The sequence below is a fragment of the Macrobrachium rosenbergii genome, chromosome 3, assembly GCF_040412425.1.
Source record: "Macrobrachium rosenbergii isolate ZJJX-2024 chromosome 3, ASM4041242v1, whole genome shotgun sequence".
Classification (NCBI taxonomy): Eukaryota; Metazoa; Arthropoda; class Malacostraca; order Decapoda; family Palaemonidae; genus Macrobrachium; species Macrobrachium rosenbergii.
In genome coordinates this window covers 41,859,738-42,003,916 of record NC_089743.1, presented here as the reverse complement: position 1 = coordinate 42,003,916, position 144,179 = coordinate 41,859,738, and the positions used below count along the sequence as shown (strand labels likewise).

The following is a 144,179-nucleotide window of genomic DNA, read 5'->3' as shown; positions in this document are numbered from 1 at the left end:
TATGGGCGAGTGAACAGCAGAAAATTTTTATTAGAGAGGAATGATGTTGCAGCTACAAGGACCAAGTTTTTACGTGTTATGAAAAAGGTTCAAGAAAATGAAGATCAACCGATTATTTACCTTGACGAAACTTGGTTGAACCAAAATTATACCGTTGGAAAGTGCTGGACTACCAATGACAGAAAAAAATCAATAGGAGTTAACCCCCCTACTGGCAAAGGGGCCAGGTTGATCATTCTTCATGCTGGCAGTAAGGGGCTTCGTCCAAAATGCAGAATTGATTTTTAAGGCGGTAAATGATGGAGATTACCACAACAAATGAATCGCATCGTCTTTGAAAATTGGTTCAAATCCCAGCTACTCCCGAACATCCCTCCTTCATCAGTCATCATCATGGACAATGCCTCGCACCATTCTGTTGCTACTGACAAGCCACCGACGACAGCTGATAAAAAAATGCAATAAAAGAATGGCTAATCAAGAAAGGGGCAGATTTGACAGACGACATGCGGAAGTGTGAGTTGCTGCAATTGGTGAAGATTCATTCTGCACGAACAGAAAAAGAATATGTCATTGATAAGCTGCTCGTGAACATGGCCACAGGGTCGTCAGGCTTCCTCCGTACCACTGCCAATATAACCCCATAGAACTGATTTGGGGCAGGTCAAAAATTATGTCTCTCAGAGAAATAATTTTAAAATGGTGGATTTAAGACCGTTATTGCAAGAAGCCATTCAAAAGGTCACTAAGGAAAACTGGGCTAATGCTATAAAGCATGTGAAAAAACTTCAGATGGAAGATTCTGAAGGAGGTGATTATGTGGAGCACTTAATGGAGTCTTTTGTAATTGAATTACGCGCATCCGATGATGACGACGACGATTGAATGTCTACGGATTTTATTGATTGTAAAATATATAATTTTTAATATTCATTATATGCTTAAACTGCTTTTCTTTTTATATGTATTAAATAAAAAAACTTGATCTTATTATGTAAGTTATCATTACCCTTTTTCAATAAGGCAGAAAAATATACAGATGAAAAATGTATATTACAAAGATATGAAATAATTGCATTAAATGTAAGAATGAATACAATAAAAAGACAACAATTCTTTAAGACATTATGAATTTTAACATTGTTTTAAAATATGTGGTTGCTTCAATGCAATGTCGCACTTACATTTAAGGATGTAAACCATTTGTAATAAGAGGGAAAAATAAAAAAAAAAAGAAGTGAAAGTGTGGGTGGAAGAGGATTGGTCTCGCGCCATCCAGTAGAGAACTTAACGGCTTTACTATAAGCTGATGAGATTTTTACCTGTGTCTACAAGGGAAAAAGTCCTAAACTTTTAGATTCAAATACGAAGCATTCTGACCAGACCTCTTGTCACCCGCCACGACATTTTGGTTTACCTTTATTTACCTGCCGGAAGTGTAAGCAATCTTTGATTCTCACTATTTTTATGAAAGCCTAAACAGTGTTGAAATTTTCCAATACCTCAAGACCTTTTTCAGTGACTGGCATGCATCATGGAAGGAAGCACAGGATGTTCTCCTACCATATCTTCACCTTTTCAGTAAGGTGCTGAGTTTGAAGAGTCAGGGGTACAATGTACCTGGAGCACCCACCATTCTCAGTGGATGGGTTGTGGTTTTATTTCAGTGTAGGTACCAGTGTTCTCTGGTTTTTATTTTGATGCTGCGCCCAGGGCAAGGGCGGGCACCTATCATGCCTTGCTAGCCATCGGAGCACTTCCCTCACTGCAAAGTTCCCCTTAAGTAGGAGGCGACCCTTGGCTATACTGCCACCCACTACAAGTTAAGATGAGCACCAACCAGAGGCAGTATCCACCTGCAGTAGCTCTCTTAACTGAAAGGAAACGACAAACATTTTATTCATTGCTAGCAACTTTTCTATTTCAAATTCATTACATGACTTAATATTTTGGAGTACAGTAATACCCCGAACTTGCGAGATTCGAATTACGTGAATTCACAGACACGCAAACTTTTCATTGGAACCTAACTAATTTTCATACACAAGTTTTTCACAGACACGCGAACATTTGCGGATACTGAGAAACCCTGCAAAAGTGTTTATGTTTAATTTTTATGTAATTTTTAAGTTTTCAAGTCTTTATTTGTAAATTAAATAATATTAAATAATAAAAATAATAATTCTCTCTCTCTCTCTCTCTCTCTCTCTCTCTCTCTCTCTCTCTCTTTTACTGAGATGAGAGAATTTTTATGGTACATGGGTATGTTTATTTGTTTTGTATGATAAATAAGTTTTTTTATCTAATAATAAGTACTAATTTTCAAATATTATTAAGATTAATCAGATTAAATAATAATAAAAATAACAATAATTATAATATAACTGTAATTATAAAATTTGTATGATATGTGTTTTAAACAAACAAATAACTTTCCCTCATCTTTTGTAAGAAGCTGTCAGACATGTTGATTTAACATGAAAAGAAGGGGGGGTGTTGCTTATTAGTAGGTCAAAGGTCTCTCTCTCTCTCTCTCTCTCTCTCTCTCTCTCTCTCTCTCTCTCTCTCTCTCTCTCTCTCTGTATCCATAATAATTCATAAAGAATTTCACTCTCGTAAGTAAGGACAACTGTCATCTCTCTCTCGTTCGTAGTTAGCGCAACCTAACATATTACTGTTTCCCCGTATGTCTTTAACTGTACTGTAGATAATTTTAAATTGATTTAATTTTACATAGAGACACAGAGCATCTCAGAACAAAGAGAAAGAGACAGAATAAAGAAGTTTTTAAAAATGAGGTTGAGAAGACTCCTAAAAATAGATCGGTGGAATGGGGAGAGAGAGAGAGAGAGAAATAGTATACTAATCTTCACACTCTCCTATATTCTTACATCAACCATTTATTTTGTTTTTTAAGGATAATGTATTAAGGTAACTTTTAAATGAAATTACAGTAACTTTAATTTCATTTTTAGTTTAATACTGAATTTCCATCTTTTGATAACTTCTCTCTCTCTTATGTTATTCTCTGTCTCCATGATAATTCATAAATAATTTAACTTGATATTTCTCTCTCTCTAAGGACTCTCTCTCTCTCTCTCTCTCTCTCTCTCTCTCTCTCTCTCTCTCTCTGTAATAATTGATAAATGATTTCACTCTCTTAAGTAAGGACAACTTCTCTCTCTCCTCTCTCTCTCTCTCTCTCTCTCTCTCTCTCTCTCTCTCTCTCTCTCTCTCTCTCTCTCTCTTTCATAGTTAGCGCTCACACATTTTTACAACTTATTATTCCTCTGTACGTCTTTACCTGTACAGTAGATAGTTTAAATTGATCTAATTTTACCTGTCCCGTCTATGACGTGTAAAAGTGCCAGTGTGACAAATACTTTCTAAAACATATAGACATAATAACTAAGAGTTGTATTTGTCCAAACAAAAAATACTGTTTGTTCATGAAAGAGCATTTCAGAACAAAGAGAAAGAGACGTAGAATAAATAAGTTATTAAAAAGAGGTTGAAAAGACTTCTAAAGATAGATCAGTCGGAAGGGGAGAGAGACAGAAATTCTCTTCTAACTCTGTATGTTTATGTCAACCATTTATTTATTTTTTAAGGGTAATGTATTAAGCTAACTTTTAAATGAAATTACAGTAACTTTAATTTCATTTAAAAGTTAGCTTAATAATTTGGGAGCATGATTAGGGTCATATTTAGTGTTTAAACTTGAGAAATAAGCATTTATGAGCATTTTTAGAGACCGTGCCAAACTTACACGAAAGGGGTTCTGGAACTTAACCTCACGTAAGTTTGGGGTATGACTGTAGAATATGTCCATGATCCCACCTCCTATCAGTTTGGAATCAGTTGTGTAGTTACTGGGTAAGTCACATATAAAAATGACATTTTTATAATAAAATAAATTTGTATATATGTACTTACCCAGTAATTACATGATTGGAGCCTTCCCTCCTCCCCTCTGATGGAGATTTAGGCATAAAACAGAATGAGGTGGTTAGCTAAGTCATTCCTAGTGTTGCCTTTAGGGGGCGGTACTTTGCACCTGCACTGAGCAATTAATGTGCTACCCTCAAAATTTGAATCTAGGCTGCTGTACATGGAAAACAAATAGCTATGTAATTACTGGGTAAGTATATATAAAACTTTATTTTATTATAAAGATTTCATTTTGACAAATACTGTAGTATGGTTTTTCTTTGCTTGCCTGTTCTTGAATAGATTCAAGAATACTAGTGAAAGATCTCTATAATTAGATTTATTGTGCTTTAATAATTGAATGGTATTCAAGGTTTTATTACCTTCAGTATAGGACATATATTATCAAAAGATATTTAAACTAGGTCTTGAGAATAGCCACTATAACCATGGGTTCTTATGAAGATCTGAGTAGAGGGAAGACTGAAATGTGTTTACATCGATTAAATTTAATTGTTTATTAATATTTTTAAAAAATTCCAGTTGCTTGATCAATGCCGATCCGAGAGCAATCGGGAAATTCGCTCACTTCAAGCTACTGTCAGTAGGTTAGAAGCTCAGGTATGAATTGTTCTTACACCACTAATATGATTTATGTTATTAATTTCTGAGAGTTCAAACATAACTTGTTTCAAAATAAACCCATTAATTTTAATTAGATATTTTGTGCATGTGAAATTGTCCCAGATGCTTCAGCTCTTTGTGAAAGAAATCCAGACACTAGTAATCATCTGGTAGTACTGCATATGTGTAGATGGATCCCACAGTTACAAGCAGGTACCCTGTGGGGGGTATTTCCATCAGTGCTCCTCACATGGTGCTCTGTAGGCATTCTCTTTCTTCCATTTTTCTTTCCACCCTCTGCTGACAGTTGTTTTATAGTGCAACTACGAGGTTTTCATCCTGTTACACCTTTAAAACCTTTTTCCTCTCAGTTTGCCTTTCACTGCTGGATGACCTAAATTTTGTGTTCTATTCCTACAAGCAGTTATAAGTCCCCAGATGTTATGCTATTGTGATGTTATTGTGCTCATAGGTGATGAGGTGATTAGCATATTTTTCTTATTTTTGAACATTGGGATGGTTACAACTACATTAGTTTGCTTTCTTGGTACAGTAGTTTTCTAAGATATTTATATAAATATTCTAATTCCTCTGAGGCTAATCCCCAGGTGCTTTCATGCAGATCAGAAGTCTCAGTAACAAAGTTTTGGGTTTTTAGTACCTCAGTCTTTACCACCTTGAATGAGACTCTGGCTAATTATTGATAGCAGATTTGTTGTGAAACAAATGTCATTTTTGTATAGCAAAATTTATTGTTCGGTTAGGAACCTATTACTCCTAATGCAAGCCCCACCACCCAAGCACCTCTGTAATTTCTTGCAACTCATGAATCAGACACACAAATAATGACTTTTGTAATTTCTTGCAACTCATGAATCAGACACACAAATAATGACTTTTGTAGTTTGCCTGAGACCCTGGGATCTGACTAAATGTGCACTGAGCAACTGGCTGAAGGTAGACTTATATCTTTCCTTTAAGAGGGATTGAAGCAGCTGAGACAATTTTACACGCATTATGTGGGTTAATTTTGATTAATGGATTTGCAAAAAATAGTGTTTGCTTATTTGTAAATGCTGGATGTGATAAATGACTGTCTCACTCACAGTAGATTTTATAATTGTTTTTATAAATGATCTTTGTCGTGTTTATTCATAGATTGGTGATCTAGAGTTTCGATGCAGCAGTCAGAAGAAACATATTATTGATCTCAAGGAAACAATTTGCTCCCTACAGTCTGAGGTTAAAGGTGCTAGAATTGAATGTGATGGTAAGTGTTTGTTTTGTTTTCATTGCTTCATGTGTGTCTGCAACATAAAATGTAATGAATTTCCAGTATTTTAAGTCAGTAAATTTGGGATACCATGTTTTTTATAATAATTCTCTGTTTTTACATTAAATAATGGGATCATTGTTAAGTTTTGTAAGATTGGTTAAGGTAATTGTAAACTGATGTTCACCTAATGGTTCTTCATTTTTTGACTTTTCATTATATTTTGTAGGTTTTAGTTTATTTGTGTTGTATTTTCAGGTTTTATAGGTGCGAGCGTCATTAAATTTTGAGGATTAATTATATATGGGCATCTAATATGCTATAATGGTACCACTGTATTACAAGTGTATGTTTGTAATAGCTTCAGTTTTGGGGACTTCTTTCTACTGCTCTGATGAACTTTTCGTGCGAGGACTATATGTGGTTTTTTAGCACAACAGCGCACTCTTATTTCTGACAGACAGTAATTTGTTCATCATTTACCAGGTATTTTTATCTCAGTGTTCATAGGTACAAACCTCTTATTTCATACATACCACAATCTCTAGTAAAGTGTATCACATGAGAGACAAGTTTTTGATAAAATGAAAGTAAGCTCACTATCAGGGATATTCAATTAACAAAATTTTCAAGTAAGTTGGATGAGGGTTAGACATAACCACTGTAAAATACATTTATTACAATAAATTTTCATATAAATTTTTAAATACCCTTCACTACTTATCATAATTACACAAGGGAAATACAATTTAAATCAATGACATTAATACCCTAGGCCAAAACCTTCAATCTGCAATTCAAAAAAACATCACCTAAAATCTTAAAAAAAAAAAAAACTTAACAGCATGTCGTATCATTAACTAGTAGACTAGTGGTGTATCCTTTTCAGTAAAATACTTCCTACTTCAGGCACCTATGGCTAATTACAGCTTGCAATGGCGCTACTGCAGCACACAAGCCACTATGCTGGGCATCACACATTGGGCTAGCTGCCAGAAAGGAAACATCACTTACAATTTGCAGTGACATTTAAATTGAACAAGAAACATTACACTTTCATTTTGATTGTCATAATTTGTAACTAAAATACCACCAATTTCGAGATTACCAGATTACCACTTTAATGTTAATAAAACTTTTACTTACTGCATAAAGTAGGCCAGGTGAGTTGGTAAACCAGCATACACAATTCCCAAATCACAATTCTCCCAATACAGTTCCCATAACACGGATCTCCTAGTCCACCAACAGGAGAAGCAACTAACTACTGAGCCCCTAATGAACATCTATTGCCTAGAGTATAAGTATTTCCCTTACACTCATGTCATTGTTGCAAGGTTGTATCTGTAATACTGGAGAAGCCTACTTACTCACTCTCACAAAATGCTACTTTGTATTTCATGCTTTTGGTTCAATGTTCAGTTCCTGGTATTGTCTTCCTTACCCCTGGATTTATTGTAGTGGTTAGTATGTACAGTGTAGCGTGGGAAAGTTGTTTATAAATTCATAGTTACATTTGGTGTAAAATTGTACCCCTGTGGTCTTCTAATTGTGGTTAGGATATATGAAGATGATAAACACACTGCCAGTGTTTTTTTTTTTATTATTTATAATAAAGGAATCCCACTAAAAACTTGAAATGGTTTAGAGAGCAAATAAAAAAAGGAAATGTTATATGCAAAACTGTAATAAGTGTTTTGAAGTAAACAGTTCAGAGACTGTTATTACTGAAAATTCAGGTCAAATTGTAAAATATTTGAAAAAATATAAGCATGTATATTCTTGTGAATTACAAACTTTATAAAGAAAATATGATATTAAATGCAGTTATGAAATATAAAAGTTACAAAGATACAATTCGTGCATGCATTTTAAGTTAGATTTGTAAGGTTATCCAAACTAAAGTTACTTTGCTAAATATTACATGAACAAGAATTTTCAATTATGGTGGCCTATAATATTTTTATTTTTAGTATCCATTGTATTGGTGACAACATTGGTTCCATTGAGATTAATGGCATAGTTTTCTGTTTGCATATGTTGAAAGATTGCACTCTTTATGTTTTCTCTGCATATGTTGAAAGATTGCACTCTTTATGTTTCCTCTTCTGACAGAAACTGTTTGTTGATCTTTCCTGTCTTCAGTGTGTCTTATACAGGATTGTTGCAGTTCTTACGTGGTATACTTTTAAGGCAATGACTTAGGCACCTTGTTATGAATTGGCCTTCGTGACTGGTTTGAGGTAGAACCAAAAAGGTTTGTTTTCTTGTATAAAAGAATTGGTGTTATTACAGCTGTAAAATGTTTTTCTTGCTTTTAATAGACCCTTACTGATAAAATGATCTACATGTCTTAGTTTCGAAAAATAATCCTTTATAGTATTTATTTCTTCATCGAAATTTTTCACGTCATGGACTTTATATACCCACAAAAATATGTTTGAAAAGGCTTTTAGTTTTACATTAGTGGCGTGATTTGAAAATGCATGAATATAAGAGTTTGACTGCATTGGTTTTCTGTAAACTTTAAATATGGGAATGAATGAACCGCTAGGACATCTCATATAAACTCCAAAGTTTATAGACCCCACTCTTCCTCCTCTGTTTAATAATGATATGTTGTCGGTGCTTTAGACAGCTCTTCATTGGGTAAAATGGTAGAGCTCCGGACTGTCACTCGATGGGCTGGAGTTCAATTCCTCCGGCCGGCTGATGAAGAGTTAGAGGAATTTATTTCTGGTGATAGAATTTCATTTCTCGCTATAATGTGGTTCGGACTCCACAATAAGCTGTAGGTCCCGTTGCTAAGTAACATATTGGTTCTTAGCCACGTTAAATAAGTCTAATCCTTCGGGCCAGCCCTAGGAGAGCTGTTAATCAGCTCAGTGGTCTGGTAAAACTAAGGTAGACTTAGTGCTTTAGACCAAAAGTTAAGTCATAGGCTGCAAAGTGGTGTCTTCATGTAATTACTTTTATCTTTCCTATTTATGCCTGAGCTCAGTACAGTAAATTAAACCAAATTGTTTTTCAGAACTGGTTGCAATAGAAACTGCCAAGCACAAAGAGACTCTGAGAAATCTTGACCAGCAACATAATTCTGAACTACAGCGTATGAGAAATGACCATCAACAGGTGGAGGTGAGTCTTACAGTAGAAATAATAGTAATGCATTTGTGATGTTCCATTCCTGAGAATGTGTATGGTGGTGAATACCCTGGCTGCAACCCCTTTCATTCCTTTTACTGTACCTCCGTTCATATTGTCTTCTTCCATTTTACTTTCCACCCTCTCCTAACAATTGTTTCAACATTATTCTCAGTGCTGAATGACCTCATAAGTCCCAGGTCTTTGTCTTTGACCTAAATTTTAAATTCCAATAAGATGAGATCATGTTAATATTTATTTCCTTACAGGCTGAGTTACGAGACAGAATAAGTAATTTAGACGCAAGACGGAATGAGGCAGAAGGAGAAGTATCTGGTTTAAGGGTTCAGATTTCTACTGACCGTACTACAGCGCAAGCACAGCTGGGAGCTGTACGACAGCAATTGAAGGCTGAGCATGTAGGTTACTAAAACTTCTTTCTCAAATTTATGAATCTAGTATGGTATTGTGCTTGATTTATTTCTAAGGTTAATAGTTTTATTTTTAATATCTTTCCTTGAAGATTTCAAGCCTGTCACTGAGTATATTGTCCATCATATGCATCACCTCTGCCCCCAACACTGCATGATGCCAAGGGTCTTTCTGAAATTCTACCACTCATGTCCTTCATGTGCTTCTACTTCCATTAATCTCTACTCATCCCCACCCTTTTGTCTTTTAGCTCTTATCCAAGTACTATTCATGTTATATCCTCCCTGGAGTGGTGCAAGGGACATGTCCAGTAATCTACAATGTTCATCATAGTCTTATCTACATGTGGAATCTCCATAATTTCCCTCATGGTATAATTTTTCTCTGTGTCCTGCCATCTGACTTGTAATATTCTTCTTAAAGTTTATTCTCAAGTCAACAAAACCTTGTAGATATAGTTTCATTGTCATAGTATGATTTTTGTTCATACATTAGTACAGATTGTATAGTTAATATTCAGTCTTACATATGTATGCAGTTTAAGTTTATTTGATTTCCAAATCAAATTCAGCCTGACCAGCGATGTATTGGAACTGTAATCGGGGACAGTATGTATCCCAAAAATAATATAGTTTATTTAAATTAATTTGACAGGCATCTGTGATGCGTGGGATGGAAGAACGTCTTCATGCTATGGAAGAGAGCCGAAACGATGCAGAAGAACGCCTTAGAGTTCAGATAGCTTCGAACACTTCACTCACAGCTGCTAATGCAAAACTGAACTCTCAGATACATTCTCTTACCAACCAGCTAGCAGAGCTTCAAGCAGTAAGTTTGGGATTGCCCTAAACTATTTTCTTATATAAATAGGCTATTTTGTTTTTACAATACAAAAGTTTTTCATACAAACCGTTCAATTGTATATATGCCTTGTTTCTTAGTCAGTGAACCCTCAGGCTCACCAGTCGCTTGGTTGACAAAAAGAAGAATAAGCTATACTGTTCGTGAACATTGTTGGTTGTCAGGTAAGTATCTACTAACTGCCTCACATTTTCATGAAAATGGAGTGTGAGATAACGAGCCATAGTTTTGGGAGTAGGGCAGACATATGATTACTGGTTTTGTATGTAAAACCTTGTTTTGTGTTATTGAAGAATATTTTGTCTGACACAACCCTGGTAACTGCTATTTAGAAGGGATGACAAGTTGCTGAATTCCCCAGAGTGTTTGTGTATGCCTGAATTTTCTTAATGCAGAACTTGGGGACTGTTTGAGTTGAAACCTAACTTCCAATGTTAGTTTAATATTAAGCCAGCCTTGTGCTGGCACTGGCTCACGCTCTAGGGGAGCCCATAATGGTAACCTTTAATAATTTTAGGCTGATAAGGTGTAAGTACCCAGGGCACTTATGTTAAGTAAAGAGAGACTTTTGCATATAGCAAGTCTTCAGATTAGGAAGTTTAGCACATTTGCCATCAACTTAAGATGGAAGAAGTCAGTAACCCTAGAAGTCTACTTGTCTTGATAGTGCCAAGGATGAGGTTAGTGAATTAGGAGCAAAAGCTTTTGGTGGCAGGAAATGAGCAAAGGAAAAGCCACATCTTGGAAAATTATGAATGTTGTGGGAAAAATGTATGGGCATACTCAGTGCTGTCACTAACTGGAACAGATGTTGTTACAAGAGATGCTCAGCACTGAAAACTATACTGCACATGGAGTAAGAGATTTTTGATGAATTATATGTTTAAGTGCACATGACCGAGAGATGGAGGTAGAAGACCACGTTGTGGTAAAAGGGCAGATCTTAGGAGAGATAGAACATTTCTCTTTTCTCGGGGGCACACCAGACTGTGAAGAATGTATTGTGGGGGCAGTGCGAAAAAGAGCAACAGCAGCCTGGATTAAGTGAACAGATAGTGCCTGACTATTGGTTGATAAAAATATGCCATTAGTAGGTAGAGCAAATAAGAAATTTTAACTGACTTGGACAGTTTGTGATTGTTGATGAAGTATAGGTAAATGGCCATTAATACATCAGGCTGTTTGAAACTATTTAGAACAATTCAGTCATACGAACGATAATTATCATGTTGTTAGGGGTTGTTTGTGATTGGCGATGAAACAAACAAAACAATGGTTTCCCTTTTAGGCGACTTGTGTAGGAAAAATATGATATAGAATCAGCTTTGTTATTTCGTTTATTTTGAATTTCTAAGGATACAGTAAGTAAAACAGCATTTGTAATAACATAATCTTTACATAACCAATATTTCATAAGATACCTGTTGTTGCAAAAGCTGGCCAATACACAGATGGCTTTGTAATTTAGCAGTCGTCTTATACTACAGGTATGAGATAAATTCATGAAAATTTGCCATAATTTTTGACCTCGTCTTATCTAAAGGTCATCTTATACATGGAAATATACAGTACTTACGTTGTGTGCGCAAGGCAGAAGTGTGGCCAGTGACAAAACATGGATGAGGTTTTGAAAAAGCGTGCAAGAATGCTGTGAATCATCGCCAGGGTCTGTTGAGAAAGTGGTGGAGAGATGTGGTGTACAGCAGCTGGAAAATAGACTCAAGATATCAGAGATAGAGGTGGTTTGGACATGTGATGAGAAGGAATGAGGTACAGCTAGTCAGGAAAGCAGTAGATTTAGAAGTAGCAGGACAGTGACTTGTAGAAAGACGAGGATGTAAAGGTAGAGGGCATAGACAAAGACTTTGACTAATTGGAAATTCAAGTGGAAAGGGCATAAATAAAAAAGTAGTTATATCGCATCATATAGAGTATTTTGCGTTTTCCACTCCTATTTTGTGCACTTTCCATCTGAATTCCATTCTCGTTCTTTTTCCATACATCTCTGGCCCTTCTTACTGGTTTTCTTCCTTCCACTGCCTTATCTACTATTTTTTCTGATTAACTGGTATTCATGCATTGTCCCATGTCAGATTCATGTCAGCTCATGAGATATCTGCCTGTTTTTTAGTGTTTGGCCTGTACACCTTCTCCCAACTTTCACATTTGTAAAATGACCTTCTCACTTTAATCTCCATTTTCTTTGCCCATACGTGTGACTAGGCATTATCATTTCATCTTGCAGCTAGTAGTGGGATATTTTCATTAACAAGTCATTCAGAAATCTCTTGCAACTTCATTTATGCTGTTGTAATTTTTTCATACTACCTTCTCGGTACTAACATCATGTTGCAGTATGTCCCAAGATAGTGGAAATATTTTACCTTTTCTAGGATTGGCCCCCTCCTACATTTTGATACCTAAATCTTTTACTCCATGTATGTGTTGCAGTAAGTAGCATCTCTTAGATCACCATCTGTTAAATTCAGTATACAATATTGAGTTCATAGCCACAAGGCTATTTTATTGAATACTTTTATCATAGTGGTGAACTATATTTACTGTATCTGCCAAAGGGGTATACCACTAAAAATACCTGTCAGAAGTCTTTCCCTTATTGCTTATTTCCTTAATTTCGCAAAGACTGTATTGCATATTGGTTTCAGCATGTCTAAATTATTTCTCTAGCAATGGTAACCATTTATATAATATACCGTCTATGCTTCATTCACTTAACCCCTTCGCCACCGGGACGTACACATGTACGTCTTTTACGGTGCAGTAATAAAAGACCGCGACGTACGCCTATACGTCTTTCATCCCTCCTCGAAAAGCAAAGCTGTTTTCTTCAGCTTGGATGGGTTTCAGGCGTAGTATTGTGTACGAGAGAGGTGCAGAAGCTCCACCCACTATTCATTCTAGCCAATGAGTGTCCGATGGTCGTCGTGACGTCATATTCATATGGGATATTATAAGGGGTATCGTCCAGCAGCACATGCCAGTGCGCCTCAAGCTGTTATGTATGAAACATTGTTACGATCTTCTGAGTAAACCATTTGGATTCGAATGCTAAACTTTTTTCCCTTTTGATTGCAGTTATTTTACAGTTTTTTTATTTTATTTTTTAGTATCATGATGTCGGATTATAGTATTTCAGATTCTGGGGCTGAATACCTGCCAGATCTGTCAGATGATTATAGTGATAGTGGTGATAGTTGCTTAGAGGATGACAGCGACACCGAGTATTTAGAAGACATTGAACCCATTGTCGATGAAGGCTGGCGGTTCATAACAGATCCATTTTGTGACGTGCGCCCAGACCCACCCCCCGATTTCACGAAGGGTGACAATGGGATCTATGTTTGCACACCAGACTTCACCTGCCCACGAGATGCATTTTGTTTCTTTTTTTGTTATGATGTTATTGACAGACTGTGTGAATGGAAGAATGCTCGGGCAGAGGAGTATTTTCGGTCAACAGGAAAGTGGAAGGTAAATGGACTTCTGTGGAGGGCTGTCACTCGTGATGAGATGTATGTTTTTCAGAGCTTGCTGATGATAATGGGTGTGAATAAAATGCCCTGTATGTATATGTATTGGTCAAGGATCTTTTGTAAAGAAGTGATGTCTCGAGCAAGATTTCTTTGCTTGCTGCAATTCCTGTTGAATTTTTTTTATTATTATTATTATTATTATTATTATTATTATTATTTTTATTATTACTATTATTATTATTATTATTATTATTATTATTATTATTATTATTATTATTATTATTATTATTACCAATGCCATAAACATTCATTGATGTATATGCAGTTTCGTATGAACCTAGACTAACTGTTTCCGTAAGAAAACTAGTATATACTGCTATTACTACTAGTACTATTTTACTAATACTTTACTACTTTATTTCTACTACTTTACTACTATTTCTACCCCCTTTATAGCTGTTTCTATTTCTGCAATTACTTTTTCCACTAAATATTCCTCTTTTTCGATTTTATACATATATATATATATATATATATATATATATATATATATATATATATATATATATATATATATATATATATATATATATATATATATATATATATATATGTATATAAATAATGTGGTAAAAAATATTCATTGATATATACACAATGTTTTTCACATAAGAATATAAACGAAAAATATGAATAACAGAAAGTTTAGTGGGAGCAAATGATGACTGATATACTCGCGGTCGACGGGGTTCTCATGCGGTATGCAAGCATTATCGGCAGTGCAACAGGCCGGTGGCGAAGGGGTTAATGTATTTATTGTATCATTTATTTGTAAATCTAATCATCTTCTGACTGGGGGCCCTTTAGATAAAAAGTCATTTCTTTTCAGGCTATTGATGGTAAAGCCCTGGAAGTAAAGGCTGCTGAATCTCGTGTGAGGGAGGAGGTAAAAGAGCAATTTGAAGAGCTGAAACAAGAACGAGAACAAACAGCCCAACTTAACAGCACTGTGATTAAGCTTCAAAGGTAAGAGTTCTACTTTCTGTTGCACTTGTAACTGACAAACCTTTCAATGCTTACAAACCTTGAGTTTTGGGTGTTTTGGAGAAGTAGTACAATCTTGTTCTAAGTAATAGTATTGGGAACTTCTGAATTATTGTCCATGTAGTATCACACAAGGAGCTATTAATGTGTGTTTTTAGGATGCTTCATGTTTTTTCAGTATGCCTAATTTGTTTAAAATCATCATTATGTGCTAGTTTTTTGTAATGAATTACTTCGTGATCTTTCAATACCCCTGATTTGTTTAAAATCAACATTGTGTTCTAATTCTTCTTAGGGAATACTTCATTTTCTGTCAGTTCTCCTAATTTGTTTAAAATCAACATTATGTTCTAGTTTTTCGTAGTGAACATTTTGTGTTTTTCATCCTCCTAATTTGCTTAAAATCAACATTGTTCTCATTTTTCTTAGGGAATGCTTCATGTTCTTGTAGTGATCCTAATTTGTTTAAAATCAACATGATCAAATTTTTCTTAGTGAATATTTCATGTTCTTCCAGTACTTATAATTTCTTTAAAATTAACTTTATCTTCATTATAATTTGTTTAAAATTAACTTTGTTCGTTTTTCGTAGTGAATGCTTCGTGTTTTTTCATTGCTGTTAATTTGTTCAAAAGCAACGTTATTGTCTAAGTTTTACTTAGTGAAAAAATATGTATATATGAGACCAGATCTCTCATTGCATTTATTGTAATGATGCAATTTTTTTTATAACAGAACCATCTCTGAGAAACAGCTGGAGTATGATTCCAACATCCGTAAGCTAGAGGATAAACTAAGACTTGCAAAGCAAGAAGCAAAGCAGAGAGAAGAAGAGCTGTTGAAAATTCGAGAGGATGAGGAACGTAGAGTCGGAATGTTACATTCTGCATTTGTTTCCTATTTCAATACATCACCATCATCCCCAACTAAAACTAATCAGATGAAATAACTGTCATTTAGAGGGGAATACAGTATCTCTTGCATTCTGGAATTCTAATGTAGATTCCGCAATTAAAAATTAGTTAGGAAAGTATTTTTTTTGTAAATTTTTTTGTGGTCGAGCTACTGTTTGTGTACTTTTCATACTGACCTGGGGTAATAAATGCTGAAGTGGCCTTTGCAGATTCAGTTAATAATGTAAAATTCCAATTGCTCTGCAGTTAGATTTTCAGTGTCACAATATTATATTAATCAGAAGAAGACCTTTATTCTGATGGAATAGGCCTATAGGGGCCATTGACTTATAATTCAAGCTTTCAAAAAATATAGAGTTCATTTGAAAGGAATTACAGAAGACATTAGGTAACAGAGAAAGAAGAGAAATCCATATGTACAAGGTGAATCGCTTTAGGGTAGCATTGCATTACGTTTTTGCCTAAGCTTTTGAAGTTTCAATTACACAACATCCTCAGGGAGACTTCCACAGTCCCACGTTGTGAGGAATGAAAGACCTCAGGAACTGAGAAGTTCAACATAGTGGCACATTCACTGCATATTTGTGCTGTTGTTCAGTAAATCTGGTCACTCTAGGCAGGAAAAGAGGATCAGGGATCAATTGTGATAGTGAAAGTTCTCTGTTAAAACACAACTATGAAGCATTACATATTACATAGCAGAATTCCTGGTACAAGCAATAACCCCATTATAGGTGGAACAAGACTAGGGAGCAGTGCAGATGCCCAAGTCATGACTATGTCAGCTGTCACAATAATTATTGGGAGGTACAGAACTCAGTGTTCTGGTTTCAGTGTTTGTCACGATGATTTGTCAAAATAAATCACCAGGTCTCTGTAATGCACATGAACTACAAATGAAAATATTGGAAGGCCACCAAAGAATCCTTTCTCTAAAATGGAAAACAAGATTTGGCCTTATTTTTTCTTTGATTTTCATATAAAAAACACCAGACGTTCCAGTCTTGGTGAGACAGCTGCCCAACTAAACAATTGCAAATTCATCAATTCTTTATTTTCTAATTTTATAACTTAATTTTCCAGTAGAAAATATCCCCTGGTAAAGTTAGTTGCACAGCCACCTAAGCTTCATCACTTAGTCACATCATCTCTACAGCATGGTAGTACTTTTGTAAATTATGTTACCAGTGCATTGTTTGATCATATTTGCATCATGCATGAATCTGAGATACATCAGTCCGTTTTTAGAAGAAAAAGAAGACAATCAGGTGGCCCAGGTAGCTTAGCATATGTGTTTACAATCTCTTAGATCTCTGGCAGTTAACTGGCATTGTGTGTCTTTGATTGGTTAACTGTTCCAAGAGATTCTCATGCTTGGAACCATTTAGGATTACTGTCAATTATTTCCAGGTTTCATTTTTTACTCTTTCCCAAGTACTATATAATATTGCTTAATACAGTAATACATGTTTTGAAGTTTACCAAAACTTATGTTTCAGTAGAGCCTAAGAACTATATTATTACAGTATTTTAATTTGTTATCCTTTTACAATGCTCACAGAATTTTTGCACAAGACATTCTCTTGTATTTTGCCATATAAGGTTTATCATCTCTATTTTTTGCTGTTAGGTGTATGGTGGCTTGTTAGATAAACACTTTTTTTTTTTTATAGAGGTCAGACTGCAGAGGCCAAGCATGATACAGCATTTGCCAATATCAACCAATTGTTGAGATGATGCAGAAGGCATATACCATTTTCCTGTATGTGTCTAAATGTTATGCTTTTGAAAAATGTGGTCTGTTAAGAGGGTATTTTTTGAATAAAGGTAGGTGGCCTCAAATACAGTACCACGTTTTTGTAGTGTTCAATGCATATCTCTGATAACATTTTAAACCTTTTGGATGCAAAAATTTATTGCAATAGTTATTTGTATCCGTTCAAATATTTTTTTTAATGTGATATGATGTAATGGATGAAGTATAAATTTACTTTTCTATGACCAATATTTGGTTGGAGTGATTATATTATTTAAGTAGATATTGGTTTAGTTTGATGGACTGCTTGGATCATTTTCCTTGGTTTTTGGTATAACAATGGAATGGAACATAAAATTTAGGCCAAAAGCCAAACACTGGGACCTGTTAGGTTATTGAGCGCTGAAAGGGAGTTTGAGAGTAAAAAGGTTTAAAAGGTGCGATTGGAGGAAAACCTCGTAGTTACACGGTAAAACAATTATTAGGCGAGGGTGTTAAGTAGGGTGGAAGAAAGAGAATATGAATGGAAGTACAGTCATAGGAATGAAAGGGATTGCAGCTAGGGGCTGAAGGAATGCTGCAAAGAACATTCAGTAATGCCAACAGTGTACTAACCCATTACAGGGAACAAGGGCATGTTGCCATTCTTTGGAAACAGTTTCTTAGTACAAAGTTGGTTGTAGAATTAATTTTGGTTTGTTGGACTAGATGCTTGCCCTGGGGTTGTGCACTTATGAAAAGATCTTCAGCAGTTTCAAACTTGAAATAGTCTCAAACTGTTTTCTTGCTCAAGCTTAAGGAAGTATTCATCAAGATTTTGTTCACTGATAACATATTCTAGACCTTTTCCAACTCCTGGTCCATCATATATGGTGCAGTGGTTTGCATTTAATCTGCACATTTTTTCAAATGAATTGGTGTCTAATGTTTTAGACACAGTATATTGTTTCTTTGAAATCGTTTCTCCTTTAACTACTTCCTTCCCAGTTTTGCTGATAACCAATTGTATATTGGTTTCATTGTTGTGCAAGGTTGTAAAATAATTTTTGAAATAATTTCATCTTTGAGAGGGCTGTCTTTTATAAATGATCTATTTCTCATTCTCTCTTTTGATGTACTGTATCAGTTCTGCGAATTATTCAGACCACAATGGAGCTTTGTTTTAGCTGTTATTGGAAACAATGCTTGGAATACACTTGTCTACAGCATCAGTAATGAAATTTGTGATACATTTACTGATTTCATCGTGGTCTCTTAAAGATCATGTAATGGAATTTGTCTTGTAAATAAGATGGAAAGAGATTGTTAGAATGTATGTCATTCAAAACATTTGTGTCAAGTTGGTTAATCACATGTTTGAAACAAAGGGATAAGAAAATGTTTGTTTCACCTATTTGCCCTATTTCTTTACCAAGTCTTTCAGCAGTTTGGCAGTTTATGTCCCACAAGGGGTTATGTGGATTTAAGTCACCAAGTAATAGTTTGTAATCCACATATATACTACAATTAGCATGCAGTTATGGCAGAATAATGTCTGATTTATTGTTATATTTGATTATGGATGTAAATAGATGTTCCAAGTCCATTAATTTTTGCAGATTGACCATACCACTGGTAGCTTAAGTTGTTCAACAATTATACTGCCATGTTTATTGAAGGTGAAGACACCTGGTGTTATTTTCTGCTATTAACCTTTTAGTTCACGTACACAGATTCCAGTTTGGATTCCAATTGCAGTCCACTATATGGTACAAGGATTGAAAGTTTAGGTAAGATTGTCAGATTGTAGTTATTAATTTTTCAATTTTTATTGCAATTTTGAATAACTTATGAAAATATTTCGATGTGTATTGTTTTTCTTAAGTGTTACCATTGGTTTACTTTGTCTTACTATGTACACTTTCAAATAATTGTTATTTTTTGGTTTTTAATTTGACATTTTAGGTGTACAGTACAGTATTGCACATACAGTAATTTTTGTGAATTTTTGGCTTTATCTTTCATTTATGTTGCTCTGTTACTGAAGTTGGTGTTTACATTGGGTGTAAAATACTCATTGATCTTGGGAAGTGAAGTTAGTTCTTGTATGAAACCTTGGGTTCACATTTAGGGCTGTGGTGGATTCATATGACTTCATCTCTATTAAGTGTTAACCCTTTAACGCCGACTGGATGTATTTTGCGTTGACAAAAGTTGTCTGTCGGGTGCCGAGTGGACGTAAAGTACATCGACTACAAAAAGTTTTTTTAAATATTTGTGGAAAAATACTTATAGGCCTCGTTTGCGAAAAATTTTAAATCACACGCCTTGAGGGATGCTGGGAGTTCACGGATCACGCTGTTGTTTTGTTTACAAGCGTGACCCAGCTGCGCATCTTGTAATTTCTTTCTTATCCCAAAAGAAAGCATCAGCTAACTCTGCTGAAAATTTCAGAAATTCTTTAGTCACTTTGTCGTAATTTTTGCAACATTTTCTATTAGCTGTTACATAAAGTTTTATATATGAAAATGTGTGCAATTTCATGTAGAATACAACAAAAAATAACTCATGGTTGTAGCTTTTATCAATTTTGACATATTTTCATATAAATCACGATAAGCGCCAAAATTTCAACCTTCTGTCAACTTTGACTCGACCGAAATGGTCGAAAAATGCAATTGTAAGCTAAAACATTTACATTCTAGTAATATTCAATCATTTACCTTCATTTTGCAACAAACGAGAAGTCTCTAGCACAATTATTTCGATTTATGGTGAATTTTTGAAAAAGATTTTTTCCTTATGTCCGCGCTAACTCTGCTGAAACTCTCAGAAATTCTTTAGTCACTTTGTCATAATTTTTGCACCATTTTCTATTAGCCATTACATAAAGTTTTATATATGAAAATGTGCGCAATTTCATGTACAATACAACAAAAAATAACTCATGGTTGTAGTTTTTATCAATTTTGACATATTTTCATAAAAATCACGATGTGCCAAAATTTCAACCTTCGGTCAACTTTGACTTGACCGAAATGGTTGAAAAATGCAATTGTAAGCTAAAACTCTTACATTCTAGTAATATTCAATAATTTACCTTCATTTTGCAACAAACAAGAAGTCTCTAGCACAATATTTCGATTTATGGTGAATTTTTGAAAAAACTTTTTCCTTACGTCCGCGCACGCTAACTCTGCTGAATATCTCAGAAATTCTTTAGTCACTTTGTCATAATTTTTGCACCATTTTATATTAGCTGTTACATATCATTTTATATATGAAAATGTACGCAATTTCATGTAGAATACAACAAAAAATAACTCATGGTTGTAGCTTTTATCAGTTTTGAAATATTTTCATATAAATCACGATAAGTGCCAAAATTTCAACCTTCGGTCAACTTTAACTCGACCGAAATGGTAGAAAAATGCAATTGTAAGCTAAAGCTCTTACATTCTAGTAATATTCAATAATTTACCTTCATTTTGCAACAAACGGGAAGTCTCTAGCACAATATTTCGATTTATGGTGAATTTTTGAAAAAAATTTTGTTTACGTTCGCGCGTTTCGAATTATTGCATCGTGTGATAATATTTTCTTTGTGTTGCTCTGATCGTTTTACAATTTGTTATATACCAAAATCATTGCAATTTAGTGTACAATACAATGAAAAAAATTAACTTATTAGCTTTAACCGTTTTGCTCACAGCTCGATTTGTATACAGTTATATATGAATTTTTTTTTTTGCGCTGTCATATATTTCAATATTTATATATGATAATGATATTTTTTTTCATTTCTGATGGTTACATATTTTCTTTGTGTTGCTTTGATCGTTTTACAATTTGTTATATACCAAAATCATCGCAATTTAGTGTACAATACGAAAAAAGTAACTCATTAGCTTTAACCGTTTTGCTCACAGCGCGATTTGTATACAATTATAAAAAAATTTTTCGCGCTGTCATATATTCCAATATTTACATATGATAATGATATTTTTTTCATTTCTGATGGTTGCATACTAAACTTCAGGCAATGAGAAGAAAAGGAGCCAAAAATGAACTCTTAATCTTAAAAACTAAGCGTGCTGTGATTTTTTGAAAAAAACTTTCTTTCTGCTTCAGCGCTAACTCTCAAACCCCTCCGGCATACAGCAGACACTTTTGTAAATAGGGGCTCGGCATTTAAGGGTTAATTGAACATCTTCGTTAGCTTGAAAAATTGCAAAATTTATTTGATTTCCTTATGCTTTTGTCTGTCATGTCTGTTTTATTTTCTTCACAGGCTTATGTGCTTGCTGTTAAGATAGCTTGTTCTTCTGTCTTAAGAGTTAAGATGAAATTGTCAAAGTTTATTTGAGGTTGGTACTTTTTTTGTTTATATCAGTATTGTAGGAAACTGCATGGACTAACACCTTTTTTTTTTTTTACAAATGATGAAATAGACTTTATTAAGGTAAAAAGTCGCATTAAAAACCGGATGATTATCAACCAATGCTGCATGGATATGGCATGAGAGGGGAAACACCATAGCATTTCCCAGGCTGACCAGCCATACTAATTTCTCCCAGCCGGTCAGCTTGCAACTATGCCTCACTCTCATATGTCTGCACATGCTCCTAGCATCAGCTCAACCTTTGTGTCTGTTGAGCATGCATTGAAAGTTTACTCTGCTATGGACTTCCGTGTTATTGCCCATTAATTCTTTAACTCGGCATTCCACAGTGAGTTGTCAGATGGAAGAGTAACATATCCTTTATGAACCAAGTGTATTTCATTACTAACAAAGAAAGTAGTGATAAAAATGAAGAAACTGTGGAGACACCCAGAAGGAAGTGAAAGTGCCAGGCCCGTACACAAGTATTGCAAAGAAGGATGAGAATTTAGGCAAGAGATACATCGGTTAGAAGACTTGGAAGTATGTGAAGGCAAGAAAAGTCAGTCCTCTTTGTAAGGATTGGGAGGGAGGAGTTCAGAGACTTTGGGGTGCTGTAGCTCCAGGTCAGAAAGTGCACAAGTCAACTTATGAGCTTCAAAATTGCAGGGATTTTATCAGTTTCATGCAGTGGTAGACATACAAATAAGTCAAGTATACCATAGTTTAACCAGACCACTGAGCTGATTAACAGCTCTCCTAGGGCTGGCCCGAAGGATTATACTTATTTTATGTGGCTAAGAACCAATTGGTTACCTAGCAATGGGACCTACAGCTTATTGTGGAATCCGAGCCACATTTTACCGAGAAATGAATGTCTATCACCAGAAATAAATTCCTCTAATTCTTCACTGGCCGGCCGGAGACTCGAACTCGGGCCTAGCAGAGTGCTAGCCGAGAACTCTACCAACTCGTCCAACGAGGAACTTAACATACATATAATGAGGTAGGTTTACAGCAAAGATTATTGTTCTTTCTTCTGAGATTTATCTGGAATGTTTTATGGTCAATGAAACAGCACCAAGTTTTGGGTTTGTTAGTAAAGACATTATTAATTGTGGTGCTGTGAGCAGGACACTCATCTAGTTTAATTGAGTATGCAATATTTCTTTGAAAAATAACCATCTGGTGATAATGGCTTAACCCTTAAGAGACGGGCTAATTATATATCATACAACTGCCCAGGCCGGGCAGGCTTTAAGGTTGGCCAATTTAAGAAAAAACACATCAGTGGAAAGCGGAAGATATGCAAATGTGCATTGTGTAAGAAAAAAAAATTCTAAAAAATTTTCCCTACCTTCCGCACGAAGTTAAAAGTGACTATTTACAACCCTGTGTGGGGCCTCTTTCACAAAACACTCTTAAATTTTACCAAGTTATACATGTTTTTTCTAATAACTTATTTTATTTTTTAAAATTATAATTACAGCTCACACAATATCATAACAGATAAGAAATAAAAATCATTAACAAAATCCGAGCATATTTGATGTAAAATATTTACGTAAATTTACTGAGATTGGGAAATGCAGTAATTTTTTTGAATTTACACATGTTTTTACTAATATTTCTTTGCATAGTTATTATAATTATAACTGACATATCATAAAAGACAAGAACTAAAACCAACAGCAATACCTTGGTATATTTATGGTCAAATAAAAAGACCTTATGGGTGAGGAAAGGAGCTAGACATTCTCCCTTCAAGGCAAGAACAGTACTAAATTCCATGAGACACCCACAACTGAGCTAAGCTGAATTCTTTAGTTGCCACAATTTATTTATGGGCCATTGAAGTATTGGAAACTTCCCGCTTGATACAGCCAAATTGTATGGTGCATAATAATAAAAGGATTTTGACAAAGGAAAAATCTATTTCTGGAGAAGGCCCGTGTCACCGGTGAAATAGTCCATTCAGCACTTATTTCTAGGTAATTCCGTTGCTAGATACCAGAGAAAGCTAAATGAAATGCTGGAGTTACTACCCCAGAGCGAGCTCCACTAGATGGAGTCGTGTATGGAAAAGGGTGAACTACAAAAAACACGGAACCTTATCCTATAGAGATTCCCAATGTCAAAAGTCCCAACGAGAGAGGTGCGATACAAGCCCATGCACTACTCGCGGACTGTATACAAAGGCAACACTAGCCGCATTCCATGTTAGCACCCACCTCACTAGAATGAAGTTTATCAAGGGAGGAGAGAATGAAAAACAGGGTGGGTCACGGGTGACACGGGCCCCTCTCCAGAAATAGATTTTTCCTTTGTCAAAATCCTTTTTTTCTGGATCGGGGTCCCAATGTCACCCGGTGAAATAATAACAGAGAAATAAACATCATTCTTATGCTATTAAAGACTTAAATAGAAACGTTGAAAACTAGGAGAATTCTACCCTGAACATTAGTAAGGTCCTCTAAGTTCATGTAATGAAAATAATGTAAGTGGTCACCGTCTAAGATCATGAGCTTAGAATAGCACCTGAGTAGGCTTGTATTAAGAAAATACTTCCTGCCTAATAGCAGACCCAATGACAGTGCCCCCCCCTTTTTTAAAGGAGAGGACCTGACAAAATTGCGAGGTCCTGTCTAAAAAGCCTGCAAGGAGAAAACTGGACACAGAAACAGACCTTGTAAAAGGAGTACTTTCCAAGGTGATCACCGAAAATGAGGACCGTCAATTGTAGATAGAAAGTTAGGGTGAGGAATTCACAACACTACCCCTGATGAGGGGAAACCAAAATGATTGGTTCCGCCAGACAGGGCAGACAGTACAGGAAAACTAACACTAGAAGCTAAGCTGATTAAAAATTTTTGGGACTTCCTTAACAAGGAAAGGTAAGAACAAGATGATTGTTGGTTACCGAAGCTAACTCCGATACATTACTCAAAGACCAGGAAACCGAATGTGGACGGAGTACTGTTCTTAGACGAACACAGACCTTAGGGATGAAAGTTAAGAGCCTGTGAGTCTGGTTCCAACAAAACACTTTCTCTCGAGGCCAATGCGGCCGCATCAGTACTGTAGCTTGAAAACTATGTAAAGAGTGCTAGTTACTTAACTGCAGAACCATACTGCAGTAGAGTAGGATCCCTTAACTGATTTCAGGAAAACAGTAATAACAGGACCAATATCAGTTTCCTCCTAAACTGTAAGATTCACAAAGACCACAAAGCCAGGACATCAGAGTTTGAGGGGGCTGGCGCAGGCTGAGTTTAAACCAGGCGGGACAGCTTAATAGTTTGTGGCTGAATTGGGTTGCAAACAGACCTACTTCCAGGCCCAGGAAAGGTCACAAGACTACCTGAATGACGTTTCGTCTAAGGACTATTCCGACACCAGGGGGGAGGCCCTGGATAGGGAAAAAGCAGTGACCTTTTGGACCCCTACGAGAAGGGTGGTAGACAGAGGCACCTGCATCTGTTGGTTATGGAGAAGAATGAACCATAACCTGAATGAAGCAATTCGAGTCCAAAACCTCTTGTTTCGCATGGCGCACTATTGCTGTCTTGTTCAGAACCAGCCTAAAAGGAAACCTCTTGGGGAAGAAGTTTCCCAAGGACGGGAAGACTGTCACCGCCCTCCCAAGCGTTGATATGGAACTGCCGGAACGTGACCGACTAAGTACCATGTACTTCATTGGGCCAAAAAATATCCACCTCACCCGCCCAGAGAGGTGGCGGTGTGGAATACTGAGGCCGGAGGGGAAAGCTGGAGAGGAACTGACCGGTAAGCACTTGATAGTTGTGCAAGGCCGGAGGCCACTATTCAAGCAGGAGGAATCAGGGAGACATGTCCCTGACTCCGCCATACCCAGTCATAAACTCCAGCTTTGACTTCAGAAGGAGAACCGTCACTGAAGCAAACTGGAAAACCCAAGACCTTTTCTTGGCACGGCAGAGGTATGCTTGAGTTGATGAAATGATAGGGCGTCCTTGCTATCTCTTTCCGCTTCCACTGGATTCACAACTACGGAAGGCTACCCTCCTAAATCAGGTGGGATTCCTTCCTGGTTACTTAGAAGCCCAAAGACTCTAGAAACCGATTATAATGACCGGCGCCCTCAGGCAATTCCCGACGCTGGGTGCCCAAATGAGCCAGGCAACTAGATATGCAGCTAGCATAGCCTCCTAATAAAGGAGCTGTTGAACTACGGTATTGTTCAAACTGGCAAAGACTCTGGAGTCGCATTGAGGAGGGCATGAACCTGAAGGGGTGCGCCTGCTCCCAGTCTGAATCCCAAGAAGGGATAGGACCTTTCTGCAACCAAGATGTGAAAGGAAGTGTCGGAAAGGTCTATAGAGGTGGTTACGGCTCCACGGCGCAGTAGGATCCGAACCCACAAGACTGTAAGCAACCGAGACTTGCCGCATGAATAAGGAAAACAAGCGGGACACGCCGGAAAAATTTTCCAGTGGAAGGGAACTTCCTTGGCAGACTGAAAAAAGCCTGACAGGCCATTCACAAAGACCCCCCAGAACTCTGGCGGAGGCTGATTGAACCTGATTGGGGGGGGAACAACAGTCCAGCTCCACCCGGGCCCTGATAACTATACTCAGGGCCCAGGAACTGACGTTCAGTGGCCCGAAAAGCAGTACAGCCTCCCACCCATATGAGAAATACTACAGGAGGAGGGCTTGATTGCCTCCCGTGAAGCAAATGCCTTCCCAATTTCTCGGAGAGGAGTAGGATGCTTCCCTGCTCCTATGATAACCCCAGTCAGAGCCTCTGGCCAAATGTCTAGTGAAAATTCTTTCCTTAGGGTTTTCGTATGAAGCAAAGAAAACTCCGGCGGAGGCACGTGGGGGAGGCAGAGACACACGGGGGTGTTACAAGGGGCTGATGTGTTGGCTGAACCCGCATACATCGAGGTGGAGGCTGGGAGTGAGCTGACGGCTGTCTAGGGCAGAGACCTGAAGAGCCTGCACCACCGCCTGAGCAGGGGGCTCTTGAACTACATGAACTTCTTGCGGACTTGGGACAGGTCGGCAAGATCAGACCGTTTCTGCTCGTGGGTAGACACCCATGAGAACGGAGGCTCTGGGTAACATTAGTAGCCCCAGATGGGCGTAACAACGCCCACCTGGGAAAAAGATTAATTCTCCAGGTGAAACTGTTCATAAGATTTTTTTTCAGCTCAGGCGGAACGGGCAAGCCTGACTTACACCCTGTTTCAGCTTCCGAAAATTGACTCCGAAGCTTAGGAGCTGTGCGCTGAATAAATTAGGCGTAGTCCGGGGTTAGAAGATTCACTGTGAATGTATCTGTGATATCTGGCTCCCGGAAATGCCTCAGCGATACATTTTCAAAACAAGCCTGTTGATAAGAGGGGCTACATTCGGAGCACAAGGGGTAGAAACAGGGCTCTCAAAGAGAGCACAGTAAGACCCCACAGCTGGCGTGAACTTGGAATTCTCCGCCTGCCACTCCGTTAGAGTTCTCAGGAGACGATGTGTCCAGCCCCTAGCTGAGGGCTCACTTATGGATCCTGCCAGACAGATGCCATGCTCGTCCTGACAGTCTGGTAAAACCCGGATAAGAGGATACCAGACCAGAAGGGAAGAAATGCCCTTCCAACAACCTGCGTGTGCCCATACCCCGACAGGAGGGTGCCTTCATGCTGGGAAGCATAAAGGGAAAGCGCCAAGATTCCCCAGGCTGGAGGGAAAGAGGTGGTGTCCGGAACAATAGAATTCGGAACGGAGCAGGACTTAACAGGTGATCCATTGACAATGAGTCTTGAGATTAATCTCTTGGGATTTAAGCTCCTGGGAAAGGGAAGGCACGGACCATGAGGTAGATAGTTAGTTTAATAGATTGACAATGACCCTCAAATCGAGCTCCTTATAAGGGAGACCCGTAAAAGAGTTTTCAACAAAGGAAGGAGGGGGTAACCGCCTTGCTTTGCTTGGGCCGTGTCCCTTTTCAGAAGACGAGGCCAAACTCGTAGATGGCACCGGATTAGAGATCCGAGGACGTCCTCGGGGCCCCGGAGTGGGTCTTCTTGGTTTAAAAAGGGTCCTTTTTTTTTTTTTTTTTTTTTTTTTAATTACTGACTTCACCTTAGGGACGGTAGACCAGGAACCGTCGAAAGGGATGAGAAGCTAACGAATCCCCTAAAGGAAAAGTTTGCCTCTCCTAATTCCGAGCTAAGCGGAAAAGGCTTGCCTCAATTATTCCCGCACCTACTTATCGCTCCGGGACGATGTTCACAGGTCCGAGAACGAGACAGAAGGCCTAACGTCTTCAGAAAACTCTCCGTAAACAATTAACTTGAAGCTTAAGAGTTACGAGACTTGCGGCCGGCCTCAGGAGGGGGAAAAATTAGGACCCCAGACACCGGAGGAACAACTATTAATAAGTTATATAAGGCGGAGTTTGGCGAAGGAAAAACCGATAGGTGTATATGAAACCTACCAATTTACAGAGAATCTCGCCCGAAGCGGAGTTTGGCGGAGGAAATCGATAGGCGTATATGAAACCTACCGATCCACCGAGAATCTCGCCGGAGAGAGCCCAAACACCGAAAGATTAACTATTAATACGCCACAAGAGGCGGAGAACCGATAGGTTTATATGAAACCTACCGAATTAACAAGAATCCCGCCGGAGGCGGAGTTTGGCGGAGTGAAATCGATAGGCGTATATGTGAAACCTACCGATTTATCGCGAAAGAGCGACTATTAATAAGCCACATGAGGCGGAGCTTGACGGAGGTAAAACCGACAGGTGTATATGAAACCTACGGATTCATCAGGTAGCCTGCTCGGGAGAGCATAGCGTACAACGCAATCTGCCGGGTGCCAAGCGACTAATAATAAGACAAAGGAGGCGGCGTTTGGCGGAGATAAAACCGACTGGTGTAAATAAAACCTCACGGATTCATCAAGTAGCCTGCTTGGAGAGAGCATAGCGTACTTTACAACCTTCGAGTCAAGAATAAGTCACATGAGGCGGAGTTTGGCGGAGACGAAACCGACAGGTATATAAAACCTACGGGTTCATCAAGAAGTCTGCTCGGGAGAGCATAGCGCACTTCATAACCTTCCGTGCCAAACTATAAATCCAAAACAGACTGCGCACGGAATGGGAGCTATAGACTCGTGACTGCTGGTTTGTTGCAGGATAGCGGAGCATTCCTGCACTTGACAAAACCAGCCGAAACGTATGAGAAAAGGGCATGCTGGAGCGGATGCGGGCAGAGTGCCGTAGCAGCCACTATCCTAGTCAGACCAGGAACACCCCGGAGAAAACCGGAGAGAAAACCGGGCTAACAGGACAAAACTCATAGACATAAAAACAGAGTCAACGGAACATTCGAAGCGATCATGTTTGAACAAAATGTGGGAAGGTTATGAACTGTTCGGAAGTGGGCGCACTCCGAGCCAAGAGAGGAAAACCCCGGAGGAGGATATCCTGAACGAAGTGATAGCGGTGGGGAATAAACGCCGACCGCTAAACACTAAAACCGCCCGTAGCAGTAAGCAGGAGAGCGCCCAACAAGATAACGAAACACCGAACAGGTAGTAGCAAAAAGGAGGGGGAACGCCGAAAGTAAATAAAGCAGAAGACAGTTAGGTGGAAAACGCTAACTGGCCTTGTATGAGATCCCAACAGTGAGGTGCGAACATGTAGGAAGCACCACGAAGGGAAATATTCGACGCAAAAGGAAGGGGGAAGGATAGGCCAGGAGGTTGGTAACCCAAAGCAGCGACCAGGGGTGGGACAGCACTCCCCGGGCGCCCAGAGATTCTCATAGATCCCCTCGCTATGTAAGCTGTGTTGCACGACAAGAGCGAGAGAAAAGGAGAGGAAGGGCAAAAACCTCTACGGCCAGGAGAGCAATGAAAGATAAAAGGAGTGTGAACAGGAGTGGGGAGAGCACTCCCGGTCACCTCCAGGTCCAGGTGGAGTGCCAACTCAGACACACCGAGGGACAATCAATCAATGCAGAGGAGGGGATGTAGGTTACAACATAAAATAAGGATTAATTTGCTCTCAAGCCTTGGAAAGTTAACAAACCTTGAAAACAAACCAAGGGGAGAGAGAGCAAAGGATAAAAGGGAGAGAAGGGGACTCTCGATACCACAAAATAATATATATATAGTCGGTAAAAGAAGTGTGAACAGGAGTGGGAGAGCACTCCCGGTCACCATTGGTAAACAACCCAAAGAAGGATTGAACTAGGATAGGCTACGCAGGTAAACCCTCGCTATTCCAGCTTAACTTATTAGGAACATTAGCCTAAGTGAAAAGCCGAAACAGGGAGAGGGTGGACGTAGGCAATATATCCAAGCCAAAACCAAACAAAGGGAAGCACCAAACATAAAACACACATGTACAGAACGAGATCACTGACATGAAACTCATACGTACAGATCGAGATCGTCCCCTCATAACGATTTTCCCCGAAGGAAAAAGTGTTACAGCCAACCCTAGGCTAACCTAACTGAGGCGATGTAAAGGAAGGAAGCCTAGGAGAGGGTAAAGGCTAACTAATAACTCAAAAAATTCATAATAAAACAAAAATTGTCTATAAGGTACATGTAGGAGGATAGGCAGGCCCAACACAACATGGACGTGAAGGGACATGACCGACCTCCAGTTAAATGAAAGTACCCCAAAATTAACAAAATTCAAAAGCATCCAAGCACAAGGTCAAAAATTAAATGTACCAATGAAAATCATGTTCCCATACACTTAGAGAAGTGAGTCTAAAACAAGGCAAATAAAGCCAAAATAAGAAGCGAATAGGCCGAGGGGAACCACGTAGCCTAAACAGCAAGACAGCACTTGACCAGGAAGGGAACACAAAATTCACAAAATAAACAAAATTATAAAAACAAAGTAAAAACAAAGTAAAAACCGTAACAGTACCAATGAAAATAAGATCCCCAAAGGCTAAGAGAAGTGAGTGACAAAAATAAAGCATAATGAGGCCATGATAATGGCGAATGGGCTCGGGGGGAAGCTCGTAGCCTAAGCGCTCAACAACACTTCTCGTAATGAAGCCCACGATAAAAAAGCGAATGGGCCGAGGGGGTAGCTCGTAGCCTAAACGCTAAACATCACTCTCGTAATAAAAATCACTCTCGTAATGAAGCCATGATAAAAGCGAATGGGCCGGGGGTAGCTAAGTAACCTAAACGCTAAACAGCACTTCTCGTAGTAAATGGGTACAGAACAAACATAAAATTAATCAAACCACTAAAGTTAGGGATCATTAATGGTAAAATATCCCAAATAAAAAGGGATACAAATAAAAAACACAAAACAAACATGCCGACCCAAGACCAAGAGAGGTCAAGAGACGACGTGAGAGGAGATCGAGACGGGCGTTATAAATCCCTTTAATTATTAAACTAAAGGAAAATAAGGAGCCTCAATCGCCTAAAAAACAATAAAACACTGGTACTCAAGTAATTGAAGAAGAACCTTGCGAGGATGCCATAAAAAATCCAAAATAGAGCACAAAAAAAGGATCACAACGAAATTACGTGTGAACGAAAAAACGTGCTAAAATGGAATGCGGCTAGTGTTGCCTTGTATACAGTCTGCGAGTAGTGCATGGGCTTGTATCGGCACCTCTCTCATTGGGACTTTTGACATTGGGAATCTATAGGATAAGGTTCCGTGTTTTGTAGTTCACCCTTTTCCATACACGACTCCATCTAGTGGAGCTCGCTCTGGGGTAGTAACTCCAGCATTTCATTTAGCTTTCTCTGGTATCTAGCAACGGAATTACCTAGAAATAAGTGCTGAATGGACTATTTCACCGGGTGACACGGGACCCCGATCCAGAAATACTCCTTAGAGGGGATCTGTCAACCACCCAAAACCTGCTTTAGATCCTCTACTGAGGGGATCCATCCATTAAGGGTTAAGTAAAATGCTTGGTTTGTTCATTGTATGAATATGTGGGCAATTAAATTTCCTAAGCCCACTACCGAACTTCCCAAAAGCACCTATTTACATTTAACCATAATATACACAAAACAGAGGCAATGATCATAAACAAAAAAGAGCTAAAGAAATGGCTGGTGACCTGGTAAATCAGACTGATTTAACTATTGTAGATATTACCACTTGCCCAACGTAATTGATCCACAAATGCAATATCAATTTCTAAGATGTGGTCCACATTTAAAGTAAAATGATTTGTAAAACAATGCTGTCTTTTTTTTTTTTATTAAAAACAATTTCTTATAACAAGTTCTAAACCTCTCGAGCATACACAGTACAGCAGTAAGTGATGGAATCGCTGAAGATTTTAGAAATACTGAGTAATCCACATGATAATAAATGTGTTCATATCAAAGCACCATACATTCATTAGATATGAGAAATTAAAAAATATAGTTTAGCAAAAAATATTTTAAGTACATACTACAATACTCTTAAAAATTACACCCTTTCAGTATCACATACAATACTGCTGTTTGCAGTAATAAGACCTCGTTCTTGATATATTCCTACTCTTCGTGTTCACCATTACAATGAGATTCTCTTTCCAATTACCACATTCATTAGTGCACAGTCTCGAATTCTACAAAGCAAATGCACTCACAACACTAATCTTTTCTTTTAATAATTTTAATTTCTTTGCTAATATTGAAAGCACAATATTGATACATATGAAACAGTTCGGCTTACCACAATTTAAGGTCCATGGGTAATTTGTACCTTTGTAGACCCGTCAATCAACCAATCTAGGTACTAGATAAACCAGTACAATAAAATTCAGTTCTGGAGTTGTCATTAATCAAACTCTGGGAAATGTGCTTTCACTGGTTATATAATATCTTTAATCCTTCACAGACATTTTTATGTTCTGGCCGGGGTTGTATCAGCTAAGTCACAACTTTCAACTTGCTACCTTTTGATTTTGATCACATGGGCACTTGTACTGACTACGACTAGTCAGGCATCACAGGAAATTGAAAAAGAAAAAAATTGGTTTCAATAAGTTTCAATGCATTTTTTCAAAAATTCAAACACGTTCAAGTGGTTTGCATAAAAATGTTCGATTGATACTAATAATTTTATCATCACAATGACACAATGAGAAATTCTTTTCACATGAAAATAATGAGCAAGCAAAAATCACATATATACTAAAAAAATTTTTAAGAGATAATACAAAATGCAGACTTGCTTTCAACTTCATTTATAATATATAAGCATTAGAAATTATTTACATGTGCAATATATATATATATATATATATATATATATATATATATATATATATATATATATATATATATATATATATATATAGATAGAGAGATAGAGAGATAGAGATATATAGATATAGATATATAGATATATAGATATAGATATAGATATAGATATAGATATATATATATATATATATATATATATATATATATATAGAGATATATATATATATATATATATAGATATAGATATATATATATATATATATATATATATATATATATATATATATATATATATATATATATATATATATATATATATATATATATATATATATATATATATATAAAATTCATTTGATCACTTCACAATTGTATAGGTACATAGCTACATACAGTATTTACACTAAAATCACAGTTTCCCAAAAAAGAATACAATTCTCTTGGGAAATATAATATTCTAATATTAAGTCCTACATTAGTCTATGGACAAAACAGAGCACACTACAGCGCAGTGTAATTAATATCTCTAATTCAGTGCCAACACCCCAAAGTCCTCTGTCCTGTGCATAACTGTAATAGGACAATGGACATTGGAGGTACAGTACACTGCTACCCTTTGGTTTTTCTCATTAAACAATATTACTGTGGTTTCATTACAGAATGCTACTGCTTCTTATACTATGTCATTTTCAGCTGGCTCAACTTCTTCCTAGTGCATCACTGTATATTTAGTCTAATGAAATGCTTACAAGAACAGCTATTACAGTTTAATGTGAAAATCTTTTTCAAAAATAGCACAAATTGCTGAGCAACCTGAAAAGTACACTTCAGAGTCACTTTTTAACAGGTTGTACAAATATTTCTACATATAAATTGTAGATTGTATATTCTTAAAACTGCAAGCAATAAACTTTTAGCCTGTCTGGCCTTTGTAAGCTGCTTGCTAATATCTTCCTGTGATAAAAAATAAAATATACTGTAATGTTTACTTTTTTATATTCATACAGGATCAAGTATGATAAAGCAATGTTTACATTGAAATTCAACAGAACATACATATAGTTATAAGGACATTGTACATTATTTATAAACCTAGTCAAATAATTACAGATGGCCCCTTGGAACTTGAACCAATGGTTCACTGCAAAGTATTTGGTACCTTTCAGATTTTTGTAATATAATTGCTGAGGGTTCCCATTTTGCTGCAAGCTAGCAAATATGGTAATAATACTTAGCAGCTAATTGCATGATTTCCCTACTTCTGGTCTACTCCAGCAACTTTCATTTCCTGAGCATAAAATGGATTAACAGAGTGGTTGTTCTCTATGTACTGTATATCTAACCTTTCTGTTAGACATGAATGCCCTTACAGATATTACATAAACTTTTATAACCATAATTGTCTATAACTTTGTCCAACTATTATTACAACAATTTAAGATATTGATGACTTTTTTAGGGGTAGGAAGGCTGAAGGCTTTGAATATAGTTTATAGTTTCTCCACACAGGTACTTAGAAACCTTTTCTTAACTTTCATTCAGTTCCTCAACCTCACCTCATAACAACATGACTCCAGCAATTACAAATGCACATAACTTGAATGTAGAATGTTGGGACCCATACTTTCTTGTTCTCCAAAGGTTAGAGTTAGATAAAGAACAAAACTTTCCATATTAAAAAAATAAAATTAAATAATTTTCTTTTATTACTTTTGAGTTAAACTTATTTCACAATAATACATTGATGAACTGAAGAGGAAATTATACCCCTTCACAATTATATCAACTTCAACTGCAGAAATGCTATTATGGTACGAGGAGATTTCAGTCCTTTTGAATAATTCTCATTCAGTTTTCAAACTGATGAGAACAATACATAATTTACAGTTACTACCATTATCACAATTCTAACAAATGCAGGAACATGTATTACACTGAGGAAACTATTTCCCATATCTGATGTCTTTTCTCTCTATTCCTGTTCAAATGACATAACAGTACAGTGTTCTGAAAATAAAAATATACACGGTGATTAGGCAATGACTTCAAAGCCATTCTCAACTTCAAAATGGCTGACTACATGGCTCTCAAAAGATTCTTGAGGAACAGCTCTTGGGAAACAAGCATTGCACATGGGACAAATTCGATCTTCATCGTCATCTAAGCCAGGTACTGGTGAAGTGCTTACGGTGCGAACATCAGGCCGACTGGAATCGTTGTCTCGACCTTCATCATCACTAACCTGGAAGCATTTCATTTATTAAATTTTAAAATAATTTAAAGCATGTATGCATTTGTTTCATTGTAACCTCATCAACCATATGTATGTCCTCATTAGTCATCTTCAAATGGCCTTCCAAATTGAGAGGTAGTGCCATCAGTGTACCTCACATGGTGCACTGTAGGCATTACTTAAGGTTCTTTGCAGCGTCCCTTTGGCCCCTAGCTGTGGCCCTTTTCATTCCTTTTACTGTACCTCTGTTCATATTCTCTTCTTCCATCTCACTTTCCATCCAACCTCTCATAACAATTGTTCCAACATTTTTTTCCACACCTGGTCTTGGGCCTAATTTTATATTCCAATATTGTACAGTATATCAGATCTGTATTAATTATGATTTTTGGAAGTGTATTATCTATGCCTGTTTTACACGTCTTTCCCAATATTGAGTAATGTGTACTTATTTTTTTATAAATGATTTGTTTAACCAAACCTCTGAACCCTTTTAGGGTTCTTCTCAGGCTGGAAAAAAAAATTTTTTTCCAGCCCGAGAAGAACCTAGAAGGGTTCAGAGGTCTGGTCAAACAAATCCTTTATAAAGAATACATAAAAATATATATATATATATATATATAAATAATAATAAAGAAAAAATTGAAATAAAATAAAAAACTGAGGGAAAAAAGGGGAGGGGGGAAAGGAAAAAAAGGGGGAGGAAATTATACTTTATTTATTAAATTAATTTTAAGAAGAGAATGATATTATTAATTGAAAAGTTATTACCTTCAGCTAGAATATCTTTTTTTATTTATTTTGTAAATAAGTATTTCTGTCATGCTACCATCTGGGACAGTCAATCAAGATATGTTTGATTGTTATTGGGATGTTACATCTTTGACAAGTTACTGGATCTGTGTGTGGAGTTGACATCAGATGACCGTGTGTGTCTGGAATGTCCTATTCTGAGTCTTGTTAAAATTACTGTATTAATTCTTTGTTTTTGGGTAGAAGAATGCCACTTTTTAACTTAGTTCTTAATTTGTCTTAATTTGTTTTGAGGGGGTGTATTTGATGAGGGGGGTGTATTTGACCAATCATTTTGCCAAACCCTATAAATTAAAGGTTTAACTGATGCTAGCCAGTCTGAAATGGGAGCATTCATAGTAGTTTGGGGAGATTGTGCAAGCCAATTTAGCAGCTTTATTTGCTTTCTCATTACCCTCAATGCCTACATGGGCTGGGATCCAACAAATATGAACTTGAAGGCCATTTGTAATTAACTGATGAATTTCCCGTTGGATATTTTGGACAAGGTGATTATTTGATTTAAATGATCCTACTGCTTAAATTGCACTTCTTGAGTTGCTCAATATGAGTGCTGAAGGAATTCTTTTTTTCGATATAATGTGGAGAGCCAATTTTATGGCTGTTAATTCAGCTGTAAATACTGATGATTTTAGGGGAAGGCCCAATTGGATAGTTTCATCACTTGAATAGGCTGATGAGCCCACTCTAGCTTCATTTTTAGATCCATCTGTATAGATTATGAAGGGATTACCCTTCCGTCTTACGTGTTCCATGGCATGTTGATGGTACATTTCTGTGTTTAACATATATTTTTTTAAAAGATATGATAAATATGTGCATATTTTTGCCCATCTTAGTGTCCATGGTATCATTGACTTATTTCTTGGGTAAATTTGGGTATCATGTTATGTAAATTCAATAGATGATTAGTTTTTTTAGTAAATGAGTTTTGATTTGGGTTATTATTTGTATTTTGATTATTGAGAAATTTATTTGATACAGAAGATGTGCCTGCTTGAAGGGATAAACCTCTTCTTAAAGTAATTAGATCTCTGCAATATTTTAGAGGCAGCTGGCCTGCTTCTGCTAGGATAGAGACAGTTGGAGATGAGCGGAAGGCTCCTGTACATATACGAACTCCCTTGTGATGTAAAGCATCCTAGAGATTTTAGAGTTGCTTCTGAGGCAGTTGAATAAATTGGACAGCTATAATTTATAATTGATAGTACTGTTGCATTGTACAACATTAACATTGTACAGTATCTCATCCTGCACCCCATTTGGTCCTGAGAGATTTCCTTTAATAATTTAAGGGCTTTAGATCCTTTGGCTTTGATATATTTGATATGATCTTTCCAATTTGAATGATCAAAAATTATACCCAAATATTTAACACTGTTGCACATGTTTATCTCTTCATCATAAAGATATATAACTTAATGGTTGTTGTTTCAACCATCTTTTGTCTTTGTAGAAGACAATGCCATTTGTTTTAATTACCGACAACTTGAAACCTATGGAATTAGTCCAAGTGGTTATATTATTTATTGCTATATTAAGTATTGTTTGAGCATGTCTCAGAGAATAACTTGAATAATATATTACAAATTCATCCACATACAAACTATTTTGTACACCCTCAGGCAGGTTCACAGTAATATCATCTATTGCCAGGGCAAATTAGATGCAGCTCAAAACACTGCCTTGAGGGATACCCTCCTCTTGTGTGCAGGAATTTGAATATGTATTTTCTATGCTTACTTGAAATGTACGATTTGTTAAAAAATTGTTGATAAATATTGGAAGGTGACCTTGAATATCAGATTTATGGAGTTTCTGCATAATATTGCATCTCCATGTGGTATCATACGCTTTTTCTATATCAAAGAAAATAGCCACTGTCAGCTTTTTCTTTTCAAATCATTTTTAATATGATCTTCTAATTGAGTTAATGGGTCTAGTGTAGATCTACCAGCTATTGATCCCAATTGGGTAGGTGATAAAATTGTGTGTTTTGTTATAACACTTATTAATCTCAAACTAACCATTTTCTCCAACAGTTTGCACAAGCAACTTGTTAGAGATATTGGCCTATAATTAGTGGGGTTGCTAGTGTCTTTTCCTGGTTTACTGATGGGTATGATTATTGCATGTCTCCACTTAGTTGGGAAGACATGCCTTAGCCATGACCCGGAGCTGATGATCGACATGATTTTAGGGCAAAATTAAATTTACTTATATTGAATTCTTGATTATAATCAAGGTCCTCATCAGTTTCAAAATTACGTGAATGATTCATTTTTTGTGCTCTAATTCTTTTGAAGTGTTCATCTAAATTAGAAAAAGCACTAATATCTTCTATATGTTTGGCTAATATATTTGAAATATCTTGTAGGTTATGATTTAGTTTGCCATTATATTGTGTTGGGCTTCTAGGTGGTCTGATATGTTTACCATTGATTTTATGAATTTTGTGCCATATTTTCTTAACTGACGTATTTGGTAACAACTCTGAAATATAATTTTTCCACGATTGAGCTTTTTCTAATATTATTGTTTTTTGAAACTTTGCATTATATTTATTGTAAAGTGGTTTAATGTGACCATTAGTTATATTTATAACTATTACCTTGTTTAGTTTGTTTATATTAAAAGGGCCTTTATTAAGGATGTTTAATCTAGACTTTAGTCTATTCAAATTAAGTGCCAGAGTGTGTTTGGTTTGATTTAAGAGATATAAATTGTTAGACCACCATGGAACGGTGGATATATGAGGAGTTGAAGAAGTTTTGGGGATGCATTTATCTACAGCATCGATTATAAAACTGGAAAAGATATCATTTGTGACATCATTGTTTTGATTTAGTGGAAAGAGGAATATTTCTAGTTTGTAAATTATATTTATCCCAATCAGCTTTCATTAAGTTATATTTTATGGGAAATGATCGTTTTTTGTTGTTCAAGTAATTCAAAACAATTGGAAAGTGATCACTTGTGTATGTATCATCTAGGAAATTCCATTCCAATTTTTTGGTTAATTCCAGTGAGCATAATGAAATATTTATTGAGGAGAAAGTTAAATGAGTTTTTGAGGAGTACGTTGATGAATCACTTTCATTCAGACAATGTAAATTCTGATCATTTATGCAATTTTCAATGTTTGTGCTGGCCAAGTTACTAGCATGTGTGCTGTCCCATAATGCATTATGGGCATTAAAGTTGCCTATCATCAGTAGGGGGCCACTTACATTATTTAGTATTTGTGGTAAATCACTAAAGTTTGAGTTAAAATTTGGCTGATTATATAGATTTAGAATAGAGATAATTTGTTTGTCTAGCATATGCAATTTGATTGCAGTTATTTGATATGACAATGATGTAATATTTAAGGGTTCATAAGTTGAATTGTTATGAACATATATAGCTGTTCCTAGCTTGCCATCCACTATTGGTGAGTAGCAAGCTAATTTATAGTTTCTAAAGTTATTTGGAGTTGTGCCAATATACTGCAGACATATGCAAATAGGTTTATGTTCCTTTAGTATTCTCAGGATTTCACCTAGCCGAAGCCGAGTAGAAAATCCATTCATGTTCCATTGAATGATTTTATTGGTCATTGTTTGGTGGAATTGGAGTTAAATTTTGTAAGTTAATTGCTGATTTAGCTATAGCTCATAACATTTTAAGGGAGTTTGTGTTACTTTATGGTTTCTTTGTAACTTGATTTGATTGCTGAATATTTGATGCATTGATCAGTTCTTCTTCATATTTCCTTATTAGCAAATCTAATTGAGTTTTGATCATGTTTCTTTTAAGTTTTAAGGATTCCGAGCATAGTTCGCCACCTTGATGGAATGTTGAAGGGCATTTTCGGAACCTAGTAAAGTTACTTACGAAATTTTGCATTACATTTTCATTTTTGTTAGGCAAACGATTGTACGTTATGATGAAACACTCTTGACATCTGCAAGATAAATCATGCTCCAAGTGTTGAAGGAATGGTTCTCATCTCTGGGTCCCAATTATGTTTCCATTATTGGATGTTGAAATATTTTTGTTGGGAATTTCTGGTGTAGGATCTCCGATGTGCTGGTATAAGATTTTGATTTGAATTTTTAGTTTTATTATTATTATAATTCTTTGGTCTTGTTGACGGTTGATTTGATGTGGTTGTGATTTGATGAATTTTGGGGGTTTCTGATTTTTCAGTGGGATGTTTAATTGAAGATTTCTTCGTTGATTTTGGTGATGAGAGTACAGTACAGAAGAGTTAGATGATTTATCCTTATTTGGGGAATCATTATTTATATTTGTCTTGGATTGTGGAACGCTTTGGATTTCCACTTGTGATGCAGTTAATGTAATCTGTTTCAGATTAATGGTGGGCAAGACTGGTGTTTTGGGGGCTGGACAAAGTGATGTACTTCAATACCCTCCAATTTCCTGGAATTTCCATGAAAATGCCTCCTATTGAAGGCAGGGTTATAGAGCTGGCTGATGTTAGCTTTTTGGCAGTGCTGACTCATGACTTGAGTAAGCTAATCGTGAGGCCACAGTTTCCAAATTTTACGATCGGTTTTATGGCCCTGGGTGCGATATACTCGCTCACTGTTTTGAGTTCGTGCAATGCGGTTTACATATCAGCACTTAAAGTCTTGCAACATAACAACAGCTTAGGCATTATCATTGTTCTCTCTGCCTCTCCTTTATTCTCTACATTTCTCTTTCTCTCTCCCTCTCTCTACTTTTTCTACTGTCTACTTTCTCTCTCTCTCTCTCTCTCTCTCTGTTCCTATCTAATTTCCCTAACAACTATCTAATTTCCCTAACACCACTTACCACCACTACATACCTATGAGGTGTGCTGTGAGCAGATGCCAGACCATGGCCCTGTTTTTCCAAAAGGACAGTAATCAAGACAGTTCAGGGATGCTGCCATATATGCCTGCTTTGTTTATTACATCAGTCTTCAGTTTCCAGTTTTGCAACAAAACTGGCATCTTGATGATGTTCCAGCAGCCTGGTCAAGCCACCTGTCCTTTCTTCAGCTGCTCAGCTCATTCTGATTGCTTGACAAGCTAGAGATACAGTTAACTGATAGCCACCTATCTAAATTAGTTTCACTGCCTGATAAGGGCTCCAGAGCTTCTGTCATAACCAGAGGTAATCAATGCAGGTACATCACTTCTCTTTAGTTGTGGAAATGATAGCAAAGCAATTCCAACTCTGACCCCATCATCAGTTACATTCTTGTAAATCAACATGGCTAGTAGGCACAGTCTTCCAAGAGGGCATGAAAGTTAAGATAGCCCAAGATTCTTGCCTCAGATACTTCTTTGTTTATGTCATGCTTCTCCTTTGTTCATGTCTATCTTCTGTTTCCAAGCTGGCAACGATTTCATTGATAATGTTCCAGCCTAGCACAGCTACCATCCAAGTCATCATGTCCACACTTTGGCTGTTTTTTCACCTACTTGCTGCTCTTCTTCATTGCTAGACAAGCATACGATAGAGTAGACTGACAGCCAATAGTTTTTACTGCCCAACAACAGACTGAGTCCTTCAAACTTACAAACAAAAGTTCACAATCAATATCATTAACTTATTTTCTGTTAGTACCTGTAAGATTCCGATGTCAATCTGAAGGTGTTCCTCCTCCAATGTCATTTTGTTGTTCCTAAAAAGATCCTAAAAGCTGAACAGAATTGAAAAAACTGTGCAGACTGTTTCTTCATAAACAATCATGAAACTTGTTCATGATTGTTGTCTCCAAAGTTCCTTTAAACATCTCCAATACCAAAATTCTGCAACTCTCAAAGTTCTACAAATATAGTAATGAGCCTTTACCTACCTGAACCTGTCTCCAATCAAAAGGACTCTGTGGTCTGCCATCCTCATTCAAATGAGCTTCAACGTGAATGTTGTTGTCTCCTCCACTTTCATTTGCCACTGGACTCCTGAAAGGCAAACATGAAGGTAAAGTATGCAATCTACGATAAAGTATACAATCTACAAGAAAAAAAAGGAAGTTTAATGAAACTTTAAAAAACCTGAAAACATTCTTTGAAAGGTTAAATTTCTGTGTATGCAGCACACATCTTGTATTAAATTGTGCTTATATATATAACTATTAAAATAAATGACAATATGTGTATACAATAAGAAAATTGCTGTAGGGAAAAATTAACTTTCGAGTTAAATTTTCAAATTTTGACATTTTTCACAGAATATTTTCAGAGCTGCAGAAGGCTAATTACTGGAAAGCTTCACTAGGACACAAAACTCTGACTAACCCCATAAACAAATATCACTAGTAACCAAGAGGCCTTAAAGCTAATAAAAATTGCACATGTGAGATATCTGAGCAAAAGCACTTAAAAAAGGGTAAAAGTGCAGCCCTTGATCACATTTTTTACCAACTCATTAATTTTTGCTATTCAACAGCAAAATTATTATTACTGAATATAATAAGTGCTGTAACATGAAGCAGCATTGAAAACTAGCAAACGGTCAGTAATGAGGTACAATGAAACAGGTGTTAGTTATAAATATCACTCTGTGTTGAAATAGCTACAATATTTCCAAGCAATAGTGAGAGATAACATTCTTATATGAAAACAAGGTCCATAGGCTTGTGTGCTTGGTGCTAATAAATCTACACTAGAGGCTGGGGTGTTTAGGATTTGCACAGACCCCTAATTGGCCATTAGTAAATGGGTTTGTAAGTCAAACCAATACTGCTTGATAATGAGAAAATGGGTTAAATAAAAACTAAGGCAATTGCAATAAATAATTTTGATTTTTTTGATGAATGAAAGGTGTACAAGGACTGAGAAGAACAAGAAGCTGAAAGTTCAAAGGATCAAGGTCTGTAGCAAAACCTAAAGAGGGCATTGTATATGAAAACATATGATCATGTTTCCAGTTACCTACTAAACTGTTACTTACGTATTAAGAGCCCCAGCAGATATATACATTGGGCTCAAAACAGAGCCACATGTTGCCAATCTACTTTGGCAATTTCCCTCATCATCAATTTCTTCTGTTGCCATACCATAGCCCTCTGTTGATGGAGTTAAAGTAACAGTTGACATATCTCGATCCCGCTGGCCTAAGGTTCCCTCTCGACTCAATGTGAGATTCCGATGACTGTCATCTTGGAAAAAGCAAAGTGTGATTACTCACATAAACAGGTATTGTGATAATGGAGAATACTGTTATTATCATAACCTTAAGATCAGCCACAGTAACTGGTGTTTACCAATTACGATAAATATTGCAGTACTACCATGATATTAACCAAAGGCAATAATAATGCAGCACTTGTATGTACTGTTAATCTTTCACATGGGTCTATAAACAGAGTAACCAAATTATATAAATTACTGGACAGCAAAACTATTGAACTTTAAAGATTCCTTCTAATCTGTGGTAAAATAAACAGTTCAAGGTTAGGAGGTAATTTTTTTTTTTAATAGCTCATTGTAAATTTACCTTTTATAAATGAATAACATATCAAAGTAAGATGGGAGCTGAAACATTATCCATCACTAGCACCATCCCCTCCAATAATATATGACACAAAAAGGCCTCTGTGAAATTCTGCCATTCACACCTTTCCTGTGCATTACCTCACCTTCCAGAGACCACCTTCGTCCCCAGCCTTCTGTCTCACATTTCTCCTCCAATTAAGTCTGGGTCTTCCAACTCCTCTTGTGCCCACAAAAGCTAGGCGACACTTGTGCCCACAAAAGCTAGGTGACACTATCATGTACTATTCTTCCTGAGGTGGTTGGAAGGACATGTCCAAGCCACCTCTACCTCCTCTCCATCACTATCTCATCCACATGTGAAACTTTTGTAGTAATTCCCCTTTTACCCCATAGGGGGTTAGTGCCGTCATTGCACCTTATGCAGTGCACTGTAGGCATTACTTACGGTTCTTTGCAGCATCTCTTCAGCCCCTAGCTACAACCCCTTTCATTCCTTTTACTGTACCTCCATTCATATTCTTCCTTCCATTTTACTTTCCACCCTCATCTAACAATGTTTAATAGTGGAACTGTGAGGTTGTCCTCCTATTACACCTTTCAAACCTTTTTACTATTAATTTTCCTTTCAGCGTTGAATGACCTCAGAGGTTCAGGCACTTGGCCTTTGGCCTAAGTTGTATATTCTATTAAGAAGTTTCACTTCTCATGATACTGCCAACTGACTTCTTATATTCTTCTTAAACTTTATTCTAAAATCAACAAGAGCTTTTCAATATAGAATAGTTTCATTACCATACCATTAACCACCCCATACAGCATTATTATTATTATTATTATTATTATTATTATTATTTATAAGATGAACCCTATCCATATGGAACAAGGCAACAGAGGCCATTGACTTGAAATTCAAACTTCCAAAGAATATGGTATTCATTTAAATTAAATAGAGTAACTGAAAATAACACGAAATACATACCTGCATGAGATCCCATGGATGATTGCATGGAATGCAATAAGGGTGACAACATCAATAAACTGTGGTTCTGTTCTTGGAGGTTAGCAATTAGGTCCCTCATACGTCGTGTAGCACTCTGCACAGATATCAGCAAGTGCTCATCACTGCTGCCGTTGTCATCCCAAGAGTCAAGTTCACCCAGTTCAGAGCTGCTGATCTATAATAGGATATACACTACTCAACATTTTGTTATGAATTTCTAAACTATGATTTCATAAATGAGCAACACTTGCATAACAGGAATTTACAAATCAATGCTATAGCACTATGCTGTAAATTTACTTAAGACAGAGGTACACTTCACTCCCACAACCCATTACTTTGACCTAGGTTATGTAATCTTTGGATTTTGAGTCTGCAAAGACCCTGATATTTACAGAAGCAAATAAAAATTGAAATATTTTTGGTACAGCACCTGTAGCTCACTCAGTGCAAAGATAAAAAATACCTTCCATATAGCAGTGCCTTTGGATATGCAAACATCATACTAATGGCACAGCTGAAGATACTGTATACCAAACTGCATTTATGGTACATGTTGTGTGTGAAAATTATAAGGTCAAGCAAAGTAAGTACCTGCTATGTAGAACTAAGAATTAGCAACCCTCCCATTCCATCAGTATATAATATTTTTTGGCAAAATATGGCTGAGTCAAACAAAACATAAACATGAAATGTAAATAGGTTTAAAAAATACGATCAAACAAATTACATAACAGGTGTTTGAAACAGGAAAAACCTATTTTTGGTAGCCGCTGTGTCCTCAAATGAGTTACTCTTAGTTGGTCTCGGCCAGTGTAGTGCATGTTGACAATGATAGTGTATAGAGCTCAAGACAAGAGGTCTCTCTCTCTTGTCTACAGTGATTGCCTAGATTCTTCTTCATCTTAACTTGCAGATGTGGCAACTGCCCATTGCACATCATCCACTAACATGGCAACCACCCAATCTACACGAGATCATTTACTCATTACTCACTTTTAGGCCTATGCAGGATAACTATTCACCCAAATGCCTTTTTGTCAAGGAAAGTGGGTCAGTTTGAGGACTCTCAGTGGGTACCAAAAATACGTTTTTCCTACATCAAAACCTGTTTTTAATGTCCTCAAAGGGGCTTACCAAAGAAATTGACAGGTGATAAAATGGCTTAAGCTCTTGAATTTCAATCCCAACAACCAAAATAAAATTTCTGGTCCAAGGTTAAGTTACAAGTTATCAACTACATTCTTTATTCCTGATACCCATAGGGTTTGGCAGGAAAAAACCTGAACCAAACACGAACTTATAAATATTATGATGTAGTTCTACAGTGACTTACCTAAATAGGCTGGGTTTGGTAGCAGTATTGTTGCACCTTTCCTAGCAATATCTTAGCATACCCACCACATCAAGAAGATCCCTGGTTTTTTGCTGTGGTGCCTATGGGGTCAGGACTTACCATATCACCTACTGATACACAGTGTAGTCAAATTTGTTTGAGCTCATGGCAATAATGTTTTAAGAATACTGTTTCTGATGACCACCCCGTACACTCTGAGACTTCTTCGAAAGAAACATTTCTGAAGAAAGCCAACGATGTACTTCCTGGATGTCATGTGACTTAGGAAAGAGAGTGGTTTGTTTGTGCTAGGGTGTAGGAAAATCGGACTCTCTGGGATGTTTGCAGTGACCTCTAAGTAAACCTTAAGTGCTTGAACCGGGCATAATGTTTAATCTGACAAATTGAGCTTTCTTATCAGAATATGAGATTTCCTCTTTAAAGGGTTCTCATTCTTGGCCAAGAGTGATGGGGCCAGGGGACAATAATAAATGATGGTTAGCTGTTTGAGTGATGTAGCATTGTCCCTGTCTAAGAGAGCCCAGTTCACTAATACGAGCTCCTGATGCCAAAGCAGTCAAGAAGATGGCCTTTTGCAGCATATGAGTTGTGGTTGTATTCGGCCCATTGAACTGAGAGGTTGAGAGACACCTAGGCACCTTATTCAGAGCCCAGGTAATTGTAAGTCTTGCAGGAGCAGGTCTTTGCAATGCAAAGGAGCAGAGAAGGGAAGTAACAATTTCTATATTAGAATCAATACCAAATCCATAAAGCAAGGGTTCCACTAATGCTGCCTTATATGCAATGATTGCTGTAACAGCAAGGCATTTAGTCTTCAAATATATAAGAAAATGTAGAAGTTTCAACAAAGATCTCAACTGGGCTCTCAGCATGGATATAACTTAACCATACTTTCCACATGGACTGGTATTGCCGAATAGGTGGTATCTGTAGTTTCTGCACTAACAGCAGACGGTAGTGGAATTGAGTTCTTCGCCCGTTGTTGAAGTAATAGGACCAATGTCTGTTTGGCCAATTTGGGGCTATTAAGTAAGCAGTTCCTTTGAAGGTTAGAAGCTTCTTCAAAGCCTTCACAATCTGGGACAATGGAGAAAAAAGGTATACTGTCCTCCACTCGTTACAGTCTTGTGGGAATGCATCTCTTGCTATTGCTTGATTGTCCAGGTTCGGAGACACATACACTGGAAATTGGTGGTTGTCACATGTGCAAACAGCTCCACTCCCGGATGTGGAAGCACGTTGGTAATTAATTGAAAAGATTGACTGTCTAACAGCCACTCCGTTGAAGCTGTTGTTTCCCTTGATAGAGAGTCTGCTAATACATTGAGAGACCCTGAGAAGTGAATTGTACACGAATGCCACTTCTTTGCCCATGCCATCCAAAGGATGGATAGCATTACTCTATTGAGAGTAGGTGAACGTGAGCCCGACCTCTTGATGCAAGACACTGCACTCCTGTTGTCTAGGACCAACAAAATGTCTGTCTCTTTTGGAGGTTTCAGTTTTCTGAGACAGAAAGACAACCATCAGCTCCAGAAAGTTCTTATGACACTTCCTCAGAGCAGGTGACCACCTCCCTGCTACCTGACAATCCTCCCTATGGCCTCCCCAACCTGATAAGGAGGCATCCGTGTGTGTTATCACTCATACAGATGGAGGAATCAGGTGACCTGTTTTGCCAGAGACCCCTTCCAAGTCCACAGCTGGATTATCTCTCCAACTTTTTTACTCCTTTGATGAAGCCAACAGCCAATCTTTTTTCTTGCATGCGACAGCCGGAATTTGTTTACATTTTTTAGTTGCAATCTGAAGATTGGGTCTACCACAGATGCAAACTGTAACAGGCCCATCAAATGCTCCAACTGACATCTGGAAATGCTGGGCTGTGCAAGGAACCTTTTCAGGTCCTTCCTTATTCTGTTTTGAGTATTGGTGGGAAGAAACAACTGGCCGTGAAGAGTATCCCAACAAAATCCCAGCCACTGAAATTGTCTGCTGGGTGTAAGGCGGGATTTGTTCCAATTTATTAGAAAAACTTTCGACTAGAGTCTGTCGGCTACCATTCTTAGGTTTCATAAGCACTCTTTTCTGGTGGGCCCCCAGATATTAGCCAATTGTCTATGTAGGCTACTGGTTGAATTCCTTTTCTGAGTTCTCGGACAACTACTGCTGCTAATTTTGTAAAAATTCTTGGGGCAATGTTTAGCCCAAAAGGCATACTTTGAATCTGTATGTTTTCTTCCCTATCCCGAACCCTAGGAAAGGGCGGAAGGGAACGGCGATAGGGACATGCAAGTATGCATCTTTCAGATCTATTGAAATTGTCCAGGTCCCTTGTGGTGACTGAATGTACTTGGTGAGCAAACAACGTGTTTGTTCAATTTTGACAGGTTGAGGATCACTCTCTGTTCAGATGAATCCTCCTTGGGGACACTAATGAGGCATGCTTGTTGGCGGATATACGTATGTTTCTCTAAGGCTCCCTTTAAAAGGGCCTTCTGCACGTAATCTTCAAAAGAGGTGTCTGGTTTTTGGAAAAACTTTTGGGGGGCGGGGGGATGATGAGACCATTTCCACCCTAGCCCATTGAAAACAATACTGTGTCCCCAAGGGGAGGACTTCCATTGCATGTGATGCAGTAGAAGCCTACCCCCAACCATACAATTCTTACTGGGCTCCACCTCTTCCTTTGCCTTTGATAGGCATTCCAGGAGTTGCTTTTCCTTTTCCCGGGTAACAGTGTCTTTGGACGCTTCAAAAGAGATGCTTTTGCTGCTGTTGTCCTTTCTGTTTTTGAGAGAATCCTTTTGGGGTGACTGGAGGCTTATATGACTCCATGTCATAGCGAACCTTCTCTGGTTTATGAAAAGGAAACTCTCGAGTCCTTTGCTTTCCGGATTCCCCTTTTCCAAGGACAGCGTATATTGTACAATTCTGTTGACAGACTTGTTCATTGAGTTAAGCCACATTGGACTCCTCAAAAAGGTCATTACAAAAAGGGGTAGAATGTAATAAGGAGGTTACATTGGGAAGTGACATATTGGAGCCTGCCAATGTTTCCATCCAAGTTTTTATGCGACACCCTAGAAAATCATAGTGCTCCCCACAGGGTTTGCATAAGCGATTTGGCCACTACACCACTGTTTTGTAAGATTCTGGAAGCCTTTTAATGGCAACTTCCAGCAAAGAAGTAGAGGTTATAATACCGAGGAGGTGGAGCCTGGCATGAAATTCAGCCAAGACTGTTCCTCTGAGATTTTTCTCATAGGGGTCCCAAACTGCTGAGTAGCCACATCCAGAGGGAGCTTTTTCCTTTCAAAAGGAAGGGCAAGTGTTGCCCATTCCTTAGCAGAATTATCAGACACCGGGATGATAGAGGCAAATGGTTTTAATTCTGCCATTGGCTCTTGATTCCCAGTTACCACAAAATTTTGAAAATCTGCCTTCACATGATTAATTATTTTAAAGGTGAAGGGACAGAAGGCTGTGGCTACCCAGTGAGCATATTGGGTTTTATCCAAAATAGATGTAGAATTCCATCTTCCATTAACCTAGTACTGCAAAGAGTTTCTTCCATGGCTTTCAATACTATATTCATAGGTAGGATAACCGTCTCCTTTGGCGGTTTCTCAATGCCTACTGAAGGGGGGACCAGGAGCCACTCCGTAATAGGAAATGCTGCTCTGTCTCGAAATTCTATGTGTTCAACTTCAATCATAGTTTTCCTTTCATTAATAAGGTATTTACCATCAGGAGAAAAGATACGCATCGAGGCATCGTTCCAAGAATTATCAGTATAATCAGGGGTGGTTACTGGAGCCCTACTATCTTTTAATTTGAAATTTTGCTTGCAGCCACTTTATTCTTTCAGTTGAAGGCTGAGAAATTCTTACACCTTGCATCTAATTCAGTGTCCAGGACTTACCTGATTTCCTCTTTGGAATCATGGATAGTCTCAGATATACTGATGTTCAGTAGCAAGGACATCCTCGATACTGCTCTTAATTTCCTCATGGGAGTCAGCAAATGCAGCAAATGGTGTTTTCCTATTAGAGGAGCTTGCGCAATCTGATTGTGCCCCGCCAGCTGTGCTGCGACAGCCCTGCAACCAAAGAACAAAAGTCCTGGATGGATTACTTACCCCTAAAAAGATACAGACACTTCAGATGGGGTTAAGTGGCTCTTATTACGATCCTCTTCAGCATCTGACAGCTCCATGGGAGATGGATTTCCTTTTGAGGTACCTCTCTCATGTACATCTGAAGACTGTCCTTCCGGGTTCAGCAGGGAAGTTCAATGGCAATATCCACTTCATGTCCGATAAAAGGGACATCTTCCCCAAGTAAAGACTCCTCTTTTCCATCAGTGGAGTTGACCTGGGAGGCACTAGGAACCAATGCTTTCGGGTTTTGACCCAAACATAGGTTCTGCTTGGAAAAGGAGGGAAATATATGCTGCCAGGCAGAGTTTTCCCAGAAAGATGTAGCCTCCTCCTTCCATATCCTTACTGAAACCTAGGACCCAACAAGACAGTTTAAAACAAGCGGTTCCATTCTTAAAACTTGTTGCCAGGAGTATGTTACAAATTTCACACACGTCTGGTGACCAATCACATTCCCCTTTATTCCTACAGGGACTGTGTTCATGGCAGGTGGTATGGGCCATACCCACTGGCAAAAAGCGAACCAAGCTATTCGCAGCGGCACACTTAACCCCTTACAAGATTAACCCGAGATATATCGTTATCAGTGTGCTAAAAATTTTGGACTTACCACGAGATATCTCGTTGAAAAGTTAAACGTGAATATTGGGCTAATACGAGATTTCTCGTGGCTCAGTATTGTTACAGCAGGCTTCTCCGAGATATCTCGTCCTATATCATACGTTTGGCAGTGGTATTTGCTGCTGGAAGTCGTGAGTTACCAACGATAATTTTCTGTATTTTTTCGTGCAGACGACGCGTCATTAGTAGCACTTCAGCTGCCATCTTTGACCTTTGTTTTTTTGTTTTTTGCGTATTTTTGCCTAATTAGGTAAGTTTGGTTGCATTATTTGTCATCTTAGACTGATTATATGTTATATTATTGATTCATCGTGTTGCTGTTGTGTCTTTTGTTAGCTAACCCCATGAGTATTTTGTGGTATATAGAGTAACCGGTGATCTTGAGAGGTTGTTTGTTCGTATGTACTATTTTATATCGTATTTTCGCCTGTTCTAAGTAAATTTGGTTGTTTATTTGTCATCTAAGACTGTTTATATGTTATATTATTGACTTATTATGATGATTTCGTGTCTTTTGTTAGTCTCTTGACCATTTTGTGATACGTCAAGTATAATTTTTTCCGAGGATTTTTCCTTTTTACGATGAGTACGCACTATTTTACTAGCTCTCCAGTGGTGACTTTTAGAATCTTCTGTATTTCTTCATTTTCACGTTTTACGTAAGTTTCATTGTTCTTTTTTTATTTTAGACTGTTTATATGATATATTGTCGAGTAATTTGTTAGTAACTTGACTATTTATTTATTATTCTAGCCTTTTATTTATTTTTTATTTTAGCCCAGTTATGGCAAATTACCATGACAACAGTGATACTGAGGAATCATTTACAGAGCTTGAAAGTTCTGGCTCAGAAGGCGACGATTCAAGCTTGATGATTCCAGTGACGATGACAGCGATACCAATACAGATACAGATACGGTAATGGATGAAACACAATGGAGGAGAATCGCAGATTCTACTGCCCCTCCACCCCCTCGATTTCCATTCACAGGGACAACAGGTCTCAATATCCCAGGGAATATTGAAAGTATGTCGCCTTTTAGATTTTTTCCATGTATTTTTTGATGACGAACTGACTGAACTTATTTGCACTGAAACCAATAGATTTGCTGAGCAATGCAATGCAGACCCAAATACGTGGCATCCTGTAACTCCACCTGAACTCAGAGTTTTCTTAGCACTAAATACTTTGAAAGGAATTGTGAAGAAGCCTGAAGAATCCTTGTATTGGTCTAAAAATCCACTTCTTAGAACCCCAATTTTTGCTGAAACTATGCCTTTCAAAAGATACAAGAAAATCAGGCAGTACCCGCATTTTTCTGATAATGAAGCATACGTTGCAAATTCGCATCCTAATCCCAAACTGAATAAGATATATCCTATTTATTAGCACTTAGAAAATAAATTTAGAACTGTCTACACCCCACAAAGAGATATTTCAATTGATGAGAGTCTCTTGCTATATAAAGGAAGATTGGGATGGGTACAATATATCCCATTGAAGAGATCAAGATTCGGCATAAAGTTCTTTATGTTATGTGAAGCAGTACAGGATAAGTGTGGAGTTTTTTGATTTATGTAGGTAAAGGAACACAATTCGACCAGGATTTCAATGAATTGCCTAAATCCTCACAGGTTGTAATGACTTTATTGAAACCTCTTTTGAATAAAGGCTATTGCCTTACAATAGACAATTATTACACCAGTCCTGAGTTAGTGGATATTCTAGTAAAATGTAGAGCAGATTGCTATGGCACTGTTAGAATAAATCGAAAAGACCTGCCAGTTTCATTGAAAATTGATAAGTTGAAGAAGGGGGAAATGTCTGCTTATCGTAGAGGTTAAGTTATGGCCATGAGATGGAAGGATAAAAAAGATGTTCTACTCTCCACAGTTCACAATAGTGATGAAGTTGAAATTGCGAGTAGGAGAGGTACGAAAAAAAAGCCCAAAGTTGTAGTAGACTATAACCACACAATGGGTGGTGTGGATAAGTTGGATCAAAACTTGGCAAATTATCCTGTTCCCAGGAAAAGAACAAAAAAATATTACAAAAAAGTTTTCTTCCATCATCTAGATCTAGCCCTTTGGAATGCATATCAGTGTTTCAAGATGAGTAATGAAAATTGCTGTTCATCTCTCAAATTCAGGTTGGAAATAATTGATTCAACTCTGAAGAAGTATCATGCTGAAATCCCTCAAACAAGACCAGGTAGACCATCTATTTCAGCTTAATCCTACCCGCTATTCAGGAAGGCATTTTCCAATTGACATTCCTCCTACACCCAAAAAGAAATTTCCTACAAGGCAATGTGTTGTTTGCTCTAAGAAAAGGGATAATAATGGAAAACCGATCAGACGAGAGTCTCGCTACATGTGTGAGATATGTGAAGTTAGTCTGTGTATAACCCCCTGCTTCAAATCATACCACACAAAATGATTGGGAAATACACTGGTTTATGTGAAGTGAATATTTTTTTTTTTTTTTTTTTTTTTTTACCCAAATGAAGAGAAATATATGATTTTGTTTATTCTAATGGTGAAATTTTTTTTTTATTCAAATGAAATGAATAAATACGTTTGTTTATCAAAATGAAGTGGAAAAATAAAAAGTTATCAAGCATCAATATGTTTTTTATTCAAATCCTATTATCAAAATTACTAAAACGAAGCATACGAGATATCTCATGATAGAACAAAATGATTATAATTTATACGAGATAACTCGTTATTGGCCATAAAAAGGTCTCAAGTGGAGTTTCTAAAAATTACAATTTTACATAAAATAATCACAATTTTCTGTTGAAATCAAATTAGAATAGAGTCTAAACAAGTTATATTTTAATTTAATTCAATAAAATAATTAGATTCTTTTTGAAACATTATGTTGAAAAAATAAGTCTTTTAAGGGGTTAATATGCGAGTCTTGCATAATAGCCGCCCTGTAGTGATATAATGAACAAGTTTTTATTAAAAACTATTCGGTACTAACCATCTATAATCAATATATAGATAGTACACTCAGAATACTAGAGTAACTTGGTCACAAGTGTGTAACTGTAGTATAGTGTTATGACAATGATTATCCATAAGGCAGTAGTAAGTATTACTACGTTCATAATTACTACCATAAATTTAGTCTCACAAAATGGTAGATGTGCCAATTGTTTGTACAAACTTGAGCACGACTAACAAATTAGGTTAACTTTGTTACAAGTATGTAACCATTGCTGTGTACTGTTAGCCCTGATACTAATGGATTTTTTCTTCTGAGATAGTAGTTATGTATTAAATTATATAACCTCTACATAAATTTTGCCTTAAAACAAAATTCTTGAATGTTACGCCACTCAAGCTAACTGTATACTGTAAATCTAACTTGTTTAACAGGCCTAGGCTACTCACAAGTCACAGGTAAAGCTATAGGCTACACAGCAAAAGTTCTTCAATGAAAATATTTTGCCAAAGGAAAATTTTCAGTAAGCTGTGTACATATAAATTAAGTACAATTCCAATAACCGTTATTTGAAAATGTAAAAGTTTAATAGTCACGTACGCAAACAGACACCATAAATGTTTTCCTAGTGACACTGCTATCAGCAGAGCAATACCTGCTAAAAGTAGGTCTGTGAAGGAAAACATCGTATAATCTGATATAAGTTCACTTCATATTAATGATACTTGGGGAACATTATCACAAGAACTATTCAGTTTGGTAATTAAACGTTTTCCTAGTGATGCTGCTATCTGTGGAGCAATACCTGCTAAAAGTAGGCCCGTGAAAGAAAACATCGTATAATCTGATACAAGTTCCCTGATATTAATAATAATTGGGGAACATTATCACAAAAAACTATTCAGTTTGGTAATTAAGTACTAAAATTAACCAACTGGTTTACTTGATACCAAGGTTTGGAAGTTGAGCACTGTCAAAAGCCAGTTACGGTTGTATGTGATGCCGCTACTGGTGGTAGTGTATATGAACAGTTAGGCTACCACTACTCAAACTACTCAAAACAAAACTGACGTAGCCTAGCATATCTACTAAGTAGCCCATTGTAACTATTAACATAAAAGATCATATACCAATGGTCTATTACAGTACTTCAATATAATTAAACATTGTTTGTTGGCTAACTAAGAATGCACCGTAACACTCAAACCGAACCTAATTCTCGCCTTGTGGAAAACATGATGTTGCTATCAGTGCCAGCTTCTGACTTTCATGAAATAAACTACCAGCTGAATTATTTTTTTAAAACTAAACTTTTTCCTGGGATTTAAACTATGCACCTAACTTTTTTCTGAGTTTGGTACTTCCATGATGACCAAATAAAGATCTAAGAGCTTGTAGTCAGTAACAGATGGTAAGAGCTGTTAAGACAGCTCTTAACATCTGTTACTATACTGGCTGAGACCAACTAAAAGAGAATTCTTTGAAATTGATTGGTCCCTCTAGGGACCATGAAAGTAACTCCTTTGAGGACGAACAGCGGCTACTCCATCAAAATATTTATTATAGTAGTTTTCATAATCTGTGCCCAATCACGCAGTCATAAACAATTCTTCCCTACCCTTGGAGTGCAAGGAGGTTATTTGTTACAATTAATGAGACGTCTAGCAGAACCTGTCCATACAAGTAATGTTATAAAATCCAGTGTCATCCACCTCAGTAAGCATTACTAAAGGCTTCTATAGGTCTGTTTGGTGGATAACACTAGGTAATCTTTTTTTAAGGTGGCTGTTTAGTGGATGAAATTGGGCTCATCTTATGAAAGATGTCTGTTCTGTGGATGAATCTGTGGGTCATAAGACAATTCCTTGGCTAAAACCTTACACAGATAGAATATAATAAAATATTCACAAGAGCCCTATTCTATAATTCTATACTTGATCTCTGCATTCACACTGGACAATCAGAATGCTGTAATAGCAGCCTGCAGTGAGTGAACCAGTGGCTTCCAAAATGATAGCTTATCATAACTTATAACAATAAGTTTCATAATTTTAGATGATCTCTGTAACTGTAGAATATCTTGTGAAATTGGCATTTCCATTAAACTTAAGTTTAATAACAGAACACCTGTAGAATTGGCATAACTTTTCCAGTTTACTTACAAACTGGTAACAAGTCTTTTGTGATGATAATAATGTTTAATAAAAGATTCTAGCATATGTATGAATAATTTCCAGTTGAAAGAACTGAGATTTATTACTAAGAAGTTCTAATAAGACCACTACTTTAAAACTTTTAACTTTCATAGGGAGGAAGAAGGGCTTGTTTTTATATAAATATATAAAAAATATACCTTTTTTAATACAGCTTAAAAAATATACCTCATTTAATAAAACTTTAAAAACTACAACAATAAACATGCACAAAGAAATTTTAATAAAACTTTAAAGACTTACAACAATAAACATGCTCAAAGAAATTTTGCTGGTAAGTAGAAAGAGTAGATTTACCTGTTCATAGTCATCAAGAGTGTCTTTGTGAGATGATAGAAACCTTGTTGGAGGGTCATTGAAACTATCAAGTTCTTCTGAAAAGGAGAAGAAATATAATGTCAATTCCAATATACAAATACTATAATTTATTCTAGCAATGCAACCATTACCATGTGAGAAATTGAATACATTTTACCTAGACACAACTGGACCCCACGGATCAAAGATATATTTATAATTAATATACTGTATATAAGATTTTTTTTTTAAATTTAAGACTCTCAGATGGTTGGCAATGCTGCAGGATCTCAGGAAATCTTGGTAGCACTGTTCACCCTCATATCCTGACTGAGTTTTCAAGTTAATTATTTAACTTTCATATCGAGATTTGCAATACCTCTGGGTGAAAGTTTTTGTTAATTTCATATGCAAGTTTGCACAAATTTCCCAGAAAATTTATGATTTCTTTAAAATGATAACCCCAGCCCGAGAAGAATCCTAAAAGGGTTCAGAGGTCTGGATAAACAAATCATTTATAAATAAATAAATAAAATGATAATCAATGTCTTAAAAATGTTTAAAGCTATGATAGTCCTTTGAAGGCTACCTCACACTTTGAAAAATTACAATTTTAAAAATATAACCTTGAAAATATGAAATTTTTTTATATCAACCCCCTACTTTTGGTTAATCTTGTGTACCACAAAGAGCCCCAGACACTACGTTTTCCATTCAAAGAAGGCAGGAAAAAATGGCTTGTAAGGAAAAACTTTTATTTCCAAAAAATTATATTAATTTCACTACATATCCATTCCTGTACTATAAGTGGCCCAAAGCTCAATTAGGCAGGAAGAACCAAGCTGCCTTTAAAAGCTGGAGAATTGACTAACTGAGACCTGTATGATCTGACCAAAATCTCTTTGAGACTGGACAAGGCTTGCAAGAGCTTGTCTATTCAACTGAATCCCTAGTAGGTGAGGGTATTTTAAGTTTGCAAACAGACACTCCATCAGGAACTGCCATGGGTTGCAAGACCTGCACTCCTTCGGGGTACTCCAAGTGGTGATGATAACAGAAGACAGCAAATATCCCTAAGAGTGATATAAAAACAAACAATTTCTGGGAGGTCTACATCATAAATAATGCAGTAATGGATATATAAAATTATGGTCCAGTGATGAAAATGAAGTTAGTCAAGAACCACATCCCAAGATGGGACCACCTGCTCTGACCTCAAGTAGTTAAGTCTAAAAGTTGAAAGAGCTTTGATTTTAAGGTCAAGCACCATAACTTGTGCTGCTTTGCAACTGGTCATAATCCTACAATTCAAAATAACTTCCTGTGCCAAAATGGGACAAAATTCTTGATTACTTGCTGCTTGATATATCAAGGAATACAGTTTAGAAGAACCCTGCTCAATTCCTTGGTCCTCTGTTAACCCAGCAAATTGTTCTGGCTGGGTAATGGCAATGGTCCTTACATACAAAATAAGAGAAGAAAGTGACAGAACGGCAGAGGGGGGCTGTGGCCTGTCTGGTTCCCTGAGAAATGCCTCCTTGGCAAAGTCAGCTGCTAGGAAAACACTCATTGATCTCTAATCCTTTGAAAACAATGGGCCAAACTTACTGACCACCAGCCATGGGGATGCATTATTTTACACGAGAGAGATGTTTTTTCCCAACTTGAAGTTGCAAGGATGGAAGAAGGATCATCTTCAGCATTGGGACAGCCGCAGAAGCTCGATTAAAGACTTGAATGGGCATACGATTACACCTTATATACATGGAACCTCTTATATGCAGTACCAGCATAACTGCTTTCAATCCCCCAAAGCTTAGCCCATAGAATACAAGACATGAAAAGTGTAGCTTAATGGCTGAGACTAGTTCCTCATTGGACGGGTGGGTATCGTTCTCAGCTAGCATTCTGCTGGTCCTGCGTTCGATTCTCCAACTGGCCAATGAAGAATTACAGGAACTTATTTCTGGTGATAGAAATTCATTTTTCATTATAATATATGTGGTTCAGATTCCACAATAAGCTATAGGTCCCATTGCTAGGTAACCAATTGGGTCTTAGCCACGCATAATAAATCTATCCTTCGGGCCAGCCCTAGGAAAACTGTTAATCAGCTCAGTGGTCTGGTTAAACTAAGGTATACTTAACTTAATGGCTGAGACTGCCTCAGCAACATTTGAAAATGAGTTATCTGCATAACAAAGGTACTGATCATATAAATATCCCTCTACAGCACAATCCGCAAAATGAGTTCCTCCTGACAGGTGAGAGTTAGAGGTAAATCTGCAAGACTTTAAGAAAAAATATTATTATGCAAACAAAGTAGCAAGTAAAAAGAGAAAGAAATTACAAATTGCAACTCAAAATAACTTACCTGATAGTGGAACAATTTTTGTTTTAGGAGGGGTGCTAAGTTCTGATGCTGAGGCTGCTAAACTTGCACCACCAGGTAATGTTTTCACCTGAGCACTGATAAGGCTGAGTTTCTCTCTTAGACGCTTGTTTTCATCTGCTGCAAGAGTTACCTTCAGGATAGAAGAAACAAAAATTGGTCACTGTTCATATTTTGCAAAAATAAATTAGGATGGATTGTTAAAATAAAAAATGTACTTCTTTGATACAAACCTATTACACTGGACTTTGCAAATGCCTTCAGGTGTGTCAAGCTCCCTCCCAGACACCCAAATGAAGAAAAATTTGCTCCCAAGTCCTGCAGAAAATATGATGTCAGATTGCAATTCAGCCACAGAAGTTTCTTCCTTTGGTTGTTAAGGAATTGAAACTCCAGCATTTCTAATGACAACAGCTTCTTGCAGTGGTCAGGGATCTTAATCATTCATAAGAAAATTCCACTACATATATGTATGTGGTCCCTAGTTGGAATGAACTGCACTTCAAGTACTGTAAATGAATGCTGGAACTTACAGAAAGAAGTTTTGTGAGAAAAGGACCAAGAACCTTGTGACTTCTTGTCTTCAGTCATATGGACCACTGAGATTAGCAGAGAATGCTTCTTTCTGGAACAGAAGACCACAACTCCTTTAACTGAAGCATTTGTTACCAGAAAACATTCCAGAAAGTGACGAAAGCAAGCTAATAAAAGCCCATTTCCGTACTATGCAGGTCACTTGCATTACGTTTCTTTTTTTAAAGTGGTAAGATTTCCTCTTCAAAATGTGGGATCATTGGTTGCCCAACAAAGAGCAGCAAAAAAAAAAACAGAGAATACATATACCAAAACAAAGAGAATACATATAGCACACAAAAAACATAAAAAAGCTAACTAAAAACATCAAGAAAATACATATCGCTTAAATACAAAAACAAATCATCCCCAGTACCAACACAACAAGGATAAATGTAATAATCTCAAACCAAAACGAAACAGCTAACCTAATGGTAATTAAAGGACAAAGAAGGGTATTTAACTAGAATGAAAATAAAAATAAATGAAAAATACACACAAGCCTCATTGAGGAAGAGGAAAGGCCAAATATAAACAGCAACTACAAAGTAATTGGCAAAAAACATGAAGAAATGAGAAAAAGAGGAATGAAATTAAGTGAAATCATTTCAAAAGCTGAAGCTCTCATATTTGCTGGAACCTTCAACAAGACATAAAAGAATAAAGCCAGTTACATACAAGCAAACAATCACTCCTCTGCTGCTTTCAAGACTTCAGAAGCTGAGTGAGGGAAATTTAACACTGTAAATTAAGGCTAATTATGATAGGTGGGCTTGTATGATATATACACTGCCTTTTCAAGATCCACAAAAGTGATCTAACCTATTCTGCTTTGCATGCTATACTGAGAGAGAGAGAGAGAGAGAGAGAGAGAGAGAGAGAGAGAGAGAGAGAGAGAGAGAGAGAGAGAGAGAGAGAGAGAGAGAGAGAGACTACAGCCAATCTCATTCACAAAATATGCCAAGGTGAAATTGAGGCTTTCCACAACTCAGGAAGAGACTGGGGTTACTATAAACACTTGGTAATTGTGTGGCATATGATGTATAAAATAATAATATGAATGTGTGTGTGCTCTTTCACCAACTAGTTGAGCAGTCTCCTCCTTCCTTGAAATATGGGGGTATGTGGTAGAAAATCTGAGCCAGAGAATTAGGTTTTCTATTTGAGCCAGAGAATTAGGCTTTCTATTGAGTCTGTTAGATAAACATACAGTAATTTTTCAAGCAAACCTGTTTGTTAAGTCTTCTGTTCTCCTGCACTGTCTTTGCTAACTGTCTTGTAAGATTCATATTTTCGGTTGACAGAGCCGAGAACTTCTCCTTCAAAGAGCAGCATTCCTGATGTTTTGTGTGAATTTCCTGGTTCAACTGAAGGTTCTTCTCACGGAGCTTGATGCTGTTTTCCTGTCAATAAATTTCAAGAGGAATGATACAACAATACTAACTTGGCTGCAAAACCTGTCAGGTTGCTCATTACATTCAACATAGAATATAAATAAAATTGTAAATATAATGTACCTCACAGTCATTACTAAGTCTTTTTACTTCATGCATAGCAAAAAGACATAACAGAAATTTTGATGGCTGACTAAATTATCACACACTGAAGCAATGTTGTGACATAACAATATGATGCAACATGGATATATAACAATATAATGTAACAAGGATTATATATATTTTCATAATAATATTTATCTGGATACTTACCTACTATTGAAGATGGCTTATATCTCTTCACCTATCGGCGCGGAGATATAAGCTATCTTTCACAGTAGGAAAGATTCATTCCAAAAAAGTAAATTTGAATACTCTACAAAAACAGAATTCTGCACTGACAATGGAACTTAAAACTTAAAATCATTATTGCATACAAACATTTCTAGTTTCAAAATGACATAAGTGACTGGATACCTGCAATTTCCCAATTTCACCAAATAACTCTGACTTCCCGCTGATCAGACGCTGGTTATCGTCCTCTATTAAAGCCATTTTCTTCTGTAATTTGTGATAACGCTCCTTCATGTTTCTCAGTGCAACCTATGTTATGTCAGAAAACAAAAAGCCAAGGGATATGTTACCATGGTTTGAAAAACATGCATACGCACCAACAATTCAAACAAAAACATATACAGTATGGCTAAATCGTTTCCTTCCCAGTTGGCTTCTTATATTAGTATTTCACAATATAGTAATATGTAAAAGTAAGGGACTTAGTTTTAAGCATTTCATCTTGGCACATACTACAGCATATTATTTTGCTAGTCTAAAAGCTAAAATCTTAAAAGAAAACAGACACATATAATTGTTATTCATGGTAATGCCTAGTAGGATAAGTAGGAAAAAAACAGTTTCTACAGGAAAGGCTCCCAACACTGTTAATGACAAATGCACAGAAAAATATATAAGTCTCTTTAATATTACTTGTGGATTTTTGTTTTCTTGTAATCAGTCACAGTTTAGCTCACATAAGACTTTTTGTTTCCACTCCGCTACAGTGATTTAAATTTTCACTTAATCAGACCCTAGTGTGGAATGGAATATAAAATTCAGGCCATTCAGTGTTGACAGAGCAATTGCATGTAAAGATTTTGAAGCTGTAATAGGATGAAAACTTCATGGCTGCATATGAAACAATTGTTAGGAGAGAGTGGAAGGAGAGAGTGGAAAGTGAGATTGAGGAAAGAGAATATGAATGGAAGTACAGTAAAAGGAAAGAAATTAAAGGAAAGAAGTTATCGAAGCTAGGGGCCAACAGGGATACTGCAAAGAACCTCAAGCCATGCCTAAGATGCACCGCATGAGGTGCACTGACAACACTATCCCCCTACAGAGTTGAACTAGAAGTCTGCACACACATAAAACAAAGGTATTTCAAAGAAGATGTGAGCACAAGAAAAGTTTTTCTGGAGTATAGTGCACTAGTCAAGTCTACTAAAGGAACGAAGTTCCTCACCCATCTACAGTGATAACAGCACAGTACCTATTTAAGGCAGACAATTGAACAATGACTTCTATTGATTCTCATTCAATTTGTGTAGCTGATACTGCTACTATACAACTTGGCTAACTATTCAATTACAGTTTTGTTACTGACCTCATACACAACCAATTTCAACAATACAGAACCAAATTAGACTATAATTTGTACTGAATTGCCAAAAAGTTACATTTCTGACAAATGTAGGTCTGTCTTATCATGATCTTGGAATAGAGAACAGGTAAGTGTTAGCCTATCAGTCATGGGAAATAGGTTTTCTCGAAGACTATTAATGAATCATTTGCTTTCAGGCCAGTGAGCTGTTATCAACATGCAAAATAGTGAGAATTGTTGAGAAAGGTTTCCATTCCTTGGACCCAAGCTCCACTCCACAAATAAATTAGATAGCCAATCTTCCAAGTAATATTCACTAGGCTAATACCAAAAATTACATGTTTTATTCTGTCAAACTGCATCTATGAATCTTAAAGATGATACTCCTACAATTTTAGACTGTTAAAGAAAGGAAACGACTTTGCGTTTCTTCCTGTAAGAATAGAATGGAATATAAAATTTAGGCCAAAGGCCTACGAGGGAAACTTAGAGTAAAAAGGTTTTAAAGTTGTGACAGGAGGAAAACCTCGCAGCTGCATTATGAAACAATTGTTAGGATAGGGTGGAAAGTAAGACAGAAGAGAATATGAATGGAGGTACAGTAAAATGTATTCTTGTGGGAGGCTAGCACCTGCGGTATTAAAAATTTTAAGAATATGAACATGGAAGAATATGAGCATGAGAGGTGGGGAGACGCTTCTGCATTTCAGACAAGATCTATAGTATTTGGAAATACCAACTAACTTCAGTAATTAACAATCATACAATTACAAAAATGACTCCATTCATTATCATTTCTACTGTGACTTTCTTGACTAGAACTGTACTACTATTTTCATGATTACATTGGCGTTATGTGATTATGATTACCCTCAGAGCAACAAGTCATTTTATGGAGAATAGCTTTTATTTCAATGGTATCTAAATTCTTTGTAAAAGTAAGTCAACTAATTTCAACTAAATATCCAAACCATATTAATAAATGTTAATAATTACACATCAAAATTAATATTCCTTGAGAAAGGTCAATACTCTTCATTACAAAAATGAAGTTTTCATAATAAAACTACTATTGTAATACTTACCTGAACACCTGAATTCGCCCTTAATCCCACTAGCCCGAACAACTCTCAATTACCCATCCCACTAGTGGGAATTTTAACAGCCAGCATTACCAACACTGCAGGTAAAATCTTGTCACTTGACCTACCATAACAAACGGTTGGCAACGCTGACACAGGTGTGCGTTGACACTCCCACTTTTGTCAATTACTTTATTCAAGGTCAAAATTGATGTGGGGGAAAGAAAGGTGGGAATCATTCAGGTGTTCAGGTAAGTATTACAATATTAGTTTTAGCTATTAGAGTCATAGACATCTTGACACTCTCCCGCAATTTCCTTACTGCCTGATGAATGAGATCAGATGGAGGAAAGGCATACACCTGCATGTGATTCCAATTTGTAACGTCACAACAGTGCCTATCGACATGGGGACCACCATTGGTGAGAAATACTCTGGAAGACAATGGTTTAATCACGTCACGAATAAGTCCACAGTTGCTGGCCATTTCCGGAGAACCTGACCTATTACTTCCTGAGCGACTTAGTGAATTGACCAGTACGTTGAGACTCCCCGATATAAATTGGGGAAGAAGACACACTTTTCGTTTTTCGCACCCTCTCAGGACTCTCTGTGCTATAGTATTGAGTTCTATTGAGCCTGTTCTCCCCAGCCCCACCCCCACCCCCTGAGTTCTTCAGATATGACACAGCAATTACGCTGTTGCTAAACATAGCCACTACTCTGTTGCACACTAGGACTGAAAACAACTGAGGCCTTCCTTTACAGCTTTGATTTCCCAAGGATTTATTGACTCCTCTCGTTCCCAGGTTCCCTCCAAGGTTGTTCCCCAACCTTGATCTGAGGCATCTGTGTACAGATGAACGTTGGGAAGAGGGGAGTCAATAGACCTTCCCAGTGTCAGATGCATTTCTGACCACCACAGACGATCCAACAGGCAAGAATCGCTTCCGACTATAACTGCATTCTCGTTGTGGAACTCCCAGTGATTCCCGAGACATACCTGAAGAGAGCGCATCCGGAGACAAGACCCTGGAATTAAATGAGAGAGAGACATCCTCCCTAAGAGGCTTCTCCAAGCTGGTACCGGCCGTTCCCTGTTGGACAGGAACCCTTCTACCTGCTGAAGGACTGACATCCTCTCTAGGGTCGTGAAAACCCTCAAAGGAAGAGAGAGAACCCTCCTACTTGAATAGGTTAAAGACTCCATAAGAACTCCCTCACTCTTACTAGCTTCTCTAAAGAGGAGGCAAGGATCAGTTGTCTAGATACCTCAACACTCTGTACCCTCGACGATGTATAATTGCAGACACTGGAGACATGAATTATAGAAGCAACCAAGTCCGTCATACTGGCTACGTCATCATCCTTGAACAAAGAATTACCTAAGGCTAAGGTGTTTTAAGCAATCCCTCCTATGAATGTCCAGATACTATGGGGGAAGATAGAAATTTTGACTTTTCTGCTCCAAACGTCGTAGACGAAGCCAAAGCATTCGCCTAGTGAGCCAGACCCCTTGAGATAAATTTATCAGGCTGCAAACAGCCACGGATCCAAAGGGACATGCCCGTCACTCTTTTAGAACCCCATTACAGTAAACCTGACAGCATCCAGATCTGATTGCGCAACACATCTTCCAAGCACCTGCTTCCCTAAGAGAAGTCCCTGTGAGCCAAGACAACCTGACACCTGCCAAAGGGTTACCTCGAACTGCGTATATCATCTTACACGGAGAGAGGAGAGAAGAGTACTGTCTATTAGAAGCCACTACCAACGCTACATGACCGTCTGCCTCCTCCAAAGCCTGTCTAACTCGATCAAATCAAACCAGCCAACATGAAAAAGAGGCAGGAGCTGGCTTAGTGGCATAAAAGTCCTCAAAAAAAAAAAAAAAAAAAAAAAAAAAAAAAAAAAAAAAGACTGAATTGATGAAATCGGGAGGTCCGGAGCTCTTGCTTGAGGGTACAAAAAAGTAACATACTCAAGCATGCATCCGTAATCGTTACTGCTGGCAAGAGGACATTCTAAGTTTGCCAGAATCTCCTGCATCTCCAGGTAAGAATCCTGTTCCGCAATGTCGGAACGGTCTAAGACCGACAAAGGAGGAGGAATTGAACGAAGCCCGGACAACGATGAAGAGTCCGCAAGCAGACCACCCTAACCAGAATGCTGAGCACCCACACCTAGTCGGGTACCTGGAGCTGAATCCGCATAGTTGAACCCGCCGGGAAGAGAAGGCTGAACCAAGACAACCCGGAGCCGATTCCCCATTATTACCAAGGGGAAGACGAGTGAGAGTAGCCAAACCCACATTGCTAAATCCTGGGGGAGGACGCGCAAATGAAACTGCTTGCGGAGGGATGGAAGAAAATGAAGAAGGAGGGAGAATGAAAGATAGAAGCTACCCTCGGAGTTACCACCGCGGAAAATGCAGGCGATGAAAGCCGTGGACCGCTCGAAGAAGGTACCGCAAGCCCTGCCAAAACCACAGAGTGCAAACCCAAACTGAAAGTGACAGGCAAATCCTGTGAAATTCCTGATACTACCGGAACAGCCGCTTGAAGCGGAAGCAAGGGGTTGCGCATACCCAAAGGGATGGAACATGAAACGCCTGAGGCCAAATTCTGCTGAAACTGCCTTTTCACCTGTCTGGAAGCTCCTCCTACTGGAGAAGACTGTACTGAGGAAGGAAAGGCAGGAGACTGAGGAATAGCAGACACATAAAAAAAAGTTACCTCAGAAGAGGAAAGCCAAAAGTCGAAGGAGGAAAAACGGAAGATGCGGAAGTTACAGGAAAGACCGGAGCAGAAGAAGAGGAGGCCGAAGAGGAGACTGAAAAAAAAAAAGCAGCAGAGAATGTGGGAGCAGATGAAATGACAGATACCCTACTGTACTGAGGAAGGAAAGGCGGGAGAAAGAGGAACAGCAGACACATAAAAAAGGTTACCTGAGAAGAGGAAAAGCCAAGAGTCGAAGAAGGAGGGAAAACGGAAGATGCGGAAGCTGCAGGAAAGACCGGAGCAGAAGAAGAAGAGACCGAAGAGGAGACTGAAAAAGGAGCAACAAAGAATGTGGGAGCAGGAGATGAAGCGACAGATAACCCAGAAGAAAACTTAGAACAAAAGGACAGAAGGTACACCGAATGTGCCCCCCCACGATAATCCTGAAACAAATCCGACATGAATTCTGGACACTGCTGTGTCACATACTCTCTAATGTTTGAGAAACCATTAAAAAATAACCTCCCACTATAGGTCTGTACCTGTTTGAAAGACCCAGCAAATCCGTCTTATCTTCCACCACATCCAATTGCAGGTCCCACAAACTACTTTTAGAAGCTGAAAGGACACACCAGAATCTGCCTTACTAGATGGAGTACAAAACACAGAGAAGGGGGAAACTACAGTAGAAGATTCAGAAACAGTTGGAAGTGAGTTAGGAGCTAGAACAGAAGGATTCTGCACCACCAGAACTGAAACATTAACTTGAGACTGAGCCAGACCGAAAAGAAGTGATGAAGGCGAAACTTTGCCACAGCACAAAAACCACTCGAACCCGGAACCCGTCCAGGAGAACGACTCTGCACCCTTAATACCTTCTCTTCACTACCTAACCCAGACCTATCCTCCTTTATCACCTAGATCTTGATCCTGACTAACATTATCAACATTAAATTTATCAATACTACAAGGGGGCTGGGGGGGGATCCTTCACTGCCTGCTCCGTGCCGAGGGGGCCAGCAGACCCTACCCACTCAGAGGTTTGCGGTTCTGCCAGTATCCTCAGCACCCGTTAGGGCTGGTTCTGGAACAGGCAGGGGAGCTGAAAGAGAAGAAGGATTAGACATCCTAACACTACTATTATCCCTATCTGAGAAATGTTGAAAAATACTAGCTCTTAAATTTTCCATACTACTTGCAATCTTATCCTCTATCTGTTTGACTAACTCTGAACTCGCTAAATCCATCAATTGATCTGTAGTAGAAGCCTGAGATACTTGAGGCAACGAAGAATCTGACTGACGTTTGCCGCCCTTACTAGCCAAAGACTTGCGATGACGAATGTAATCCTCCATCTCTTGTGCCTTCTAATCAGAACATTCATCGCAATGAGTCTGCACATCACACTTAACTTTCTTACATACCTGACAGAATGTCTATCATGTCTCAAGGTACTCATCTGTCTCTGCCAGAAGAAGCGATGAGCACCAGTCAAAGGGGCAGTCGAGGTCGACATCGAAGCCGAAGGCACGCTAGAAGGTGAAAGAGTCTATGATGACCAATCGAGACCGGGAACCAGTAAGCCCAATCCCAAAGACGTTCAACGTCGAAGATATTCAGAAAATCCAGAAGAAACCGTTAAATACAATCTAGGTCTTCACCGGAAGTCCAAAATACAAACAGAAGCCGGGCAATAGGATTAAAACCTCACATGCAGAAGGAAACAACCTTCCAGCACCGCGAACAAAAAAGCAATTGACGAAAGTGGGGGTGTCAGCGCACACCTGTGTCAGCGTTGTCAACCGTTTGTTATGGTAGCTCAAGTGACAAGATTTTACCTGCAGTGTTGGTAACGCTGGCTGTTAAAATTCCCACCAGTGGGATGGGTGACAGAGTTGTTCGGGCTAGTGGGATTAAGGGCGAATTCAGGTGTTCAGGGAGTGTATTGCAATATCACAAGAATACCTAAAAAATGTATTAGTGAATTTTGTGGCATTTGTAAACCCAACTTGTCACCTGTCACCTTTAAAGAAAATGCACTAATCGTGTGTTAGCTTTACTTAAGGTTAACTGTACCTATTTATGGAAAAAAATGGTAGTAACACATAGCTACACACAAACATATATATACTGTACAATTTCAACCATACTAATATGACACAATTCTACTTTCTGGACATACAATGGGAAACACTGGTTTTACCTGAAGTGCGTAAGTGGAGCCAGAAGCATCAATGTTATAGTTAGGGCTCCTGTCTGGTGTTCGTGGGCTTGCGATTGGACTACTGGAACTGAATGGCGAATTCCGATCTCCACTTGCACTGGGCAATACCCGCCTGTTGTGTGTGGTAATTTTTGATAACTCAGGTTGATTTGGTAAGGTATTACGGTGGAATTGTAAAGACAATTAATTTTGCAAAACAGAGCTGCATATATTCTTATACTGGAAAGTCATAAAATTTCAATTGTTACAAAATGTTTTGTTTTCATAAACTAACTGTTTACTTTTTGAATAAATAAATGAAAGGCCAAAATGGCATATTAATGTTCTATTCAAACTTACTGCCCATATACCTCATACAGTACAGTATTTACAAACATACCTAAGCCTAAATTGCAGAGTTAAAATTTGCTGTTCAATTTCACAGCTTCATACAAAACCTTTTTATAAATTTAATGTTTTCTAATTGACTATCTTCCACACTATGTCATGAGTATACACATACAAATAACCTAACACATTTACAGAGTAAAGGTGTGGCGTGCATGCATAAGTTTGCACTATTCATATTCAACCTACCCAGCTGAGTTTTTTCTGTCCTGTCGTGATGGGGATGCAATCACCGGTGCACGGAGGGCTCCTGCAGCTTGATACTCAGAGGCACGATATTCGGGTGCAGTTCCGCAATACTCTCTGCTCGGTACCTGACAGTCTGGTCTGGGTGATGTACGCTCTGGTCCCTCTTGAATGCCCAGGAAACTTACATCATCCTCAACGGGCTCAGCCATAATTCAATCTGTTATAATGGAACAGGCAAACTTTACAAATTGTCCTTTTGGCATAAATATTTCTGAGATATAAATAGGAATGAGAGTGAACACAGATTTTTGCAACCACAATGAAGAGCATTTTCCTATACAATGCTCCTTAAGAAAACAAATGAAAGTGAGCACAGCATTTTGTAATCACAATGAAGAGCATTTTCCCATAAGATTCTTCTAAAGAGTATAATTTTTTTTATCACAAAACTGATCTCCTATAATGCATCACAAGACATGCAGTTTTTCTACATGAATATTTAACTGAGCTCGAAAGCACCTCTAGTGACAAACAGAATTACAGTATTCAAAGACAAGATGAGCAGGGAGGAGATTTCCTGTAGTGTAATGGGTTTGTATAAAAAAAATTGAAAAAACACTATTTGTTTTGTTACAAAATGAAGTTTTCATAATAAAACTAATATTGTAATATTTACCTGAACACCTGGATTCGCCCCTAATCCCACTAGCTCGAACATCTCTCAATTACCAATCCACTATTGGGAATTTTAACAGCCAGCGTTACTAACACTGCAGGTAAAATCTTGTCACTTGAGCTACTATAACAAGTGGTTGGCAACGCTGACACAGGTGTGTGCTGACACTCCCACTTTCATCAATTGCTTTATTCATGGTCAAAATTGATGTGGGGAAAGGAGAGTGGGAATCATTCAGGTGTTCAGGTAAGTATTACAATATTAGTTTTACTATGAAAACTTCATATTGCAATACACTCCCTGAACACCTGAATTCGCCCGATTAACAACATTTAGAGGAGGAGGGATCAATTCTATTGCACACCTTTTGACAACTGCAGAGATGGTAGCACCCCAATCTGCTTTGCATAAAATATCCGTTTAGTCATACACTCACCATATCAATCAATGCTTTCAGTGAAGAGACATGTTTGAGAGTACTTTGATCAACAGTCAGGTCAGTAAGGTCAGTACTGTTGGTCCATCAACCTCCCATGTGGCTCTTCAGAACCTCTCATGTATGGAGGAGAATGAGGCAGAGTGCAGAGCCGCTGGCCCTCCAGGAGAACCATCTAAGTTTGCAGCCCACCCCCTTTTTACAACAGCAGAGATGGCAGCTTACCGATCTGCTCTGCATAGGATATCTATTTAGTTATACACTCACCTTATCAATCGATGCTTTTGGTGATGAGACACACTAGAGAGTACTTTGATCACCGCCAGGTCCGTACTGCCTTGGTCTGTCGACCTCCCATGTGGTTCTTCAGAACCTCTCATGTATGGAGGAGTAAGTTAAACCTCCCATGTGGCTATTCATAGCCTCTCATGCATGGAGGGAAATGAAGCAGTGTGTCGAGCCGCTGATCCTCCGGATAAGGCCCGATGATCGACAAGTGAAGAAGTATCTTAACACCGACGAAATAGCCTAGCCTACTAGAGCCCCTAGGACTCTCGTAGGGAAACTATCAAAGACTAAGATACTTAAAACATATTAAAATCACAATTTTTGAAAGTAAATTGTATTTTACCTAACTATACAAACCTTAGGTCCTTTACATTAGGAATTACTTTCAGCGTAGGCTGGAAACCGCCGTTAAACTCTTGACCAAGGTGGTTAGGCAGTAACTACCGCCAGGTAGGCGGGAATACATGCCTGTGAAAGATGTAAACATTCCAGTTTGCCTTTTGGTCCAGGTTCAGATTGAGGGGTGACATGAGGTGGGCATAATATGTAAGTAAAGGACCTCAGGTTTGTATAGTTAGAAAAATACAATTTACTTTCAAAAACTCTGATTTGTTCCAACACGATATACAAACCGTCGGTCCTTTACATTTGGAAGACTCACTGGTTGGAGGGAGGAATCTGAGTGAGTCTCCTGAACTGACTGAAGTTCTGCACACCTGGGCTACTCCTGGTCGAAAGAGCGAGGAGGAATACCCGAGCCTCTTGACATACTGATCGAAGTGTAGGAACTGCAAGATCAAACGATATAGGCTGGGAAGAATCTTAGAGTCGGAGGCAGTAAGGAAAAGCTGTGATAGGGTTCCATTATTGCCAGACTCTCCTTCCTCCCTTGCTAGAGGAAGGAGTGGAATTGCTTCTATGATTCTAGGAGAAAAATAGAATGGGTGCTCGATGTGTAGTTTTACCGCATCAGTGCCAGGTCCAGCATGTGTTGGTTCGAGTCCTATTCTCATCCCGAAGGAGGAGAAGTAGAAGGATGTAGATGGAGGAGGAAGAGAGGCCAGTCACTCTCAGTATCCTTCTGACTTCCAGAACCAACACCTTAGGCGAGATGCTACTCGTCCTCTTGAAGGAGCCCGGTAAGAAAACACAACTTGTTGAGAAGCCACCACAGGGCCAAGGAAAAAAGGTTCCAAGGGCCTGTGGGCAAGACCATAGGAAGACAAAAATGTGGTCTATGAGATCACGTCTTGCTTCCAGACTGACAGAAACTTCCGGAATGCGAGGGATGGACCAAGCCATTGGCTTCGTGAGCTCTCGGGTGGAAGGAAGCCGGTAACGTCGTCATCAGCTGCCAAGTACCTCCTTCGATCGCTTCACGAAGCCAGGAGGAAGATGTGTCCTTAGACACTTCTTCCTTGGAGAGAGAGCACTAGCAAAAATGTCAACAACATCCAGGTTAGGGGTGTCAAGCCTTTTCGGAAAGTACCACAGCTCCCTAAAGGACACAGTAACGAATGATCTGGATCATCGATACAAAGTCCAAGGAGGAGGGGAACAAGGACGACTCGAACCCAACAACAGATGCTGAAAGATTCAGAGTCCACCTATGACATCCAAGGAGTTGAGGTATTGATCCCCTTCACCTGTTCTTCCATATTCTATGTCAAGGCTGGAGCAAGATGAGAGATGGTCCTACGAGGGAACATCTCTATCTGACAACCCTCATAAGGGCGTGTGCAGCATGGGACAGGAACCCTAAACGAGAGTCACATGCCACCCAGGGAACAGTTCCCTGAGACAGCAAGACCGAAGAAGCTTCTCATCCGTAACTAAATCTTGACTGAGAAGAAGAAGGCTACTTCAGATAGAAGACTAGGTCGCAAGGGCCTACGTTCTTCACAAATGAAAGGGAAAGAAGCAACCCTCAGCAGAGAAGACGAGGAAGTCCTGACTTGAGGAGCATCTCTGACCTGAGAAGGAGTTCTGCAACAACACCCACCAGCGAAGATGGCTCCAGTCCCTGGGAGTGTTGCGGAGGACTTCAAGAGATATCCAGTTACAGCCGCTGCCGCTCTGCGAGAAAGCCTATGCTTGCAAGGGAAGCTGGAAGGTCTCCCAGTCCGGAACACACCAGGATGTACTGCCCGAAGAACCGCTTCTTGTGTAGCTGCTTTGGGAGGTTGGGTCAAACAGAACTCTTCTCGATGCCTTGGCTATCAGGTTGGGCGAGAGGTGAAGTCTTCCGGCATTTGTCTGTAACTCAGGGTGATCAATGCTTGAGAACCCTTGGCAAAACAGAAGAATACAGCGGGAAAAATGTAGATATCAAGTTTCCCAGAAAGACAGCATGCCTTGCCGTAGTGTCCCTGGGTCTGGTATGGAGGAGCAAGAAAAAACTACCGACTTGTGCAGGGAGGCAACAGAAAGACAGTAGGTATTTCTCAGTCGAGCAATCTCTTTGCGAATCTTCGAGTGAGCAGCACGTTCCGTCCCAATCACTCAAACCCGAGGCCAAGCTCGCCTGCCAATACATCCCCACTAGGGATGCATCTGGCTAATGAGATGTCGAGTGCGCTATAGAACACTCAAGTACCTGCAAATGTCAACAGATGAAACACAAGGAAAAAACAATTCCCTCTTGTTTGTCGATAAATGCCACTACTGTGGTTTGTTGTTCAACGAACCAGTGAGTGTCGCAAAACTCATCCTGAATTCTCGGAAGGCCAGAAGGCTGCCTTGAGCTCAGGATGGTGATGAGAAGGTATGAAGTATCTCGGTCCTACACCTTCAAGACAAAGTCTTACAGGTGTGCACCTATTCCTCAATCGGTGAATCCGTAAGTAGACACACGATGTGAGGGGAATATGCAAGCATATTTGAAGGCTCCTTCAATCAAGCATTAGCCTAACTCCTTCCTCATACTTCGAAGAGGAAAGAAGGATGGAGGAGTGGAAGCAGACTGCCATTCTTCACCATGGGGAAGCTTCTGCAAGATGACAGGATACTGAGACAATTAGCTCTAGCCAGGCTGGCATTTCCCGAATCGGGAGCACGGGAGAGGAAGCGGGATGAAAAGAATTGCCGAGACCTAAGGGAAATAGATACTTCTCCTAAAGGAATCCACTCCCAGGTCTCAGCAATGTCGCTGCCAGCTCCAGAGACTTGATAAGTACCATTTCATCCAGGAATCCGCAGTAGGAGAACTTCTTCCCAGTCAATACTTCTTTCTCTCTTCCCTTCTTTCCTCCTCCCTTATGGGAAAGAGGGTGGAAAGAGACGAAGTTATGCGCACTTTCCTAGAAGGGTAGGAGAGGGCTATGTTCCGCAATCTTCTATCGAAGCCTGGGACTTCTTAGGAGTTAAGGGGGGGCTGGCTCGAACTCGAGGTCAAGTCGAGACGACTAAGACCCCAAGGTCTTGGCCATTGTCCAAAGGACAAGGCAGTGCCCTGGTATGAACCTTGATTACTGAAGTATCTGGCAAATCTCTGCAAGAGAAAGGCAGAACCAAGTAAGGTTCGTTCCTATGGGTCGAGCCAACTCGGGACTTATGAAACTGAAGTTCTGAACTTGGACAAAGTCTTTCTTCTTAGCACCAGAATTGCCCACAGAACTGCCGTCGGCCAGACCCTCCGAGGCAAGAAGAATTCGTATTCTGTCAAGGCAGGAAAGAAGCTTGGTGTCTTGACCTGAATGAACTCCTTTTCCAAAGAAAAGAGTTCATCTGGTCAAGAATGCTCTTGGAAGCAAGGACCACGGGGGCCCCCGACACTCTCGGCCCCTCAGGAACTGCAAAGGTTGCGAGTGATGAAGATTATTGGAGGAGTCACGGTCCTGTCCCGGGGATCCTCGCGCTGATGAATCGGCACGAAGTTCTCTGAAAAACGAGGGCGATCGCAACTTGAAGAGGAAAACCCTCGCTGCTTCCGAAGTGTGAAACTCCTGTACCCCTCCCCTTAGTGAGAGCCTTGACAGATCCCATGAAACCCTCCTCGGCTACCTGGTTGTACTACGAGACAATCAGGGGACTGACACCCGCAGCAAGCCAGGAAGCCGAACTCCGAAGAGCTCTCTCTGTCTGTCTCGCACCTCTCAGAACAACCGAGAGGAAAAGAGAACAGGTGAGGAGAGAAAGAGTACCCCTACCTGTCCTGCCAGTAAGACCAGCAGGAAAAAGTTAAGTATATCTTAGTTTAACCATACCACTGAGCTGATTAACAACTCTCCTAAGGCTGGCCTGAAGGATTAGACTTATTTTACGTGGCTAAGAACCAATTGGTTACCTAGCAATGGGACCTACAGCTTATTGTGGAATCCAAACCACATTATGATGAGAAATGAATTTCTATCACCAGAAATAAATTCCACTAATCTTCACTGGCGGGACGGAGACTCGAACGCTGGGCCAACAGCGTGCTAACAGAGAGCTCTAGCCACCCCTCCAAAGAAGAACTTAAGACCAGCAGGAGAGGTGGACCGTGAGCGATAATCAACTGAAGGAGATTACTTCTACACGGGCAAAGCGCTTTCCTGGGAAGAGCAAAAAGTTTCAAACAAAGCCGAGATCCTGGTTCGGAAAAAAAAAAAAAAACGAGTGGAGCCGAGCTGAGCCGATCACGCGAACGCGATCCAGACTGGGAGGCAGGCGGGGCGAGCCGAGCCGAGCCGAGCCAGTCTCGCAAGCGTGACCGAGGGCCGGGTGGAGCGAGCCGAGCCAGTCTCGCAAGCGTGACCGAGGGCTGGGTGGGGCGAGCAAGCCGAGCCAGTCTTGTGAGCATGACCAGGGGCCGAGCCGAGCCGAGCCGATCGCACGAACACAATTGGAACTGGACAGGGCGGAACTCGTCTGCCATGAACTATTGCTAGTTTCCCGAACTCTAAACTCCTTCGAGGTCAAGGCCCCTCGAGAAGGTTCAAAGGGGGAATTCTGTGTCTGCTATCCTGCATGCTCAAAACCTAAGGTTCAAGACACAAGTATGAAACCCAGCCGAGCAACCGAAGCAGCTGGAGGGCAGTATCGAGACACCTGGCATCTCGGCACCCAGACATCTGGGTGTCTCGGCACTTTCTCTCGTCCTGTGCCTCTCGTCAGGAGGGCGCTCGTGATTCATAGGATTTGAGCGACCCACGAGACTCCCAAAAATCGGGAGTGGCTGCTTTCAGTTTCCCAAGAGACTGAAAGAGACAGGCACAGAACCAGTCTTAGATGAGATGCAGACTTCCAAGAATGGCAATGGGGCGGCCTCTCTTCTTCGCTGCTCTTGCACTGCCCGGAAAACGCCAGACCCCTCAGGAGAATGCGAATTGGTTTCCACACAAGGGCGGGAAAAGCCAATGAGAGAAACTTGTCTCCCGGAAGAGAGTCAGTCCCTTAGAAGTCCCGCAGGACTCCCGAAGGGAATCTCTTCACTGCTTCTTCCGGTGTTCGAACCGACAGGATCGAGATACCAGGCTGGGAACCCGACCGAGCACTGGCAAGCACTCGGGGAGCGCTTGTGGTGCTGGCAGGAAGAGCTGAGACACCTGGATGCCTCGGCCCTTTCTCTCGCACTGCTCCCGAACTGGGCCGAGGAAATACTCTCCAGACCAGATCAGGATACTCGATATTCCATAGAATCTCGAGCACTCGGAGCAAAGCGACAGCGCCCAAAGCAGCCCCCCGTCTTAGAGGCGGAACCTCTAGGACTGGGAACGGATCGCAAACAGAGGTCTGTTGGCCCACGGCTCCTGAAACACAAAACCCAGGGGTATGCGAATCAGTTTCCTAACCCGAAGGTCGGAAGAGCCAACGAAAAACCCACTGCCTCCTTGGAAGGAGGCAGGACCCTAGACGTCCATGGGCATCAAGGGGAAGAAACAGCCTTCCTCTCCTTCGGCCGACGGAGGTCTGTCCGATTCCCGGGACCCCCTTCGACCTTGGGAGAGGAAGGGAAGACGCAACTGAAGATAAGATGAAGAAAACGGCGGCTACTTCCACAGGGCGACTTCCTTCATCTCCACTCCGACATCTACAGGATGGTGGACACGAAATATGGTAACCTCCAGGGCAGTCAGGCAGGAACACAATGGAAGAGGCCCAGGACACGACCACCAGGAGAAGCAGCAGGCATGATCAGGACAGCTGATGCAGGAGCTATGGCAGCGGTTCGGAAGGCAGGCGCTACTGCAACGGCTAAGAACATCACTTTCCACGGGGCAACTTCCTTCACCTTCACGCAGACATCTTCTACAGGATGGCGGATCGTAAGCAGCAGGCATGATGAGAACACCCAATGCAGGAGCTACGGCAGAGGTTCGGAAGGTAGGAGCTACTGCAATAGCCAGGAACGTCACTTTCCACAGGGCGACTTCCTTCACCTTCACGCCGACATCTTCTACAGGATGGCTGACATCGTAACTCCAGGGCAGCTGGCAGGAACACAACGGAAGCGCACAATCAGGACAGCCGATGCAGGAGCTACGGAAGCGGTTTGGAAGGCAGGAGCTACTGCAACGGCCAGGAATGTCACATGAAAGTCACCAGCAGCGGCAGAAACGATCAGGACGGCTGTGGCAGGAGACCAGGAAGAGCCGCCCAGAGACTGTCGTCAAGTTAACAGGAGCGTTACACAGGGAACAGCAGCAGCAGATGGACCACAGATATGCCAGAGGCATTGCCACAGCATACATGAAGGCCAGCAATGACAGTGATTGATCCACATTGGCGGTAACAGAGTCGTAACAATCCCGATGTAGAACTATGTCATCCAGCCAGGTATTGTGGTCGATCCCAAAGCAACACTAAATAAACGTCGGGACTCCTTCATGCAAGATATCCCCAGTGATATCCGGCCAACTACTGCTGTGTCTGCGACGCTCACTGTCGACCTGAAAGAAAAAGCAAAGATGATTAGAGAGGGGAAACTCCTCTCGCTACGAGGGGAACTGCCCTACGCAGCGAGAAGAGGTACCCAAGAAGTAGTAGCCCAACTGCCGCCCCCCCATTGCAGTCTTCACCCGACGAGCGAGCGAAGAGGGCGAAGGAGAGAGATCTCTACCGAAGGAGAGATAAGGAAGAACATACAGGGAGAGAAAAGGATGGAGGGGAGGCCACCAAGGGCGCCGTGGAAGTGTAACTTACAGATGATGCCCGCAACCTCCCACCCGCCCCGCAATTCTCCAAGCGCAGGTTGGCGAACACAACACTCAGCACAAGTAGGAAGGAAGTAGTCATGCCCTTGTACACAGAGGGCGGGAGCCAAAGAAGGGAAGCAAACTCTTACGTCCCGATCAATGTAGGGGAGCGACGATATTACGTCCCAATCTAATATTTCTGATTGTACAGGGGAATGCCTTCAGTATCTAAATAAAGGGCTACTGGAAGAGAAGCATTACCACTCAGTTGCGCTCCTTTAAATATGCCCTTGGCCATCAAACCCAAGACACAGCGCAGGGGAACGACGGCTATGCAAGGTTATCACAAATTGTGGGTTTGTATTAATAAATATCAAACACATGTAATATAAACAGAAAAATACATTAAGATTCCACCAGGATAATAAGAGTTTAACGATAGTCAGGCAGAGAGATCCGAAACCACATCTGCAATGCATGACGGCCAAAAGCAAACTGGAATGTTTACATCTGGGCAGGCGGGTATTCCCACCTACCTGGCGAGTAATCTCGCCTACCTGGCAGTAGTTACTGCCTAACCACCTTGCTCAAGAGTTTAATGGCCGTTCCCAGCCTACACTGAAAGTAATTCCTAATGTAAAGGACCGACAGTTTGTATATCGTGTCGGAACAACTTAAGTTCATGTGATTACACTATCACTGTTGCCCAAGAATTCTAAAGATTAAAAGGAATTCCTCTATCTGGTTAACCTAAGAATCTCCTCACTAAGTGAATACCACCTCAGCTAAATGAACACACCCTACATAACAGACTTTGCCGCTACACGTGGACTAAGAGAATAACCCTCCGAACCTCTGCACTAAGTGAATACCACCTCAGCTAAATGAACGCATCCTAGATAGTAGACTTCACCGCTAAACGCTATGAGGCAAATTGAACGTCTCTTAAGTAAAGAAAGTAAACACTGAGACGGATTCCAAGTACCTGCCTCCAGAATAGACGGCACTGAATAATTCCTTAGAAAGGAAGATGAAGTGGACATACTCAGAATACTTTGCAGTCGGGGAAATATAGAGCTGAAGACGATGAAGAACAACCCTGAGAAGCCTGGGAAATCACCTCCCTCCAAAAGTAACCAACAGCATTCTTTGACAGCAGACGGGAAGGATTCCGCGAAGAGACAAGAAGTGTATGCGGAAGCGGACGGAGTTTCCCAACCTTTGATAAACAGACTTTAATGTTCGAACCAGACATAAGGATATCTCCGCTGGATCACTGGTAACGAACACTTGCAGATAGAGAACTTCACACGAACGAGGCAGAGTTTTACCCTCCGACTCTGTCTTCGCCACAAATTCCGGAAGACAGACAATTACGTATCATTTCTTGCATAGGAACCCAACCTAGAAACTTCCTGAAGCTCGTCCAACCCTCTAGCTGAAGCTAAAGCCATAAGAAAAAGCAACTTCTTAGTCAGTGTCTTAACGTTATAGCTTCAATGGGTTCAAAGGCAAGGGAATGCAAGAAAAATACTGAAGTACTTCCGACAAGTCCCACAGAGGGGCCCGAGTCGGCAAGACAGGACGTTCAATCTTAAAAGAACGTAATAAATCATCGATTATCTTACTACTAGAGATTTCAGGAAGGTGGAAACTAATTGTACCACTAATCGTTGAGTGGTAGTCAGCAATAGCCGAATATGAAAGACCCTTGACTTTCCAAAGGAATAAAAGAAAATCAGCTATTTTGGCTATGGAAGGTCTAGAGATGGAATGACCTTCATTACGACACTAACTTCTATACCTTGTCCAGCTGAACCTGGTAAGGCTTACGGGTTGACTTTCTCAAGCTAAAAGAAAACTATCTAGACACAGCTATAGGGAGTCCGGACTGTCTAGCGGCTCTCTCTAAAGTCGCCTTGCAACTAGGTACAGCACGTGAGGGTTTGGATAATAATGGTGAGAATGAGGGCGTCTGAGAAGAAGTTTCACATGGGTAGGGACATCGGAACTTCCATAGGGAGCTCTAGGAGTTCCGGAAACCAAGCGTGTTATGGCGAGCAGGGAGCTGTTAGAGTCATAGACATCTTGACACTCTCCCACAATTTCCTTATTACCTGGTGAATGAGACCGGATGGAGGAAAGGCATACACCTGCAAGTGATTCCAATTTGTAACGTCACATCGGTGCCTATCGACATGGGGACCACCATTGGCAAGAAATAAACCAGAAGACGATGGTTTAATCACGTCGCGAATAAGTCCACAGTTGCTGGCCAATTCCGGAGAACCTGACACACTACTTCCAGAGCCAAGTCTACTCTCCCCCCCAATACCTGGCGGGAGCCACTTAGCGAATCAGCCAGTACGTTGAGACTCCCTGATATAAACTGGGGAAGAAGAGACATTTTTCGTTCTTCGCACCCTCTCAGGACTCTCAGTGCTATAGTACTGAGTTCTGTTGAGCCTGGTCACCGCCCCCCCCCCGTTCTTCAGATACAACACGGCAATTACGCTGTTGCTAAATATAGCCACTACTCTGTTGCTCACTAGGACTGAAAACAACTGAGGGTTTCCTTTACAACCTTGATTTTCCGAAGATTTATTGACTCCTCTCGTTCCCGAACGGCCCCAGAGGCCCAAGGCCTGGGTTTCCTCCACGGTTCCCCAACCTTGATCTGAGGTTCTCGTTGAGGAAGTCCCAGTGATTCCCAAGACATACCTGAAGAGACGAGACCCTGGAATTAAAAGAGACAGAGAGACATTCTCCCTAGGAGGCTTCTCCAAGCTGGTACCAGCCGTTCCCTATTGGACAGGAACCCTTCTGCCTGCTGAAGGACCGACTGGATCCTCTCTAGGGTAGTGAAAACCCTCAAAGGAAGAGAGAGAATCCTCCTACCTGAATAGGTTAAAAATACCATAAGAATTCCCTCGCTCTTACTAGCTCCTCTAGAGAGGAGGCAAGGATCAACCAATTGTCTAGATACCTCAACACTCCGTACCCTCGACGATGCATAACTGCCAGCACCAGAGACATGAGTTAGAAGCAACCACGTTCATCATACTGGCTACGTCATCATCCTTGAACAATAATTAGCTAAGGCTAATGGTGTTCTATGCAATCCTTCTTAGGAACATCTGGATACTGAGGGAGAAGATGACCAAGATAGAAATTTCAACTTTCCTGCTCCAAACATCATAGACGAAGCCAAAGCATTCGCCTGGTGAGCCAGACCCCTCAAGATAAATTATTAGACTGCAAACAGCCTCGGATCCGAAGGGACATAGCCATCACTCTTTAGAACCCCAGTACTGTACAGCAAACCTGACAGCATCCAGAGAGAGTGCGCAAGAGCCTTAGTCTGCTTGCGCAACACATCTTCCAAGCACCTGCTTCCCTAAGAGAAGTCCCTACAAGCTGAGGCGACGCCGGAGACCTAGGCAGGATTGCCTCAACCAATTCGTTGAATGGCAACCTGACACCTGCCAAAGGGTTACCTCGAACTGTGTAAATTGTCCTGCGCGGAGAGAGAAGAGAAGAGTCCTGTCTATTAGAAGCCACTACCGATGCTAAACGAACATCTGCCTCCTCCAAAGCCTGTCTAACCCGATTGAACCAAACCAGCCAACACGAAAAGAGGCAGGAGCTGGCTTAGTGTCAAAAAAAAAAAAAAAAAAAAAAAAGACTGAATTGACTAAATCGGGAGGTCCGGAGCTCTTGCTTGAGGGTACAAAGTAGTAACATACTCAAGCATGCGTCCGTAATCATTACTGCTGGCAAGAAGACATTCTAAGTCCACCAGAATCTCCTGCACCTCCAGATAAGAATCCTGTTCCGCAATGTCGGAACGGTCTAAGACCGACAAAGAAGGAAGCACTGAACGAAGCCCGGACAATGATGAAGAGTCCGCAAGCGGACCACCCTAACCAGAATACTGCGCACCCACACCTAATCAGATACCCGGAGCTGAATCAGCATAGTCGAACACGTAGAAGAGAAGGCTGAACCAAGAAAAACCCAGAGCCGATTCCCCATTATTACCAAGGGGAAGACGAGTGAGAGTAGCCAAACCCACATTGCTAAACCCTGGGGGAGGATGCGCAAATGAAACTGCTTGCGGAGGGACGGAAGAAGATGAAGAAGAAGGAGGGAGAATGAAAGAGGTAGAAGCTACCCTTGGAGTTACCGCCGCAGAAAATGCAGGCGATGAAAGTCGCAGACCACTCGAAGAGGGTACCACAAGACCTGCCAAAACCGAGCAGCACAAACCCAAACTGGAAGCGGCAGGCAAACTCTGTGAAATACCTGATACTACCAGAACAGCCACTTGAAGCGGAAGCAAGGGATTGCGCATACCCGAAGGGATGGAATATGTGACGCCTGCGGCCAAATTCTGCTGAAACTGCGCTTTCACCTGTCTGAAAGCTCCTCCTACCAGAGAAGACTGTACTAAGGAAGGAAAGGCGGGAGGCAGAGGAATAGCAGACGCATAAAATAAAAAGTTACCTGAGAGGAGGAAAGCAAAGTTGAAGAAGGAGGGAAAATGGAAGATGCGGAAGCTGCAGGAAAGACCGGAGCAGAAGAAGAAGAGGCCGAAGAGGAGACTGAAAAAGGAGTAACAGAGAATGTGGGAGCAGGAGATGAAGCGACAGATAAACCAGAAGAAAACTTAGAACGAAAAGGACAGAAGGTACACCGAATCCGCCCACCTCAATAATCCTGAAACATATCTCACATGAATTCTGGACACTACTGTGTCACATACTCTCTAATGTTAGAGAAACCATTAAAAAAATAACCTCTCACCATATGTCTATACCCGTCGAAAGACCCAGCAAATCCGCCTTATATTCCACCACATCCAATTGCAGGTCCCGCAAACTACTTTTAGAAGCCGAAAGGACACACCAGAATCCGCCTTACTAGATGGAGGAGTGGAAAACACAGGGAAGGGGGAAACTACAGTAGGAGATTCAGAAAGAGTCAGAAGTGAGTTAGGAGCAAAAGCAGAAGGATTCTGCACCATCGTAACTGAAACATTGACTTGAGACTGAGCCAGACCAAAAAGAAGCGATGAAGGCGAAACTCTTCCCACAGCAAAAAACCCACTCGAACTGGAAACCGGAACCCGTCCAGGAGAATGACCCTGAACCCTTAATACCTTCTCCTCACTACCTAACCCAAACCTATCCTCCTTTATCACACACCTAGATCTTGATCCTGACTAACATTATCTACATTAAATTTATCAATACCACAAGGGGGTTGGGGGGGAATCCTTCGCTGCCTGCTCCAAGCCGAGGGGGCCAGCAGACCCTACCCACTCAGAGGTTTGCGGTTCTGCCATTACCCTCAGCACCCGTTAGGGCTGGTTCTGGAACAGGCAGGGGAGCTGAAAAGGAAGAAGGATTAGACATCCTAACACTACTACTATCCCTATCTGAGAAATGTTGAAGAAGACTAGCTATTAAATTTTCCATACTACTTGCAATTCTATCCTCTATCTGTTTGACTACCCCTGAACTCACTAATCCATCAACTGATCTGTAGCAGAAGCCTGAGACACTTGAGGTAACGAGAATCTGACCGACGTCTGCCGCCCTTACTAGCCAAAGACTTGCGATGATGGATGTAATCCTCCATCTCTTGTGCCTTCCAATCAGAACATTCATTGCAATGAGTCTGGACATCACACTTAACCTTCCTACATACCTGACAGAATGTCTATCGTGTCTCAAGGTACTCATCCATCTCTTGCAGGAAGAAGAAGCGATGAGTTCCAGTATCCACCATCGTAGGGGCAGTCAAGGTCGATGTCGAAGCTGAAGGAGCGGTAGTAGAAGGTGAAAGAGTCTGTGATGACCAATCGAGACTGGGAACCAGCGAGTCCAATTCTAAAAGATGTTCCACATCGAAGATATTCAGAAAAACCAGGAGAAGAAACCAGTAAATATAATCCAGGTCTTCACCAGAGGTCCAAAATACAAAGAGAAGTCGGGCAATAGGATTAAAACCTCGCACTGCAGAAGGAAACAACCTTCCAGCAGCAGCGAACAAAAAGCAATTGACAAAAGTGGGAGTGTCAGTGCACACCTGTGTCAACGTTGCCAACCGTTTGTTATGGTAGCTCAAATGACAAGATTTTATCTGCAGCGTTGGTAATGCCGGCTGTTAAAATTCCTAATAGTGGATTGGTAATTGAGAGCTGTTCGGGCTAGTGGGATTAAGGGCGAATTCAGGTGTTCATTCTTTGTAGTATAAAATGTTAGCCTAGTACTGAAGACCATTAGTTGTTCAATGATATACAATGTAGTTCCAACTTGATATTTATGATTTATACATAAGATTTTTCTTGAAAATGTTATATTTTTGTAAGTGCAATTCACTGTTTATTAGTGACTTATCTAAATTTTCTTTCTGAAGAAATGCTAAATGCAGCAATAGTTACACTATGACTATCGTAACGAAGCATTTTAGCAGATGAATCACGAACTTGTTGACCAATGGAAATACACATATTTTCAGGTCCTCCATTAGGGTACTAGGTTAACCTCATTTATCCAGAATTTCCAAACCCAAAACTTCCCATATCAGGGACACTAATATATTCTAAATCAATTCCCATGATGAGAAAAACTGGTAATTCCTTTTCAAATTCTCTTAAAAAGCAATTCAGATAGCTAAAACAGACGGAGGCTCACTCTAAATAACATTTCTAAAGAAAAATATATATTCTCTTCACCTATTTCTTCTTTGCTGTTATAATAACAGCTTGCTTTCATCCACTTAGTTATGATGATAAAAAGTTAAATAAGTTCTGTTCACAACACTAACTTCAAATGATTCACGTGAACATATTAAATTATTTGTTTGCAGACAAACAAATATTGCAAGAAGCTTACACTGAAGCAAATACAGAGCAGTTCATGAAGGACACAAGATAAAACTTCATAACAGATAAGTCATCCTGGCCACTGATAGCTTCATACTGATAAGCTTTGATAAAATAATACTGCCGAGTAAAGAGGTGACACATGGGAGATTGGTCAATCTTACGGTACATATGACATCATCTTTAAAATCATTTACAGTTTGAACAGGAATATCAATGGCACCTAGAAGTAGGCTAGTGACTGCTAAATTGTTTTTTCACCACTGATAGAGATATTAATTAATAGTTAGACAGGCACACTACAACAAATGCTAGATAAATTAATTAATGGTTAGAAAGGCACACTACAACAAAGAATAATGTTAATGCCAGCAGCTAGAGAAAAATCTATGGAATTGAGCCTGGCTGTCATCAGAAGGACTTTAATCCTCCAAGAAAAAATCAAAAGCTATTATGTTATGCGAGGTAAAAGAGAGATGAAATATGATGAAATAAAGCCGAAGCTGGCAGACCACTTTACATCCATAAGCCAAAGAAGAAAATATTTAAGCTCAAACTTGTAAACACACCTCAAATGGAAATCCCATACAAACCAAATGTAAAAATGGTCAAAAATTATCCAAAGAAATATTTCTTGCGACACAAGACACTGACTGCTTCTGATTATCATTAACAGATAACAGAAGTCAAACACACACGTCTGCTACTAACTCACTCTTACAGACTTGAGATCCAGTTCATATCCACTGCAGAACCTTTAAATCTTCTTAAGGCAAATTTATATTGGCTGAAAGTGGTGAGCTGCCATTATCCTTCACTGTGATCTAATATATGTTCATTTGTAATATGACCTTTCCACTTTGTCCATGAATCTTAGCATTATGGTGTTACACTTTCGCAAAATCTCCTCCATTTTCTTTGTCAGTAGACAGGCATCTGCTGCCTTATACAATGCACCATAGTTTTTGTCTGCTTACTAAGGTTTTGTTTTAATTACCAGTAGCCTAGTAATCTCCTACCATTTTTTTTTTCTTACTGCCCTCTTAATACCTACTTCATAGTCCACGAGTCCCTATGGTAAAAGAAATATATATTACTTGTCTCTTCTACAGACTTCCCCTTTGCAATAACATAGTGCTCCTCCAACCACTCTTCCTTATTTGTTTTTCATATAAATTTTGGGAATGAAGTGTATATTGTAATCATGAGCAACTTCTGTGGCACCGTCTGTTATATTTGATACAGAGTACTGAACCACCCCCAATACTTTTCCTTTGCTTACTTTCTGGTCATCCTAGGATTTTGATTTTAACAATAAGTCACCTGAACACAGTAACTCCAATGGTCTCCCTTTCTACATTCCCATGAAGCATCATCCTTAACTGTGATAAAAAGCAAATGATTTAAACCTGCAACTGTCTCCACTTTAGATTTTTTTATGCTAAAGTAACATACCTAACTACAAGTTTCTTTTCAGTACCCCCTGCTTGTGCAATGCCCATCTCATTGCTATCTTAGTATTCTATCAAATCCCCTCTCAGGATACATGCACAAGTGGTATAATCTCTTTCTCTTTGCTTGGTACTTGTAATTGCCTCATTGCAGACTCCCCATGTTCTTGATTTCTCTGGGATGAAGCAAAAGTGTCAAGGGTTGATTTTACAATACAGTACTGTATTTCTCAGACTTTCCTCCATCACCTTTTCCAATATTTTCAAAGCATCTTTAAGCAATTTATTTCTCTGTAACTTCCACACTGCAGTGCATCTACTTTTTATTATCCTCATAAACATTTTTCTGTGAGCCTTTCCCCTGATGTGGTTAAATGTGAAATGAGTTCTCTCCAACCTCTTCTGTAATGTGCTCTTTCTGCCTGAACTCATATCAGGTCTAGGTCTTCATCTATCCCCTCTTATATGATTTCATGGGCTTCCTAAGGGTCTCTGCCCTAATACTTTCATATTTACTATTTCTCTGTTCCTCATCCCTTCTCATTCACATGCCCAATCCATCTCAGTCTATTTTCCAACCACTTAAACACCAGCAGCTACTTTCTCATTTGTAAAATGATCCCTTCAACAAACTTTAACCAAGAACCTAACATTCTATGCTTGCTCCTTTTCAAAATCTTCCCCATTTTCTTGGATGATGACAGTGCTGCTGCTGCATAGAATGGTAGAGGCCATATGTATCCAGCTTAAGTCTTTGCTCTCTACTAAGGATATAATTTTGTTTAACAGGGGTCATTTGATGACAAGAGCAAAACAAATGAAGTACCAAACAGGCCATACATACATTTGGCCTGGGGCTGGCAGAGAAAAGTCTTTAACCCAAATACTATTGCAAAAGTGTCCACACTCAACAGTAATATCTGCACAATTCATCCTGCTTAGTTGGTCCGTCTTAACATCCCACTGTTGAAGATAAATTGAGCCTCTACTTATTTCTGAACAAAAAAAATCTGCAAAAGTAGTCTTCAACATCAGTACACCCATAGGCTGACGGAAACAACATACAAAGTAATAAAAAACAAAACTGTAACTCCATTAACTTTCTTACCTCACATAACACATTTTTACGAATCGTTTTGTTTCTTTGTTGCTGAATCAGTGACTTTTAGGTGGCAAGTTTTCACCACTTCAGAGGCCAAAGTTTTCCAAATTGTGTGTGATGATCTGAAAAAGACAAAAAGTGGAAAAATTAGAACACAGACTTCCAACTCACTTCTGATACTGCAAATTCTTTGTGAAATATGAAGTTAAAAAAATACAATTTATCATGAGACATATCTTCAAAAAAAATGATACTCGTACTGACAATTTCTGTTCATTAGGGCAACATGGGAATACTGTGCAGTCATATTTCTTTCATGAATAAGGTGACCTAGTTTTATCAGTAAAACAAGAGCTAACACAACTTCTCCATCAACAACATAAAGGCATGAACAGTCTCATGATAGGCTAATGGCCCTGACTAGACACAGGAAAAGATCTTAATCATTCCAAACCCTAAGTGGCAAGGCTGGGATTATAAAATGAAGTGCAGCCTGTTGCTGATTTGACTTCTGGAAGTTTGGTCATTTGACCTGGCACTAGAAATGCTTAGTTATCCAGATGAAGTTTTCTGTCTTGGCAGCAAATCTAGATTGTATAACAGATCTAATCTTCCAGTCCTTAGTATGCAACATAAATTTGCTCCCCAGTAAAGTTTAATTGCTATTTTATGTTAAGTTGAATTCTGATATTCAAGTTTACCCAAATTTTAACCACTGGCACTGTACTCTATGACTGATGATGCTCTTGATCATTTCAAGTTGGTGAATTCCTTGACACAGGGGGAGTGAAGCCTCCCTCAGTCAGGGGTACCCAGAACCATAGGTTAGGTGAGGACTTATCCATGTAATATCCATTCACCTATTTCACTTGTTCCCCCCGCCCCCCAACCCCAGGTATAACACTGGTTTCCCGCTGAGATAGCCCAAGCTGCCTGATGTCGGTGGGAGTGATAAGTCAACAAAACATTTCTGATAGAAATGTTAGCTTATTTAAAATGCCTTTTGTTATTTTAATCTAGAAATGTGGGTACCTAGACAATCCGGAAACTTGCCTGGTTCTTTTATTGTAAGTTTTACCAATAAAATTAGATTTTGGAATTCAAAAATTTCTTGAAAAACTGGCTTCAGTTCTTGGTCCTGGCTCCTTTGGTGCAGAAATTCAACACTTACCCCCTGGATTAATATTTTTTAGTGCGTGTTTTGAACATTTCTGATATTCACTTTGGTGGCAAATTGGTAGATTTAAAGATATTGGACCTCCTTATAACTTACAACTTTGGAAGACCACAGTGGGAAACTTGGTTTTTTGTACAGGACAACACAAACTGAAACAGGCCTACAGGGATGTATACTACTGTCAAAACGATACTTCTGCAAGTTCTGATTCCGATTAAAACAAAGTTTACTCAACGGTTCTTTTCTGTACAGGACAACACAAACTGAAACAGGCCTACAGGGATACTTCTGCAAGTTCTGATTCTGATTAAAATAAGGTTTACTTAATGTTTCCAAAGTGAAACCACCCACTAGAAAGGAAAGGACCAGGTAATCTAGGTTATGTTAGGTTGGGGCATCCAGGCCAGCCAGTGTCCTTGGCTAGGTTAGGGTAAGTCGAACCGTTATTATATATCTATTCTGTACAGTGCCCTAGATTAGGGTGCTAATCCAGGTACAGTATATTAAAATGCACCCCAGTATTTAATTTGTTTTGGATTTTCCATCATCCAAAAATCCTGATTTCCCACTGTAGCCTTCCAGGCTAACTGTATAATGGGGCCCAATAGCTCTAAAACAACAAACTTGCTCCAATATGAATGTCACAACATTTGAAACACTTATGCATATAAAATTCAGTATTATTTTACACTAATACAACTTGACATTGGGGTTTTTATGATGCACTCTAAACCTCCTTACCATGCTAATATGGAAATAATTTAAAATATACACATTTACTTTTGCCAAGATATTTACCATCTTTAGTTTATTTTCTAGCATTCATTCCCATGGGGATAGTACTAGGCTAAACAAAGTGCTCATGGTAGTAGGCCTAGCTGCAACAGCCCTATGCCTGCTTGCCTACCCAAGATCAAAATTTACCAGAAATCTAGGTAGAACTAAGTAAGAGCTCTGCATCGGATATTACCTTGGAAAGTGGCTTTTTCTATAGTATTTTGGTTGCTTATCAAGAATTTACCATTATTTTTTGTCGGTCAACTGTAATTAACCTCAGAACTGATTATGTCTTTGGATGCTGGCCATCCTTGAAAGGGATCGCGCATGCACAGTGTTATAGGGGAACTTTTGGTAAAAAGTGGTTTCCTTTACTGGGGGGTACAGGGGGCAGAGCCCTGGCTAAGTAACACAGCCCACTAGATTAGGTTAGGTTACACTAGATTAGTGTGGTTCCTTTTATAATAGATTGGTAATTCCGGCTGTCTGTCATGGTGAGCTAGACTATGGCAATTGACGTTTTCCTATGTTATTTTACTTCCTTTAGAAGAATTTAAAGTAATATTTTTCGGCCGGCTGTAACTAAGCTGTCATTGACCTTTGAAGACTACACGACTTGTATTACCTAACGTGGGGTAGGTCTAAGCCGGCATTCGCCGCAAGCCCCCCACCTCCATAGCTAATACTGGCAAAATTGTAACCAGTAAACCCCTAAAAATACCAACCTAACGCACCTAGAGGTGTTTACTGGTTACAATTTTGCCGAACATTAGTTATGGAGGGAGGTGGGGGCTTGTCGCTGAATGCCGGCTTAGACCTACCCAGCGTTAGGTACTTAAGTCGTGTGGTAGTCTTCAAAGGTCAATTACGGTATATTTACAGCCGGCCGACAAAATATGACTTTAAATTCTTGTAAAGCAAGTAAAATAACATAGAACAACGCCAATTGCCACAGTCTAGCTCACCGCGGACAGCCGGCTTAGAATTACCAATAGATTTCCTTAGCCAATCCCTTCCTGAACATATGGCCCCTGTTGTCTCTCGTATTCACGGAACCGTTCCATGCAGTCCGTGTGGAGCCGTTACTTAGAAATATCGAAATCCATGGCCTAGCCTACCTATTTTTAACTCTTAAAATAGGCTACAGTTTAAAGTAACTGTTGCTGGGACTTCACACAAGACCAAAGACTTGAAGAAAGACAAACCACAAGCCGATCCTGGGCTACATAGGCCTAGGCTGGTGCCCTAAGCCTAGCTTAAGTGTTCTTGCGTAAACTGGGCTACCTTTCTCGTTCAAGGATTTAATTTGTCTTCCTGTTACACCAATGACATTGTAATACGAGTTTGGGAATAGTTATTTCAACTTAAAAATGGACATTTCTGGCTCAAAAGGCTAAACTGTTGTAGGCTATTTCAGCCTTTTCAAGTCTAGCCTACCGTAGGGCAGAATTAACGATTAGGCCTACACACGATGTTTCGAAAGCTTAGGAAGGTTATACGTTGACACAAAACTTATACTTAACCATTTGTGTCTTGATAACGAAGATTTCGTGCTTAAATGTCCACACAATTACGGAAATGTTTCGAAAACAGACGAATTACACCGTAATTTGTGATGAAACGCTGAGTAAGGTCACTTGCGATATAGATACTACAATTCCAGGAATCCAATTGATAAATAATAATACTGGAATATTCAAAGTGACATAAAACGCTTTAAAGGTTATTTATCTCTTGTTATTGCTCTTTTGTTTTAGGGACATTTATCACCTTGACAGGAAAATCATTTTATCTATACTTGTTTTGTTTACGGTACTTTTCAAGAAGAAGAACAAGAAAACATACCTTGAAAATACAGAAATATTCAGGAGATGACATCATGCAAAGGGTATTTGAAATAATAAATATAAAAGTATGAACGTATTGTACAATAATGATGAAACGCAATAAAATATAACACACCGAATATTTAACAGTATAAAATAATAAACAGGAAACAGCGAAATACATTTTTAACAATACATTTTTTTAATGTTGCGAGCCTTTGAACTGGATTTTAAAAGATATCTCAGTTGATACCACATAAACATTTCGGTCTTTTGTCAGTAGCTCTAGAAAATATGATACAAAAGCAAATAAACTTAATAAAACATAGCACACCGTATTTATAACAAGATATAGTAAAAAGGAAATGCCGAAATACATTTTAACCATGTATTTTTCAATGTTACGAGCCTTTGAGAGTCTTTCTCTTGAACTTGATTTTAAAAGATATATAATTTAATACCACATGAACATTTCGGTCTTTTGCCGGTAGATCCAGAAAATATAGTACAAATGCGATTAAACTTAGCAGAACATAACACACCGTATAGATAATAATAGAATAGCAAAAAAGGAAAAGGCAGTAACATTTCAATAACTTACACGAGGGTTTTACCATGGTTTTACCTTGCTGATGGTGATTGTTTACATGAAGGGTAACTTTCTTGGTTCTGGTAAATGACTGACATGGGAAAGTTATACAAGAATTATTTCGATACTGACTGCTGAATCTAGTTCGAATGTTTATCATTCTGTTAATTTGTAGTTTATACTGGAACACAAATCACGTGAACCAGCATTATCCCATGCCCTGATATGTTTTGATCACCAGTTAACCTACTATTCCACTTTCCCGACATAAACTACAACGTATTTCTTATAAATACGATTTCAAGGGAAATCTGTAGACAAATCTCTCTCAGGCAGATTCAGAGATCATGTATTACTTTTACGCTCACTAGAAAATGGTGCAAACCATTCGCTAACGTTTTAAAGCTTCATGTATTTCTCTTCCCATCCTACTCCAGAATATAGCTTTTTTATTGGCAGCATTTTCACATTTTGCTATGATATAAGGGCAATTAAATGTAATCCAAGCTCTTGAGCGTTTTCTTGTATGTAGCAGATTATATCGAGCTATGCCTGTTAAACTGTGAGATTCCCTTCAGAACTAGAAATATGTCTACATTGCTACTTACTACTAACTACTTATAAAAATGTATTTGATTTGGTGCAGTACAGTACTGTGTTATTTTTACAATTTTGTTTAAATTGTGAAGGTTGGATAAAGGTTAAGATATACATGATGCGTTTATACTCATGTCAATTAAGTTGCTTCATGCAAATAAGTTGACTCAGTGTGATAAGCCCAACTATGATAAAAGAATGTTGACAATGAACGGGGAACGAAAAATAATAGGTCTTAGCCCTAATAGCAGAAGCCAAATAGAATTCCACAGGCTGACGATTAAGTGAAATAATGATGAAAAGATAAACCATTTTGTTGAGTCCTATTAAAATCATTTTTAATACAGTAGTAAATATTCCGGTGGGCCCTCACCTTCCTAAGAAAGGAAATATGTCAATAAAATCCGTGACCATTGTTTATTAGAGTCTATATTTCCAAGGGACATTAATTAGACGGAGTAGATTTCTGCTCGCATATGAAATATTTCTGGGAGTCACAGGAATCGGCACCGGCGCGGAACCTCCACCAACTGTGCAAGAACAGGCACCTCTCGTCGTTCTCCAGGGGATCCCCCGGTTCTCCTCGACCCCAGAAATCGACCTGGACCTCGACGGGCACCCCAGATACCCAGTACCACTTCTTGTCATCCTTGAGAGTGGCTCCGACCCAGAAGCCCCAACTCCCTGAGGTCGAATACACAGATTCTGAGAGAGAGGAAAATTTGGGCTTCATATGCAATGCCCCGGAGACCAGTGGCTGAAGTGAGGTCTTGTTATGGGGAGGGAACAATATGGGCTTTTAAAAAGGGGTTCCTTAGTCAAATACCTGGTTTTTACCCTTTTACCTCACCCCATTCCTGTTTCCTTTCTTCTATCTTGCTGTCTGACCACTCCAACTCTGTTTTTACAGTCTTAAGCACTGAATGGCTGAAAGTGCCCATAGTGCTTGGTTTTTGGCCTAATTTTCATAAATTAATCGATTCTTATAGCAATGCCTTTCTTTTTAGAGGTAAGGATAAACATTAGACATTATTAATCAAGGGTCTACGATGGCTTTAGACAGTTTGAAAAAATTGTCACAAGGATATCTAGTAAGTAATAACCAATTTTTCATTGCCCCCTTAGAAATGTATTTCTTCAACTGTCAAAAGTACTACGTTTTCGGAAAGCAAAAAGAGGATTTCTTATTTTTACAATATACAGTTAATTTCTTAATTGATTTACCTGTACAGACTTCGCATTCCAGAAATAAAAAAGTTGTGCTTAGGGATTTGTTATCCAGAAATAGTTAATGTTGTCAAAGACAGAGCAATTATTCACTCACCTGGGAAGGTCTCGTCCAAGAAGAGAACTATGTCATAGAGGTCATAAGGGTTGGCAAGATCTCCGTTGAATTCCCTGAAAGAAGAAGAATAACATATTTTTGCTCTCTCCATGGTGACTTGGATCAGTATTACATAAATTTATTAAAACTGATTGATGATGCATATTGAAATATTAGTGAAAGACGGAATTCTCATAATATGACAGCTTTTAACATATTGAATTCTGCGGGATAGAGGTAACTTAAAGAAAGGAAGGTTAGAGAAATTTTGTTGACAAATGGGATTCACATTACATGCTAATGCAAGAGGTGTTGGCTAGATGGCATTCTGACGTCAGTTTCTGAATATACATCATTGAGACCTAATGAAGACACATTATCTAAAGAAAATTGCTGAAAGGAATCAGTGAAATCAGAGCCAAATCTATTTAGAAGAACAACATAGTATCTCACTCGCAGTGCTGTCTAGCCCGTTCCCACGTGTAGCGCTGGGTGCTGTGGACGGTGAAGCAGCCTAGGCCTATCCGCGTATAGGGATGCGGACAATGCAGGTTTTCATCTGAGAGAAGAAAAACAGAGCTGCACTTGCTGCTTTCATATCATGGAATGTTTTTAATAGACCATATAAAATTGGGGGGGGGTGTTAGAATATATATGCTGGTTATATTTCTTCACGAAATGAGGATCTAGAAGTTCTCAATTGGTTTGTGGCAGCTTGACTACGATGACGTCAAGGCTTAAGTGAAAGGTCCTGGCTTGTAAGAACTGGTATGTGCAAAGGTTTTATTTTGTGCACTTCTCAGAGTTCAACACTAGAAAACAGTAGTAAAATATTTGTCCTTTTTCCTAGTAAAAATATTTCCTTTGGTTAAAAGCAAGAGCGACATAACTTTTCCTTCACTAGTACTAATGCTACATACGTAATAAGTAGGCCTACACGTACCTGGTCGTTCTAACGAACTGTCTACTGAGGTTTCTTCCGATCTGTCTGTTTTTTCAGAGGGACGGGCGCCCTTTCCTTTGGCCTTTCTCAGGGCGATAAGATTTGAGGTATGCCTACTGACCGTCTTCTCTAGGCCTTGTAGGCTCCCTTGGACTTGGCGGATGACTTCTCCTGTAAGAAGGAGATGAAGAAGAAGAAGAGGTGGAGGAGATATCGACGATAAAACTTTCAAATATAGACCTAGAATGGGAATTCTGTTAAATGCTTATTGACATGATCGGATAAAAACGGGTCTTATGCTAAAACTGATGGTTTTTGTTCATACCAGCCCCTTTTTCTGTTATTTTGCTTCAAAGATTTCGAGAACAGACCTGAGTGGCACTTAACTCTAAGATTTACTAAAAAAAAAGAAAAAAAAAATAGAAATTAGACCGACAGAAAAATATGCTTTGATGTCTACCTAAACTGTTGACTCTTTCTCCAGTACTCTTGACTTCGATGGTCGCCTCCTGAGCGGCCAATTCTGATTTCTGAAGGCCAGCTTTGATTTCACTTTCCAGCCGACCTAGGTGCTCTCTCCAGGCCTGAAAAGAAGATAAAAAAATTCCAGTTTTATGAGGGAAAGTTGAGAGGGAATTGGGCGACTAGGTTACCGTAGGCCGATAGCGTTTAAAATTTTTCAATTTTAATTTTTGACCTATTTTACCTGGCTTCAAGGGCTACAAACCTAGATTCAAGTTATTGATACAGCGAATCTTTCCTAAGAAAGGGTTACTTCTCGAGAACTCAAAGTTAAAGAAGAGGAGTCATTAGTGAAGATTTTAAGTACAGCGTATTCGTTCGTAATGTTTAAGTAATGTCACTTACATGAAAGATAATTTCTGGTAGTACCATTAGCAACCTGTTATTTGAATGGGAACTTAAAGAGTCAGTTTCTTACCTGACTCATTTTCAGTGACAGAAACGTTTGAGATGTGAACTGAGTGACAAATGATGCTGGGGAGTTAAGGAACATCTTCACACATCCTGAAGGGCTCATCAGAGGTTAAAACCCCACCCACGACGCCCTAAAATAATGTTAAAAGGCAAAGGACCACTTCGTACTTCCTGTAATGATGCTGATAGTTAAAAATCTCTTTCGAGAAGCTATTATCTCCAGTTAAGCCCCTCACCTTGCTCTCCTCCTTGACCGTGTGCAGCTCTGACCTGAGGTCATGCACGGTGCGTCTCAGGTTCCTCTTGCCCATCTTCTCCGACTCCAGCTCTGACCTCAGGGCGGCAACCATCTGTTGCTGGGCACTCTGCACCTCCGCCACGGAGGTCATGGCTAACTTCAAGCTCTCCGTCTGGGCCAGTAAGGACGAAACTGCCTGGGAAATGGTGGATAGGCCTAGATAAGCAAAACGGAATGAAACTTTATGGGACAACTGTTTTACCATTTGTTAGACATGAGTTTCTTTAGATAACATTTTCCATTAATCCCAGGAAATGTTCAAAAAAGAACCAAGAGGGGATGGTGCCTTGGTCTTTCAATGAGCTTATCCAAAACGCTGGTAAACACAGTTCACTCGGTATTTTACGAGTTCATTCTTATTTTGATCTGTTTGTTTATTGATTTATTAATTTGTCTCCTTTTGTTTTATAATAACTGATCTCTTTTCCCTGTGATTCCTATTATCTTCTGTAACTTCTTTCAATTGAACACCATATTCTTTGGAAGATTGGATTTTAAGTGAATGGCCCCTGTAAGTTTAGTCCTTATAGATAGGGGTTTATCTTCTGAATAATAATAATAATAATAATAATAATCCAGACAAATAGATATACAGAACTTTCAGACACTCACGTCACTGTTCTGCCGGAGTGTCTGCGTTATCAGTTCGGTCTCAACACCGAACACGCTCTTCTCTCTGGGTCCTCCTGTTGAAGAGAGAGAAGTTTTCATGAGGGGAAATTCATGGAGCTTATAGCTTGACCCTAGAATATAGTTCCTTCGCACGAATGCTCGATTTCCAGGGATCTGTTTCACTTCTATTTTAACAGGATACCTTTCTTAAGCGCTGAATGAAAGAAATGTTGTATACCGTTTCATAAGTTGCCCATAATGACAGACATAAATCTATTTTGTTTTCCTTTTTTTATGTCGTCAGCTGCAACAGATTTTGTTGCGTGACGTTTGTCATACAAATAAAGTTATCTAGATATTGGTAGGATCATTTTGGCTTGCTAACAAACGTCGCCATATCTATTACTAAATATTTCAAAGTGGAGTGTAGGTGTTTAGCACAAGGCTGTGACTAATCTACGACTAGGCTCACGTAAATTAGGTTTATAGTTACAGGAGGTTAAGCTGTGATGAAGTGACCCCCATTTTTAGTTTTCTGTAAAAGAAAACTATTGTGCAGGCTTTGTCTGTCCGTCCGCCCTAAGATCTTAAAAACTACTGAGGCTAGAAGGTTGCAAATTGGAATATTGATCATCCACCCTCCAATCATCAAACATACCAAATTGCAGCCCTCTAGCCTCAGTAGTTTTTATTTTATTTAAAGTTAAAGTTAGCCATAATCGTGCATCTGGCAACGATATAGAACAGGCCACCACCAGCATTATACCGAGACCCCTGAAAGTTAGATCTATTTTCGGTGGCCTTGATTATACGCAGTAGCGGCTGTGCAGAAAACTCGATTGCGCTGAAGAAACTTCGGTGCATTTTTTACTTGTTATTGTTGTTGCTTATTTTCGATGGATATTATCGTTCTCTGCCTGATTTTTAACGTGATCAATCAGAACTATATTAAACTTGATTCTGAAAGTCGGTACTGGTTGAAACTAAAGCCATTATATGTGGTTGTGAAATGTATTGAGGATAAAATCGGGCAGAAGGCAGCACCGTCAATGTGTAAACAAACAGAGAAATTAATATTAAAAGTTATTGCTATTGACGAGACAAAAAAGAAATAAAAGCTAAAGAAATTATTTTGGGAATTAGAGGAAACTTAGGGTAAAATAGTATCAGAAATTATTTTGCCTAAATGCTCACATGTTTAATAAGAAAAATGAGTGTGTGTATGTATGTGTGTGTGTGAGAGATGTGTGTGTGAGAGAGAGAGAGAGAGAGAGAGAGAGAGAGAGAGAGATTTCTATTTTGAAGCTAAAATCACGTCATGAATGAGAGGTTTGGAATAATAAACGAAAATTATCTGGCAAGTACCATCACACAGACATATGCGGTTGTATTCTGCAAGTATATAAAAAAAATGTATACATATAATAAGTACTCATACTTGTTTCAAGAATATTACCAAATGGAAAAAAAATAATGCAAGATTCTAAAATGTGGTTTGTGTGAATGATTTAGCTAATATCGGGAGTCGATTTAACTAGTCATTTTCTAACAGACACCATCAGTAACTAAATCGTTTCTGGTACTCTGTACATAACTACATATAAATCTCTGACTTACATTGGGATCGAACCCAGGTCTCTCAAGTGAAAGGCAAGGGCACTGCCAATTGACCAACGCAAGTCAGCACCTTTTCCAGAGAGATAGGCCAACCTGGGTCGATCCCGATGTGAGTCAGAAATTTATTTCTGTGAAACGCGTACTCATGTGTTGATTAGCTCCGTAACTATGTATAGTGAAACTGAACTGTTTTCCCACAGTCCAGAATAACTCATAGTCATCATTTTCTGACTGAGGTAACTGACAGTAACTAAGTCATTTCTGGAACTACAGATTACTGGGTGCTATTTCGGCTTGTTACCTACGCGTCGCCCCAGTGATTAAACCAGGGTGTTCCTAGACATTTTTGAGGGCAGAGTCCATTTGGGCCCCTCTTATGGGGTGAGCAGGAAGCAAGGGGTTGTGGGATAAGCCCCAGGAAAATTTTTAGAATATGAGCAATTTGGGATCATTTTAAACTTGTAAATGAAAATGTCAGAAATTTTATTTCATAAATTTTGCATTTTGGAGCCCCTCCTCACTTTGGGACCTGGGGGGCGATTTCAAACAGGCCCCCCCGCCGCCCGCCCGCCCCTCAGGAACGCCACTGTATTAAACATGGCAGAAACTCCTTAGGACGCATAGAGGGTAAATGTCTGGAGTTGCGATCTCTATACCAGTAGTACGTAGTTCGGTGGTCTTCCACCAGGGCAGCACTGCAGAGCCTTGCAGCCATCTTTAAAGGTCTGGTAACTGGCAAATTGAACATGGGCTTAGTGCAATGGTGAATTTTTTTAATCAATATGTTTAAAGAGTAAGTGTTTAGCAAATGTTTAGGGTTTAGTGAGTAAGTGTTTAGTGAATGTTTATGAGTAAGTTGAATGTTTATTTTAGGGTTTAGTGAATGTTTTGTGAATGTTAATGAATGTTTAGTGTGTAAGTAGTCGGTGAATGTTTAGTGAGTGTTTAGGGTTTAGTGAATGTTTTGTGAATGTTAGTGAATTTTTATTGTGTAAGTATTCAGTGAATGTTTAGTAAGTGTTTAGGGTTTAGTGAATGTTTTGTGAATGTTAAGTGTGTAAGTATTCAGTGAATGTTTAGTGAGTGTTTAGGGTTTAGTGAATGTTTATTGTGTAAGAATTCAGTGAATTTTTAGTGAGTTTTTAGGGTTTAGTGAATGTTTAGTGCGTAAGTGTTTAGTGAGTTTAGGGTTTAGTGAAGGTTTAGTGCATGTTAGTGTTTAGTGAATGTTTAATGTGTAAGTATTCAGTGAATGATGACTGTGTAAGTATTCAGTGAATGTGTTTAGTGAATGTTTAATGTGTAAGTATTCAGTGAATGATTACTGTGTAAGTATTCAGTGAATGCCTAGTGAGTGTTCAGGTTTAGTGAATGTTTTGTGAATGTTAGTGTTAGTGAATGTTTAGTGTGTATGCATTCAGTGAATGTTTAGGGTTTAGTGAATGTTTAGTGTGTTTAGTGAGTGTTTAGGGCTCAGTGAATGTTACTGTTTAGCATGTAAGTATTAAGTGAATGTTTAGTGTGTAAGTATTCAGTGAATGTTTAGTGAGTCTTCAGGGTTTAGTGAATGTTAGTGTTTAGTGAATGTTTAGTAAGTATTTAGTGAATGTTAGTGTTTAGTGAATGTTTAGTGAGTGTTTAGTGAATATCTTGTGACTGTTAGTGTTTCGTGAATGTTTAGTGTGTAAGTGTTTAGTGAGTCTTTAATGAGTGATTAATGAATGTGCATTGACTGTTTAGCGTTTAATGAGTGTTTAGGGGCTTAGTGAGCATTTAGGATTTAGCGAGTGTTTAGTGTTTAATTAGTATTTAGGGTTTAGTGAGTGTTTAGTGTATAGTGAGTGTTTAGTGAATGTTTAGTGAGTGTTTAGTGTATAGTGAGTACTTAGTGAATCTTTAGTGTGTAGTGAGTGCTTAGTGAATGCTTAGTGTGTGTTTAGTATTTAATGAGTGTTCAGGATTGAGTGAGTGTTTAGCGAATGTTATCTGAGTGTTTGGGGTACAGTGAGTATTAAGTGTTTTATGCGTGTTTAGTGTATAGTGCGTGCCTAGTGAGTGTTTAGTGTTATTGAGAGTGAGTGTATAGAAAGTGTGAGTGTTTAGTGAGTGTGAGTGTACAGTATAGTAAGTGTGAGTGTTTAGTGAGTGTAAGTATATAGTGAGTGTTAGTGTTTAATGATTGTACATTACTGTTTAGTTAGTGTTTAGTGACTATATGCAAAGAAAGTCCTGCAATTTACAGGAACCATTTATGCTAGACACTGCTTAGATCCAAGAGCAGATGCTTAGGACTTGACCACAATGGTTGGAGTGCTTAGGCCAACCTGTTTTTGTAAGGTAATTTTTCTCTGTGAAATTAGGTCAAGTAATAATAATAATAATAATAATAATAATAATAATAATAATAATAATAATAATATCATATAGTAGTAAAACAGATAAAAATAATAACAGTAAAAATAATATATATATATATATATATTATTTTTAATGTTATTTTTATCTTTTTTGCTATTATTATTATCTTAATAGTAGAACAATAGTAAAAACAGTATTAATAGTAATAATAATAAGATAATAATAATAGTAAAAAAGATAAAAATAATAACAGTAAAAATAATAACAGTAATAAAGTATAGTACTATGAGCTGGACCGAGACCTTTCAATATGGCCGTCCGAGGTCACATGCTTGGCAGGGAGATCGCCACTCCAGTGACTGATGCTCTATGTTAGGACGCCGTGTTTTAGTACTGGCCCCTCGGGGATCAAAGTATTATGCACACCCATTTCTATATTGTGTGGTCGACAAATTATATTAATAAACAATATCTTCGTGCGGATGTCTGCTTTACATTTACCGTACAGTGTTTAGTACTAGCACCTCGGAGTAGGTGAAGCGTAGATAGCAAGCCAAAGTAGCACCGATCACTGTGTATCCGTGAAAGTGCATTCTCTACAGTCCAGAAAACTCTGACGAATATCTGCCTACTTATTACCTCTGCTACAGGTTCTCGACGTGCTGGTTATAGCCTCAGAGATCTCCCTGAGGGCGGCAGCAAATTCGTCAGCCCCACAGAGGGGGCTCGTCCCTCCTGGGCCAGGGGGGACAGCCCCTAGCACCCCTTCCTGAAGAAGGACCGCCAAAAACGTCAGTGTGATCAGGGAAGGCGACATCTGTAGAATACAAAGGAATAGACATTTGTAGTGATTTTTGTCTGATAACTCTGAATCCCCTTCGTGGATTTTTACGAAATCTGGATCAGGGGGGTTCCTATTTACTGGCAGGAAGTGAGTCAGTTTTGGGAAAGATGAGAACTTGGGCTTTGGGGAGATGGGACTTTTTTTTCAGAATGGTGGATTTCCCGGCCTTGGAGGATGTTTACAGTACTTTGCAGATGTGAAGGGTAAAGAATATTATTACCGGATTCAGATGGAACAAAAGGGCTATTTTGAAAACATTTGCCATAGGGTGATTTGTTTATATATATATATATATATATATATATATATATATATATATATATATATATATATATATATATATATTCTGAAATCCTCATAAATATTTATAATAACTCAAAATTAACGTCACCATATTTGTTCAGTCGCTCGAGACATATATGACACACACACACTTAGTTTGTGACAAATCATAATTGTGAAGCAAGATATCAGCTCTTGAACGATAGTGACACAATTGTAATTTACCAGCAGATGATACTGCTTTCTATTCCAAGGTCCAGAGATATCTGAAAGCCACAGTAATTAGACTGACCTTCAAATAGTAACCTACAATCTTTGCTTACCCGATAATACAATTCTCAGAGAAGGGAAGCAATCTGAGAGATGAATTAAATTGTTTTCAACAAAAACTGTTTTTAAAATAATCATTGTCACTGAATCGTTGCATCCTCCAGCTTGTAAATGGATTTTAGGTGTACGCAACATCCTTTTTTAAAGAACTTTTCGTAAAAGGTTTGAATGGGATTTAAGTAGAATATTGGAACGACTGGATGACATGAATTGGAATAAGTAAGAAGACAGTGATTGCTTCTTCCAAAGAATTTTGCAGTTTCCAGAGAGATATTTCCATGATTACGAAAGATTTTATGTGAATGTGAAAGACGTATTGTAGGAGTGCCACGCGAACACACACACACACACACACACACACACACACACAACTGTAATTTCGTCAGAAAAATCTGTACAGTTTTTTTTCGACAACGAACGTTCGTAAACCTGAAAAAAAAATAACAGGTCATAGCTTTCACTCTGCTTTTACTACTTGATTTTCACCCTTGCTTTCCCTTGGTTTTCCACTAAAGGAAAGAAGATTATAACAGAAAAAAGTTGTAATTATAGCCACCACGTTTATAATCCCTTTTGAATAGTATGTTTTTGTCTCTTGAACTTGGCAACTTGATCCGTTATATCCAGTTAAAGCAGAAAAAGTTATACTCAGAAACTGCCCTGTTAAAGCCTCCTAGACTTGCATTCCTCTTTTGCCCCCCAGGGCGGCGACTGGTTACATTCTGTCTCATGCAGGCTCAAAAAAACTTGAAGCTGTTTAACTTACCCTGCCTTGACGAAGGTAAGTGCTCCTTCAGAATAATTCCTGATCAAGAACTAAAATCTTTCACAAGGCCGATCAAAGACTAAAGAAGAGTGAGCTTATCTGCTGCTTCTTCCTATCTCTCATAATCTCTCAAGTACCCACGAGAGGACGAGATGGAAAGAAGAGAGATAAACATCTCAGTCAATATTTTCGTTTGAAAGTTGACTTAGATAAAATGGGATCAAGGTTTCTTGGTGACTTTTCAAAAGTTTTCTCTTTCTTTGTTGATCTTGTGAATGGAAGAACAGGCGTTCGTCTGTCTGTATTAGTAGTAGTAGTAGCAGGGATTTGCCTTTAAAACGGCTCTTTTATCTTTGTATAATGGTAATATTAACGGTAGTAGTAAGCATATGCCTTCATAAACAGCTCCTTCGTCTCTGTAGTAGTAGTAGTAGTAGCAGCAGCAGCAGCAGCAGCAGCAGCAGCAGTAGTAGTAGTAGTAGTAGTAGTAGTAGTAGTAGTAGTAGTAGTAGTAACAGGGATTTCTCTTTGAAACAGCTCCTTTGTCTGTATAATAGTAGTAGTATTAGCAGGGATTTGCCTTAGAAACGGCTCCTTTATCTGTATATCCTAACAGTCTTTGTCTTCATCCTAACAGCTCCAGTCTACTTGCAAAATAAAGTTGCAAATGAAAGTACAATTTAAGTTTATTTGCATAGACATTCTGCTTATGTTTTCTGAAATAAGTCCTGTGCTTAGTACCTTGCTGTATGTAAGCTCACTTATGGTTGACATGTTATAATTCCCTAATTTTCTGAGTACCTTCCTTCACGTCTCTCATGATATTTAAATACTTTTTTACTCTTTATTTCCGTTTATAATTCATTATGTAAGACATATAGTTTTACTCCCAAGGTGTCAGTGCTACCAACACACATTTAAAACGTTCTCATAAGCAATATTCAAGGCCCTTATAATCTTTCATTCCTTTTGTAGTCCCGGTTGATACCTTCAAGCCTTTTCTGAAGGCCAGGGAATCACATCAGTGGTACAACGCAGTCAGTTATTTTGAATATAAATGACAGAATTACCCGGAATCAAATTTAGCATATCATTCACTCCTCTAAAATTGTATAACCTCAAATAAAGGAAAATTTAGTGTTTTTTTATTATATTTTTGCAATGAGTCCTTGTTGAAAATTTTGCTCCACAATATTGTTGAACGGAAAGAGAATTAGGTATGTCTAATTTCATTCTACTTGCACTGATCTTTTTTCATAGTTTTTTAATATGTAATAAGACTTCTCGTGTTTACAAGTATACTTTTCTACAGGCTCTTTATAAGCGATCATTTCCATAAGGTTAATATATTATATATATATATATATATATATATATATATATATATATATATATATATATATATAACTAATCTTCAGGAAAACGTTACAGATGTAACTATACTGTAACCTTGGGAATAATAAGCTTTGAAACTTTGAAGAGACAATTAATTATTATTGTTATTTTTTAGCAGACGAACTCTATTCATATGGAACAAGCTCACCAAAAGGGCCATTGACTTGAAATTGAAGCTTCCAAAGAATATGGTGTTCATTATTATTATTATTATTATTATTATTATTATTATTATTATTATTATTATTATTATTATTATTATTATTATTCAATAGATGAACCCTATTCATATGGAACATGCCCACCAAAGGGGCCACTGACTTGAAATTCAAGCTTCCAAAGGATATGTGTGTTTATTATTATTATTATTATTATTATTATTATTATTATTATTATTATTATTATTATTATTATTATTATTATTATTATTATTCAGAAGGTGAACCCTATTCAAATGGAACAAGCCCACCAAAGGGCCACTGACTTGAAATTCAAGCTTCCAAAGAATATGGTGTTCATTTGAATGAAGTAACAGAAGGTAATGAGAAATACAGAAAGAAGAGTTCAGTTACTAGAAAAGAAAAAGCAATGAACAAATTAATAAACAGATAGATAGACACGGATGTAAGTAAATGATTAAAATACAAGGCGAATCGTTTTAGGGTAGTAATGCGTTGCATCTTCGCTTGAACTTTTTGCGGTTCCAATTGCGGAAAGAGCGGGTACATATGGGCCTTCTATTCATATTCAAACGCTTCGTAGGCATTAATCGTCTTGTTTTGACAAAGGACACTGAATGCCCGAGAAGTCTTAACCTCGCCGGAGGCGTCCCTCGAATGAAAATGGTCTGTGCTTCCATAACCGAAGGTGTGGACTTTGAACAACTCCTGACGCAGGAACGATGGGTGTTTTACGTAATGAACGACTCGGGTGTTACCAAAACCCTCTCCCTTTCCCCCTCCCTCTCTCTCTCCTTCTCTCCCTCCCGTTGGTTGGTTCCTTATAAAGTTCTCCTACAGGTAAGGACTTCCCCCCCCCCTCTCTCTCTCCCTCCCCACAGGTGAGTTCCTTTCAAAGTTCTCCTACAGGTAAAGGACCCCGTTGCGTAAACTTCAGACGTGTGGAAGGTGTTGATGTCCTTCGAAAATATAGGTTCCTTTTATAATTTTCATTTAAAATAAGCAGCAGATATAGTCTACAGGTACCAGTTCGAAACTCTTGGTTTCTGCTAATGTATAGTCTACAGTCTACAGGCTATTGTCTACAGTGGGTTCCCGTTATAATTTTTCTTTAAAACAAGCAGCATATACAGTCTACAGGCACCAATTCAAAACTATAAGTTCCTGTTAGTCTATAGTCTATAGTCTACAAGCTATAATCTACAGTGGGTTCCTGTTATAACTTTCCTTTAAAAGGAACAGCATGTATAGTCTACAGGCACCAGTTCGAAACTATAAGTTCCTTCTAGTCTAAATCTATATATCATAGTCTACAGGCACCAGGTCCCTGTGTGTCCACAAGTCAAAATTAGACGCCCCAAAGACACCGAATCTTTGAAAAAACTGAAGAAAAGTCGACGCTTTTCCAAAATCATCTGTCTTCAAGTGAAAGCTCAGGTGGATCCCATGACCCAAGAGTAGGTCAGCAGTCGCCAAATCCTAGGCCATATGACCAGCTTACAGTATAATATAGCTATTGCGAAATAGTTGAATGGGAACTCTAGAGAGATTCGAGGTCAAATGATCGATGAATTACACATGAAAAATAGTGCTGTTTGACGCGAGCAAAAGGAAGCATTGAAGTGTGGCATACAACAGAGTTCATCTAATATTCGGCAACCTGCGCCGAATGTTTTTGCATGTGCATGTGGAAATGCGTAGTAATTTTATGACATTTCCATGGAAAGTATTACTGTTACAGATACCTCTCTCTCTCTCTCTCTCTCTCTCTCTCTCTCTATCTATCTATCTATCTATATATATATATATATATATATATATATATATATATATATATATATAATATATATATATATATATATAAATATATGTATATATATATATGTATATATATATATATATATATATATATATATATATATATATATAGATATTTATGTGTTTTTATCATCGAAATGATACTAAATGATACATTTTGTAACACATGATATTAGCCATTAATGAACCTCACCATGGATACTTTATTGAAACAGAAAGAAATACAGCGACATCATTAATGATACTGATAAGAATTGCACGAGGGAATTTTACGCTATTAAGTTACCCGAAGACATGAAATTAATCCAGACTAGAATTTTCACTTTTCTTTTACCTGGGATTGTTTGATATTTTGATTGTTTGGTAGTTTGACTGTTTGATATTTTGATAGTTTGATAAAGTATTATCTTCAAAGTATAGCGGAGAAACATTTGAGTAATCCGACTCTTTCGTCAATTTCATAATCACTTTCATTGACAACTGTAAGTTTTTATATATACGAGTTCGCATTAAAACCTCTCTCTCTCTCTCTCTCTCTCTCTCTCTCTCTCTCTCTCTCTCTCTCTCTCTCTCTCTCTCTCCGTATTTGTGTGCGAGCGTGATACGATTACCTGATATGATTTCAACTCGTAGAATCTGTAATGACTCTTGCGACATTGGAATTACAGATATTTGAGTGACGTGCTGAACATGGCAAGATTATTATTCTTACTGAAGTAATTAGGATGGATTATGATATATTTTGAAAGGTAATGCAGCTCTGTTTTTTTATATATATATATATATATATATATATACATACATATATACATATATATATATATATATATATATATATATATATATATATATATATATATATATATATATGTATATATATATACATCCGTTAGTTTTAACGGCACATTCTATGACTGAGGTAAAGTCGTTGTATTTATCTGTAGTGCAACCCTGTATCTGTGATGTAATGTCTGTAATGCAACCCTGTTTCTGTATCTTACTGTCCCTGTGCCTGTAACATACTGTCCATACTACAACCCTGTGCCTGTAACGTATTGTGCATAACGCACCCCTGTGCCTGTGGCGTACTGTCCACAACGCAAGGCACAACTCTGTACCTATGATGCAACCTTGTGTCTGTAACGTACTGTCCATAATGCAACTCTATGTCCGTGACAATCTGTAATGCAAACCTGTGTCCGTAAACTACTATCTCTAATGCAACTCGGTGCCGCCTCCCACCCCGCAACGTACTATCTGTAATACAACCCTGTCTTTACTACCCCATCCGTAATACAACCCTGTCTTTCTCTCTCCCCCCTCACCATAACTTACTATCCGTAATGCAAACCCTGCATCCGTAACCCACTATCTGTAATGCAGATCATCTGCACGGACAACATTTTTCTGGACATCAACACTTGCCTGCAAGTTGAACACTTCACTGAATAATGTTTTCTAGATATCTAGATATATATATATATATATATATATATATATATATATATATATATATATATATATATATATATATATATACGTAAGTGTTTACGATTCAGTTGCAAATAAGAATTATTACTAATATTATCCAAATATTGTTACGGGACAAACGAAACGTTATGAAGCTGCATAGCCAGATTCAACAGGTGAAACTGGACGTAAATATAAGAAAAGAAACAAAACGGAAAAATTAAATACCTAAACTTAAGAATTGTTAACATCATTGTTTATACCATCGTAAGCTTATGCAAAATTTAGAGTAACTGTAGAAGATAAGAGGGTTTTAATTGGCTTAATATAAAAAAATAAGATTATTCACACTGTTCCACTGCGGTAGATGAATAAAAAAATAAATAATTAAACAAACAAGTAGCACTAAACAGTGGGCAGTCGTACCTGACTTGGAGATAACACAGCCAAGAGCATCAGGATGCATAACAGTATCAAGCCTTCAGTTACTCCCGATTTTTTATAGATATTTATTATATTATAAATTAAATGTATCTCTTTATTTTTTCCCGTCCCTTGTAATTAAATCTAATTTACAAATACCTGTAGGAGCTGAGACCTTATGTTCGTGATGCATTCATGGTTTATGGTGAGTTGATTTTAGAAGGTGAACGGAACTGGTTTGAGGCTGATAAAAGAACACTTGGTTCAAGTAAGAAATTCATTCTCTCTCTCTCTCTCTCTCTCTCTCTCTCTCTCTCTCTCTCTCTCTCTCTCTCTCTCTCTCTCTCTAAATCCTACGCACGAATACTCTTAATTTATATATACATTAATACTTGCATACAAAAAAAGGGAGAAGGTCAGAGAAAGGATGCTCAGTATAGCACATCAATTTATATCACGCTTTGTTGATACCAGTAAACATACTCTTCGTAGACGGCTAGGTCTATACCATGTTTTTTAATTGGATCGGCCGACTAATTACGATGTTTTCAGAGAAGATAAGGGATAATCAACTAACGTCTCTGATATAGAATAATCCGGAACGATATTTCAAGAAATAAGATTAATAAAAGTGGGTGAAATCTTTAAAAACGGAAAACTTAAAAGGTGCACCATTTTGGAGAACATACGGAGCTCTTCAACTTTCGGCTAGACCTATATGATTTTTTTAATTAGAACGATCGACTAACTTCCATGTATTCAGAGAAAATAAGGGCTAATTAACTAAAATCTCTGATGTGCAATAATCTGGAAACATACTTGTAGAAATAAGATTAGTCCTACAAGTAGTTGAAATCTTAAAAAAAAAAAACCAACTTTCAAAGTGCCCCTTGTTGATCACTATAGTAGCAATGCTCGCCAACCTTTTCTAACTATTTTCGATTCTGTTTCATTTTTTTCCTTTTCAGAGCGCAAACCTTTGGATATCTTCGACAGTCTAGACTTTGGTTTCAGGGATCTAGGTAAACTACTTTGTGATAATAGCAATAATGTTTATAATAATGATATGAACGTCTCAAGTCGAGATTTCTGGTTAAGAAATGTCAAGAACCTTGGCGCCGTTTTCTGATGGCAAGTGCGTATAAGGCTGCTGGAATAGAACACACATTACCGAGAACAAAGAGAGAGAGAGAGAGAGAGAGAGAGAGAGAGAGAGAGAGAGAGAGAGAGAGAGAGAGAGAGAGAGAGCAAAGAAAATGTAGTCTACAATAATCCCGATTTCATTCTCACCTTAGATATGTAGTCCATCTAGGCCTAATGTCACCGCTTCTCCCTTTTTTCGGGTTTCTTTATATATTTGCACTGCATATATTGCTTAGAGAGAGAGAGAGAGAGAGAGAGAGAGAGAGAGAGAGAGAGAGAGAGAGAGAGAGAGAGAGAGAGAGAGAGTTTCTTAATTTCATAGTCAACCCGTATTGACTCAGCTTGCCCAATTCGGCTTTCTTCTTTGCATCTCAATTAGAATCTCGTATCCTCTGCGCCCGAAACTTAGCTGAGATTTGCATGGCACTAACGACAACAAGTGATAAAAGCATCACGTAAAGCGTTCAGGAACGAAGATATATGCATACCTATGTAAAATGCGTGAGGGTATTTAATTACCTGTGAAATCTGATCAGGACATAGGCCTATTCAATAGATATTGGAAATGCTATCAGCCATTTCAGTTGAATTTTCTTCCAGTTTCGTTTGACGAAAACTAATAAGTTAGGAAAGCTGCCTCAGTTTGCTATGTATGGCAGCCACGTAAACAAGAGACGCTAAATATGTAAAAGACAAAGGTAAATCAAATTGTAAAAGTTGCATTGGCGATTAAAAATTCCATAAGGGCCCCCTCATATGGAAAATACTCGTTGTACGGTAGCAGAACTTAAAGAAAACTATTCCTACATCACCAAGGAATGTTTTATTTTGATTAAAAGGACGAGTTTGAAACATCTCAAACAGAATTTAAAAAAAACAGAACCTGTCAACTCGCCCTCAGGACGAGGCAGAATACGCCCCGAATTGTTAATTCATTTGTTAGCCGAGGACGACGGCTAATGGGTACAGTGGATAGTACCACTCTTGACTTACGCTACGTTTGGATAGTCCTTAAATATCCGTGGTAGCGTTGTAAGCACTTCGTTGTAATTAAGGACGGTTGCGCGCGCAATAGAAAACGTATAAAGTGGAGTCTTCTCGCATTTTACAGAATCTCAGCAAACGTACTTTAGTGAAAACATCAAGAAAATAAATAGGAGCTTTTTAGTTATGACTTTACTTGTGCATGATCGGTGTGTTTACAAAGAAAGTGTGGTTAGAATGGAATATATTGAAAATTTCGACTGACATATATATTTACGAAGAAAGTACAGTTACAATGGAATATATCTAACATTTCAACTGGTAGATATATTTACGAATAAATTGCTGTTAAAATGGAATATATTTAACATTTGACTGACAGATATATTTATGAAGAAAGTGCTGTTAAAATGAAGTACTTTAACATTTTGATTGACATATATTTACGAAGAATGTGCAGTTAACAAGATATATATTCAACATTTCGCCTGAGAGAGATTTATTTACGAAGAAAGTGAAGTTAAAAATTAAGTGTATTCAGTATATCGACTGACAGATATATTTACGAAGATTGTGTGGTTAAAATGAAATATATTTAACATTTCGACTGAAACATATATTTACGAAGAAAGTGCAGCTGAAATTAAATATATTTAACATTTCGATTGATATATATTTACGAAGAAAGCGTAGTTAAAATGAAATATATTTAACATTTCGAGTGAAAGATATATTTACAATGAGAGTGCAGTTAAAATGAAGTACTTTTAACATTTTGACCGACAGATATATTTACGAAGAAAGTGCAGTTAACATGAAATATATTCAACATTTCCCCTGACAGATGTATTTACGAAGAAAGTTTAGTTAAAATGAAATATACTTAGTATTCTGACTGACATATATTTACTAAGAGAATGCAGTTAAAATGATATATATTTAACATTTCGACTGAAAGATATATTTACGAAGAAAATGTAGTTAAAATGAAATACATTTAATATTTCGACTGACATAAATTTACGAAGAAAGTGCATTTGAAAAGAAGCATATCCAATATATAGACTGACAGATATATTTACGACGACATTGCAATTGAAACTTATGTGTGGATCGTTCGTAGTGATAAGAAGGAAAATTTCGGTTGACTGTAGAAACTATTCGTTCAGATGAAAACGGTGGATTGTACAAATAAAGTGATGACAGTTCTTTTTTTCTTAATAACAACCATTTAATGATGGCTATTCATTTGAAAAATACATATTTGAAACAGGCTTGAAAACCACGGAGTATTGAAGGCTACTGGCCATTTACTGGACTGTAAGCCGGATTATATACAAACAAAAAAAGTTCCTAGGAATCTCAGATCAAAAATTGAGAAGCAAAATATGACTTGGAAAATGAAACTTCGTAATGAAACTTATGTTGCTTAATTCTGTTAGACCTATGCCGGGCACAACATGGATCAGTGCACGAAAAGACGTTTGTTGAAAAGCCATTTCCAGTGTTGATTTCTAGATAGCTGTACGAAACTCACTAAGGCGTATTCAGAATCGCGAAGATAATATAAGATTAATAGAGAGGGTAAACCATTTCGTTCATAATTCCAGAATTCAGTTCTCAGAACAGAAGCTGAGATAGAGTCTTCTAGACCTATCTTCCATAAGAAAGTCTCTAAACAGAAATAAAAGTCACCATGTACAGTCAACACATTCAAGTGACCCCAGAGAGAGAGTATCTCCCGGGCTGGACGCCCATGCAGAATCTGGAAGGCGCGACTGACACCAGATCTGTCGACCAAAACTGCACTGAGATGGACACGGGCATTCCACCACCACCACAGCAGAGGCGCAGGAAACACAGCGTCTACAGCAACCCTTATCCTGGGCAGATTGACAAAGACCTCGCAATGAAACATGTTTTAGCAAGTGACGTCATGGAGAGGAAAGCTGCTCCGCCAGGGACCACATCCACCATAAATGGCATTCTGTTGCATCCTGGTCTGCTGGCCAAACACGGACTAGGAGACGATCTCGCGGAGAGAGAGAGCATCGCCTCAGATGCAAGATCAAAAAAGAACAGCTTTTTGAGTGTGTCGTCAGATTCAAGGTCTAAAAGGAGTAGCATTCTGAGCGTTTCATCAGAGCCGAGGTGTAGGAAAAATAGCACAGTCAGCATGTCCTCAGAGCCAAGGCATAAGAAAAGCAGTGCTGTCAATGTGCCTACGGAGGTAAGGTTTAAGAAAAACAGTGTTGTCAGTTTCTGTGGTCTGTCACATAAAGATGACGAAGAAGATGCTATTTTGGCACAGGAATACAATCAGTCTGACCTAAGTCCCAGAAATAGTGTTATTAGCTATGGAGGTGACACAGCTGAGCGCGAAAGCAGTTCGTCAGATAAAAGGTTCAGAAAACGTAGCAGACTGAGCTTGTCTAGTCTGCCAGAGGAACTCACAGAAAAGGAAAATAATCGATCAGAGCAGCAATCCAAGAGAAGTAGCGTCAATAGTTTTTCTGGTCCGTCAGCAAAAGAGGCCTTGGAAAATGACATTTTTGATGACAACACTTCATTTCCGTACATTCACGAAAAGAACGGTTTTGTTCGCTCTTTTGATTCATTAACTAGAGAAAGGTTCCCGTATGAAATGAAAGAAAGGGCTGACAATTCGTCAGAGAGGAAGCCCCAAGCACTTATTCCTGTTTACTCCCCTGGCTTGCCACGCAAAGTTGACGTTGAACATGGCATCATGGTAAAGGACAGAACATCTGAAAAGCGACTGAAAAAGCACAGCACCGTCAGTTTTTCCGATCTGCCAGTCACTTACTCCATAGAAAACGACACAGAGGATACAGAAGACACATCACCAAAGAGAAGGAGAAAGAAGCATAGCACGGTGAGCTTCTCAGGCATACCACCAGAAGACGATGCAGGGGAGACTGCGACGGAGAAAAATGGCGACTTGCCAGAGCAGAGGACTAGAAAGATCAGCACAGTTAGCTTCTCTGGATTGTCAGCGAAAGATCTGGAATGTGACGAGCTCGAAGAGGGTGACGGGCAAAACAGGGAGAGCATCTCCCCTAGGCCAAGGAAAAGGAGACTTAGCCCCAACAGCAACTATGCGGGTCTGCTCTCCAGAGAAGCAAGCGTCCAGTCACTGGTAAGTTTAGAGTAATCCAGGGTTAATTGCAACCAAGCACCTTACTAAACTTACTGAACCACCTTTTGGCAAGAGAAAGTGCTGGAATAAGGTTGGCTGATATATAATCATAATAATAATAAAACATTGAAAGAATGGGGAAAATCTGATTCTCCATTTTCACGCAAAAGTTGCTACCAGGTTTTACAAGGTTAGTTTTTTTTTTTTTCAAAAAGAAATTGAGGAAAATAAACAGACAATTTTCAGTCTTTTTCTATCCCTTAATTACCGTACCTTTTATATTTCTTCCAGGATACACCTAAATATAGGACGACCCTCAGAGCCATCACTCTTATCTTGGTAAGCATTGGTCCTAGAATATTGTCTCGCTCAATGAATGATTAGGGATAAAACAGTATAAAAGGATCAGGAACTGGTGAAGATAAATCTATGTCGATTTGAGCATTAAAAAGGGCTTTGTGTAAATATATATATATATTTTTTTTACCTCTACTTGAACTTACAAATTCACAAATGAACAGAACATATATGAACTCATTCATGTGCTGACGGGCACATGTGTGTGTGTGTGTGCTCACGTCATACTCTCCTTGCATAAATCCATGTCCCTTTTTAGCTTGGCAGCTTCATGATTGGAGTTTGCAGCCTCGGGTTCTACTCCCTCGTTGAGGCCAGAAGAAAAGGTATGGATGAAGCTGAAGGAGCCAACGAAATCGCCAGGTTACCTCCACAGTCATCAAAACCAAATGTGAAATGGAGGAGTGCTGCTACTGCAGAAAATTGCCACACCGATCCGCTGAACACCTGCCCTGAGTGTGAGTTGGCTTCCTTGAAGGCCTCCTTAGTGTGTGTCCAAACTGCAGTAAAACATGTCACAAACACATGTTGGCAGCTTTTTTTATACATATCATAAACAGGTTGAATACATGTTTTTAACAACAGGTTGAATACATGCCATAAACACATACGTTGGAAACTTATCGCACACATATTACAAACAGGTTAAATACATCTCGTAAGGAACAGTGGAAACTTATCACATACATATCACAAACAAGTTGAATATATGCCATAAACACACACATTGGGACCTTATCTCACACATATCATAAACAGGTTGAATACATGTCATAAACAGTGATGGAGACTTATAACATGTCTGTCACATACAAGTTGATTACATGTCATCAGCACACACAACACACACATGTCAGAAACTCATCACATACGTATCACAAATAGGTATAATAGCTGTTATAAACACATGTTGGACACTTATTGCATACATATCAGACAGGCTGAATAGATGCCATGAACACACATTGCAAACTTATTGCATACACATCACAGATGGGTTGGATACAAGTCAGTGACTTAGTGGTAATCCTAGCCAGTCCTCATATAATTATCTGGCATCCGCCCAAGATTGTTGTCCACTTACAGTCATTGACTTGTTTTCAGCAAGTTTATGATATGTACAGTATATGATAAGTTGGGAACGTTTGTTTATGACATGATTTGCTACAGAGTGACAGTGACCAGATTCTATCTAATTTTTCCACCATTCTTTGTCCTTCAAAACAAGACCTCTTGACTTATCTCTACTCTGTCTGCAACTCATAGAATTTTCAATAGTTGGTTCATGGTTTAGTTAACATGCAGGATGACAAGTTGTTCCATAAGACTGGTTATAAGCAACTTGTGAAGGGCCTTTCCCTTTCTCTTAACTGGTTAAGGTAAGATTTATGAGTACCTGTTAAGTATACCAGTCCACAGAAACAGGATTTTAATAACACCTTGAATTGCTTTGAGATTTTACAGTGTTAAAGTCTTTGGGTTTTAACACATTATTATTATTATTATTATTATTATTATTATTATTATTATTATTATTATTATTATTATTATTATTATTATTATTATTATTATTATTATTTTTGGTCTATCACAGTCATCCTATTCTACTGGGTCGTTTTTGTAGTGTGGGGTTCCGGGTTGCATCCTGCCTCCTTAGGAGTCCATCACTTTTCTCACTATGCGCGCTGTTTCTAGTAGCACACTCTCCTGCATGAGTCCTGGAGTTACTTCGGCATCTAGTTTTTCCAGGTTCCTTTTCAGGGATCTTGGGATTGTGCCCAGTGTTACTATGATTATGGGTACAATTTCCACTGGCATATTCCATATCCTTCTTTTTTCTATTTTCTGGTCTTTATACTTATCAATTTTTTCTCTTTCTTTCTCATCTACTCTGGTGTCCCATGGTATTGCCACATCAGTGAATGATAGTTTCTTCTTGATTTTGTCAATCAACGTCATGTCTGGTCTATTGGCACGTATCACCCTATCTGTTCTGATACCATAGTCCCACAGTATCTTTGCCTGGTCGTTTTCTATCACTCCCTCAGGTTGGTGTTCGTAGTTCGTACCACTTACTACTACAAGCTAGCTAGCAGTAATAAGTGGTGTTTCTTGCACAGGCTCCAGTGGAGGACTTTTGCTACTGAATCTTGCCTCTTTTTGTAGTGGTTCTGTGCAAGCGCCTGGCATTCGCTTGCTATGTGGTTTATGGTTTCGTCTTTCATGTTGCACTTCCTGCATATGGTGAGATGTTATTTCCATCTGGTTCTTACGGCCTGATCTTGTCCCGCGGTGAGCATTCCTTCTGTTTCCTTCTTGAGTTCTCCCCTCTTTAGCCATTGCCATGTTTCATCGCTGGCCGGTTCTTAAGTCTGTCTCATGTATTGGTTTGTTGTGCCATTCCTCTGTTCTGCTTTTCATTCTCCTGTCTCTGTGTATTTCTGGGTCTTCATCTACTTTTATCAGTCCTTCTTCCCATGCACTCCTTAGCCACTCGTCATCACTGGTTTTCAGATATTGCCGATGTTGGCGCAGTCCTCTATGCTTAGTAGCCCTCTCCCCCCTTCCTTTCGTGATTATTATTATTATTATTATTATTATTATTATTATTATTATTATTATTATTATTATTATTATTATTATTATCATTATCTGAGTGTTTGTGAAACGATCAATTAAGTATATGAGCAAAACTATTTTGAAACAATATAAGTCAAAAAGGTATTGAAACTGGGATCTTCGACTGTATTTTAACCATGCCTAATAATACTTTAACTTGCATTGTTTCAAAATACAGTTTTGCTACGTAAATAATTGTTGTTTTTCAGTTATTATTTTCTGTTCCAGTATAATAATTCACCATTGATAATGAATCGTTTATTCAACAAGCTACTATCATTAGCATCAATGCAAAGTTGCCCTGAGTTTTATATATGTCCTGTCCCCCACAGTGGGTAGAGCCATCAGCGCACCTCACGCGGTGCACGTAGGCATTACTTAGGGTTCTTTTCAGCGTCCCTTCGGCCCCTAGCTGCAACCCCTTTCATTCCTTTGACCGTATCCCCGTTCGTATTCTCTTTCTTCCATCTTACTTTCCTTAAACCTCTCCTAACAGCTGATTCATAGTGCAACTGCCAGGTTTTCCTCCTATTCCACCTTTAGAACCTTTTTAACCTCAATTTCCCTTTCAGCTTTGAATGACCTCGTCATAGGTCTTAGCAATCGGCCTAAATTCTATATTCCATCCTTCTGCACTGTCCCTGGAACTGTAAAATGTATTTGGATTCCTCTGCTTGTTCCAGACTTTGAAGAGCCGCCCTTGGTGGTCATAGCATTCGATGGACTACGCCCTCATATGGTGAACACCCACGAAACTCCTGCGCTCTCGTTCTTGCGCAAATGCGGAGTCTCTGCTGAAAGCCTTGTACCTTCTTATCCTGCGGAGACGTTGCCGAACCTCTATTCCATTGCGACGGTAACTTGAGTGCAGAGAGAGAGAGAGAGAGAGAGAGAGAGAGAGAGAGAGAGAGAGAGAGAGAGAGAGAGATTCAGGATATAAATGAACTTTGCATATTCTACTAATTCAGTGAACACAGTATATTATTCAGATACAATACTATGATTTTGTATTTTATTCAAAAAATATGAAACCAGTGTGACCTGTGGAATACTGAACAACACCAAAGCCTTATAATGGACATTCAAACAATAAGCTGATGGTGACAGAAATCAACAAACAGTCAAGTTTCACTTGATGATAGGAGAAATAGAACCTTTAATAATGTTTGTGTTTCTGTCGCCTGTTGTTATATCCACAATTTCGCATTAAAAAGTAATTGCGCAGTGCGCTTCTTAACTTGCAATAGCTCCTGCTATCATCTTCAGTGTCCTTGTGATATGATCTTCAACAGGGGACCTTCTGTTGATATTATCTCCTAGCCGTTGACCTTCTCCACAGTCCATTGTTGTAATAAATATGATTACTATGCATTGCAGGGATTGTATCCAGAGTTCCATGGAATTATTGACAACTTCATGTACGACTCAATTCGTAACGAGAGTCTCGGCGTCACAGAATCAGGGAGAGAGATTCCTCAGTGGTGGGGTGGCGAACCTATATGGAGAACAGCTATGGGGCAGGTAAGCACTTTCTTTCAACAAGCATCGAACAGGTATACGTTCCTGTACTGTCGATTCTGATTTCTCTCCTTATAATTTTGATAAAAGACCTCAGTACCTACAATGCTTTTTCTAGTGTGGTCAGTTGCTTTATTCCTTTTTTCTGCATGCAGTCATGTGTCATCTGCTGAAAAAATGCAAGCTAGTGCCATCTGTCAATGTGATGTCATGGCAGAATTGTAAGAAGAATAAAACAAAGCAGGTAATATGGCTAATTACAGACAAAATGACAGTTCAATATATGTTGTAAACTGAGTCTGTAACTGGTATTGTTAGGTTCTAAAGACTAGTTCAACAGCTTAAGCAAAAGCGGTATTATTTGAAAATCAGTGAAGCTTTGAAGTAGACCTAGAAAAGATTTCTTATACAAAGACTTCAATTTAAGTTTTTATTTTTATTTCGATTGTGGGTTGTTTGTTCTTACCCGACATAAATAGATTGTGAATCATTATGCTACAGTGTTCAAATACTTCGGCTGCATTTGGTATTGTGCACTGATGTCGCCTATCCCAGGATAAATGTTCCTAAAGTCTGGATTAACATCATTTCTTGCTGGTTGTGACATCGCACATGCTATTTTGTTTACGTGCCAGTGTTGCCAGATGGAGTAATAGCAGTATCAAGAACACATTCCAGATATGCAACAATAGCTTGTCGTTCCTTAGCTAAATTACAAGGCAAAATCCATATTTCAGAGCCTTTAGATAAAATTTCTGCAATGTACTGTTACAGGAAGGGTGAATCCTAATGGATCATACACTCCAGCGTTATTATTTATAAAATATAGCTTAGCTCCATCTCCTCAGTTAAACAAACTTGTGTGATCACAACACGGATGACTGCAACTTAATTATCTTCGATTCTCAATATTCTGCAAATGTCATGTATAACCAAATTGAATAATTGAACCTTATTAACTGAATTCACTTGAAAAACCCAGTACAGAAAGTTTGATATGATGGTAGGTGGAGTTTAAGACTGTGATGAGTTAAATGAAGTAATAATATGAATAAAGCTTCAAGCTAAATTTCCTCAGTTCTCAATACCTCATGAAGCTGTTGAGTTCCTGTTCTGCTGCTTCATTCTGTTCCTAATAAATTTTTAGTAATCATTTAGTTTGATAGATATTAACTTGGGCAAAGCTACACCCTTGTCTGTCATTTGTCCACCTTTTCCCCAGGGGAAGAAATCGGCTGTTAATTTCTGGATTGGAGCAGAGGTCCTTGGTGGCAGAGACCAAACAACCTACGAGTTCCCCTTTAGGACCGACAAACCTATGAGCGTTAGGACCAGGCAGGTATGACTAGTGGACCTGTTGCTCTGAACACTAAACATCAGAATAAAAGATAGAAATTCATCTGCTAGGCTTTTTATGGTCATTTTGGGATTTAAGGGTGCATCCGCACCACAGTAAAACAGCGTGAGTTTTTTTCTTCATGGGCCTTCTCAGTGTGGGTCCACACTGCAGTAAACCATGTCATAAACATGTTGGCAACTATATATTTTTTGCAAAGGCCAGGGTCTACAAAATATGTGTATTTCCTGATTCTGAGTCATCTTACAAAAGCATGCAGCTCTGTACCATTGGCATGTATAGTTGGGATATCATAATTTATAATTCCAGATTGTGGACTGGTTAACTTTACCTCCCGAGGAGGTTCCATACTTAACCATGGTCTACTATGAGCAGCCTATGGCCTCCATAGCTAAGTTTGGTCTGAATTCTCAAGAGGTAAGGCAGAGAAAAGTTTCATACATATACGGTGGAATTTGCTGCATGTATCAAAATGTTTTGAAATTAAAACCGTTTGACTTTACTAAAGACAAATATGTTAGGATATGATATTTATTTAGCAATAATAAAATCTGCATGCTGTAAATTCTTTATTATGAGCAAAATATGTAAAATAAGGTAAAAATCATTGCAATTTTTAAGTATAAAAACTGGAAGGGGTTGACTCTAGAGAACAATAAAACTGCAACACCTCCCAGTACATTTTTCAACTGCCTTGTCTGCTTGACTTCATCCCTCATAGGAAATCGTACCTTTTCAGGCAAAAGACGCAATCAAGGAAGTTGATGAACAGATTGACAACCTGATGTATGAGCTCCAGTCTGAAGGCTTATTTCACTGTGTGAACTTCCTGATCGTATCTGATCAGGGGGCGGCCGAGGACGGCTGCAGTTCCTCGTATTTCTTAGAGACGCTTCTGACAGATAGTGAGTCCCAAGCGCGAGTTTCTCTTGAACTGGGACGACGATTCAGACCCGAAGAACGAGAAGGTAAGCACTTTGTTGAGGTGCCACATGCAAACGTGAACTTTATGTTATCACACACATCCACTAAGACAGGTTGGCCAGACAAGGGATTTATGATGAATCACCAGAGTTGGCCACGTAAAGTGAGCCATGGCCCACGATACACCAAGGACAGTTAAACATTTAGCACTACTGTAAATATATATAGGCAACTTGAGGACAAATTTCTTTTCATTTATTGAATGCATGAGGTATTCTGAGTAATCTTCATTACAGTTTACGTTAAGATATTGTTTAAAACAATAGAAACATAGAATTTTTACCCTCGTTATCGATAGAAAAATTAACTTACAGTTGTGACATATGAGGTTGTATTTTTTAACAGAATAATTGGCACTGACAAATAATTAAGTTACTGGTAGACTACCCTTGAAATAAAACCAATACAAAACTAAAACAATTACTGCAAAAACGAAGGATGGTCGAACATTCTGTTGTATCGATGAGCCTATGTGACGTTGTTGTCTGGCCGACCTGTTTTAGTGGGTCTTGGTGTACATATATATTTGCAAGATCACTATACGTAGGGAATACTTTACACTCAAGGGGAATTATAACTGATAAGTGCTCCGTCCCCGTCAGGATTCAAACCAATGCCTGGTCTAGAAACAACGATGGACAGTGATTCAGCTGGGTGTTAATGGAACCGTCTATCGTTGTGTCCAGACCACGTGTATGCTATTTCCAAGGCAAACAGAAATGGATGTTGAATGATATTTGTGAAGAAATATTCGTGAATAAATAAAAATGTCATATGTTAGCAAATCCTAGAGAGAGAAAAAAGTTTAATATGGTGCAGAGGGGCAAAAATTAGGGCTACAAATATACTTAAGACTAGTGAGTTTGATAATAAGGAGGTGAAAGGGGTATACAGAGAGAAAATGGTTGAAATACAACTTCCAGAGTATATGAGGATTTTCACAATGAGGTCATAGGGCCAGCAGGCCGTGTTTGTAGGTTTAGGAGGTTATGAAGAAGAAATGAAAACGCTAAGCGCTTAGAAAGGCATAAATACAGATTAAAAAACTATTTCCACTACTCCAGTCTGAAACTAGTATTGTATAATAATGCTTGAAACCCTGGAACATCTTGAAAGCTTAGATTTTGTTTGCAAATAATCTTTTAGCAACAAAAACATGTACAAAAAGATTCATGAAGAATCTGACTAGGGGAAACTGATTTCTATATAATCTCTTCTTCCTTATTCCAAATTAGGTTCCGCGCAAGATGCTTTTCAATGTAGGAGTCCCTGGGCCAACGCTCTTTCTAAGGATCTCCTGCCTGTGAGGTGAGGATTTGCCCCAACTTCTTTTGAATGCTAAAGGATTAATTGTCTAGAGAGACTCATCTGGTAGTTTGATCTTTGTCTGCAGAAAGCATTCTTCATCAGAACTGCTCTGAGAGGCAATAATTCTAAGTACAAGCTGTCCTTGCAATGTCTGTGCCCCTTAAAAGGACGAATTCTACTATTTCTTTCTTTCTGAGACGTATCCTTTTTCTTTTGTTTTCACTTTTAATATCTCAGTAACAGTCCACAACTTTATCTTAGTGTTTGTACACCTGACATCCATAATTCCTTAATAAGGTCTCCTTATTTTATCAAACAAAATGTTTACTTTACCCACAGAGAAAACATACTAGATTTTTCTCTCGATTTACTTCTTTTCCTACAAAGGAACTTCTGCAACTTTATAATGATTTTTATTTTCATTTCTAGACCTAGTCTAGAACTCACAGACAATTCTTTTCTTCCCCAAGGTACCACTACGCTCAAAATAAGAGAGTCGAAGAGACCCTCTTTAGCTTAAAGTCAGGAGCAAGAGCCGTCACACAGGATGCAAGCAGTTGCAAGTATGACAACAGCTACGATAATGTCGATCCAGATATGCAAGTATGTGTTGCGTTAAGAAGCTTCTCTCTCTCTCTCTCTCTCTCTCTCTCTCTCTCTCTCTCTCTCTCTCTCTCTCTCTCTCTCTCTCTCTTCCAGTCTTATCATCAGAGCTTACCATTCACTGGTTAAAGGGCAAGGGTCAGAAACTGTATTGTTATTTGAATTTTGCCAGATATTTGAATTAAGATGGCATATAGTGCTTCCATCGGAAATTGTGAAGTTTCATTTAGCTGAGTTAGGCCTAATTGCTTATCCCTGGCTTCATTTCACCTATAACATTGAGTCAACACTCTGAAACTTACTTTTTGGAACTATTTCAACGTGATTATAGTCTTATTAGTAAAATTTAATAGACAAATCATTTCTTCAATACTAAAACACCCCATAGAAAAATAATCTTTCAAGCACTTGTGGTTTTTTTTATAAACAGAAGTGTGCTGACAATTATAAGCTTATAGACTGGGCTTAAAGATTTGACCTCTGGGGAAATAATGGCGTTTTGATTTCCTTTTAAGACAGTATACAAGACTAAGTCAATTTGTTCCTTCTTCTAGGGAATCTTCATAGGATTTGGTACTGACTTCAGAATGAACTACACAACTCCCAGTTTCAGGAACGTCGAACTGTACAACTTGATGTGCAAGCTCTTAAGGATTGAACCGGCCCCGAATAATGGTAAAACAAGTTCAAACGGATTGCTCAGTCGTATTTTTATTACTTATACATAGAATTTTTTTTATTTAGGTTTGCATTTTACCAACTAGGTCTATGAAGTTTACTACTGAATAAGATCGTGCAAATTACTTTCTTGTTATATTTGAGCCAGGATCTCTTGAAACGGACAAAAGAACCGCGTCGTTAGTAATGCTTCTCAAAGAAGAATAGCAAGAGAGAAGAGAGCATTCTCGAATTACTCTTGCTCTAGAGTCTCTAGAGTCTAGACCGATCAACATGAAAAAAAGCCTCCTGACATATGAATTTAATCCTCCTTGCGAGGACTGTTAGTCGTCTCATCTTTCCTTTTCCTACAGGGACAGAGGGAAGCCTGGAACATGTGCTCTGTCAGCCCTCGACGACAATCTCAACGAATGACGCCATGAACATACTGAAGGAGGAGACCCACGCCCCGCTGAAGAAACCTTCGAGGAACAAGGAGTATAAAGATGGCGTCCTCTACGACTCCGAAATAGAGCCAGTTTGCATGTGTGACGCCAGAGACCCAGAGGAGACAGAAGAGGTCAGTGGAAATTGTAACTGTCTTAAAAGATAACTTCTAATTTGTTTAGATTAATTACTTTTCATTTTAGTCCCTCGATGGTTCTGTTATTTTCCTGAAATTAAAAAGGGCTCGACTTTTCGAAGGGAGCTGATAATGTTGTTAGAATAAAAACCAATTTTGGTAAAATAATATTCTAACGGAATTTCGGTATTTTTCAGTCTTAGGCTTTCAGGTTCATATATTAAATGAAATTGTTTAGCAGTATTGTGAAGTAACCCATCAATAACCGAATAAACATACACTTCAGTATGTAATTTCGTCAAGTTATATATATTTAACAACACATCATGAATGAGTCTAGGTGTAAGTCATTTACGCGCTAATCGACTCTCGCATTTCCGTTTATGTTTTGTAGCCATTCAAATGTCTTAGCTTGTGTGCCTTCACTTGCAAAAATCTAAATATGTCCTTCAATTTTGTTTTATTATAATTATAATTTCACTGATCTACTCTTACAGTTTTCATCAACGGCTTCCCCAGTCATCGTCAGCACCACAGAGACTTCCGAAATCCTTTCTAGCGATAGGCCTACGTTGCATCCCAACGAACTGAACGCCAACGACACAGAATACAACAACAATAATGACAGCTTTAGCTCTGCTGTCACCACAACCGCAACCTCGACATCGACAATATCCACGACTACAACAACAACAACTTCCACAACCACGCCACAACCGCTTCCATCCATGACTACTCTTAGTTCGGAAGAAGTGTACGCTTATCTGTCTTTGCTGCTCAATCAACACGCGCCTTGGGGAACTCCGGGATACACTTCTTTGGAAGGCAATAGTGGGAAAGTACAGGTCCTTCTTCAAACTAACTACGTCATAGGTAAAGGTCATCACCTTGAATCTTATTGGGCCTAAAGTCTGTGGGTTTCGTGCAGACTAAATCGCCATATGCCTTGCCTAGGCCTATGTTGTCTGCTCGTCTTTGCCTGACATATATGAGGGATAAAACTGTAGATTGTCGTGTATTATAATTTTCTTAGTACTATTTGGCCTTTGAGTATTTTGTACTTAAATGGAGTACTTGATGATGACGAATTCCCAGAGATTAGAGAGTCACTCCAATAACAAACAGAAAAATTCCTTTAAAGTCAAGCAAGATGAGTAATGGAGCTGACATGTCTTATATCCCATAGGAATATAAAAGAGATAGATAAATAGGCTATGTAAAATGGTAGCTAAAATAAAATAACGTCGTCTCCAAATATATATTTCAGTCACAAAACCATTACTACATATTCATTACTGTAACTGACATACAGAAGTATCTATGACCTACAAATCTGGAAAAAGCTTCAAGAGTCCTTTACACATTATGCGAAAACTTAATATTTTCATGACGTGAATTTCAGGTCTTTACGAAGCGATTGATTTGGGTCTTTGGGTGAGTTTTACCATCGATCATGAGACCATCTCACTCGTTAAGGCAGACAGACCCAAAATACCTAAGGAAGAAGAAGACCAACAGGTAAGATTAGTTTAACACAGTAGCTTCTCCCACGAAAGCTCTGCTCTACTGGGAAACTGATTGATTTTGTCTGAAATTGTACCTTAAAATGGTCTTGCAAAAGCTCTGTCCTAGCCGGGTACACTGAGACATTTAAGCAGGTTAGGCCTATGGTGTTCTTGTTAAGATTTAGGCTGCAATAGTGCCTAAACATTGTCTTGTGAAAGCGCTGCTATAGCAGGAAACACCGACTGTGCCATTTGAGCGGATTAGGTTTATAGTGTTCTTTTTTTTAACGATTTTGGCTGAAATGATACCCTCACATGATACCTTCAAATCGTCTTACTCCTGGTCCATCGTTTATTTAGCCAATGTAATTTTAGTTTTTAAATGCATATAAGGGTGAATTCATGGTAGACTGTTTATATTTATTAAAAATATTCATAATTCCTTTCCTCCGTATTTTGACTTCACACGGTACATCTGTTATATGGAAACGTGATAGTCATTCATCGGTCCTTTTGACGTTTTCCGTAGTTGAATGATAAAAACATCTATTTGTGTACTAATACACGAAAATATTGCCTTTATATCAACTACCAGTCATTGAAACATACAGTACCTTCCTTTACTACGTACCGTAGCGTTTCAATATTTTCAAAATCACATTCTTCATTTTTTGCTTGATTTCTTCCCATATGTTTTAGCCATCTTGAAAACCCTCCTCAGTACGGACGAAAAGATGTAATTTTATACCTTTGCCCCATCCCCTTTTTATTTAGACTTACAGTAAGTTCTACCATACTTACAAAAGCTCACATGTTTTCATGAATTCTTGTAACTTCTTCCGACTATCACCTCCTGACACTCTGATTTAATTTTTCTGAAATAATGTTGGGATACACAGTACTCTCAGCTTATTACCTGTGCCAAAGCTTTGTCTAGCAATAATTCCTCAGCTAATGGAACGCTGACCTATTGTTTTATATCTTTTTTTTTTTTTTATTTTTGCCGTAGGAGTCACAAATAGACCCTCGCCCTCCACCTTGCTGGAGAGCTGACCCTCGTCTCAGTCGCTCCCTGGAGGATCAGTGTCTTAGGATGCTAACTACGGATCTCTACCAGAGCAAGAATATCTCACTTATACAGCTCTTCCCAGAAGGTAAGTTGAATTGAATTGAATATACTAGAATTTAGGCCAAAGGCCAAGCACTAGGACCCATGAGGTCATTCAGTGCTACAACGGAAATTGACAGTAATAGGTTTGAAAGGTGTAGCAGGAGGAAAACCTCGCAGTTGCACTGTGGATCAATATTTAGGAGAGGGTGGGAAGTAAGATGGAAAAAGAGAATATAAAAGGAGGTACAGTAAAAGGAACGAAAGGGGTTGCAGCTAAGGGCCGAAAGCACGCTGCAAAGAAGCTTAAGTAATGCCTACAGTGCACCGTATGAGGTGCACTGACAGCACTAACCCCCTACGGGGAGAAGGTAAGTTTGTCACACTGAGATACAGAGAGAGAGAGAGAGAGAGAGAGAGAGAGAGAGAGAGAGAGAGAGAGAGAGAGAATGTTAACATTGCATATCAATTTTCTAAAATCTGTAGTAAAGCAAAGGTTGTAATGGTCCCACATGGTAACCCACATAATCTATTGAGCCTGTGCAGTACTGATATTATTGTAATCAATATACACTGATCAGGCTTCTTTTCCAAATGAAGGAGACAGTCCAGCTATTATCTCCAGCTCAGCAATTGTATCCTGCTGCTTTGTTATTTTCAGCCACCAGTGAAAGCGTTCTATATAAGACAGCGTTGAGGAAACCTCTGATTGACACTGAATAATAGCCACCTAGTCTGTAGAATCGTACCACTTTCTGGCGAGAGATGAGAGTTTATGCTGTTTCTCTTGAAAATGATACCTGTGACAACTCAAGTGCCGATTTGAAGATGTAGCGAAAAGTATATCTACCTGTACATTTATATATAGAGTAAGAAGAACATTAAGAAGAAACAATCTTGTGATTCAGTGCACTCATTTTAGCAAAAATGCCAATTTCTTCAGTCACCTAAACATCACCTTTCGTCTTCTTCCGTTCCTTCACAGAACTGGAAACGAGAGAAATGAGCGAGGAGGAAGGTCACCTTTTGTCCAACATGGCTCCTGTTCGGGCAGGGTACTACGAGGCCCGTAGAGCCATAATCAATGCCATCAAATGCTGGGCCACCGAGAGGTTGGACCTCAACGTGATCCATGGCCCAGTCTTCAACCACAACTTTGACGGCCTACGGGACTCTGTCAGCAGTTCGTTGTAAGTGTTCTGAAGTTGTGACGGCTTACTCAGACTAGTCTACATGTGTGTGTGTGTGTGTATGTATGTGTATGAAGTTAGGGTTTTCAACCGAAGTTTCATAGGCCTAAACTTCCTTGTCGTTAGTGTGAGCTGTTAGTTACCCTTCCACTGATGAGATTATTTCAATGTCATCTTCTTTAATGATAATTATATATATATATATATATATATATATGTATATATATATATATATATGTGTATATATATATATAATATATATATATATATATATATATATATATATATATATATATATATATATATATATATATATGTGTGTGTGTGTGTGTGTGTGTGTGTGTGTGTGGGTGTGTATGTGTGTGTGTGTGTGTTTTCATTTTGATGGGTACCCTCCCAGTTTTCAGGAATTCTTTTTTGTATGTGTATACTAGCCAGGTGCCCAGCCCTGCAAATGTTCCGTAGGCTTTTCGTGAAGGTTACTTACCCAGCTAGTGACCAGACCCAAAGTTGCTTACCTTTGCTAATTGATTTCATGCACGTACTTTTCTTCTCTCTTGTCAAAGGAATGACTTCAAGCCCTTAGTGCCAAGTGATTACTTCTATGTCGTGAGCTCCTGTCGCAGGAAGGAGAAGGTGGCCAGGTGCTCAGGAGACGACCTGGATGTCTTGGCTTTTGTCTTTCCCAATGTTGACCTTGAGGACTATTGTCCTATGGTGAGAAGAAGCTGATTTTCTTGACATTTTATTTATTGTTTACAGTTCTAATAAACTAACAAAACTTAAGGAATGAGCAGGATCGTCAGATGAATGAATTAAGGAAAGTATTTCGGGCTGGTAAGGAAAGTTTCTTCGCAATTATTATTCAAAAACATGTTTTTCTGATAATTAAAGTTTCTGTTACTGGGGAATGATGCCACGGGTCTTCCTTGGTCTTATTTGAGAGCGTTGTTAGAGAATAAAACGCTTCACTAATAATAATAATAATAATAATAATAATAATAATAATAATAATAATAATAATAATAACTATTATTATTATTATTATTATTCAGAAGATGAACCCTATTCTTACGGAACAAGCCCACATACAAGGGTCATTGACTGGAAATTAAAGCTTCCAAACAATATAGTATTCATTATTATTATTATTATTATTATTATTATTATTATTATTATTATTATTATTATTATTATTATTATTATTATTATTATTCAGAAGATGAACCGTATTCATACGGAAAAAGCCCACAGAGGCGACTGACTTGAAATTCAAGCTTCCAACGAAGCCACAGAAGCTAATAATAATTCATCTTTCATTCCTCTTTCCAGAGCGACACCGAGTACCTCCACCACTACCTGACGAACGTCAGGGACGTCGAGCTGCTAACGGGCCTCCTCTTCTTCAGGAGCACCTACTGGAACTGGCAGGAGACTCTTATGCTGAAGGCTGCGCAGCCCTTCGAAATCTGGCCTTTGCCTGATACGTCGACTTTGAAACGCTAGCGAATCACGACACTTGATAAAATCGGTATTGAATCAGTAACAGGAGTCTTGGTTTCTATGAAATGTGTTTGTCATTGATTGGTTGATTTATGAAATTTAGGCTGTCAAGCCGTGGAATGGGGTACTTTCAGCTGTGCTGTGCTCAAGACATTGGATAGAGAGAGATGGAGTGTTGGACAACAAGACAAAGAGATCCAGAAAATAAATGAGATGGATTACAGGGAGCTAAAGGTGAAACTCGGAAAAAGACACACAGTTGCACTAAGAACAATAGAAAGATTGGACAGCAAGATTGGAAAAAAGGAAGCGGGAATGGAGGTGAAGTAAAAGGCTAGAAATGGGGTGCAGCTAGGGGCCGAAGGGACACCTCAAACACCAACTGAGGTGCACTGACGGAACTCTATCCTCTTACGCGGATTGTGGTAGTGACAACAAACCTCTGTTTTCTAGATGTTTTATTCTTTCACAAACTGTGATCCAAAGTAGATGATCAATGTATACAGTAAACACATAGCATACGTTACACTTACATTTACATGATGTGTACATTTATCCTTGGTTTCATTATACTTTGAATTTACAAATTGCACAAAAGGACAACTATCACGCAGGACAATGAGATGAACCCTTCATGTTTTTGTTAGTTAAAAACATATTTCATTTCAGAGTTAATGAATATAATTCACAATTCAATTTGTTTTTACCTGCAAAGTGATCTCCATTTACAAAATATGGATTTTTATGTAAATTTGATATCTAGTCTAACATCCTTTTAATTTTTCCTTGAGGTCTGAGTATAATCTAGTGTATGCAAAGACTAAAGGTGTGTAATTCCTCTTATTATCAGCGTGACTAAAGGTGTATAATTCCTCCCTTTATCAGGAGGACTAAATTTAGTTGTATAATTCCTCTTATTATCAGCGTGACTAAAGGCGTATAATTCCTCCCTTTATCACCTAGACTAAAGATGTATAATTCCTCCCTTTATCAGCAAGACTAAAGTTGTATAATTCCTCTCTTTATCAGCGTGACTAAAGGTGTATAATTCCTCTTATTATCAGCAAGACTAAAGGTGTATAATTCCTCCCTTTATCAGCAAGACTAAAGGTGTATAATTCCTCCTTTTATCAGCAAGACTAAAGGAGTATAATTCCTCTCTGTATCAGCATGACCAAAGATGTATAAGTCCTCTTATAATGAAAAATTCTTTGGATTACCTTTTACTCTGATTAATCTCTACCGACATTTTATGTGAAAAAATATATCAAATTTGTCATTTCTCGTTTATTTTAAGGCCTAATGAAGAGTTAACTGCTAGTTTTAATCAGAAAAATACCCTGGTGAATTAGTAACGGACGTTCTTTTAATTTATGCAAACATCCAGTAATATCTTAGGTCAAGCTCTATCATTCTCTCCTCCAAAGACTACTCAGTGGCCTTCACGTCTGTCCACTCTCGATTTCTGCACTGAAGGACCTCTTGGCCTGGTAGTAGAGAATCTTAAACGCCCGGAAGACGGATACCCTGACGATGTACAGGACGACGAACACCAGTTCCACGAGGGTGATGAAAGAGGCGCCCAAAAATAGCCCCATCTGGCCTCCTAGGCTACCTTGGGAAGAAGAAGAAGTTAGGGGTGAAAATCTTTCATTTTTCCGTTGTGATCAGATAATGACTGTTCTGTTTGCTAGCTTCTAATGACAACATAGCGTCAGTGGCTAAATTGTTGCCTGTAACTACAGTCATGCGAAGAAGAAAAAGAAGTTAAAGGGTGAAAATCTTTCATTGCTCTGTTGTGATCAGATAGTGACTGTTCTGTTTGCTAGTTTCTAGTGATAACAAAGTGTCAGTGGTGAGATTACTGCCTGTAACAACAGTCTTGGTAAATACAGTGCTATATCTTTTGTAGATGTGACTGAAATATTGCAGGATGTCAGTGTTTGCTGCCCATGATCTTTGGTGTTGAAACACAAGTGGTCAGTCTTTTCTAGTACATTGTGAAATAGCAGCCATAGCCAAATTACTGAAAGTAACTACAGACTTAGCAAATACAGTGCTGCATTTTTTTGTAGCTGTGACTGAAATATTACAGGATGTCAGTGTTTGCTATCTATGATCTTTGGCGTTGAAACACAAGTGGTCAGTCTTTTCTGGCAAATTATGAAACAGCAGCCATTTGTAACTGTGCTGTATACAAACAAAACTTTGCACCTTTTCAAAATACATGAGATACAATACTCAATTCAAGCTGTGCAAGATGTATACTAAAAAGAACTGAACTGGGATTAATTCTGATGATTATGGCGAACCAGAACGGAGAAAAATATTCACATTTACTTATATTCATTATTGATCTTTTAGTAAGTAAATCTGTTTCATTTTTTGTCAGTATCTTCAGAGAAAGGAAGATATGATGAATATCATAGTTAAGTTCAATAGTTTTTCAAACACAGCCTAATTCATACCTGATCTCTCTCTCTCTCTCTCTCTCTCTCTCTCTCTCTCTCTCTCTCTCTCTCTCTCTCTCTCTCTCTCTCTCTCAGTGTCCTCCAAGGAGGTTAAATTTAACCTCTTTGGTGTCCCCCCCACCTTTCTCTCTCTCTCTCTCTCTCTCTCTCTCTCTCTCTCTCTCTCTGAATTCCTAAGGAAGAAAAATAGAGGAATATCTAACTCACTGAACCACGTGAGGAAACCTGGAGTTCTTTCCAGCAGTTCGTTGTACTGGAGCTGGGAGTAGAATATAGTCACCATCGACAAACTGTCTCTGGAATTATGGAATCAGAACTATGAGTAGGAATTTGTCTTTGGAAAACTGGAATTTAAAGAATGTTTATGATTTTATTGGTGAAAATGTATACTACAAGAGTAGTGTACACTTTTCAAGAGTGAGGTATTAATTCCAAATCATAGGTGCTAAGAATGAGGTATGACTTTCAAGAATAAGGTATGAATTCCAAGAGAAAGGTATGAGTTCCAAGAGTAAAATGGACTTTCAAGAAAAAGTTATGGCTTCAAGAGTGATGTATAGCTTCCAAGAGTAAGGTACGGTTTTCAAGAATAAGTCGTTACTGCCAAGAATAAAGTATGGCTTTCAAGGGCAGGGCATGACTTCCAACAATAAGACATGACTTCTAAGAGTATGATTTAACTACCAAGAGTCATGCATGACTTCTGAGAGCGAGCAATGCCTTCTAAAGGTAAGATATGACTTCTAAGAATAAATTGCTTTCCAAGAATAAATTAAGTCAGGACTTTCAAGAGTAAGATACGACTTCCCAGAATAAAATATGACATCTGAGAATAAGGCATGACTTCAAGAGTAATATACAACTTCCAAGAATGAGTCATGACTGCCAAGAATAAGGTATGATTTTAGAAAGTAAGGCATGACTTCCAAGAATGAGGCATGAATTCCGAGAATCATGTATGACTTATAAGAGTAAGATATGACTTCCAAGAATAAGGCATGAATTCTGAGAATCAAGTATAACTTATATGACTTCCAAGAATAAGGCATGAATTCCAAGAGCCATGTATGACTTATAAGAGTAAGATATGACTTCCAGGAATAAGGCATGAATTCCAAGAATCAAGTATGTCTTATAAGAGTAAGATATGACTTCTAAGAATAAGATATGACTTCAAGAGTAATGTATCTTTCAAGAGTAAGGCATGAGTTCAAGAACATGTCATGAATGCCAAGAATATAAGGTATGACTTTTAAAAGTAGGTTATGGCTTTCAAAAATAACTTATGAATTTCTATGATGGGTTATGATTCACAAGCATAAGCCTTGCCATGCCTTCCTTGAATAAGCCCAGATCCGATGTTGCAGAAATTCGCCGAATGGCTCAATCAATTTGATGACAAGATAATATGGAACAATGACTCAGTGACTCACGTGGATATAATTCCTGATGACTGGAGTTCTGTAATACTTCTGTTACACAAAGTTGTGTAACTCAGTTGCTGAATGTACGTGTTTGTCACACAAAACATTTTGTCTCCTGTAAATAAAATAAACATGAATAAAATTGCTAAGAAGAAGAAAGATGAATTTTATCTTCATTTGTTAATTGTCCTGTAATAATTCAAAGGTGGCTGGGTACCTATGTCATATTCCTGAACCTTTCTGCTCACACATTCCTGAAGGCTGCCGTTGAAATACTGTTCCAAGATGTCGTGAGGTGTGCATTCAGCTGTAAAAGATAAATAAAACAAAGAAAATCAAGTGTAAAAAGACGTGCGTGCTTGAAAAAGGCACCATCTTGAAGAATGGATGCAAAATTACCTTTGGCTGGAATCAATGACTATACTATAACCAATTTATGAGCGGACTCCGAGCCCATTTGCAACGTTGCCAGATCCTTCTGACCATTTTAATCCACACCTGGTTTGACCTCTTTAATCTATGGGCAGACTACGATAAAGAGAAAGGGTAGTTTAAATCCCTCGTTAAAGTAGATTTGAATGGTCAAAGTATATAATCCTTTAATTTGGTACTGTCCCTCTAAATTGTTTCCTTCGTTATTTTTGTTTTTAGCCACATGGCGATAGGAAAGTTGAAATCCCGTAGCCAAAGCGGAGAACAAAATCATCTCTTATAAAAACTTTGAAATTCCATTTTCTTTTTCCCATTTAAAAAACTGGTACACATTGTATGCCATTTCGCGTTCTTCAGGACGAAGGACACGGCGGGGGGAACTCTCCATGGTGTTTATGGAAACTTGCTGTGCGAGACAATGAATACGGAAGATTATCTCGACCCATTTTATACGATTTGACTAAGGGTCTCAGTGATCTGACCCAAGTGAAGAAGTGGCAGCAACTTTGCCAGATCGCCAAGTTTGTCATTTTTCTTCCCTTCTCTTAGTGAACTGAAGGCAGCCGGATTAAGGAGAATTGTCAAGGCTGGAAATGGTCTTGGAGTCCGCTCATAAAATGGTTTGACTTTAGGCCACCTTTGCTTTGGGGAAACATTACGACATGAGATTCTGCAAGATTAAGAAATAATACGTGAATCCCAATTAATTCCACCTGTCGTATCGTTTGGAAGTCTAGACGGAATGGCAGTGCAGTTGCTAAGTTCGAGAGAGCAATTTCTGTTCTTGAGTGTCGTGTACAGATTATTCTCAGTGTAGGCTGCTTCCTCCTCCGTCTTCTTCAGGTAGGCCTCTCGGTTGACACACTGGGGGTCCTTTTTGGGCCAGGGCCACACGCTGGCATAGCGCTCGGTGTGGTCCACCTGGGAAGTGGGTAGTTTGAAAAAAGTGGTCATCAAACTGAGTAATATCTCTGCCTCAGAGTAGCAGACGCTGGCGTCTAGACATTTCCAGGTGATGAGTTTAATTTCGGTTTGGATAAAATCCATTTATTGTTTTCTTTCCAGAGATTTGTAGCAATTAGTTGCTCCTAAAGTCTTCAGGTCATTACTTTGACATATCAAAACCAGACTGAATAGTATAGGCACTTACAAATGTAATATTTATTCAAGCAAATGTTGGCTCTTATAACACAGACATTTTTAGGAAAACAAGGTAGTATACAATATTCATTGATAATGCGCATGTTATTAGTAATATTAATATTATTAATAACGTTAAACGGCCTCTAGTAAACCTACAGAGATTTTTAATTGACTTGGACTTTGAGCCAGCATGCTGAAAGACGCCCACACACACACACACACACACACACACACACACACACATATATATATATATATATATATATATATATATATATATATATATATATATATATATATATATATATATATCTTCAAAAACTGTAATAACGAAGGGGAATACATAATTTAAACAGTGAACGTCAATGAAACAAAATATGAAAAAGTCTACATATTTTAACTATACCCAAAGATAAAAGTAAAGTTTTTCTTTTTTTAGTAACTCTCTCTTGGTTAGGAAGAGTTCATGGGTCCACTTCAGGCATCTTAACCAAATCTGAATCTTTATCTGGACAAAATACTAAACATTCTGTTTTTGTTAATGTTTCTTTCATCTAATTAGTTCTTAGCTCTTTTGCAACGAACAGTTCTTTAGATCTCTCTGTGGTTTCACATTCTCTATTGTTCAAAAATTGAATTTACACCTACGTATTGATCGCGACCTGATATTCATTAAAGCCAGAATAAAAGTAAAATTATTAGTCCACTTAGGGGCAACACCACATATGTAAACACTGGCATACTCATCCACAAGCGTGATGGCCTCACCGTATCCAGTGAGAGTGCCACTGTGGCCGCCATGTTGGGCGCAATACGTATGGAGTTGATGACAACTGCTGTGCTGGCTGTCATGCTGTAGTCTGACATGGAGACTTGGACCCCTTCTTCAGATAACCAAGGGATGAAGACCACGTTGCTGCTGTATTCTGCAAGGGTTCTCCCAAACTATGGTGAAACATGCCTTGAACGCATTTTAGAAACTTATTATACAATATACATAGTAAAACATGTCATAAACAATTTGTCCAAACTACTGTGAAACATGCCTTGAACGTTCTTTGGAAACTTATTGTATACATAGTAAAACGTGTCTTAAACAAGTTGGAAACTTATCTGATATGTAGTAAAATATGTTATAAGCAAGTTGGACACTTATCTAAAATGTAGTAAAATACCTGTATGTTATAAACAATTTGGAAACTTACTGAATACATAGTAAAACATGTCATAAACAAGTTGGAAGCTTATCAAATATGTCTTGAAATATGTCATAAACAAATTGGAAATTTATCAGATATGTAATAAACCTTTCACGAACACAAGTTGGAAACTTATTCCATATGCATACACAATAAAACATGTTATAAACACTTGTTGGAACTTATCACATATTTAGTGAAACATGTCAGAAGCACATGTCAGAAACAGATCTCATATATATCATAAACAGGCTGAAAACAAGTCGTTGACTGTAAGTGGAGAACAAATCTTTGACAAATGCTAGATTATCATTTGAACATTGGTTAATAGTAACAGACAGTTGTTGATTTGTATTTAATTTGTTTGTGATGTGTGTGTGACAAAGTGCTGACATGAATTTATGATGTTTTACTATAGTGTTGGTATTTATGACATGTTTTACTACAGTGTTGATGTTTATAACATGTTTTACTAATGTGGTGGTGTTTATGACATGTTTTCCTAGTGTTGGTGTTTTCCTACAGTGTTGGTGTTTATGATATGATTAATACAGTGTTGGTGTTTAGGACATGTTTTCCTAGTGTTGGTGTTTATGACATGTTTTCCTACAGTGTTGGTGTTTATGACATGATTAATACAGTGTTGGTGTTTATGACATGTTTTCCTAGTGTTGGTGTTTATGACATGTTTTACTACAGTGTTGGTGTTTATGACATGATTAATACAGTGTTGGTGCTTATAACATGTTTCACTACATTGTTGGTGTTTATGATACGTTCTACTACAGTGTTGATGTTTATGACATTTTTACTACAGTGTTGGTGTTTATGACATGTTTTCCTACAATGTTAGTGTTTATGACATGTTTTCCTACAGTGTTGGTGGTTATGACATGATTAATACAGTGTTGGTGTTTATGACATGTTTCACTACATTGTTGGTGTTTATGATATGTTTTGCTACAGTGATTTTCATGACATGTTTTACTACAGTGTTAGTGTTTATGACATGTTTTTCTACAGTACTGGTGTTTATGACATGATTTACTACAGTGTTGGTGTTTATGACATATTTTACTACAGTGTGGGTGTTTATGGCATGTTTTACAACAGTGTTGGTGTTCATGATAGTTTTCCTACAGTGTTGGTGTTTATGACATGTTTTCCTACAGTGTTAGTGTTTATGACATGTTTTCCTAGTGTTGGTGTTTGTGACATGTTTTACTACAGTGTGGGTGTTTATGGCATGTTTTATGACAGTGTTGGTGTTTATGGCATGTTTTCCTACACTGTTGGTGTTTATGACATGTTTTCCTACAGCGTTGGTGTTTATGACATGTTTTACTAGTACTGGTGTTTATGACGTATTTTACTACAGTGTTGGTGTTTATGACATATCTTACTACAGTGTTGGTGTTTATGACATGTTTTCCTAAAGTGTTAGTGTTTATGACATGTTTTCCTAGTGTTGGTGTTTGTGACATGTTTTACTACAGTGTGGGTGTTTATGGCATGTTTTATGACAGTGTTGGTGTTTATGGCATGCTTTCCTACACTGTTGGTGTTTATGACATGTTTTCCTACAGCGTTGGTGTTTATGACATGTTTTACTAGTACTGGTGTTTATAACATATTTTACTACAGTGTTGGTGTTTATGACATATCTTACTACAGTGTTGGTGTTTATGACATGTCTCACTACAGTGTTGGTGTGTATGACATGTGTTACTACATTATGGGTGTTTATGACATGTCTTACTACAGTGTGGATGTTTATGACATGTCTTATTACAGTGTTGGTGTTTATGACATGTTTTACTACAGTGTTGGTGTTTATAACATTTCATACTTCAGGGTTGGTGTTTATGACATGTTTACTAGTGTTGGTGTTTATGACATATTTTACTACAGTGTTGGTGTTTATGACATGTCTCACTACAGTGTTGGTGTTTATGACATGTCTCACTATAGTGTTGGTGTGTATGACATGTGTTACTACATTATGGGTGTTTATGACATGTCTTACTACAGTGTGGATGTTTATGATATGTCTTATTACAGTGTTGGTGTTTATGACATGTTTTACTACAGTGTTGGTGTTTATAACATTTCGTACTTCAGGGTTGGTGTTTATGACATGTTTTACTAGTGTTGGTGTTTATGACATATTTTACTACAGTGTTGGTGTCTATGACATGTCTTACTACAGTGTTGGCTTTTTATGACATGTCTTACTACAGTGTTGGTGTTTATGACATGTTTTACTACATTATGGGTGTTTATGATATGTCTTACTACGGTGTGGGTGTTTATGACATGTCTTATTACAGTGTTGGTGTTTATGACATATTGTACTACAGTGTGGACGTACCATCTGGTGCAGGAAATGACAGACAAGAGGCAGAATACTGCTTTGAAGTTGGAGACATCAACCACAGGAGCATGGCATCGAATGAAGAGAGAGAAAGTAACAAAAATGGATAGGATAAAAAATAAAAGAATAAGAGGAATTACTAAAGTTGTAGAACTATCAAAGAAGGCCCAGGAAAGAAGACTGCAGTGGTATGGCCATGTGATGAGAAGGGATGAGAGTGATGCAGATGGAGGTGCCTGGTGGGAGAGCAAGAGGAAGACCGAAGAAGCGAAGGTGGATGGATGTAGTTAGACAAGACCTGAGAGACAAACAACTGTCAAAGGGCGATGTGTTAGACCGAGACAGGCGGGGGAAAGCTGTCAGAAACATCGACCCCACACAGAAGTGGGAAAAGATGCAGAGAAAGAAGGTATGGAAGAGAGAGAGAGAGAGAGAGAGAGAGAGAGAGAGAGAGAGAGAGAGAGAGAGAGAGACTCACCCACGTATTCATGGTCTTTGATAGGAAAGACGACCTTCAAACCGCCGTTGATTCCCGACAGGGCTTGTGTGATGCGCATTCCCTTGGCGCCGATGGTCGTGTAGCAGACGCCGTTTGACGTGATGACCGTGCTGAAGAGCTTGTCGCAGCACACGCTGGACAAAACGAAGAAATTTATGTTATAAGAACGTCAGAGACAGAGGAAGCATTCATGAAGGAATGAAAGTGGGAGTGGTCAATCCTGACTGCAAGTTGACAGCTGTCAGTGCGCCTGGCGAAGTGCACTGTAGGTATTACTTAAGGCCCTTTGCAGCGTCCCTTCGGCCTCCAACTGCAACCCATTTCTTTCCTTTTACTGTATCTCCGCTCATAATCTTTCTCCAATCTTACTTTCCACTCTCTCCTAACAAGAGTATCACAGAGCGACTATGGGGTTTTCCTCCTGTTACCCCTTTTAAACCTTTTTCTTTTAGTGCTGAATGACCTCATAGGTCCCAGCGCTAGGCTTTCGGCCTAAATTGTATATTCTATTAATTGTGCAGTGTCTCTCATTAAGTTATCAAAAAATTCAGTTTTATTACCACGAATGAATGGTGCACAAAATGTATACTGAAATGTGTAATCAGTTACGAAATTACTGTAGCTATAAGGTAATATTACCCTCTCTCTCTCTCTCTCTCTCTCTCTCTCTCTCTCTCTCTCTGTGTGTGTGTGTGTGTGTACAAGTAACACTACTTACTTATTAGGGTACAATTTATCAGCTGCGTAGCAAAACCCTATGACTTCCTCACATCTGTAAAAATGAGAAGAATGCTTTATTGAACTTAATTGCGACAGAAATTCAATATTGTACAAAGCTTGTGGTCCAGCGAAGGGAAGTAATATTCTTCGAAGTTGTTGGAAGAAAAAAAGAATTTTTTAAGCTAAAAATCGTATTTTTATATGGATTTACATGGAAAAACTTTTAGAGTAGGCTACAGTAGTTCTTGAGATAAATCAGAAACGCTATAACTATTAAACAATTGGAATCGTTCAGTATATATTTAAAACAGAAAAACAAATTTAAAGCATTCTGAATCGTTTTCTATAGAAAAAATAATAAAAACTGCACATATGAACCAAACATAAATTTGTAAAGACAGTCCATTATTTTCAAAATAAAGGTGACAAATTAGGGGAAAAATTTTATAAAAGAATTTCTGAAACATCTGAAATCCTTAAAAACAAAAGCAGAAAAGTTCACGTAAGTTCATTACGCGACGTCTATTCTCATGAAAAGGTATAATTAGTTATATTTACCTGGGAGAAAGTTTAATGATTAATTCGCTAAGTGTGACATTATTCTGAGCAAGGTACTCCGTCAGCTGAGTCTTCAAGTTAAGGAAGAGTCGAGGATTTGTTGCCAACGATGAACTGATGATGGTCTGTCCACGGACTGATATCAGTATATAGGAGGCTAAAGTGCTGCTGACACTGTACTCTGGAAAAGGTTAATAAAAAAACCTTCCTTATAGCACATAAAAGTGCAGTAAATACTTCTGAATTTCAGTGATAACATGAAGTGAAAATGCGCAGTATAACATGTCATGAACACATGTCGCCAACTTGTTGCACATGCATCACAAACGTGTTGTATACAAGTCGACAACTTATCGGTATTACTAACCAGCGTTTCATATGATTGTCCAGCACTTGCCAAAGATTTGCTCTCTACTTACTGTCGCTGACTTGTTTTCAACCTGCTTGTGATATACAATGATTCGTGCTTTAAATGGCCAAAATTTATTGAATAAAGGAACTCGAACCCAGAGACAATGGGCCACTCACCTTCTAATTTTGACTTCAAGAAACCCGACAAACTGCACACGGTCAGGTGAGGTAGATAAAGACCGTGGGCGCGGTTGTCCTTGTACCTGATCTCTGTTGTGGGACTCCTGATGAAGAAGGCTTCCTTTGTCTCCTGGTAGGTCATGACCCCCAACAGGCAAAGGCTGTGGAGAAGGAAGAGTCAAAGTCCAAAAAATGTCATCAACAAAAGTCAGCAACTTATTTGACACATTGCAAACAGACTGAATACAAGTCAACGACATATTTGTAGTCCTAACAAGTGCTTCACACGGTTATCCGGCATCTGCCAAAAATATTTATCAAAGATTCAGTCTCCATTTTCTTCCGGTGCATTCACTTCTGTGATCTTTCACCAGCTTCTCTAGTTCCTTTTCACTATCCCCAATCAGAGCCGTATATAGAGACCCCAATCAATCAGTACGGCCATCACTTATAAGCGCCAGTCCTTCCACCCACAACTTTGACCCGTCATCCAGTGACCTTTCCTTTGACTTCTGGCTTCACTCCATCCATAAAAAATGGTGACATATGAATTATACTTTCACCACATCGATATAAGAACATGAGAACCTACCTGACGAAGGTGATGATGAACCAAAATGCTTTGAAGGCAATGTGCAAGTCAGGTGTGATGACATGGCTGAACCCATGGGCAGAGGTGGTCTGGCAAAACTCCCTGAAGAGATAAGGACAAGATATAAGCCTATGATAGCCATTAATACTTTCATTTGTTCCACAGAGGTCAGTGGCAATGACATAGTAAGCCTGGTTATAATAAAAATGACATTGAGGCTTTTACAGGTATTGTTGATAGAAGGACAAGATATAGGCCTATGATGATGATAACGGTTATGCTAGGAGTATCATTTGTTCCACAGAGATAAATAACAATGATATAGCAGGTCTAGTCATTATATATTTTTACAAGTATTATGAACAGTGATCATTATCTGGAGCCTAAGTCTGGTTAAGTTGACTTTAATATATTTATTATGAAAAAATGAATGTCAGAATATTAATTTTCAAATCAAAATGGGTCGTTTTACTGCACGAAAGACACTTACAACTATATAAATGAACAAGTGAATAAATATGTTAATAACTAATTTAAAAAATTATGTTCCTTGTGTAATATCATTCGACTTTAAACATAACGGTCTGAGAGCCAGGCTCACAGACGGTTGGTAAACCAATGCATAAACACGAAAAAAAAGAAGCATCCTGTTTAGCCAGAATCATAGAAAAGATTTATACCTTAACGAAACAGAATACGTAAAAAGTTAATCTATTTATCATATAAATGAGTTATGCAATTACACGTTCTTTTTTAAGGTAGTGACATAGGGTATGCCTCTAAAGCAGGAAATCCATATAGTTCTCACTTGTATTTTATTTTTACCTTCCTTAGCGTACATCACTGCTGAAAGATATATATATATATATATATATATATATATATATATATATATATATATATATATATATATATACGTGAACAGCTTTAATGAAGAAAACACTCTGTTTTCTCGTAATAACAAGAGCATGAAAAATAAGTACTGTATATTTGCTACCGCAATAGATTTACTCATCAACATTTAATCATACAGTGGAAAGGAAAAGCAAAATACCGTCACTAATCTCATTGGAAAAACTCTTATACGGTATGTATTGACACTTTTTTTATAATACAGTATACTACAGCCCAGAATAAAATGAGTTTTGATTCGCCGTAAGATACGAAATATGCGCTAAAAAGTCTCGTGTGATTTTTGTTGGCTAGTTATTCTTCCTCCTACAAATGGCTCTCCATCGTCTATTTCATTTTTTTTTCATTTGTGTGTGTGTGTGTTTTGTAGCTATGGAAACATAATATAAAAAAAATGTTCTTTACCCAGTAAGTCGTGTGTTTTCAAATTCATACCCAACAATATTAGTTCAAGAACGTTTAGTGACGTCACATGCAAGGCTTATATATTATTCCATTGCATTGTCAAACCAAAACGCGTTCGAAGACTACATTCCACTCAACATTTTGAACCCCATAATTCATTCAACTTGTTATTTTTAAACCCCAGAAATCACCTTAGAAAACTGACAATAATTAAATGATAAAATCCCATTTCTTCTCGAATATTTAAATTCTTCACGAGAATTCAAATGTTCGTTGGTAAACACTTCCGATGATCCGATCCGATCCCTATACAGCGGTACAACTGTACAACTTGACAGATAAGAGTTGACTTTTGGAATGAGTTAGTACCGACGGTACTGTCATTAAGTGAGGACGTTGGATGTGATTGTCGATGTGTTCGGTTTCTGGCGACTTTTAGATCATCAGGTGATAATTTCATTGACCGTTTATTTATCACCAGTTTCTCCTTCAAGTCATCACATGTAAAAGCCACGCGGAGTCCATCAATCCCAGTTTTCCGGTAAGCCTAGGCCCATGTTAATGTTTATTTGAAATGACCAGACCTATGATAGGCAGGCCTAGTGTGGTCAGTTTTAACTTAAAGTAGTAATTTTATTACGGAGTTAAAAAGGTGACATTTCTAAGTTTTGTTGTGTATTTTAGGAATATTGAACCTCAGTATATTAACTTTAGGGGACCACTGGGAAGCAGAAGGGTTTTAGGGTGGTGGAACACGGTGGTTCTAAAGAAAAGCTCCGCACGGAAATATTGTTTATTAATGAAATTTTTTCGACAGTACCATCTATATATAGAATAGAATGTATGTGGTGCAGTACAGGTGTGAGATAACTTGAAAAATTACCGAAATAATGTGAGAAATTTACAGTCTTTTGTCGATGTTTTTGGATTAAAGCCTCAAGGAATGCTATGTTTAGTACCAGGCCGTTCGCATTCGGGTCGTTTCGGCCGTAAGCACGTTTACGTGCAAAATGGACGCCATGTTTAGTACCAGCCCCTGGGGATGTACGTAAAACATAAAATAATAACAGTAAATACCATAAACATAACGTCTTACATTGTTTTGGATGTTACGGCCGTAAGTGACTTGAGGCCGACACGACCAGGACCGGGCCGTTCTTGGTACATAAAAACAAACAAAAAAAGAGGGTAAATATATTTCTCATTTTCGGTACATTTTCCGAGTTCTCTTGCCAGTACAGCATCATGTACTGTACACCCTTTTCTAGGCCTATGTGTTGTTCTGTCAAGAAATTGCATTAATAAGCTATAGCCCCCTGGGGCTAACACTAAACATGGGGTTCCACAGAGCTTTTCTCCATAAAAATAAACAAAACACGGACGGTAATTTCTCATATTTCGGTAAAATTTTCAAGTTATATCACTTGCACTGCATCATATATATGTATATATATATGTGTATATATATATATATATATATATATATATATATATATATATATATATATATATATATATATATATATATATTCTTACAAACTGGGGTCCTTGGAGGAAGGAAGGGGTTTACTTAATTTAGATACTGCCAGTTGGGCCAGAGAACACCAGTCTGTAAACAAAATGCAGGGAGGAGGTTTTGCACTTACCTTATTTTACGCAATTAGATCAAATATTGGAAGGTCGCCATGGGAAATAAGGGAGTAATTTACGTTACAATGAATTTATTTACACATGAAGCAATGAAATGACGCTGAGAATTGAAGAGCCAGCAAACAACAAAAGTAAGAATGATGCAAGAATCAAATTCACAAGGACGTCAATAGCACGTCGTTAATTGGACATCATAATGAGGCGTGAATTAACCTGCTGAGGGGGCTTTCTTGCAACGGGCCACTAACTAGATTTTCTTGGATTTTCTATACGGCAGTATTCCAGGGGACTTAATTCATGAGGCTTGGTTGACTGAGGCAGGAAGCAGGATTCCTGGAATAGAGAGCCAGGCTTAGTAATCGCATGCACTGGAAAGTTATCACATGAAACCTATGCACTGGGGAGAATTTAATCACTTGAGCACTTTAATTCAAGTAGCCCTTATTTAACACTATGGAGGGAGTGGTCTACTTCTGGTCACTGAAACTTGTATTGGCACTGGTGGGAGAGAGCATGGGCTGTGTCGTCAATCTCAAAACAAGGGGGTGCTTGAAGGAGAATGGAAAAGTTGAAAATTAGGAATTGGGGAGAAATTTATGATGAGAGAAAGAAGTGTACTGGCAGTAGACCGCTACTCAGACATACCTGATGCTGTTGCATGAGCTCTTTGCAAGACAAACAGGGTTGCTGGCGCTTATCCACTACCACACAAAGGAAAGAGAGAGGGTTATTTGTACGTGCCAGGGTTTTGAGTGCGTCTCTCGTGTCTCGCCTTGTGCTTCTTGGTTTGAACAAGATCTTCGAGTGCGTTCGTTTCTTGTGCAAGCAGGTCACCTCAGAAAGCAAGTCTTGCAGCCAGTAAAGGGTCACAGGGAAAGAGGCCTTATAACTAAGTCCCTAAGGCTCAAAGTGATTGAGTGGGGTTGGGGGGAGAAAGCTAAGGTGTGTCATTGTCCTTTACCCCAGGTCAGGCCATGTGGGGTGGGGTGGGAAAGAGAATTTGCCCCTACATACAGTCAAAACAAGAGGCCTAATGTCTCTCCTGCCATTAAATTGGTGCTTTGTTGTTACTGTGAAAGGCATTGTTCATAAAATTCGATTTATTACTGGGCGGGGTAGGCGGGATGGATTAAAATACGTGAAAATATATATATACTGTATATGGATATATACACTTTTCTGTGTATGTTGAGTAAACAAATTTCATTAATAAACAGTATAACTCCATGTGAGCTCTTCCGTAGAATTACCGAAAACTCAAGACGAGCAAAACACAGGGATTTATTACAACCCAATCTAATACCAACCAT

At 38.5% G+C, this 144,179-nt stretch overlaps 5 protein-coding genes across 14 annotated transcripts in view; 2 read left to right on the top strand and 3 right to left on the bottom strand.

Annotated features, from left to right (window-relative positions):
• The window catches only part of LOC136854604 (leucine-rich repeat-containing protein 45-like), a 64,417-nt gene extending 47,214 nt beyond the window's left edge, over positions 1-17,203 (top strand). The window contains exons 8-14 of one of the 2 annotated variants that reach the window (XM_067131108.1): positions 4,474-4,551; positions 5,713-5,824; positions 8,859-8,965; positions 9,241-9,390; positions 10,058-10,231; positions 14,648-14,784; positions 15,538-17,203. In XM_067131108.1, the coding sequence (XP_066987209.1) occupies positions 4,474-4,551; positions 5,713-5,824; positions 8,859-8,965; positions 9,241-9,390; positions 10,058-10,231; positions 14,648-14,784; positions 15,538-15,751 (972 nt within the window). In that variant the 3' untranslated portion in view covers positions 15,752-17,203. The remainder of the gene's footprint in view (positions 1-4,473; positions 4,552-5,712; positions 5,825-8,858; positions 8,966-9,240; positions 9,391-10,057; positions 10,232-14,647; positions 14,785-15,537) is intronic. The other variant, XM_067131117.1, reaches the window with a different exon arrangement.
• A 16,853-nt stretch (positions 17,204-34,056) lies between these two features.
• Positions 34,057-90,579, bottom strand: LOC136854594 (uncharacterized). Of its 6 annotated transcripts, none has more exons than XM_067131040.1 (12): positions 90,300-90,579; positions 86,829-86,944; positions 68,863-69,079; positions 68,266-68,398; positions 61,081-61,206; positions 60,397-60,570; positions 58,577-58,727; positions 56,203-56,279; positions 44,576-44,771; positions 43,052-43,259; positions 41,955-42,060; positions 34,057-35,317 (listed from the first exon to the last, which is right to left on the bottom strand). In XM_067131040.1, the coding sequence occupies exons 3-12, from the start codon at positions 69,069-69,071 to the stop codon at positions 35,108-35,110; spliced, it is 1,590 nt and encodes a 529-aa protein (XP_066987141.1). In that variant the 5' UTR covers positions 69,072-69,079; positions 86,829-86,944; positions 90,300-90,579; the 3' UTR covers positions 34,057-35,107. The 6 variants fall into 6 exon arrangements, with proteins under 6 accessions (XP_066987141.1, XP_066987151.1, XP_066987193.1 ...); XM_067131050.1 differs by having other exon boundaries at positions 90,214-90,306; XM_067131092.1 differs by lacking the exon at positions 61,081-61,206.
• Positions 90,580-92,199: 1,620 nt separating this feature from the next.
• Positions 92,200-102,233, bottom strand: LOC136854588 (oxidized low-density lipoprotein receptor 1-like). 4 transcript variants are annotated; one of them, XM_067131000.1, is made up of 9 exons: positions 102,099-102,233; positions 100,516-100,693; positions 95,902-95,978; positions 95,228-95,425; positions 94,516-94,639; positions 94,056-94,226; positions 93,566-93,671; positions 93,113-93,186; positions 92,200-92,493 (listed from the first exon to the last, which is right to left on the bottom strand). In XM_067131000.1, exons 2-9 carry the CDS (start codon positions 100,691-100,693, stop codon positions 92,234-92,236), a joined length of 1,188 nt encoding a protein of 395 aa, XP_066987101.1. In that variant the 5' UTR covers positions 102,099-102,233; the 3' UTR covers positions 92,200-92,233. The 4 variants fall into 4 exon arrangements, with proteins under 4 accessions (XP_066987101.1, XP_066987122.1, XP_066987112.1 ...); XM_067131021.1 differs by having other exon boundaries at positions 92,200-92,472; XM_067131011.1 differs by having other exon boundaries at positions 95,902-95,975.
• Positions 102,234-109,461: 7,228 nt separating this feature from the next.
• On the top strand, positions 109,462-129,238 carry LOC136854582 (venom phosphodiesterase 2-like). Its single transcript, XM_067130970.1, has 18 exons — positions 109,462-112,667; positions 112,959-113,006; positions 113,284-113,482; positions 116,327-116,499; positions 117,021-117,164; positions 118,384-118,500; positions 118,828-118,935; positions 119,258-119,486; positions 120,738-120,810; positions 121,281-121,413; positions 121,968-122,088; positions 122,445-122,650; positions 123,151-123,526; positions 124,056-124,171; positions 125,168-125,312; positions 126,252-126,456; positions 127,023-127,173; positions 127,789-129,238. The coding sequence occupies exons 1-18, from the start codon at positions 111,207-111,209 to the stop codon at positions 127,960-127,962; spliced, it is 4,179 nt and encodes a 1,392-aa protein (XP_066987071.1). The 5' UTR covers positions 109,462-111,206; the 3' UTR covers positions 127,963-129,238.
• The window catches only part of LOC136854585 (acid-sensing ion channel 1C-like), a 23,923-nt gene continuing 8,442 nt past the window's right edge, over positions 128,699-144,179 (bottom strand). Inside the window, exons 2-12 of the mRNA XM_067130986.1 lie at positions 139,903-140,004; positions 139,308-139,471; positions 138,780-138,960; positions 138,220-138,273; positions 137,481-137,635; positions 134,198-134,355; positions 133,000-133,207; positions 132,072-132,161; positions 131,864-131,969; positions 130,638-130,726; positions 128,699-129,574 (exon numbers count right to left, since the gene is read on the bottom strand). Of these exons, the coding sequence (XP_066987087.1) occupies positions 129,402-129,574; positions 130,638-130,726; positions 131,864-131,969; positions 132,072-132,161; positions 133,000-133,207; positions 134,198-134,355; positions 137,481-137,635; positions 138,220-138,273; positions 138,780-138,960; positions 139,308-139,471; positions 139,903-140,004 (1,480 nt within the window). The 3' untranslated portion in view covers positions 128,699-129,401. The remainder of the gene's footprint in view (positions 129,575-130,637; positions 130,727-131,863; positions 131,970-132,071; positions 132,162-132,999; positions 133,208-134,197; positions 134,356-137,480; positions 137,636-138,219; positions 138,274-138,779; positions 138,961-139,307; positions 139,472-139,902; positions 140,005-144,179) is intronic.

Excerpts from the sequence above, each read along its gene's own strand:
- LOC136854594 (XM_067131040.1), bottom strand. The coding sequence starts at position 69,071 with ATGGCTGAGCCCGTTGAGGATGATGTAAGTTTCCTGGGCATTCAAGAG. Across the intron at positions 58,728-60,396 it reads ACAGAAGACTTAACAAACAG|GTAACTCTTGCAGCAGATGA; the intron begins GTTTGCTTGAAA and ends TCTATCCTGAAG. Across the intron at positions 56,280-58,576 it reads AAAAATTGTTCCACTATCAG|AAGAACTTGATAGTTTCAAT; the intron begins GTAAGTTATTTT and ends TCTCCTTTTCAG.
- LOC136854588 (XM_067131000.1), bottom strand. The coding sequence starts at position 100,693 with ATGTCGCCTTCCCTGATCACACTGACGTTTTTGGCGGTCCTTCTTCAG. Across the intron at positions 95,979-100,515 it reads GTCGAGAACCTGTAGCAGAG|CAGGAGGACCCAGAGAGAAG; the intron begins GTAATAAGTAGG and ends CTCTCTCTTCAA. Across the intron at positions 94,640-95,227 it reads CGGTCAAGGAGGAGAGCAAG|GCCTGGAGAGAGCACCTAGG; the intron begins GTGAGGGGCTTA and ends TCTTCTTTTCAG.
- LOC136854582 (XM_067130970.1), top strand. The coding sequence starts at position 111,207 with ATGTACAGTCAACACATTCAAGTGACCCCAGAGAGAGAGTATCTCCCG. Across the intron at positions 121,414-121,967 it reads ATGTCGATCCAGATATGCAA|GGAATCTTCATAGGATTTGG; the intron begins GTATGTGTTGCG and ends TCCTTCTTCTAG. Across the intron at positions 125,313-126,251 it reads TATACAGCTCTTCCCAGAAG|AACTGGAAACGAGAGAAATG; the intron begins GTAAGTTGAATT and ends GTTCCTTCACAG.